This window comes from Fringilla coelebs (assembly GCF_963513975.1).
Source record: "Fringilla coelebs genome assembly, chromosome: 3".
Classification (NCBI taxonomy): Eukaryota; Metazoa; Chordata; class Aves; order Passeriformes; family Fringillidae; genus Fringilla; species Fringilla coelebs.
The window spans coordinates 24,065,361-24,206,282 of record NC_140030.1 but is presented as its reverse complement, the minus strand read 5'-3'; the positions used below and the strand labels follow the sequence as shown (position 1 = coordinate 24,206,282).

Sequence of the window (140,922 nt, the reverse complement as noted above, 5' to 3'; positions counted from 1 at the left end):
TAAAGGCAAACAAAATAAGTTTAATTTAAAGAAAACATTTATTTGATGTTCTTTTAAGTCACAGAGTTTAACAAATGACAACTTTCTCCCTTTTCACATTTCAAGTCTTCAGCAGAGACCATACACACTGTCCCATGGACAGTGAGATTTTCCTGTTGATTCCTTTTGAACAAATTGGTGTCTAGGCAGATGAAGAGACATTTTAAGCAAACTGATTTAAAAATATTAAAAAAAAAAAACTCAACACAACAAAACTTTGTTTATCAAATTCTTATCACAGATAAAAGGTGCTTAACACTCATAAGCTTCTCAAAACAAAAATCAAAATAAAATCTCAAAACAAAATTCCAGCAATTCACAATCAAATAGAACATACTGCCTTCAAGAAATTTCCCAGAATTTTAAAATGCTCCAAATATATACACATTTATAACTTAAGTGCTTATTAGCTACAACCTTTTACTCATGCAGAAGTTGTGAGAGGAGAAGGTGTTTCTTAGAGCGGCTTTTCTGAATATGCAGTAAAACTCTTCACTCGTGCAAAGAACAAAGGGGTGTACATTTTGTCAATGTCAAAAGTAGTAACAGCTGTCTCACCAGTCGATCTGCAAAGAACATTGTAAAAGTTAAATGAGACACAAGTTGCTGTTTGAGTCCATCATGCAATTATGTTCCATAGTACAGTGTGTGCATCAAACTACAGTTGGAATAAAGTGTCTTTTGTAATGCCTTGTTCTGAAAGCATTTGATTTTTAGCTGAATCACACTATACAGAATCCACTTCTACATCCATACCTAAGAAACCACTTTCCTTTTCCACTCTTATTATGAGCTCCAAGACCTGAGCAGTACAGAAACTTCATACTGAAAAGAATGTCTGCAATATAAATTAGGTATGACAACACTAGCTTTTACAAAAGCAATTTTTCTTTTATGGAAGTTACCTATACCCCCAATCCCCAAGAAGTTTATTTCTTGCATTTTATATTCTCACAGCTTAATAGCTGAGCTACATTCCTATAAAAACACTGAATATTAAGAACATTGAAAGACAAGGACTAAATATACTGCCAACATCCAACATCTGGAAAGCCAACTTGCCAGTAAGTGTCAGGTGCAAGAACAGTGGTCATGGCTCCTGCCTGGCAAGTGATCAGAACAGGTGGTCACATCCCCATATTCTACACTGCTGAATTATTATATGTTAGTAACATTAGAGTTCTCACATGAAAAGTACAGACATCTTTAGACTGCACATCCCTAGTGGAAAAGATATGTATCTTAATGAATACCCACTTTCCCCCTCACTAACACCACCTTAAGTCATTCAACCCTGAATCAGTTCTGAAATCAAACACTCTGCACAAATCCTTTAAAAAGCTAAAAAACTATAGTTACACTACTTAGGAAACTTCCTATTATCATTAAAACAGGTTACTAAAATCTTGGGATCTCTTTACATAAAAGTTCATTATGTACTTCAAATCAGGACCAGTTACCATTTTCATTACATTCTGGTAAAGCCACCTAAGTCTCAGACTCTTCACATTTTCTGTACTTAGTACTGGACAAATTAATGTAACCTTTAATTCTACAGTTTAGTATCTTTCTTTGCTCTTGTTCTCCATTTACTCACCTGCAAGTGATGTGACAAGAATGATGTATCCACACAAGTTTGTTGAACCTCTGGCGCCCACTGGAGCACAACTGTAGTCCTACATGGAAGCTGTGATCCGTTTCTTGAGCAGGAACTCGGCGGAAATACCTGTACTTGTGGTAATCAACTGGTTTCTGTACAGAGAAATAAGAAGTTTCATGACGACCTACAAAGAACACATTGTGCAACTATTTATCCCAAGTAACTATGAGACCAGATTGGTAAAATTCTCATATTTAAAAACAAGTACTACTATTCCTTCAAAATACATAAATGTGTATGTTAACGATGGAAGAAGTTTTCACAGAAAGCAAAAGAAGCATGCAGGACACCACCCAGCTGTGCACAGTCACTGTAACACTTCTTACTCTTCACAAGTTTCTCTTGATTAGCAGAACTTTGGTCATCAGAAGAATTTGTAAGTAAGTTGATCAAATCATTCAGAGTTCAATTAACAAACAGTGCTTATCTAGTTTTACTAAATGTTGTGGAACATAACTGCACACAGTCAAATCTCTTCTCAGAAAATGACCGGTTTGTCCTTCTTTCCTGCTGACACCTAATAGCACTATAAATGGAAACTAAGGGGAAAAACAACTGCTTCGATTGGAACCAGGTATTTATTTGCCTTAATAAATTATTACAGATTTGGGGACATCACCATGCTTATTTATTTATACTTTATTTTTAAACCGTTAAAAATTAATTGAATTTTTTAATCTTTTGGTGTAAGGCAAATCTTTGGGTCCCTTAAAACACTTAGTCTGAGTAAAATCTTGTAAATCTATTTCTCCTCTATGCTGTTTTTCTACCTACCTCTTCCTTTTTCTTCATTATTACAGCAAATACTTTGGTTTGATTGTCAGTTTCCTGGGAAAGGCGATAATGGCCAAGCAAGATTGCATCCGTTCTGGAAGGTTAAAAGGAGGATAATGTCAAGGATATGAAAATATTCTGTGTCTCAAAAGTGTGCTGTTCTTATAATGAAGCATCAGCAATGAAACAAAGACTGACTACATAGCATTATGATTCAAACTATTTCTTATTTCCAGTCAATAAAGCCTAATCAACAATATTAAATGGTGAAAATGTTTTGGAAACTTGCTTCTAATTTTCCCAAACAGGACAGTAAATGTAAGCTAGTTGGTTCTACCTAGCCTACTGCTAAATATTTACAGATTTCTGTGAACAGCTCAAACCTGTTTTGAAGTTGCAAACAATTTTCTATGTTTTTATGTCCAAACATCAAAAAGTACTAATTGTAACATATCTCACTGAAATCTTCACTTTCCTTCAAGTTAAGGAAGTGTTGGAAGGCAGGCAGTAACAAAATAGTATTTTTAAAATGACTGTTCCATCTACTTGCCTTAAAAATTTCAAATCACATAACCCATAAAGAAAATCTAATTACAATATCAGGACCCTAAAATGAAAGATATCTTTGCATAAAGATCAAATTTTTTTATAGTTTTTAGGAGACAATTATAAACATCTATAACACAATATAAATAACACTGTTTTGCTAAGACAGGACATAGAATCTGAGACAAAAGTAAATAGAAATTGCTAGGTAAAAGCAAAATGAAAACTGTAGAGCCAAATACTTGATTTCAATAACCTTGTGTTTTTAGTCCGTAAGCGAGGAACTATAGATTGAGGATCTTCAGGAGTTGTTAGCATCATAACTTGACCATCTGGAAAGAATCTCAAATACCTGCAAAAACATAATTACACAATGCAAACCTAGAAAATTTATCCTTTTCCTGTGTTTTTTTCCTTGTTTGTTTGCTTTTAAAATCACAGGCTGTTACCCAGAAGGATTTAGAACTTAATTGGTAATAACATTCAAAAACACATTTCTTCACACAACAGAACAAAAAAGGGGTCAGAAATCAGAAGAGAGTTAGGAATATTGGAAGAGGAAGTTATGAAGAGCTATGTAGTTTTGTCACTTCTACCAAAGCAAGGTGGCTACTCTGGGATCGAAACTGACCTCAAGTTTCTCCATTCCTATCCACTGAGACCAATGCAACAAAATCTCAATTACAGTATCAATACAAAATTAGTAATGTCATATGGACTTCTTCAGGTTCTGGAACCTAACTGATTTTTACAGTACTCAAGTACTATGCTAATGATTGAGAGTACAGCAACAGCCATCAGGTTCAAGGTTTCTATGAACAGTTTCCAGCCTCAGAAATGACAGCAGAATGAAACAATAAATGCTGGGAGCATCAAGATGAACAACAGCAAAAAATCAGGCTGAGGAAACAAACGGCAAAGCATTTACAGCAAGATGAGAAAGCTCAGTCTCTTGATTTTTACAACTGATTACACATATGCTAAATTATTGATCTTGTATAATCACATGTATTCTCTTTGTGGAATTGTATCATGTGTTGTATCACATGGAGAGCAAAAGTTGTTTAGGGAAAGAAATCTGTAGGTAAGTATTAATTGTTAGAAGCTTTCAAGCTTTTGCCACGTGACGTGACGTGAGGATGAAACATGTTTCTAAGCTACTTTCTAATTAGCATAGAATTCTATTATTAGATCTATTATTAGATGCTATTTCTAAAATGTATTCTCAAAAAATACACATTACTTTACACACTGCAGCAGTCCCATTCATTTTTACAGAATGATTATTGTCTGTGATAACCAGGGGTGGATTTACAGAACTTCAGAGAGAGAAACATTTCACTCACTCATTGTACTACAGCTCTACCTGTAATATTCCACTTGGTGCCATGCTCTATAGAAACCATCAAGAGACTGTTCTCCTTGACGTATGTATTTTGTCTTGCTGACATATACACCTATAGAAAAGGAAGATATATGAACAAAAACTAAGAGCATAAAATATTTATAATGAAAAACCCAATTATCTAAAACTTCTGAGTATGGTTTTGTTACTTAAATACATGGAAGTTTTTATTTTCATCCCTTGCACCTTTCCCGTCTCTTTGCAGATATTCTACAAATTGCAATGCACAAACAAATTCAGATTAGGTCTAACAACATCACAAACATCAAACCCACCTGACTGTTTCTGTCACACACTTCCAACTATTTCCAAAAGTACAGCTTACCATCAAATCGAACGCGAGGCCTTTCCAAAAACATGTCCCTCCAAGACGCATATGGAACAAGTTTATTGCAGCTCCTGCCCCATATTTTCAAACAGACTTGATGCCAGATTTCAGGATCTCTAGTGAAAACAAGAAAAAAGCAAACCCCATAACTTCCCTACAAACCCTGCTTAGCTTTTATATATCAAAGTAATGCTCTCTTACTTAGTTTGGATGCAACTAAAAGAAACTTTCTTGGACAAAAATAGCTCATAATTCAAAACCCTTGACTAATTTACTTAATCCTGGATTGTTTGAAAGCCTTTTCCTCTTTCCAGTGAAACTGAAGAACAGAGTGCCATTTTCATCCAAGTACAAAACCACAACACTGAAGCACCCTTCCAGGTCTCTGTGTGGCTATATGAGCCTGACAAGATTATTCTGGAGACCTCAAACACTAATTTACAAACAATGTAGAAGAAGTAATACTTTCTGCTAGATTTTTATTACAGTAAAGTCATCTATCTCACATACCATTTAGGAGTGTATTCAGAAACTTATTAGCACTGTGAGGAGCATAACATGAAAATGTATATGGGAAGGAAAAGCAGGACATACTAGTGCAAAAAATGAAGTTTCACTTTAGATAAATTATCTACAATACCTACCTGGCACAAATGTAAAATCCTCGACACACAAGAGATAATTGCTCCAGTGATCTCAGATCCAAGTCACTTGAAACCACCCATCGGAAAATGTACATTAGTACTTCCATAGGCAACGCTAAAAAGAGAAGAGAAATCCTTGCTAGATGCAACCTGTAAATCAACAGGTTATTTATAATCCCAGGTTTGGCTTGGGAACAAAAAAAAAAATTAACTTAAAAGGTCACTATAGATAAGATGTGATGTCCATAAAAGTCCTTTCGATCTTTTTATGCCTACTAACTTCTGAGGCTCATGAGATTTTTAAAAAGTTTTCTTTCTGCGATAAAGAAAGCCAGTGAAAAAGATACTAGAACACAGGAATGGCTGGAAAGTAGAATATAAATCTAGAAAGACCAACACTGCTGCTCCAAGGACACATCTCCTGAGATCATTTTAGAGTAATGTCTGCAACATCTTGTCTTTACTGGTAAAAAAAGGAAATACATTTTCCCAAGTGTACAATGCACCAGTTATTAAAATAAAATAATGCTTAAAACTATTTTCTTTATGTTTTGATTTGCTTCACTTACTTTATTTTCTTTTCTTGACCAGAACAAAGGAGATCAGGCCAAGATTTCAAAGTGCAACTGATAATTTAGGATGCAGAACCAAGCCATCTGTTTTTAAGAGAGATCATAGCTCATATACACTCTCTACAATTTAGATCTCATAAGGAAGTCTCAGGATAACTGTCCTAGAACTGAAGCACTGAAAGTCATTAACTTTCAAAAGACTTTCTAGCTTTGTTATACAGTCTTTCTGACCCTGAAAACACACTTGTTGCAAAAATCTCATACATAGACAAAATCAAGAAATATAAAGATGCATAGTCTATAAAACAATTGTCTCTTACTCACACTTAAATATTGTAATAATAACTGTTATTATTAATAATAACTGTTATTGCAAACCAAACCAAAAGAACTGGAAGGAAAACTGGAATACACTTACTTCAGCAAGTCCTTACTTCCTAGAAGCTGCTAATTATAAGTATGCCTCTGATCCTGAAAATCCTGCTCAGAAATACTACATGGAAAAAGCTTGTGTGATAAAGACAAGATCTGGTATGAGAACAAGATTGGTTTACCTAGCTGATAATTTTTTCTCCTTTGTATCTAACTACAGAAGTAAAGAAAGAGATAATGTACGCACTTCTTCAAAGATGGTTTTTGAATGAAGGAGACAAATGCTTTAATAAAGTGGAACGTCAATATAAATTCTGCCTCTCAACTCTCACAGCGTATCTCAACTCTTACCTGAAATGTGGGTCTGGCTGACACAAACTTCAGGCTGACAAAGTTTGACTGAAGATTCCTGAAGAGTTAACTGCTGCTGGAAATCTGTCAGGAGATCTGCCATTTTGTCATCCTCTTTGCTATCCTCAACACTAGAAAAGGGGCAATGCCAACACTGTAATATTGGACAAAACATACCAACAGATGTCCTCATCTTGGCATCAATCCACTGCCATACTCCCATTCAATAGAGTTGCTTCCTGTACATTTTTAAAGCAATCACATTTCATCACACAATAAAACAACTACTGAAATATAATCTACGTCATTAAGACATTGCTGGAATGCCTCTGAGAGTAACAACTGGGGCTTTTTCATTAAATTCCCATCCCAGTTTTTTATTTAAGTTACTGAAGAATTTCTTGACCACATGAAAAGAAAAATCTCATCTTCTACTTTGTCTAAGATATGGCATATGCAGGAAATAAAGTGTTGTTAATGAAAGTTGTGTTTTCTAATCCTTCTCATGATGTAAGATATTGGAAACAATTAAGGATTATTTTTCATGCTCATGTTACTCACTAAAGAGTGATCCTTGGTGGGTGTATTCAACAGTAATGAAGGAAAACTACTTTTGTATCTATTCTGTAAATAGGCAGAAATAATAAATTTCAGGAGCCAGAACAAGATAGCAGAAAAGGAACAACAAGCTTGCTACTCATCAGTAAATTTCAAGGGTTACTAAGTGATAAAAGAAATCTAAATTTACCACATTAATAAAAGAAATCTAAATTTAAGTTGTATATCATAATATGATCTTTTGATAGCTGCCTGCTTGTTTGCCCCAAATAGCCAGAAACGACACAAAACTCCTTGAGCACATCACAAACCACCTTTTTTTCCCCTGACTTGGTATACGAGCTAATTAAGAAATCTTACAGTACTTTTTAATGCTGTTCAATTCTACTCCAAACAAGTTACTAGAATGAGAATATAAGCAAGCAACTGGTAGACCTACCAATGGGTTTTGAAGTATCATACAGAAGACAATTAAGTTTGGGCCTCTCCTAACTAAGACTATAGTAAGAAGTTGCACTGAACATACCTTCCTTTATTTTGATGAGTATGATGGTCAGTCCCAGTACCTACAGGCCACACTGTAAACTGTTTTTTCAAATCTAATTGTGTAATTTGTTTTTTCTCATCAAGATTGTATGAAACACCTACAACAGTAATTCATAAAGCACAAACTAAAATCTCTCCCAAGAAATACACCTCTACAAATACTGCTTTTAAACAGTAGAGTAACAGTTGAGACTACTGGTTGTTTTTCCCTCACTGCCACAAAGTGCTTGGAACAGTACAGCAACATTTAAAAAACCAAATAAAAATCCACACAATTGCAGAATTATTTAGGTTGGAAAAGACTTCTGAGATCATCAGGCCCAACCATTCACAGGGCACTAAACCATGTCCCTTACTGCCACATGTCACATCTTTTAAATACCTGCAGGCATGATGACTCAACCTCTTCTCTGGGCACCCTGCTCAAGCACTTGACAACCTTTTCTGTGAAGACTTTTTCCCAATATTCACTCCAAAGCACACCCTGAGGCCATTTCTTCTTGTCCTGTCAATTCTTATTTGGTTGAAGAGACCAACCCCTACCTCAATACAAACTCTTTTCAGGTGGTTGTAGAGACCTTAAAAGATCTCCCCTGAGCCTCCTCCTCTCCAGGCTGAACACCCCCAGCTCCCTCAGCTGCTCCTCACAGCACTTGTGCTCCAGACCCTTCCCCAGCTCCGCTGCCCTTCCCTGGACTCACTGCAGCCCCTCAATGTCATTCTCACAGTGAGGGGCCCAGAACTGGACCCAGTGCTGGAGCTGTGGCCTCAGCAGTGCTGAGTGCAGGGGGACAATCCCTGCCCTGCTCCTGCTGGCCACACTAGGGCTGAGACAGGCCAGGATGCCACTGGCCTTCCTGGGCACACACTGGCTCATGTTAAGCCAACTATCAACCATGACCCCAGAGTCCTTTTCCAACAGGCAGTTTTCCAGCCACTCTGCTCCCAACCTGTAGCTCTGCATGGGGTTGTTGTGACCCAAGCACAGGATCCAGTACTTGGCCTTGCTGAAATTCACACAATTGGCCTTGGCTCATTGATCCAGCATGTCCAGATCTCTCTGCAGAGCCTTCCCACTCTCCAGAAGGGCCACTCCTGCCCAACTTCAGGTCAGAGATTCTTAATGGAGTAGAGAAAATGATGCTAAAGTAAGAAAATAATCCTATAAAACCCAAGGTTTTTACATGACTATAGCGCATGATCCAGTAGTTTTCCTACTGCACAAATGCACAGCCAAGATTTCACGTCAGCAACCCATTCAGATATGAAACTAATGGATGGAAATAAAGCACTTAGCTCATCTTGCACTCTTTTATATTAAGTCAACAGCTGCATTGGAGCTGTACTGTCCTGGGGCAACAAGACCAAGCTAGTAATACCACAGTGACATGGTTGTGCTTTCCTTTTTCATTCTCCATGTTAAAACTCTGGATTTTTTTGATACAGCTATCAGGAGCACCAATAGCTGCTATGAGTAAGCAAGAATTTGGGAAGCTATTCCAGAAGCTTGTCTATGTTAGGCTGCAGGGGCTGGAACAGAAATTTTGGCCCTCCTTAAACTCAAGTCTTGGGCTCAAGTTACAGCAGCCCTAAGTCACTGCACATCTGTTGCACTGAGGTTAGGTATTTTGATGTGTGTCATGATGAAAGACTAGATCACTCAGACTGCAATCTCTGAGCTTCTAAATGTATTGCTCTACTAAAAATGCTCTCATTCGGCTGTTGGCATAAGAATAATTATTTCTTTGCTTAATTAAGATGCTTATTTTATTAGTATGAAGCTTTAACTAATTCCTCTTTTTGCCATCTACAACTTTGTATATCATCCTCGATCTGAAAATCAAAAATCAAAATAGTGACTGATGCTTTTTTAAAATTAAGTAACAGCATAACTATTTGTAATCCTTCCCCCTGAAATTAGCTAGCTCCAAACAAGCTTGTTACTGTCTTCAGAAAATATAGTCTACTCAAGTGAGAGCAGGTAAGTTTTCCAGATACTGAGAGACTTACAACTGCATATTACAGCAGAATATTGATATCCTTCAGGAAAAAAAAGTCATGTTTCAGTACTCTGATGCACTTAATTAGTAAAACTTCATACTTACCACCTCTTTCCAACTCCATCACCATCTGGGGACCGTGTATAGGTGATCTTAAACTCTATATCAGGTACAAGCTGCATGGCTAGACGATAAAACTTGATGGCTGAAAAGAAAGGTTTGATGTTCAAACATATCCAATGTCCATACCAGCTTATCAAAGCAAAGACTGTTTTCAGAGAGATAGTTTCACCTAAAAGCACTAAAGACGTGGAAAATGCCCTTGCCTAGGAAAGCTTGTTTAGTCTAAACTGTAGATTTCAATTCAATACAGAAGAGAGGAACGTTAAAGACCTGTTTTCGAAACTAAAAACCTCATGCATTTTTTTAGAAAAACAGTTAGCTCAGATGTGTTTCAGCTTTTACAGATTTATCTTAATTACCACGAATTCAGCTATGGAGTAGAAAATTTTACACTAGAACATTACAAACTCCTGATGTTGTTTGGTGCCTGGCACTGGCAAAGATTTCCTAAAGAAAGAGGTTCAGGAACATCACTGTGGCAACAAACTACTATTTAAGCTGCAGAATATTTTCCTCCTGAGTCAGCTCTGTGAATCCTTCTTAATTTAAATTAATTAGATGTATGCACATTCAATCTATCTCAATACCATCAGTAAAATCATGTATGCATGTGTATGTTTCTTTGTATTCCATCATAGTGATACCATGATCAGAGGACAATTATTCTTCGGCTTTGACTTTTAAAACCAAAACTCAAATAAAACATCAGTGAGTATGGAGCTCAGAATTTGTCTGATGAGTCTGAGAAACTCGAGTTTGGGACTAGTAAACGTTCCTATTTCCTTGAGTTCATGTCAGGGCCAGTGACTGACAAATAGTATCCTTTGGCTGTTGAGGATTGAAAATACCAGGAGCCAGCTAAATAGAGTTCAGTCTCAACTTTAGCATTTAATCTTGCAGACAAAGCCTCAACTGTACTTAAGCAAGAACAAGCTGCAGCACATAACTGTCTCACAAACATCAGGTATCAGCAGATTTCAGAAGCAGGTTTGGATTCTGGTGACCTGGGCCAGGTCAGCAAATAAAAGCCTGGTCTGAAACAGATGTCCCAACATATGCTCAGTAATATATCTGTGTCTGGCATAGGACCATGCCTCTAAGGTCTCATATAGATCTATGTGTAGAAATAGTTCAGTTTAGTTTCTCTAAGTTTCAAATCAAATTCAATTGAGAAAGATGAATTCTCATTTATGCAATCTAGATGTCTGAAACACTTTTGTGAATGAACAGTTCGATATTAGTATTTCTTTCCTGCTATGTTTCACATACAAGGAGTGCACTGAAGCAGATGAAGCCACAGCCTTCATTTTATACACACAATGTTTAAATAGACTGCTTTCCTCACCTTTTTAAAAAAAAATTATTCAGAAATAACCTTCACAATCTACTACATTATTTCCTAAATATGTACCAGGTTTTTACTGACATATTTTTTACTGTGCATTTAATCCTTTACCAAACACTCATCCTATCTCAGCCTAAAGTAATTTTGCCCGGTAAAAACAGGTAACAAATTAGAAACTGAGATAAGTGATTTTATTAACTACAAAGGACTCATATTTCTCTCAGTTAATATGAGATATGAAACAACAACCAGAAATCCCTTGAAAATGAAGGAAAAATTTCCATGGTGAAGTGAAAATTTTGTATTCAGCAGGTGGCTGAGCTCAGGAGCTTCCAGAATTCTCTCAGACTTCTGTATCTTAACTTATTTTGCACCTGCACTATAAACACAGTGGCCAAGCCCTCTGGTGGATGAGCAGGATGGCACATACATTCTGCTTTGCATTCTTTCTCACATGAAAGAAAGAGAAAATTAGTATCTCCACTACTGACCTACAGGACTTGGAAGTTAGAATAGTCATCTTACTCTCTAGACTCTGAAAACTAAATATAAGGAAAAAAACTTTGAATTTCCATTTTTACTACTGCTGATAGCAAGAGTGCAGGTAAGTAGGCTAAGAACCTTAAATATTTTATGACAAACCTCAAAGACTACCGGATTTGAATGTTCATTGTAGGAACTCTTGAAAAAGCTATTTAGCATGCTGTGTTAATCAAAAAAACAAACAAAAACCCCTAAACCCAAAGAGCCCTCTCCAAAAAAACCACCAAAAATCTCCCACAACCAAACAAAAAGCATTAAAGCAGTAGATTTGTTCACAGTAGAATGATGAGAACTGTGAGCACAGGAAATAGTTTATTGTCTTGATTATTATGCTAATTTCAAGTTGCAGAAGTCACATAAAGAGGCATTCTAAGACACCATTACATTGCCTAAAAGTTAGAAATTCTTTCCTTGATGTCATTTTTACTTTACCTCAACCTTAGAACTGATATGATGGTTCCTTCTATAGCATGTCTGTTGGCTTATCTCAATGACAGAGCTCTCAAACCACTGTTAGCCCATAGTTTACATTCACTGGCACCATGAAGATTTGCCCGTAAACCACAGGTGTTAAATTTCTCTACCATAAGGGTGTTCATTGTAGACTTTCATATTACCTTCATAAAGGGCCCCATTTTGTTCTTCTTCCACTGCCTTCAGGAAAAGTTCTTTTGCCTGCACAATAAATTACACAGAGCAGTTCTTTAATTCCTTAGAAATACAAGTGCAACGTCACTTGACTTAGAATTATTTTTGACCTTACCTACTGTACCTATGATAGAGGTACCAAAATAAGTCCATAGAGAAGACATACTCATGTGCTACAAGACATAAGATGACTGAAATTCCCAGTTAACAAACTATCTGTATTCCTGCTGCTCACCCCTAACATATAGTCCTTCAGAAAGCAGATTGTGAAGGTGACACGAAGGCAGACATAAAGACTAGAAAAATCACTGCAGGATTATGTAGACATTAGTATGGAGATAACAAGATAATAACCTCTGTTGTTTCTCCAGATATAATTCAGCATTGCTTTTAGAAAAGTTATAGTGAAACAGTAATACAGACAAATAAAACCTCAATATTATGCATATTTTTCTGTACCTTTTCCTCTTTTGCTATCTCCTGTTTTCCCCTGGCATCGACAGACTTTAGTCCAGGTTCTCTTGATGACGCCTTGCACGGCAGAGGTTCCAACCCACTAGAACTCACACCTGGGGCAAGCTCAAACATCCACTGAGCTCTGAACATCTGGAGCTCTGCCTAAAAAACATGATTAATTCTACATAATATCACATATCACATAGTGTATCTTCTGAGGAGAAATTATAAAGTACAAACACAAAAAAGAATTTCAAAACTATGCTTTATGTTTCCAAGGCTTAGATGGCGTCAGTAAATTTAGAGAGAGTTAGCAATTGTTTTATGATAAGTTAAAACAAAAAAGTGCACAAGTACTTGTTCAGTTTCATTCAATAACAAAAGTGCTTTTTTCTGGACTGTTCGCCTCAGAAGAAAAACTGATGTTTCAAGAAGTGCTTGTTAGTATTATGGTTATGACCTAAGATTCCACAGAAAAGTGATCTTTCCAGACGTGATCATGTTTGTTCTTGTTCATGTAGAATTATCATAAGCTATAAATCAACTAGCTCTTAATATTAAAATTTAGAAAATAACAAGCATTCTAAGCTATCTCACATTCAAGATGGCAATTTATATAATATACAAATAAGACCTTACTCCTTTCTCTTTTAAAAAGTATGGACTATGCTCTGTGAAATAATACAAGTTGCAATTCCTGTCATGCCTTTTTTTTGGAGCATCTTTGAAGTTACACTTTACAGGTCTCTTGCAATCATCAGAACTTCTGGGGAGCAACTACACAGAAATCTAGTCTTGTAGGAGAACACACTTTTCTACTACACTGCATTTATCAGCTTTCTGGTCCAGTAGAAAGTGACAAGTTAAACTGGAATTTGATCACAGAAACTGCTGTCCAAGTTCTACAGCTCTTCAAAGAAATTCCAGAGCTGTCACAAGCTTTCTTTTCATCTACACAGATAGCTGAAGACGGAATCTGACACTTGGAACACAACGCAAAATTTATCTCACTTTTGGAGGGGCAGGAAGATTAAACATTTGTCAGATCAACAAATGTGTGGTAAATAAATGAAGATAAGTGATGCAGTTTAAATCACAGCAGTACTATGTTTGTAAAAACCCACTAGCATGAGAGACATACCTGAAGATTTGCTTCACCAGATCTTTCACTGTCATCGGTTCTTACCAAATCAGTGTGACAATCTTCTTCAGCTTCTGCCTAGTAAAGAGCAGTCAAATGTGATTATAGGGTCTGCATAAGTCCCTACAGCACAGTCACAAAGAACAACTGTCACGGACACACATTAAAATAAAAATGAAGCATACTTCCCTTTTGATGATAAAAATTAATTTTAAAACTAATGAGATCAGTTGTACTTCCATATTAATGAAGTTCATATTCAATGAAGATGGGTTTTGCATTTTAATCCAACACAGATTAATTGTGTATCATTTGAAGGCTTCCATGCTGCAATACACCAGCATACCTAACTAAATACACTGTGTCTGTGTCAAAGCACAGAGCAAAAGCTTCAGTATTAAACAATAATGTCCTTTGTCCAACAAATTAAAATTTAATCACTATCTTCTCACTGTAAAGATAACCAGTAGTTTTGATTTGTTTAATATTTGCAAGAGCACAAAAGTGCTTTGAATTAACAATAGATACTTTACATATACATGTGAAACTAAACAAGAAATGTACTGGAAAATAAAATAAAAAGCTAGCATGAGAGCTTGACAGTTGGTTTTATTTACAGTACAGCTGTGACACAGATTAAACAAATAAAACCTGAAATAAGACTTTTGACTAAACCTAACATGGCTCTACATAGGAAGTTAAGCTGGCTAGTTTAAGAGGAAAACTTAAAAATATGCAAATTAATTATTATAGTGAAATATACTGAAATTTATGGAGTCTATACTAAAACAAAGGAAAGCTCATTCTGAGTATTAGTGAGAAGCCACTACAATAACAACAACAGCAAGATGCCAGTAAGGGGGAAAAAACACCCCAAAATCACAATTAAGACAATTTTTTAAGGTTCTTCCTGCAGCTGAAGCAAACCAGTTTTTCTGCCATTCTGCACTGAAATTCACATCTATAGTTCGGCAAGTAGATAATGCAAAGTGAGATTACAAGCAGGCAAACCTGACATTATCACAACTACTTTAAAAAGTTTTATTTCCCACTCCTTCCTATTGTACTTAGTACTCTGAGACTTGAAGTGACATTCTGTCAGTGAGAGTCTACCAAGCTCTCAAAAAGAAATCGTTACCTCCTGCACAGTCAAAGTGCAGAAATCAAAGCATTCTTGTACTCAGAAAATTTATACCATTTTGAGATCACCTGGAAGTTCTGATCAAACTACAGAACACTAGCAGACGTGATGGGAAGGCAACCTTTAATCTCTCTTCTTGGTGACAAGCACCTCCTTGAAATTAGCACGTCTTCATATTCCCCAAAACCATAAACATACTGGTTTGTCAGCTGTAAAAGTGTTTTTACTGAGGTTTCAGATAATTTAGCATTTACAATTGATAGACATGGTTGGTTGGCTGAAGATAAACAGATATTGCATCTATTTCTACATTCTCATTTTTAATTTCCCAGTAAAGGAAACAGGTGAGCCAGAACACTATAAAACAGTAGAGGCATTAAATCTCAGCAAGAAGTAAATAACTTGGAAATTTCACAGGCTTTGATTCCAGAATTTAATTGCAGGCAGTTAATGCCCTATGAGTTATGACAGTCCTACCACATTATTAGCATTTAGGAATATTTTGTTGGCCAAGCAGAGCCAGCCTAGCAATGAGCTAGCTCTGAAATGGGTGTCTGAAAGTGCATTATTATGGCAGTGGGCTGACAGAAATAAGGCCTAATTCTGTCTGTGCAGAGTGCAAGTCTTCTGGCTTGCAGCTGAATTATGTCCAGGCAATTCACCAGTCTGGGCAGAATAAGTCTGGTTTTATCTGCAAAATGCAGAAATTAGCAATTTCTAAACTAAATCAACACACTTATCTTCTCGTGCATAAAGCCACGCCCATTAAAACCTTTAACTCCTGAAGTCTGTAAACAAACTCATTTAAGCTCTGAAACCGCTTAGAAGGTTAGGAAGCTGGATGAAGTTTACCTCATTCAAAAACTTTATATTTCACTAATCTGTTCAACTCTTGATTTTCAACCCCTCCTCCCCATTCAGCTGCCCTACTTCTTCATTTCTGAGTCACAGTCAGACATGGCAGTGGACCAACTGCATCCAAAATGTCATTTGGTGCTCTTTGAAACTTAAATATGCTCTCAACTCGAACAAAAAATACTATGAAGACGTGGCCTACAGTCTAAAAGTTGTCAAAAACCATAATGAAATTGATTACAACCCAATCATTGTGTTGTCATTACCATCTCTATACTGTAGGCATGTGTGATCTGCAATCTCTCATATCAAATGTCTGTCTTGTAGCAGTGGTAGCAGTCTAAGTGGCTAGCCCTCTGAACTTACCAGTAAAGCAATTAATTCATGGCTATTGCATAGGAATTAATGGAAAATTGCTATCTATTAACAACCTTCCACTATTTATCTGACCTGCTGAAACCCTATGATTTTGCTGAGACAAGTGAGTAAACACAGTGAAGCAAGGACCTTTACCAGCAGACAGCTCATGAGATCACACCTAAACTCGGAGAATGCTTGTGTTGTACATACAGCATCTAAAATTCACAGAACACTGTGCTCCAACTGCTACTTAGGGGATAAATCTAGATAGTTCATCGTTGTGCTGCTGGCTTTTCTCCTGATACAAGTCAACTGTCACATGGAACAGTGACTTCATCCTGATTGAAAGGAAGACATCGTACTGTGTACTGGCTGATTGGTTTGATTCATTTTCCATGAGGAAAGTAGTAGTCTATCAAGCCACCAAAAGGTAAGATGTCAAAAGTAAACATTTGATTTAGGCAGCAACACATAAAAAAATGAAGTCAGCTGAGTAGGTTCAATTCTGATTTGCTTGCAAAGGTTAAGAAACCATTTGCCAAATGCAGAATTAGTTTATTTGCACAGTTCAGTTTTGTCTTGCAATCAATAATTGCATGCTGATTTCCTCAGAGTACATTAACCACTCACTAAACTAGCTGTAACGTCAGGACCTTTAATAGTTCTGATCTGTGTTTCAGCAAAGTAAAACCAAGACCAGAAACAGTTCGAAGCTGAGTGTCACCAGTTGAACCGGGCTGTGTTACATGTGAATCGAACAGAACTCAGGGAGGAGCAAGCGTGGCAAAGCAAAACAGTGACTGCCAGCTAACATTCCTCTTGGTTTGATAAAAAAAATGAGAAAGCCACCCTATTTTTCTGTACATCTGGTAGAAATGACACTGTGTTCAAAATCAAGAGTTTTTACAACCGTGGTGAGAGATTTTAACAGCTCCTGTGTGGCATAAATGGTTTAACTTTGAATGATCGAGTTCTCATCATGGATACTTGAATCCATATTGAGGCGCAGTCAATAAAGCAATGCCGAACCAAAGAGTATTTCTGTTATGTTAAATGACAAACTCAACTCGAGTCCCTGGCCCACAGAGTCCTTTACATTACTGAGTGACTTTATGCCACCACATTTTTGAGGGAAGAAAGGGACAGGAAGGGCACACTCCCCGGTAATGACACAGGGATTTTGTTCACGCGTTCCTACGGAGGACTCGATCGCTCCAGAACCAAGCAGCCCCACTCATCAAAATCCTCTGTGGGAGGCGGCCGTGTCAAGCCGCGGTGGGGCGGGATCACGGCACGTTTCGCACAAGCATCGCTCGGTGCCCGGGGGCGGGTAGGGCAGGGCTGCCTGCCAGCAATTTGGCCGGGGGCCGCTCCCACACACACCCCTTGTCCCGGTCCCACCCGGCCGTCCCTACTCGGCAGCTGAGCTCCCGCCGCCCGGGCCCGCTCACCATGCTGCCGACGCTCGGGCGGCGCTGTCCCGTCCCGGGGGCTCTGCTCCCCCGGTTGGTCCGTGTGTCCTCCCTGCCCGCGAGGGGCACTTAGCAGAGTTCTCGGTCGGAGAAGCGCACCACGCAGCGGGAGTCCCTGCGGGCCCTGCGGACGGCAGCCATCTTCCCGGCGAGCAGGGCCGGCGGCGGGAGCGGCGGGACACGGCCCGGGCGAACCCGCCAGGTCAGAGCGCCGCCTCCCGCGCGGGCCGCTACGACGCGCGACCGCACAGACTCCGCGTCCCAGAGCGCACCGCGGCCCGTGCCGCCTCTGCCGCCCGAAGCGGCGTGGTGCAAGGCCTGCTGGGGAACGTAGTCCGTGGCGGCACACCAGGGGAAGGGCGGCAGAGCAAAGGCCGCTGGGAAGTGTAGTGAGTGGGAATCCCGGCAGGAGCGGTCCCTGGAGTGGGAACCGAGGTAAAGCGGCGGTGTCCGGGAGCCGCGATTTCCGCTGTGACTGCGGTCAGGCCAGGACCTTGGCACAGGCAAATTGCCGACGAGGTAACGGGAGAGCGCTCGGTGCCGCGCTGTGGAGATAACAGCGGTGCCGAGGCCATTGAATCTCGTGGCCTTGGTAATTTGACCGTCCAGTTCAGTGAGCACAGTTATCCCCTGCTGTCAGTACACGCCTTGTCAGGTTTTCTAAAATTGGACGAAACCTATTTTTTTTAAAGCGTATCACAGTCTTTTTGTTCCAGAAGAAAACCACGTGTATGGATCTGTGAACCTCTGTGCATGTCTCCTGCCCTGAGCGTTTTCAGGAGGAGGATGAGGAGGCGTGTGTCTTCTCTGGAGGGGCAGGTGAGTGCTCAGGCTTGCGCGGGGGGCGGAAAATGGGGCTGCAAGGGCTGTGGGAGCCGGCATCCACTCTGGGTTTTGGATCCAGGTGGCTGTAGAGCTGCTGTGTGGAGAGGAGCGAGCGAGAGGCAAGGGAGCTGCCGATTCCTGGCCGGCAGCCGAGGGGGGACTGGGTGCTGGTGGTGGGCTGTGTGAGCAGTTGAGGTGACACAGCACGGCCACCTGGGGTTTTGAGATTGGGTGCTCATGGCTACAACTGGTTATCATTAGTGCTGCTTCTCGTTTGGAGTCAAAGCTGATTTTCTCCTACCTGGGTGTGCCTCTTCTTAGATATTAAACGTTACATATTAGTAAAAAATCCCTTACTGTGAGGACCGTGAGGCACTGGCACAGGTTGCTCTGAGAAGCTGTGGATCCCCCATCCCCGGCAGTGTTCAAGGCCAGTTTGGGTGGGGGTCTGAGCAATCTGGTGTGTCCCTGCCCATGGCAGGGGGGTTGAAACTAGATGATATTTAACGTCGCTTCAAATCCAGGTAATTCTATTAGTCTATTGGGAATGAAAAAGACTTTCCTGTAAAAACAGAAAAACAGCACCCTGTGGCAGTCACAGGGCTGAGTGCTAATACGTGATTTGCACGTGGGATGTAATATGGGTGGCTTAAAGCAGAAATCTCATGTAAGTGTACACTGCTCCTCCTGGCTTCACTGAGAATCATGCTCTGTGTGTTGGAGGGAATTTAACTCTTTATGATATATTCGTGTAAGTATAAAGATTAGCCTCTGACTAGATGGGGTGGGGGAGGCACTCAGAGCTTTGTTTTTCCCCACACCTGTTTTAGCAAATGAATGTCTTGTCCTACACTGTACTCCTGAATTACAGCACTAGCTCATCCTGTCTTTCCAAACCCTGGGAATTAACTCTATGCTTTACTTTTAAAAACTAAAGGATGTAGTGTAAAAAGAAGCTGACACTTCCTGAATCACTATTACAGTCCTTATAATCTATTGTTTTAGAACAATTTTTTGTTCCTTGTTTTCCTTTTACTGCTCTTCCCATTATGTCTTAGGCTGACTCTGTCAGAGCCAGGATGAGCTGCTGGTGCTTGGGTGAGGAAGGCACAAGCCCCCACTTAAAATGTCAATACTCTTCCCATTTGTTTACAGTTTGGTATTTCTGCATTCTAGTTTTGTTGTTTAAACTCCTCTCTGAGATGTGAGAAGCCCATCAGTGTGGGGTTCGTGTTTGTTCGGCTGGGTTTTGTTTTCACAAGAATCACAGAACTGTTAGGGTTGGTAAGGTCCTCTAGAAGTCATCTAGACCAATCCGCTTGCCAAGGCAGGGTCACCTAGAGCTGGTTACACAGGAATACGTCCAGGGTGGGTTTTCAGTGTCTCTGGAGAGGGGCTCTAGACTTCTCTGTGCAGCCTGTGCCAGTGCTCTGGTACCCTCAGTGTAAAAACATTCTTCCTCACGGTTAATGGAACCTCATATGTTTCGGTTTATGGCTATTGCTCTTGTCTTGTCACTGGGCACCACTGAAAAGAGTCTGGCACCATCTTTCTTGCACCCACCTCTAAGATAAATCTACGCATTGACGAAGTCCCCTCCCAGTCTTCTCCAGACTGAACAGGCTCAGCTCCCACAGTCTCTCATAAGAGAGATGCTCCAGAGATGGTTTGGTTTGTTTTATTCTCCTTGACACTCAGCTCAGCGCCCTCTCTGCGAGGGGCCCGGCGCGGCTGCCGCGGTCGTGGGGCGCTGTCCCCCCGCGGGGAGCCCCGCCGGGCCGGGCCGGGCCGGGGGCGCGGGGGGCCGGGCCGGGCGGGGGCGGGGGCCGGGGCCGCGCCATGGGCCGAGCGAGGCCGGCGCGGGGCCGCTCTGGGCCGCAGCTGCTCCGCGGGGCGGCGGGGCCGCGGCGCCGCCTTTCCGGGCCTGTCCGCAGGCCGGGCCCTAGCGGGGAGACGCGTCCGCGGTGAGTCCTGCCGGGCACGGGCACGGCGGGCCGAGGGACCCGCCGTCTCGTACAGGGAGGAATGGGAGCGGGGGCATTCGAGTGTACCGGGGCCGAGGCTGGGCGGGCGCGGAGGCCAGGCAGGAGCCGGGACCTGGCCTGAGCGGCGGACCCGCCATCGCACATCTGTTCCTGCCGGGGTGTGCAGCTCATGGGGCACCCTCAGAGCCCTCTGACAAAGGCGGCAGCCGCTGGGACCGCACCCATGGACACCCACGGCTCTGAACCGCGGCTTTCTCGCTGCTTCCTGCTAGTAATACCTTCGAGTATTTGCCACAGCGCAGGACAAGTTTAAAAAGGCACATGCTGTTTGTTTACTGTCTGCGTTTCTTAGCTGTGGCAGAGCGAGCTAGTTTCGCTTTCAGTTCTCAGTGCTTCAGCACTTCAAACAGGAGTGCAAACGTATTTAAAGGGTTCATAAGCGACAACAGTAGGTTTGAGTTGAACTTAGAAAGCACTCTCGATATATTGAATTAGGCTTGGTATTAAAGGCGTTTTGCTGTTCGATTTCTGCGGGGAAAAAAGTATAGGTGAGGTAGAGTTTGTACACGGTGTTAAACATGGTGGAAATAAAGGGTTTACGTTTTACTCTTTAGTAACAACACACTTTTTGCTTGAAGATATTTTTGCAGTTTATATTTACATCCTCTGCGATGTGAATTTGTGTAGATTGTACTTTTTAATTAGATGATACATATTGTAGCTCTGCAGACTGCTTGTCGGAGACTTACACTCTATTCAGTAATTTCAGTGGGACTCAGGTGAAACAGTCTGAAGGCTGAGTAAAGTAGATTTTTAAAACAACCTCACTATTAACAACAAGAAATGGTGCTGATCGAGTTAACCCGAGAAGACTTCATTCAGCTTTTGTCAGTGGGTTTTCACACAGGTGGATTTGTGCTTCCAGGGGAGCTGGGTTAACTTCTGTGCATCCTGGCATATTTTTTAGCATTAATTCCTCACTGAAGTAAGTGTTTTCTGACTGGTTTGGTTTTTTTGTGTTTTTGATTTCGTTGGGATTGTTTGTTTGGGTTTTTTGTTGGTGGTGGTGATTGGTGATTTGGGGGTTTTTTGTTTGGTTTTGGGGGTTTTATTTCATTTGGGTGAGGGTTGGTTTTTTTTGTGTTTTGGTTTTTTGTTTGGTTTTGGATTTGGGGGGGTTTTGGGTTTTTTTAGGTTTGTTTTTTATGTTTGGGGTTTTTGTTGGTTTTTGGGGTGGTTTTTTTTGTTTGTTTTTGTTTTTTTTTTTTCTCTACTCACTTTTATTCCTAAAAAATACTTCAGTTAATCTGTTTTGGTCACATTTGACAATTGCAAAGATAATTTCATACAAGTTTTTTGAAAATTGGTGGCTGTGGGAAGGAGAGGCACTTAATTTAATATCCTCAGTAAGCAAGAAATAGTTGGGCTCACCACTTGTATCTGTTCAAGAGACATCAAACAACCAATCTATCCAGCACTGGTGATTATTGCTAATAGTGTTAAATGTCTTTAGTTTTGCTCTGGTCATCAAATATGAGGCAAGGGTGCTCCTCCACTCTTCAGGCATAGTTCCCTGAAAGGGATATGTGAATGGTAAATCAGGGACAGCATAGGAGTCTGAATTTTAAGACAACACAGCTGTTAGGGTCATGGTTTCAGAACTCTGTTATCAGGGCAGTATGTGCAGAAGAGTCCAGAAGTCCCAACTGTGTTGATTTGAAATTACTGTATAAAATTGTTTGGATATGAATAAATTTTAGATTTTCAGACTAGGAAAACGTGCAAGACAATGTCCTTGTTTGAAATCTTGTTGCCAGGGTTATGAATGAAGGCTTCTGAGCTGCCATGCAGTCACTGACCAGTTGAAGTAAGCAGGTTAAAGCTTTTTAGCTTGGATGCAGACCACTGAACATAGCTTTGTGCTATTCAGGTGTACAATCCGAAAACCAGCCAAAAAGGAACTGGTACTCAAAACTGCTGTTGTTAGAGACAGGCTCTGTGTTCCATGGCAAGTGGTACAAAATGTTGGACTAGGTCTCTAATGTAAGGTGCTCAGTCCTGGTTCTCTGTAGTAGTGAGTGTGTGGAAAGAAACAGGTACTGCTAGAGGGCGGTTCATCCTGCTTGTCTGAGACACTGACCAGTGTCTGAGATAGATTTAGGGACATGCTGCACAATGGGTAAATTGCCAAAAGGTCTTCTGACTTCAAACTTCCTGGTCTTTATTCCTGTACCAGTATTAGTAGGGCTAGTAGGCTTAGAAGATGGAAAGTAAAGGAGGTTCACAACATCCTGCATCTGTTCACAACATCCTGCATCTACAGGATTGTGGCTCTGCATTGATGTCAGTTCAGAGTTCCAGTAACATTATCCCATTACCTCTAAAATCATAATACAGCTTTGTGAGATAAGGGAGGTATAATGCTACTACAGAAAAAAAAAAAAAAGTGGAAGTGTTGTTAAAATACACGTTACAGAAGGCAAAAGTCATAAGCCATGAATATTGTTGTCTTTTTAAGAGGTGAAGAATAAGAGAATGCAAGTGACCAAACTTTCATTGCAGGGGAATTTTGTTTTATTTCAAATGTATGATTAGTTTACATAGAATAGATTACATTTTTTCTAAACTGCAGCTGAGGAAATACCAGCAACAATTACATTAAACTAGAAACAAGAAGTTTTTTGCTTTATTATCCAACAGAGATTCTGTGGATGCCCCATCCCTGGAAGGATTCAAGGCCAGACTGGGTCAGGCTTTGAGCAGCCTGGGTACTGGAAGGTGTTTCAGCCCACGGCACAGTGGTTGGAACTTGATTATTTTTCAGGTGCTTTCCAATTCAAACTGTTCTATTGGTTTTGTTGTTCATGCAGTGTTACAACAGAAGACTGGGTAGATAAGCTAGACTGGGTAGATAAGCTGATGTGGCCTCTACTTCCAGAGACTGATTCGTGCTTAGAGTTACTGTAGTAAAATACATTTGGTCTTACCTGACATGAATGTAATATTCTTCCTCTGCACACTTTGTTTAAAGGAATGCATATGTCTGTGCTCTCTCACATAGGACCATGTGGAAATTCAGGATATTGGTTTAACTGATGGCAGTGTAACTTGTAAGATGGTGACTTACATGCCTAAAAATGTGGCTAGGACAGATCTCCTTCTATTGTATTGTAAAACTTAATTTTTTCTGGTAGCAGACTGCTTTCTCCAGGCTTTGAGACTTTATCCTGTGACTTTAGTAATAGTGTCTCCCATCAGGGCTGCCTGCAAGCTTTCTGTAAGATACCTTTAGCTTTAGCATGGGACTGGCTTTAGGGATTTTACCCAGTTACATCCAGATCCAGGCTGGCCCTTTCTGGTGAGGCACCAGGACAACTGTTTGTGTATGGCTGACAGGAACTGTTCTCTTGGAGTAGAGTGCAGTCTGCAAACAAGCAATCTCAGAAGGGTATGGAAATCAAATGGATTATGTTCTGTGCTTTCAGACCAAAGGCTAAGTCTTGAAAACATGATTCCTGCAACTGTTCACACTGTCCTGAGTGCTCTATATTTATGCTGCCACAGAAAGAACTGGTTACACTCGAAGGAGAAAAAACACAGGAAGCACCAAGGACTGAAATGCGCTTGCAGCTGAAGTATCCTCATCATGAATAGGTACAAAACTATCAGACAGCTTGGTGATGGGACCTACGGCTCTGTTCTCCTAGGGAGAAGCATTGAATCTGGAGAACTTATAGCCATTAAAAAGTAAGTGTTCTCATACATTGCTTAATAATGCATAGTGCAGGTTTTTCCTTTTTAGGTCCGCATCAACTTGGTCATGCTGGTTTGAGTACTTCACATTCTGTGAAGTACTCAAACTTTTAATATGGAGTTGTATTTGGGCAGCATGAAAAAGTTCCTTGTATCCTCCAAAGCCTCATCAGGGAATAAAGAGGGTGAGATACATAGGCTTATTGTGTAACAGCATTCTGCTGCTGTGTGCAGTCAAACGAGTTTTATGTATTACTTAGAGTATTCTGCAGTGCTGCTTTGGAATCTACAGCAGTTTCGCTGCTGCATACATGGAACATATATTTTGTAGTCTAATTTTCAATAGAATATTAATACTGCCGTGATAATTAACACAACTGATCTCATTGTCCATTATCTGTATCTTTTATGCTATGACATATTGGTCTTTTCAGTTTAAGATTTTCTTGAAATCCTTTGAGAAATTCACTTGATTTTCTCTTCTGCTTCAGTAGCGACTTCAGTTTGTAAATGGCTTATTTGTCCTAGCTATGGTAAGAGACAGCTGTAAAGCTTTGCAGGCACCTTCCTGAAATACTGACCATGACCATCACAAGGGACAGACTTGTCAAAAGAGCTTTTAGTACAATGCTGTTTTGTATGAGGAGTCAATAGCTGGCTTTTTCAACTTTCTAAATTCCTTCTGCTGAGGGTCTTTTGTCTGTATCAGACCTTGCTTGAAAGGTCTTGCTTTAATTTTCAGTTTGCAATATGGGAAGAATTCAGGAAAATCAGAACAAGCCAGAAGTATTCTCTTAGATTAGGTGTTAATGCCGGTCCTTTGTTAAAAACAGAAGTGGCCTGGTAACTGAGTGCACAAGAGAGTAACTGCAAAAACACTGCTAAAAAAAATCCAGACCCGTTCATAACATGAAGGCCTTGTAGTTCTTAAACTACTCTAATTGTGAAAGCCGATTTCAAACTGGAAACTTGCTACAATAATAAGTAGTACTGAATTATCTTTAAAGGCAAAGGCTCAGATCTTCAGAGCGTGCCTAACTTGCTCTGAAATTCAGACTCTACACAGTTGAGTATTTTTGTAAGTATTAGTCTGTGATCTTCTATGTGCATGTATGTGTGAGCCTTCATCCTTTTGGTCCTGAAGCATAGCGTTATGTCTCAAAGAACTGAATGGTAATCAAAACGTGTATGAACACACAGGACCATACATTACACACAAATATTGTGTTCAGAGTTACAGTCTGGCTTGGGAGAAAACTGCCGCACAGTTTGTTTCTGTTACAGCAGAGTTGCTTATAAGCTTGAAGTGGAAAGCAGAATTCGAAAAGCGGTTGGCGTAATAGATGCACCTTGCAAGGGAAGGAGAAACATGGGGAGTAGTGCACAAAGGAAAATACAGCAAAATACTAAAATCACAGAGAAATCAAAAATAGAGATGAAGGGCAAGGAGAATATGATAAAATTGGAGACTCAGTGAAGTGATTGGATCTTCATTTGATTTGTGTCAAAACTGTCAAAACTACCCTTGTTCTTTTCACAGTTAGACTCTATTCCACCACATTTTAAGACCAGAAAGAAAAATAGCGTGCCTGAGCTTGTTGAAGGTTCTGAATTACTTTCAGCAAGATATATATACAGAAAAATGCAATCCTATGTAATAGTAACTGTTATTTGACTGTAATTCTATTTGAGTGTGTATTCTAGTAAATCAACTTGACTATACCTTGTCTAGAGATGTAAAGTTTTTTGACAGAGGAGCTAGTATCTTACTTTTTCATGGAAGAACTGAATTGTTAAGATGCAGTGAGGCTTTTGGTTCTAAGAACAGCTGATGTTTTCAATGCATTATTAGTCATTCTTTTCCCCTCTACTTTTGTAGAATGAAGAGAAAGTTTTATTCCTGGGAGGAGTGCATGAACCTTCGAGAGGTTAAGGTACTTGTTTTATTCAATGTTTGACTTCAAATTAGGTGATCACGGTCACATTTGGGGGTTACATCAAATTCTTTACAACTCTCATGTCAAAACACTACTCCCAAAGTGAGCTGTAGCATATGATATTTCAGTTCTGTTTCCTGACTCTGCATTGGAAGGGACTGTCAGTCATCTTAAAAAAACACTTACTGAAATTTTGTAGTCTTACAAAAATTATTTGGTTATAGAGAGCTGCTTCCTCCCTGCAGCGAGGGGTGTGTGAGTGAGAGCTTTCCTGTCACAGCACCTGAAGATGATTTGTGTTTGTTTTTCAGAGCTTGAGAATACATGCCCTTTGTGCAGCATTAACTTTTGTACGTGCAATTGTTTCTCTATAGTTGGCTTGGGGACAGAGAGACAGTATGAAATTCTGATGCTGATGAAACTTTGGGGGTAGGCTCTAGGGGCCTCTTAATTTATAGTTGCAGCACAGAAAACACGCAGAAAACCCAGGTCATTTTTCTTACGGTACCCTGTAAAAATGGGCATTGAATACAATGAAAATCTAAAAAAAGAAGGAAGACCCAAGTTTACTAGTTTTAGCTAGGGTAGAGTTAGTTTTCTTCGTAGCAGCTTCTATGGTTCTGTGTTTTGGATTTCTGACCAAAAGAGTCTTGACAACACAGGTATGTTTTAGTTATTGTTGAGCAGTGCTTTCACAACCTTAGTCCCTCTCTGTTTTTCATGCTTCTCTGGATAGGCTCAAGGTGGGCAAAAGGCTGGGAGGGGACACAGCCGAGACAGCTGACCAAAGGGACATGCCATGTGACATTGTGCTGAGTAACAAAAGGTGGGGAAAGGAGGAGGAAGCAGGAGACCTTCAGAGTGATGGCATTTGATTCCCAAGTGACCATTATATATGATAGAGCCCTGCTGTACTGGAGTGGCTGAGCACCTGCCTGCCCATGGGAAGCAGTGAATAAATCTCTTAGTTTGCTTTGCTTGCATGCTTGACTTTTGCATTACCCATTGAACTCTGTATTTCAGCCTGTGAGTTGTCTCACTTTCTGCCCTTCTGATTATTTCCCCCATCTCACTTGGGGGGCTGAACAAGCTTAGCTGCCTGCAAAAGTTAATCCACAGTACCAAGGAAGACTTTCCAGTGTTGTTTCTAGTCTTGACTCTAACCTGACTGTTGCCAGTGCAAGAAGAGTGTGAATTCTGCTGTTAGGAAGTTTCTTTCAGAGAAAATGCAATTGTTTTGGTGCTTACAGTGATAGCAGATAACTGGATTTTGAATGAGCAGCACATTAAATTGTTGTATAGACTGTATATGCATGTGGTAATACTTGGAGATCTGGTCTTTGTTCTCAGAGCTGTCTGATTATTTAAGACACCAAAGAGTTTTTGAAGTTAATCCTTCTGCAACAGTGAAATAATTTGGGGGTTTTTTTCTTCTTCATTATATTAAGACCCTTGTAAAATCCTGTTTGTATTTTCTGTTTCTAGTCTTTGAAGAAATTAAACCATGCCAATGTGGTAAAGCTGAAAGAAGTTATCAGGGAAAATGATCATCTGTATTTTGTGTTTGAATACATGAAGGAAAATCTTTATCAGTTAATGAAAGAGAGGTATGTAACAGCATCACCCATTCCTGATATAAATTAATTACTTGTGTAATGTGCTTTTAACACCACTGATACTGTTCGAAGGACTTTAGACTATTTGTTTAGGCTTGGATCACTACAGCTTAAAGCTGCAGGCTGCAGCAGGACCTGTGACTGTCCCCTTTGAGCATATCCCAGCCTGTCTAGTGAGAGTTTCCAGTCTCTTGTCCCACATTAGTGTGGTAGGGTGTTCTTTTCAGAGGTAGGAACTGTGGGTTTTAATAGTCCTCATACTGAGGAGGCATTGGACCTAGAACTTCTGATTTCTATGTAAGTACTCCAGTGGTGCTTTTTTATAAGAGATTGGTATCACCATCTCTTCTTTTATGGCTTCCTCAAATAAATGAATAAATAAAAAGTAGTTGAAACAGTAATCAAGAGGTGTCAAATTTTTGATTGCTTCCAAGAATTATTTTTCCTTGCTGTTTGAACTGACATGATCAAAGATTGCTTATTTCATTTGTCAGCATTCTGAATAAAATGTAGCTTTTTGGTGTTTGCTGGAGCATAAGAAAGTCTTAATTTTAGCCTTTGGGCCATGGTAGCATCCACCAGAGGATAACTGACAGCAGTATTTTCTGTTTTGAGTTGTTTTTCCTATGGACCATAGTGTCAGCCTGGCAGATGGCAAGAATCTTCCTTGATTTAACAAAGTAAGGTTATTATTATAATATATCTATGTGAATGGCTCATGAAATACCTTTTTAAGCATAAAAACACTGTGCGTGCACTGGTATAGAAAACTGTAATTTAATTGGGCACATACCTATGGATATATTTTATATGAAATAATGAACTTTGAAGAAATGGTTCAAGTCTATAACAGAAACCAATTATCTTTGAGAATTTCACAGAAATGCTTGATATCCTGCCTTCTTATGAAAACCTAAAGCCCAGATGTCTCTAAAAGTATGCTTTGCATCATACTCTCTACAGTTTAGCTAGGCCATGGACTTGTTAAACATTGTGTAAGTCAGATGTTTAAGAATGTGAATTATTTCCTTAATTCTTAGTTAATTGCCAGTTTTGTGCCAAGGAACTGTAGAATAAGAAATAAGAACTTCTTCTGTAACAAGAAAAGAAAGTAGGCAAATATGAAAAGCTGACTAGCAGTTTTATTTGTCATTGCTACCTTTTATCTTTGATTCATTAGATAGCATAAGCTAATGTATGAATTTAGTCATTAATATTTATTTCTTCCCTTTTATTCCGCAGAAACAAACTGTTCCCTGAGTCTACAGTTAGGAATATTATGTATCAGATCCTGCAAGGGCTTGCATTTATTCATAAGCATGGTAGGTTATGTTTTAGCTATAAACCTTCTGAATTAGAGACAGATAGTGTTTGTGTAAGTTTTTTGATTAATAGAAAAGCAATTACATTACTAACTTGAATAGAAAGAATGAGCAAAAGAATGGCTCTGTATGAGAGATTCAGATGATTGAAAACACCTGTATTTTATAGTCGCCTAATACTTCATTCTGGAGGTTTTCTCAGTTCCTTCTCTGTAGATTCTCACTTTCTCAGTCTGGCAGCTGGCCACTCAAACTCATTGGATGTTAATGAACACATTTCTTGAAAGATTTAAAGGTCCCCTGAAATTACTCTTTTCTCCAGGTACACACAGATACCTGAATAAAACACACATTTTCTATAGGATACATTTAAAGTAATAAAGTCTGAGTGATAAGCAGCCTTCATTGCATGGGCTTCCGACTAATATTTATAACAATGGTTAAAGTTGATGTACCAGCCAGTAGTAACCAGACCCACTTAACTAATAAAAAAAATCTCAAAACAAACACCTTACTTTAACAGAAGCTTCCTCACTGTTTTTTGCTGACCTCTGCAATTCTCTCTGGTAGATACACTGAAGGGTCTGTTGCTGGGCAGCTCTCTGGGTTATCAGAAGAGAGCTAGCCAGAGTCTGCTTATAAGGATCAGCATTGCAGTTCACTTGAAGAGCACATTTAATTGTGATTTGCAAACTGCTTTCCAGCTAATGACTTTATTCACTCCTAATGGGGCTTGGATACTCATCTGAAACCTAACAATAAATTCCAGTCTGTTTCAGTGACATACATAATACGTAAACGCAGAAAAAAATCATGCTTGATTTGCAAAAATATAAGCCAGCTTTTTTCAATGAATTGTCAAATGGATCACAGCTTTTCAGAACAGCTTTTTTTGCTATTTAACTTACTGTAGCTGTTAAGACTGAACAATTCTATGTTGAAACTGCCTTCTTCACTGACCTGCTGCCACACTAGACTTGTATTTCTGCCAAGATGTTGTAAATCTGTCGTTAAGAACACCTGGAAATATTTGGCAAGCACAACGGGATGATTGTGATGATATTGTGGCTCACAGTGTAAGCATGAGTGTCCCAAGATGCCTTCCACAACAGTTTTGGAAAAAATCACATGAACATTTTTTCCCCTCTCTCTATTTCTCCATTCTGCTCCTGTGTGGCATAGAAATGCTTGTCAAGTAAACTTCTTACATTCTTTGTCCATCCAAAGTCTTAAGCATCTTTTTTTATTTGAGTACACAACGGATTGCTCTTTCTACAAGTTTTTTCATGAAATAAGTTGCCTCATGAGCATTCTGTTGGTGCATGTCTGTGCAGCAAAATACAGAAGTGATTGTACTAAATTCTAAGAACAGCCTTGATTGCTTTGCCTGGTACCTTTCACAAAGAAGCAGTAATTCTGGCTGGCACCAGAATATCTACTCAACATCCCTAGGAAGGATGCAGTCTCCTGGTTAGTAGATACCTATAGCACTATGTCTTCAGGCCGTTATACATTAATCTAATGAACAAACGGCAATCTAGTTATACTGGACAATGTCAACATATCCTGTGTCAATGTTTAGTCCATTGTCTGTGGGAACATATTCAAAGCCATGGAAAAAGTAAGCATATTGGAGTCTCTGGAAAGGAGCTGGGAGAGCTTCAGTTAGATACTGCAGAGGGAGCTGTATCTTGGAACGGTGGTTCAGGCGCTTGCAAGAAGGAAGCAGAAGGACAAGATTTCTGGGCTAGTGGTGGAAGCAAATTTGAGAGACAGTAGTCAGTGATATGCCATCCCTCTTCTCTCATTTGTAGTAAAAGAGCTCTTGCCAAGCACTCACTCCTGATCCGTTTTTGCTGAATGCAGGGAACACTAAAAAAATACACTGAGATCCTCTTACAAGGTGTTGAGTAGCTCAGTGCTTGCAGATTATCTTCTCAGATTTAAAAAGAAGTTTGAAGTGCCAAAGATCTCCTTGTTTAAATTTATATTCTGTTTAAAATAACATTTTATATAATTGATTGATAACTTCATTGGTCAGTTTCCAGTTAGAATGAAAATAGCATTAAAATGGTGGAATTTTTTTAATGTTAGAGAATTGTTGCTTGAAAGAGAGCTGTCTGAATAAATGCTCTGAATTGTTACAAGATAGCCAACTTGTCTATACTGTTCTTCACAACATAACTGAACAACAGTGTACTGATCAGCTTTGCTGATCATGTAGGACTTTGATATCTGTGTGGTGCTATTCCAGCTTCAATGCTAAGAACTAAAGCATAACTATCCAGTTGGAAAATAAAGGATACAGCTGTGAGTGACATTGCAATCCACATCAATATTTTATTTGAATTTCAGGGTTCTTTCACAGGGACTTGAAACCTGAAAACCTGCTTTGCATGGGACCAGAACTTGTGAAAATTGCAGATTTTGGCTTAGCCCGAGAAATCAGATCTCGACCTCCTTACACAGATTATGTATCCACAAGGTGGTAAGTGCTAGTACTCGCTTACATTATAGGAACTTGCAATCAACACTTGAAAGTAGTACAGTACTGAATTTGTGCTGATTGTTATACTACTTTTGTTGCCTTCTCATTATGAAACTTTTATTTAAGCTTGGTGTAATTTGAAAAGCTTCAGTTAGTGCAAGATAGTTTACAGATAGCAACAGCACAGGAGCAGAGTGGGAGTGTAGTAAGGCAGGTGGGAACGTGCTAAGATTGCTGTATGTCAGGAAGGTGTAAGAGTGTTTACAGAAGATTTTGTAGTTAAAAAAAGAAAAAGGTCTGTGTACAGGACAGGAGAGGAGGTTTTCAAAGAATGTTTGCTCTTAATAGCAAAGAATGAAGAGGTGAGCCATTTCATGTATGTTTGAACTGTGTTGATTGTTGGGATTTCCTTTTCTTTCTTTCCTCTACAGGTACAGGGCTCCTGAAGTACTTCTGAGATCCACCTGCTATAGCTCTCCCATAGATATTTGGGCGGTTGGGTGCATAATGGCAGAAGTTTACACGCTGAGGCCTCTCTTCCCAGGCGCCAGTGAAATTGATACTATATTCAAAATTTGCCAAGTCTTAGGGACGCCAAAAAAGGTAACTGAAGTGATATTCCAGACTGCAGTAATCCTGGAGCTGTTCTACAATACGCAATGGCACGGTAGCAGTAAACATAAAAATAGTAATTTTTCCTCCTTACTGGTAATTTATGGTTTTGATCTCAGATATAATAAACTAAATTAAGACTTATTTTCTGTGCAGTAATTATGCTATACCTGACACATAGTGGAGGAAAAATAGACCCCTGCACAGCAAACAGAGTCCTTAGACTGTGATTTCATTAGGTGGGAATTTAATTTTCTCTTGTACATTGCATAAAAACCTATGGTTTAAGAGGTTAAAAATTGGGATCGTGGCAAGACTCCTACTTCCTCATTCCGTTTGTGCCCTTGACTCTGTCAGATGTACAGCAAGACTCACCTCTCACCAGGTGTTTGGGGTGAAGATTTGTAGTGAAATTTTCAATGCAAGAGCAGAGTAAGCTGGACACGGTCTGTTACTGGTAGAAATGTGCTAGTGTGCTTAGGCACTGATACTTTATAGCTGAACTTCTTTTGTGTTTGAAAATCTCATTTTTGCAGAACGACTGGCCTGAAGGCTACCAGCTTTCAGCTTCCATGAATTTTCGCTGGCCTCAGTGTGTACCTAACAACCTAAAAACTCTCATACCTAATGCTAGCAGTGAAGCAGTGCAGCTCATGAGAGACATGCTGCAGTGGGACCCCAAAAAGCGACCAACAGCTAGTCAGGTTTGATTTTTTTTTTTTTTTTTTTTTTTTTTTTTTTTTTTTTTTTTTTGGTCTGCTTGTGATTTTTTTCTTTTACTGCAAGGAACAGTCATTTAGGAGTTGCTCAAGGGTGCAGTTCTTAGAAGGGAGGAAAATCTAAGAACAGTTTGAAAGACAAAGGAGGGTAATTAAGAGTAATTAATCTTTTGCAGGAAACACCAGCTGCTTGGGGTATGTGCTTAATAATCAAATGTGTAAATACACTTGAATTAAGTGTAATCCAGTCAGTCACTGTGAATAGCAGCAAAGTGAAGGTAGGATGTATGGCTGAAGGCTGTGATGCTGTTCTTTCATTGAATTATGACACAGAATGATTGGAATCTGCTTCAGCCACCTGGCCCTAGGCAGCCTGTGCTAGTGCTCAGTTACTCTCAGAGTAAAAAAGTGTTTCTTGATGTTCAGAAGGAGCTTCCTGTATTTCAGTTTGTTCCCACTGTCGCTGGGCACACCTGAAAAGAGACTCATTCAATCTCCTTTGCACTTTCCCTTCTGGTTTTTTGCATACTTTGATAAGATCCTCAAGAACCTTCTTTTTTTCCAGGCTTAACAGTCCCAGCTCTCTGTCTTTGCTCATATGTGAGATGCTCCAGTCCCTTAATCACTTTTGTGGCCCTTTACTGGACTCTGTCTGCTATGTCCGTGTCTCTTCTTCTGGGGAGGCCAAAATGTACACAGCAGTCCAGGCATGGCATCACCCGTGCTGAGCAGAGGGGAAGGATCAGTGCTCTTGACCTGCTGGCAGCACTCCTGCTCAGGCAGCCAAGGACTTAAGTCTTATTTGCAGCAAGGGTGTATTTGGTAGCTGTTCCATGTTCAACTTGGTGTCCACCAGGTCCTTCCCTGCAAAGCTTCTTTCCGGGTGGTTGTCCCCAGCATGGACTGGTGCCTGTGGTTATTCCTTCCCAGGACTTGGTATTTATCCTTGTTAAATTGGCGAGGTTCCTGTCAGCCTGTTTCATCAGCCTGTGGAAGTCCTGCAGGGTGGCAGCACAGCCAACCAGTGTGTCAGCCCCTCCTACGTGTGTCATCAGCAGACTTGCTGAGGGTGCACTCTGCACCACCAGCAACATCATTAGTGGAGGTGTTGGAACAGTATTTGCCCAGTAATGACCTCTGGGGAACACAGATAGGTCCTGGCCTCCAACCAAGACTTCGTTGCACTGACTGCTGCCCTTTGGGCTTGACCTTTCAGCCAGCTGTTAGTCCACCTTGCTCTCTGTTCCTCCAGCCCAGTGTTGCCTAGATAAGGCTTGCTTTTGCTGGGTAGCCTCAGCTCAAGTGCATTGCAGATATGTTCCAACATCCTGTACATGAGCATTGCCCAGGTCATCGGTATTGCAGGTATGGGTGGTGGTATCTGCTGGTTTTGGGTAGTACTCAACTAATACAATGAGCAGGGCACCTTTTGGAAAACAGCTGGGATTCTTGACACTTGACTTCCAGGGCCATAGCTGAACCTTTGTGATTTAATTAGACTTTCAGTACAAAGTGCAATTAAAATTTTGAAATTCAATGAAAACAGTTAAAAAGTGAAATAGATTATGAACTCTCAAAGGTAATGAAGAACAAAAAACGACTGACTGTAACAGTATTAAAAACATGAACAAATGTTTTACGGTGAAGTACAAATAGAGTGAGGAATCTGAGCTTTTGGAAGCTTTTTGCAGTAAGAAGTCTCTGGGAAGGGAAGATGAGTGTGCCTCATCTTCCCTTCCCAAAGGGAAGCAAGATAAATTGCTTTTACTGACAACTTCCTAATTACTTGTAAGGCAGATAAAGTACTTTCCTAACTAACTTTTTAGAAAAGGTAGATGCTAATTTCCATAAGGGTCGTATTTTTTTCACTTAATTCAGTCTCAGAAATGGAGAATGGAGGAGATGTTTCTGGGGTCATTGAGTTTTGCTGGCTGAATCTGTAATGATGAGGGGGATGTGTTTCACACACACACATGAAGAGACAGCATGTAATGAAACATGCCTTTAGCTGCCATACACCTGGTTAACTATCTCAATTCTGCAGAACCTTGCCTTCTGTCGTAGTCCACAGAGGATTTGATAACTCAGTATCTCTTGAAAATTCCCTACTATTGCAACATTTTTTTAAAGTGGATTGTGCTCACTAGAATCTAGTGTTGAGAGATGGGTCTTCTACTGTTTCCTACCCCACAAAAAAAGGAAATGAAATTTATGCTGATACATAGGACTGGGGTAGATGAAAAACTTTGGTTTTCAAAGCCTAACATCTTTATTACTTTTTAGGCACTTCGATACTCATACTTCCAGGTTGGGCATGCCCTGGGCATTCAGGAACTGGGAAAACAAAAGGAGCTGCATAATAAATTGTCTCTGCATATTAAGCCTGTCCCTCCAGCACAGCCCCCTCTGAAACCTCATGCCCGAATTTCATCAAGGCCTTTTCAACAAAGCCAGTCTTCTCAGCACATGGTGTACGCATGTAAGACAGACAACTCTGGGGCTGAGCACAGTAACTATTTACAGGAGGACAAGTCTAACCAGGTTCTTCTGCCTGCAATACACAATAAGGTTCCTCAGCAGGTAAAGGTCCATCTAGCATAACATAAGCTTTCTGATATAGTGCCTGACTTTTTTCCTTGTGTTTCTTTTTCTTGTTCTCTTTCAAGGTTCTTGTACTTCACTAAAAGGACAGTGAGTGGAACTAAAAAATGGTTCCAGTGTTTCAAATTTCTGCTAGAAACTGGAGTTCCTCTGTTGAAATCTAAATCCAGTTGCTGTAAAACAAGGAGGTCAATTTCTTGTTTTAGAGTCATTTTGTGCTACCCTTTACACCTGTACCGCTGACAGAATGACACTGATTTCATATTAATAAAATGGATGTACAGTGTTCAAAATATTAATGGGATTGATGCCAGAGAGAAAAGTATGAAACTAAATAGGTTTTAAATTTAGGGAGACTATTGCCTTCATCCATTTAAGGCATCCGGTTTACTGACTGGGAATAATAGTCCCTTTGGTCTTCCAGACTGGAAATGGAAACCAACAGATTCTTCTTGCAGCATGAGAATGTACCCTTTCTGTCTAGTAAATAGGAGACTGGATTAATAAAATAGGTGATGAGAGCAGACAGTGTGAATGCTGCTGCTACTGGGTCAGTCATAAGCAGGGTCTGTACTGAGCAGTGTCACATGAAGTCAAAATGTACTGCTGAGTCTGAATGACTGACGAGACACAAATTTGTGCCTGTGATGTCCTGCAAGAAAAAAAAAGAAATTAAATGTCTAGACACAGGCTTGTGGAAACATAAGCATTCGTGCAGTTTTACATTCCCAACGTGGGTCTAGAAGTAAAAATTGAGCATAAGGTAATGGTTTGGGAGGTGCATACTGGAACATGAATAGTATTGGAATTGAGACCCGAGAAGTTTATTTTTCTGTAAGTTCAAGACGCTTTATTGCAGGACAAAATGCAGAAGATATGTAATAATGTCAGCAGGCTATAGATTGTGTTCTTAGGATGTTTAATGGAAGTTGAAGATTGTGTTGTTACTCCTCTACTACCACTATTACTCTTGAAGATAGAGGGAAAAAAAAGTCCTCTTTGTTCCTGTCACCTCGATTGTGGTCTAAGCATGTGGGTTTGTTTCTTTTCAATCTTTGTAACAGAAAACATCTGCTGGATCTGAGAATATAAATGGTGAACTTAAACCAAAACCTAGGCGAAGATGGGGACATCTTCCCAGGACAGTTAAGAGTTCTGAAGACTGGGATGATTTGGAAGACCTTGATTTTAGCTCTTCCATCATGAGAATGGACTTGAAAAACAAAAAGAGGCAGAATGATGAAACTCTTTGTAGGTAAGGGGGTTTTTATGTGTACCTGCTATTTGGTCTATTTCTTTGCCCTTTTCCTCTTTCTTAGTAATGTTGCTCTTCATGCTTTCTTTGTATTCAGAAATGTATTTCTATACAATTTTGTGGGTTTTTTTTTCCCCACTGAAAATTATAACTGGCTTAAGTCTCCCCAAGTTAATTTTTGAATATATACTTTCGATTTTACATGTGGACCATTTTGACATATTCCATGCATATAAACTGTTTTGGACAAGTCTGAGCTGTAGTTTCCATGGATGGTATACAGAAGAGAGAAACTTACTGACTGACTTATAAAAACTTTAAAAGCCGTATGTAAGGGAACTAGAAGCACAGATCTGATTTTCAGGAGCACTTGCATGACTTCGGGTTGATAATATTCCCTGTTGCCTGTGTGTTTATGGTGTAGCAAACACATTACAAGGAAATGATTCCGGGAGATGGGGTGTAGTTGAGAAAGTCAGTGAATATACATGTGCTATAAGAATTGGACTATACATACCAATTTTTGAATTACAGATTTGAAAGCATTTTGGACCTGAAGCCTTTGGATGCTGTAGGCTCTGGCAGCAGTGCACGAACTTCCCATGCGACCTTTTTGCGGCAGGACACTCCTACATTGCGAGTTTCTGCAGCAAAGCAGCACTACTTAAACCATTCTAGGTATCGACCTGGTTAGTAAAATACTTTCCTTTTCTTCCTGAAATTCCAACAGGAGTGTGAAATAGTCATTGGTATATTAGCTCTTACCCTTTAAACTTGTGGAGGCAGGCTGCTGCTCAAAGAGCACGAGGACAGAACAAGCTTGTAGCGTAGATGGCCATGACACAAACTACATTCTAGTAGTCCAGCAGTACAAACAAGGGAACAGGACTGTTGGTACTTCTTCCTCCTCATGGATACTTAGAAGTGTGTTAGAAAATGTCTGTATATGTGTCAAACTGTTCCCTGTCTCCCTAAAAAGTATGACTGGTCTTCTAGACTAGAAAAGAAAGTGCCATGTGTTTATCTCACAACAGGCAAACTAGTAGTGGGAATATGCTTTGCTGTAGTTTGGAGTTAAGTAAATCGCAGATCTGTGTCTCTGTAGAGAATTACATGCCTGTCTTCATGGTAACCTCTGCTATACTGACACCAGTGCTGAGGCAGGATGAAGTACAGGAGGCACACAGCATGTCTGCCAGTATTTAAAATGAGATGAAGTATATTCTTATAATTTCTATTCATAAAGGTTGTGTTAGCTATTTATTCATTTGTAGTATTACTACTTCAAAATTAATTTAGTAAACTAGAAGGTGACAGCAAACTCAGTCTTTTTTCCTGAAATAATAATTGACTTCAAATTGTCTCACGTAGATAGAGTTTTGGTAGCTAAAACTTGTTTTACTAGAGGAGATTGTAAAACACATGGATCCCAATACTGCGCTAGCCATATCCTAAATTGTGAGTGCATCCTTGAATGTTAGGTACCCTCCTTAAATATGGGAGCTTTATTAAATACAAATAATAGGTGTCATCTGAACTGTATGTAGTGCAAACTGTTTGCATAATCTGAGGTTTCAGGAGAGACAAAGAGTACAGTACTGTGAGAAATGGAATTGCCATTATAGCCTCTCAAGTTATCTTGTTGCTGTTAGGCTTTTATTGGAAGCACAGATTTCATGTACGTAGCAAGGTTCACTTTCTGTGACATGAGAGTATTCGTGGCCTTGATGTAAGGATAGTCCTGTCCTGTGATATAAGCAGCCATTGATGCTAGTGGAACTACTTATATTGTGATGTCTGCAGGATTAGGGCCTGTGGCTAGTTCCAGCATTCCTGTATAATGAGAGGATGGAGAGTGGCTCAGAGAGTTAATGAGAAGGGAGAGGTTTTGGCTAAGTTGAATCAGACATCGTCTGTAAGATTGTGCATTCAGGTGGAATGAATGCAGGCCTGTGGGGCAACAGGGATTTTAGTGAAGTAATCTTTGCATTTCTGCAATATAGGAATAAGCACCAGGAATAGCACAGTCTCCACTTTGAACAAAGAGTCTGCTCCATCTGATCACTGGCCCAGTTCTGGTTTGTCTGAGAAAACCTCTGGTTTGGGAGGAGGTACTCCCGACGGGATGAATTCAGGTAAGAAGGTGTGCTTAAGACTCTGAGGAATGGTAATAAGTGATGTCTGTGCAATTCCCCACCAGTGTATTTTGGAGTCATCCATTTCCAGAACATTGTCAGCTCTGAAGACACCTGCTTACCCTGTGTGTTCTTGTGTTAAAATCTGTTATGGGCGCTCTTCTTCAATTTAAGGGACTGCCTTAAACTGAAACTTAATTTCTTTGAAGGAATCCTCACAAGTCTGAAGTACCCCATGCATGGAAGGCTGGAGAGCTTAGATCTGTTCAACCTGAAATACTTCCTCCTGCTTTCAGTTTCTCTCTTCAGTTTCTTTAAGTCATGTTTTCTTGTTTCCAAACTATTTTAGTCTACCTGGTACATAAATGGCTGTCATTACTAGAGGAAGCTGGTATAAATTGAACTAGCCATATGCACCACTGTTGTTACATGAATTAAGCAAAGAAAATCTATTATTGTGTCTTTCAATTGATGTTGTTTAAAATAATGTAGTAATTATAGTTTAAAAATTCAGACTAAAAAGCAAAACTCTTGAATCTTTCTTCTTCAGGTTTTTTTTTTGGTATTTGGTATTTCAGGTATTTAATCACTGTTGTTTGAGTTGAAGTAATAATTTTGTAGATTTTAAAATTAGTTTTTATTACATATTGCATGTTAATAACACGTTGATGTTTTTAGCTTGTATCTATGTATTTCCTCTCTAAAACATGGCTTCAGGTTTTCATGTCATACAGTTCTGCAGTGCCATACTTCTTTTGCATGTGTTGTTTTGAAAGTATTTTATTGCCAAAGTTTGAATCTTGGCCCAAAGAAGCATTTTGGGCCTCTAGAAACTGAGGTTAAAAACTCACAAAACAATAACTTAAAGTTTTGGATGTAATTTAATCAGAAAATAGCTCTTTAAAGATTCAAGATGGGAGGACACTGTAAATAGCAAAACTACAAGAGAACCTTTATATACACAGCACAGTCTTCTTCCTGGCTCTTTTACAAGTTTTTGCTTCTTTTGTAGCAGCATAGGATGTCATTAGATTTTTCTTTTTTTTATTTATTACCATCATTTCCCACAATAGGCTTTGCCACCTCTCTAGTACAGCATAGGCACACACACATGATGGCGCTGCTCTATGCATGATTTTTTGTTTTGTACCCCTCTGTGCTATAACTCTAGACTGTTTTGTTCCATTTCTATGGTTTATCCTACAGATCAATCAAATCTGTTCCTGCTCATCTTGGGGACAAGTTTTGTAGCGGGCTTTCAAAATCTGAAATGTGAATCTTTACCACATTTTTAAGTTGTGCTCTCACAGGCTTCACTTGAGCTTTTCACAGCTCTTCACTAAGAGCTTTGTGTAGCACCAAAGCCCCAGACTCACTACATAGAAACCATGAGTCAGTATATTCTTAGCACATAGTTGCTGAAAGTCCAGCAAAATAATTTCAATTGAAATGCTAAGTTTTGAAAGCCTTGAGAAACCTTGAAAAAGCTGAGATGTCAGAGAGAACTGCCATTCTCTCTGACAGGTAGAATTTGTATATGTTTTCCATTCATCTCTAATGCAGTCTGATGCTGACACTCTCCTGAATGCAGGCGTTTATATAGGAGTGCCTTCAATTAAGTTCTTGTTTTGATCAGTTCATGATCTTGAAAATGATCCCTCAGGGCATGCCTTTGTCTCCTGTTGACAGTATGGGAGATCCATTGTGTTCAGGTGTTCCTTGCCATTTCTTTCAGGACCCACAGGATCAAGCAGTCTAACGAATTCTTATGTCCCTTCATTTCTGAAGAAGGAAATAGGTTCTGCTGGGCAGAGGGTTCAGTTAGCACCAGTTGTGGACCCATCTTCTGGTAAGTCCAGTACTAAAGTTCGCTTGGTCCCTTTGTCAGTACTCCAGTGATGCTGTATGTATGCAGCACTGAACTACTTATCTTTGCTTTATTTTATTTGTCAGTATATGATTGACTAGAAGTATTGTATGTAACCTTGCAGAACTTCATATGGAGAGGGATTTGATTTGTGTTTACTTTTGTTTATTAAATATGTGGGTTTATCTACAGCTTATTTCAATGGAACCTATAGGTTGGTGTGAGAGCTGCTACACAATTCACATTTGCCAAATCAGTGATGTAAATACTCTTTGTCTGCTAAGGTTTTAGGGATTGGATCCACTACTGTTTCACATCAGCAAACTTTGTTAAAAAAGGAGATTCACCTCCTGAAGAAGTAAGGATCTGTACCTGTACCCAGTTGTTGTTCAGTATGGACAGCTCTCACTGAACCTTTATATCACAGAATTTTTTGTCCTTTAGATTTTGCATCTCTGACGTCAGTCAGACCCCTTATTGGATGGCCATCGTTCAGTTCACCTACCAAGAGCTCGCCACGGTTAATGCCCCTGCCGCCGGCAGCAGAGCCGATCCACGGGCGCGTTGACTGGTCTGCCAAGTACGGCGCTCCCCGGTGACCTGGGAAATACCCTCTGAGCAGTGCGTGCTTCCCTGGAAAGGCTGTCTAGTGTGGGACATTTCATATTGCTTTATATACCTGTACATTTAAAAGGAGCAGGTCTTCCATCAATGAGACATTTTGAAGGAGGTTTTTTACTTACTTGCATTAATCTGAATGCAATCTTGTACCTTTTTGTATAAAAATGTTTTGTTATATACTTGGGTCCAGTTATTTTCATAAAAGTGATGCATTTTGTATATAAGGCTTAGGGTATTTGGCATTTTTATACAGTAAATTTTTATAATGAAGCTTAAAAAAATTTAAATTTTTTATTAGACTCAACTTTTTTATAGAAGTGGATTAAAAAAAATGTGGTGCAATATTGTGGTGAAGGAGAAGTACTGAGGAAGGGGCATTCATTAGACATTTTCTGAAGTTTTATGTGCTAATTGAGGCTGTGTAATTTCAAGCAATGCCATGTCTCAGTGCCACACTTCTGTTGTCCTATGCTCATTGCTTCATACTGACATCAGAGGGAGTGAGTGACTTAACAGTCTAAACTCTCCTTCACAATCACAGTCACTGAGAGACTGCTCAAAGATAGTGGGAGGCACCTTTTTTTAATTTATTTTTGCCTTTGAAAGGTTTTTTTGTTGGACTGCTATTGAAATTTACCAAATCTGAGGATTCTTGTTTGGAAGGGGGTAGATACTCTTCAGTAGATCTGTTTTCTGACACAGTGTTCCTTTCTCCTGCTTAAAAGTTGTTCTTTGGCATTGCTCACTATGAAATAGAATGTGGACCTACCTCTGTTAAATTTATGTAAATGGTCTAATGATTTCTAAGGAGAAGAAAGAGATTCTATTTCTTCTTTTTCTTTTGTTGCAAATGTAAGAGCTGAAGATATATTAAAGAACATATTAGCAATAAATTAATAGAACTAATAAAACTGGTTTCAGAGTAACAAAATATTAATGATATGCCAGCAACATAGTTTAAGGAAACAAGATCTATGCAGCTGACTTACACAGCTGTTCTAAATCGCTGCTGTTCTCTAAATCACTTAAGGAAAGAAAACTCAAAAAAACCGAAACAACCCAGAGGAAACGAGTTGGTCTAACCTTACTTATGTTTATATTCAGTTCTTCTTCACTCAATACATCTTCTTTTACAATGTGAAGAATATGTCAGCTTCCATAAATTGGCCCAGAGGCTTTACAGGAAAAAATGGGATCTTATGTGGTCCTGTTAATAAAAGGTGTAAAACTGTGGTTGATTTCACTGAAATTGATACAGTTCATTGAAGAGCAATTTAACTCAGTTTATGGGAGTATGATTTATATTGAGGTATAGAGAAAAGGAAGTAGCCCCATAATCTGGTTTAGTTCTACTCTGGAAAGGAGTGCCAGATTCTAGCCATCAGCAGAAGATTCTTTTAGAGCACAGTCAGCATTTGTCTGTTCTGCACCTCCTCCAGAAGAAAGATAAAATTGTTCAGTGCTGTGGGAGAAGACCTTCCATAGCTGCGTTCTGGAGCGGTGCTGCCGAAGTTGAAGTGTGCTGAAAAAATGCATCTCCCTGCAAAAGTGTGCAGAAATGCTGATATTTCTGAGCTCATTGTGTGATCAGCTCAGGAAAATAGTTTATTTATGAGACTTAAATCCAGCATGAAGGGATCAGAGCAGGTGCCGTTCTCAGCTTCCAGCCATTTCACAGGAATTGAATAGCTTGTGTGTTAGTGAGATCCTCTCCATGGGATCTGCCAGGACACACAAGGGGCAGCGAGATTGAGAATCGATTCTGGCCTTTTCACTGCTTCCCATGCTGAACGTGTGGGATTTTGAGGAAACTGTACCCTAGGGTAGGCTGCTGGCTCAGTGCTACAGGGGGGAACCACAGGGAGCACTGGTCACTGTTTGCTTTTGTAAGTTCAGCCCACAGTGAGACAGTACAAGACAAAGAGGGAGCAAAAGTGTGCATGAAAGACTTACCCATGCCAAAGACATCTTGTGTGTCCTGCTGCCCTGTTATCTGGGCATAGCAAGTACTAACTCCAAACCATACCTAACTGCTTCCACAGCAGTAATGCCAATGCTTAGCAGTAAAGCAGCCATTTGATTTCTAAAGTGCACGCTGATGGGTGTATGTGGGTAAGGGAAATACGTATATTTGTGATAGAACTGGAAAGATAGTTGTTTCTCTTGGAAATAAATACCTGTATTTATGTCTACGTATCATTTAATTTATTTTGTCACCAGGTAATTTGTCTCAAGAATGAGCACCCTGAACCTATCCCACTATCCCTAGACCTAAGTAGGCTATGTAAGTAGTCTGGTCTGTACACTTAGTTCCTATGAGTGGAAGGACGCAAGTCATGAGAACAGGCAGCTGAGGCTTGGATTCATCATATTTAAGTGTGAGCTCCTTTGTTGTGAGGTGACTCACGTCTGGTGAGAGAGAATCATGTCAAAAGAAATCTGTCTCATTTGAGAGCATACTAACATTCTGGAGATACCTGAGTCTCTCCACTGAGGAGGGGGACAACTCTGTGAGATTCAAATAGCACAGGATGAATCTGAACCTTTATCAGACCATCAGTGATTCTTTTTGGCGATTCAGGCTTTAGTCCAGTCAAAAGATTAGAAAAGTTGTACTTAAAATTTTCTTTTTTATATATCTCCTCCTTTCCTAAATTAAAGCCTTTTATTTTTGGGGAAAAAGCTAATAATCTTGACATTGAGAATCACAGCTAGTTTTAACTTAGTGAGACAGAAAATTAGCTAGATGTAATGGCTGTATCCTTTACTCAAGCACATTCTTACTGAAGCTGGAAAAGTTCTTTTTGAGCAGGACAGAGCTGAGTTTATGTATTTTACTGTGCTGTGTCTGTGCAATACAGATATGGAAAAGATGGAGGTCTTTATATACTGAAATCTGGACAAGCAGCATATCTGAGAATTTATGATATGTAACCTACTACTTTGTGCTTTAATATTTAGCAGCATCTTTGTGGAAAATGTGTTTAGAATTGTACTGTTTACATTTTCTCAGGCCTAGGTGTAACATGTAATAATAAAGGAGTCTGACAGTGGATTCAATTACCCCGGATTTTCCAAATCCGGATTTTCCAAAAAGTAGTGTATAAGTGCCATGATGTTAACAAGAAGAAAAAAAAAAAGCCAGAAAATCCACTCCCTTGATGTTCTTGTATATGACAGTTGATATGAGCAGGATGTTCCATACTGTGAGGAGGAAAACATGTACTAAAAGAACATTTTAAAACTTAATATGGAAGGAGGGGGTGGAATTGTCGAAGATGTGGAGAAATAATGGTTCTTGTTTATTCAGTGTTTTTGTTCAGAAACATTCTAAATGCTTGTTTCATCCCTTCTGTGTCAAATGTCCTGCCCAGAATAAAGTTATCCTTGAGGAAGCACTGACTGACTGACTGACTTGCTCTTTTACTCAGTTTTTAATGAAAGCACTTTAGTTTGTTTTTTTGTTTGGTTGGGGTTTTTTTTAGTTGCGGTTCAGTTTCTTTTTTTAATAAGCCACCTTGGAGGGGCACTGCACATTCACTGGCCACATGGTTTGAGTCTGAGCATGTAATTTCTGCAATACACTCTGAACTCCCTGTAAAACTGATTGCTTAGTCTTCCTTGGCTGTCAGCTCCTCTGAAACTACCTGCAAGACTGAATTATGATATGCATAACACTTTAGGAGGACAGGCAGCTGAACTAGATTGTTGTGGGTCCCTTTCCAAGGGAAATTATTCTGTTCTATTCCTGTTCTACTGTTCTGTGTCTTGTGTTACCTCTTTAGCCGCCTCCCTGGCTTTCAAGGCAGTAGAAGCTGAAAACAGTTTATACCTTGCAAGCCCAGTCCTTTTGTACCTGTTGAAGTGGGCTGACACTTGCATAGGTGAAGAACTAGGTGAAAAATACACTTATATTTGCAAGGATCCCAGTTTTACATGGTGGGGGGGGTGTGACATGAGTAGCTCATGGATTTGTAGGTGAGTGGGGAACTGAAGAAGTGATATAAGTGAAATAAAAGACAGAATTTGCATACACATGCCCCCCCTGCACAGACTCTGCATGTAAAGTACAAAACAATGGCAGACTGCCCCATGCAGCGCCTCACTTGGATGTGTCTGCAGTCTTGGAAGCTTGACTACCCTACGTTCTCCTACAAATGGACCTTGAGCTTGTTTGGAGGTTCTAGCAGGGGAGCGCAGCTACCGTATACCCTTGACCGATGAACGGTACCGTCTCTATCGGGGAGGTCGTCCTCTTCGACCGAGCGCGCAGCTTCGGGAGGGACGCACATGGAGCGTTGAGGGAGGAAGGGGACACCCGCCTAGCCAGCCAGATCAGCCGAATCAACCCTGGCGATCAATGGGGTGACAGATGTCGCAGCCAGATCGCCCTCACATCCAGACAAGGAGCGCTCCCAAGAATATATTTATAGCTCAATACAACTGGGTCCCTTTACCTCACGGTTAGTAAGATGGTTGAAACCCAAAAACCCAGCGCACGGATTCACCACTTTGAAGCGACAAAAACACCCGAGAGAAACCGATTCTGAACCCAGATAAAAAAAATTTAGCGAAATTCTTTGGGGTGAGATGTCCTTCCAGAAGGCTTTGCGAAACTTGCAAATTTACGGCTTCCCATTGGCGGCTGCTCCGCTCGTCGCTGTCCCGTGGCCTGGGAGGGGAGGGCTGCAGGCGGGGCCGGCGGCTCGGGTTGAAGCTGATCGCGGCTGCGGGCGGGGCTGCTGGCAGTGCCGTGTCTTGGGGTGCCGTGCCTTGGGGTGTAGTGTGGTATCACCGCTTAACCCTCCGTGTGTGTGAGTAATGCGGGCCCCTGGGATTTCCCTCTTCCTGTTCCCCCCGCTAAGCGGTGCTCATGGTCGCTTGGCTCAGGTGAGACGGGAGCCGGCAGTCTGTGGCGGGCTCGGGCCTGAGCCGTGGATCCGCTCCCGGTCAGGGGCTCCCCGTGTGGGAGCACAGACCGCTCGTCATCTCGTGCCTGCCGAGGGCTTGTCCCCGGGAGGGGTGGGAGCTGATGGCCCCGGGGCTGCTGCCTGTCCCACGCTGAGCACGGGACGTGTCCCCGGGCTGGTGTTGCGGGTGCAGAGTGGAAGCGCTGTTGGGCTGCTGAATGCAGGCAGGGAAAATCGGGCCCTAGAGCCCTGGATCTGCGGGACGTGCCAAGCACAGCTGCTCCCCCGGCCCTCTTCACCGATGTTCTTCTGGCCCGTGTTCTCCTTGCGCGGGAGCAATCGCTTCTTGCACTAATATTCATGTTCCCTCATTCCTTCGTTAGCCCAGATGGCCTTCATCAATCACCATCAATCACAGCAAGGGAACAAATTTTTCCCAAAGTCCATTTTCGTGTTGAGGAGTCAGGCTGAGGGGAATGGACAACAACCTACCAGTAATTGCAGCTCCTGGCTGCAAATTGCCACTTTACCCCTTTCTGATGAAGGGCATCACCACGGTGCTCTTTCCATCAGATTTTAGTTCACAAGTTGGACTTTCTCTTCCAGTATGGCATAACAGGCTTAGTCCTAGGAACCTAGAATGCTACAGCTCATTTCAAAGTTTGTTGATCCCCCAGTATTTAAGAAGATATTATTTATAAAGTATTGTAAAATAAGCACCCGCCATGCCTTTACCTTGAGGTGTGTTGGGCATCAGTGACTTGCTTATGTCCTGTGACCTGTTCACTGGCCTGCTAAGAGCAGGTTTCCAGAAGTGGCACTGAGGAAGAGTGACTCTTCTGTTTCTTTGGTTTTTTAAACTACAACTTTAAAATCACCTTTGGCTTTTTTCTTCTTTCTCTGTGAATGTAACTGTGTTACAAGTAGTTCCTGTTTAATTCTGTTCTTTTGTGTAGTTCACAGTGATACTTTTCAGATTCACTGCTATATTTATCAGTGATAGAGATAGTACTTGGCAGTGTTTTAGTTCCCTGTCACTTACCTAAGAGCAATCGGAGGCCCCCGAGCAGGTGGGGGTGGAATAGCCAGGCTCGTTTGAATTCCCATGGCCTGATGCACTCTCATATTTTGTGTTCTCTTTTCATGCCTGTTGGCTAACAAGCAGATCACTCTGTGCATGCTCAAGGTCTTTTTCCCCTCTGCTTATGAAGGAGCTCTTGGAACACTGGAAACTGGAGGTTATTGTTCGCATGCCAAAAGCCTCTTTTCCAGAATTACTTGTACTGTGGATTGAAGTGACAATAAATCACCTTACAGAGGGAAAACAGCTCTCAGTTGCAGCAAGGACTCGCTGTAAGGGAGTTCTGCATGTGAAATGCCAGTGTGATTAAATTGGATTGCTCTTTTGGCTTATGGCTCCACACCGGAATCCAGTTCTTGCTGAGGCCTAAACAGTAGTCTATTCAAAAAATAACAATTAATAGCCTCATTTATGAAGTAATTAAAGAACTAAAATGCTGCTTGCAAAGCAGCATTGAATCATCTGAAAAGTCCACAAAGTTTTGCATAGCAACAGTGTTTATTAATAGAAAGAAATGCAGCCTGTAGAAGGATAAGTAGTGCAACACTCTGAAACTCTGGATTTTAATCTGGATTATTACAGAAGAAACAGGCCATTCTTCTGAAGTTTCTACTGATCCTCATATTGTGATATTTTTGAAGTTTCTACTGATTGCTGGATCACCACAGCTAGAAAACAAAGTGAGAAGCTTAAAAGTACATTCCCATTCTTCGCCCAAACGGGTAGAATTAATGTTTAGATGATTTTGGCATTCCTTGATACAAGGTCTGCAAGTTTTGGAAACTCTGTTTACTGCCTCTTCTCTTTGATCAAGACTTGACTTTTAGTGGTGTCTGCGTAACTTTAGTGCTAAAACTTCTATTTTCTAAACGTTTTAAGGTTTTTCTTCGTGGTGATTTAAATTTTTTTTTTCTATTATCTCTTACTTAGCAACTTGATGCTTACTTTTCAGGGGGGATGAAAAGTCTATGAAATAGTTTGACTTGACTGTGCAGCAAGAAAATCAAATCAGTTTAGATTGAAACTTTGCTAAAATATTTCATCAAAAATTAACTTAAATTTTTGTTGTGTGAGTGACCTGTGAACGATTATTCCAGCTGCCATCAGATTTCTCTATAGTTATTAATTTACTATCTCTTATACCTCTTTTAGGTAACAGAAAGTTTGAAGTGATGTCCACAAAACCAAAACTTTACTACTTTGATGGAAGAGGCAAGATGGAATCGATTCGTTGGCTGCTGGCTGCAGCTGGGGTCGAGGTTTGTTTTAGAGTTTATAACTCCTAGCTGCACATTGGTAAGCTTGTCTTTGAGGCAGATCACATGTTTTTAGTCAAAAAAGAAAAGGCATCCTGAGATGCAATAGTAAATGAAGGTTGGCTATTCAGTGTAATTAAATGCTTTTACTTCAGGCACACAAAAGCATGGCTTCAAGTTACATGTTTTCTGAGCAGTGACACTGTAAGCAGTGACACTTGCTTAACACAAGAATGTGCAATCCTTAATTAAGCACTTGATTAATGAGCCAGAGCTGCTGAGCTGATAGATGTGTTGCTTGCATAACAAGTGTTATCTGTGCCTGGTAAAACAGCGATTTACTTTCTCTAGTCTTCCTGTTTTCAGTTAAATGCTCAGACAGAGATTTTTGTTTTATTTTTTACTCCACTGGTTGCATCCTCCATAAGCTGTAACACAAAATATGTTGTGTCTAGCATCATTTACATGAAACTTAGCAGGGTGAAGTGAGCAAATTGACCCACATGTGTAGGGAAATCAGAATCTCTGAATACTTGGGTAAAACAGCCTTTACTTTTTTCTGATGGTATATGATTTACTTATTCATTTGCTGGCAATCTTGGTAGTAAACTGGTAATACAGTTTGAGGACACAAAGGAACAGTACTTGCTCTGAGTGTCCTCTTTGACACAATAAGCTGTTACAGTACATGCAGTTACTTGTGTACTGAGCCAAGGAAAACAATTTTTTTTAAAAGACCAGCAGTCTTTTTTTGAAGGTCTTGCAGAAGACAGAACTGTCTGCTTCCCTCCATCATTTGTTCGTATGTTTTAAGTCCCTTTCTCTTCTTTTTTCTTTTTTAAGTTTAAAAAAAGCTGTCAATAAGTACCAATTACTACATTTTTTCCATGGAATATTATTTTCTCAGCTTCTCATCAGCAGAAACCTGGGTTCTGAATTTTAGACTGTGATCATACTTGCTATGGTTAAGCATTGTCAGTGTGTTAATGTGCCTGATCTTCTGGGGTTTCTCTAGTATAGCAAATCTTAATTACTGAGTGGCACAGAAGTTATGAGAGGCTGACTGAGCAAGGCATTTAGGGATTGGTAACATCAACCATTTTCTAGTCTCCATGTTGTGCACTGGTCACTGACATGTATGGCACATGCAAACACATACATGGAGATGTCCAACTTTGGTGTCTTAATCTTGAAATCAGTTTCTCCATAAGTAGCACTGATTGGACCAGCCATCCTCAACCATATCGAGTGAGACTACATCCATCTGATCACCAGCAATTCTGTATCTTTTTGTTTCTCATCTTATGAATAATCATTCTTCAGGAATCTGAAACATGCATCTGTATCAAACTTTGTGCAGGGCTTGCTATTTGTACACTACTTTGTAAAAGCTTTGTTTTAACTATTGAAGAATTTGTTCCTGTCCAGCTCCCAAATTAAAATATTGCACTTTTCAAGTGTTAAAAGGAGCATTTATCAAGTGTCACAGTCCAGGAGATATTGCCAGCACTTCTGTCCTTGGTGTGTTCTCCCTTAGAGCCATATCTGAATTGAAAAGAACCATGATGTATATTCTTTTCCTTTTATGGTGCTTTAAAAATTTATCTCTTCTAGAAATGTGAAAAGATTCTTATTTCCTCTTCTTCCTCATTTTCTTTTGTCAGTTTGAAGAAGAGTTTTTGGAAACCCGAGACCAGTATGAGAAACTCTTGCAAGGTGAGTCCATGTGAAACCTCAAGAAAAGTGTAACCAGACTTAGAGAAAATGTGTAAAGTCTTTGAAGATTTTATGTGTCTTTCTTTCCACCCAGAAGAGTAAAGCTGAGAACTGTGAGCAGCTGCAGAGGCTGTTTTTTTCTACATGTGGACAGATGAAATTGCAAACTGAGTATTTTCCAACCTGCAGGGTTTCCCAGGCCTCTGGATTCTTCTGTTCTCCACTTGTCTGTGCATCCCACCTCGTCCCACAAACTTAACCATGGGCTTCAGTAACCAGAAAATATGTATCCCAAAATTTCATGTTATTCCTGATATAGCCTAAAGATTGGTCATAAAAGAGAAATCTGTGAATCTCTTGTTTTCTTCAGATAGTGTTTGAATAATGGAACAGAGGGGTTTTTACATTGTTTAGAACTAGACACTTTTTACTCAGTTGAGATGTTTAGTGTGATTGTCTCCACTGCATTTCAATTTCATTTCAAAAGCTGCTGTACACAGTCCTGACTGAAACTTCAGTGAAATTTTTTTAAAGGAAGGATGGTAACCCACAATAATTGTGCTTTTCAGTTTAATTTGTCTGCACCACTGTGGTTTATTTTTTGCATGGAAGAAGTCCAGTTTAATACAAAATGGCTACCCACAGCAAGCTCACCATAAAAGCCATGTTCCTCTGAAGACAGCAAGAAATCTGACATGGAGTTATTAGATCAGTCAAATAAAGTGTGTCTGTCCTTTTAGGTGGATCCCTGCTCTTTCAGCAGGTGCCCATGGTGGAGATGGATGGGATGAGGATGGTGCAGACCAGAGCCATCCTCAGCTACATTGCAGCAAAGTACAACCTCTATGGGAAGGACCTGAAGGAAAGAGCCTTGTATGTAAGAGTATTACTCTTCTTGAATTTAGTATAGTAGTTCAGATGCATCTAGAATTAATTGCATAGTTGCACACACACCTGTGCACAATCACCTATGGGCCTCGGTGATACACAACTTGCAGTGAGCCTGAGAAGCCACCGTGAGATGCAAGCCAACTGATTTATTCTAACTGTTACTTTTCACATAAAAATATTTGAGTCGTGGCTTTATTGTGCCTTACTGAAAGATTAATACAGCCTGACACAGGTATTCGAGAGGTGACTGGCATGTAGATGCTGAACTACTTTTGTAACCAGAAAACTCTGCAAAGAAATGCTTTGTTTCTAACTTGGCTGCAAAATAAGGGTTGTCATTGACATTATCTGTGCCTGCATGATGTCCCACTGCACTGTAAAAAGTGCGTGGTTTAGATCTTTAGGAGCTGGGGGAAGAACAGCTAAAAGCTGTTGAAAACTATTGGTTTCATTTGAAATAACATCCGTGTTAAATTACATCTTGATGTTGTGTCTGTGAAGGAAAAAAAATGTATGATGAGGCTGTCTCAGTATGTAGCGTTTTAAAGGTCCATCTACCGTACAAAACCTCCTCCAATAGCTCTGGAAAAGGGACAGTCCGACAAACTGCTGTACTGATAATTTAGCTGGATGAAGAACCTGGTATACTACAGACTTCCAACCCTATTATTTATCTATTTGGCACTACTTGGACTTTGGATGAAATTCTGAAGATGGGATACATCTGGACAATTAAGTCAGTTGGGAATGACTCCCTGTGGTGCTGTGTGTTTCTTTGGTGATTGTGATCTGTAACACCAAAGGTACACATTTAATGTCTGTGCAATCCTATTTTAAACCTGCACAATGAAGCAAGTTAAGAGCCAAAATCAGTACAAATACAAATAAGACTCCCACTGTGACATAATTTTTTAATTGCAGAAATAACTTCCATGAGGGGGTGTTTGAGATTGCTTAAAAAAGCATTTCTCAGATCACACTGCAGCCTGGAAAGGAGTGGTGGGCGGGGGGGAAGGGACCACAACAGGGGGATGGGTAATTCAATGTTTATTATCCTAAAACAAATATAAGGTGATTTGGCTTGTGAAGGTGCTTTCTATTTAAGGTTTTTGTTTGCTTTTGTTATAAGGATTGATATGTATGTTGGAGGAACTGATGACCTTATGGGCTTCATTTTGATGTTCCCTTTCTTATCAGCATCGGATAAAGAGAAACAACATGCTTTAATAGTTGAAAAGGCAACAAGCAGGTACTTCCCAGTGTATGAAAAGGTATGGAAGAGGATAATTTTCTTCCCTGATTCTGGAGGGATAACAATGGGAACACTGGGTATTTCACCACAACCAGAAGCAGAAGTGTCAGTGCAGTACTTTACACCAGAACATCCATACTGCCTGTTGGCTGGAGGGGGATACAGCAGAGCAGTATCAGATACGTTGGGGTGGGTGAACCCGAGGGGCTTTCAATGTATTTTTTTCCCCATGTCCAGGTGAGGAAGGGAGTGACAGAGCAGCTTTGATGGACTTCTTGTACCCAGCCAGGGTCAACCCCACCACAGATAATTTGCATTGCAAAAGCAGTGCTAATTGTCTTCTTTGTTTAACATTTCAAATACATCTGCGTTGGGTTTTTGGAAACACAGTAATACACTGCTATCATTGCTGCATTCTAGCCATACTGGTATCTTGGTGTTTCTCTAACTGACAGTTTGAGAGACAGGACCCAAGAGGTACTCTCAATGGAAATTAATATGCATGGACAGGATGATCTAGCAGAAATAGCTCCTCTCCATTTTAAAGACTAGAGAGAAAACAGTTTTTCACTTTGCAAGGTCTCCTATAAGTAGTTGCCAGGGTGCATTCTGCCCTATATTCCACTTGTTGCATCTTAGCCCTTATGCTTTAGGCCGATCACCTCTCTTTTTTTTACTCTCTGTTTTCCCATTGAAGCTGTAAAAATGTATACAAAAAAATCCAGATAAATTAGACTTGAAAGATGTGAATACCAAGAAGGTATCTATAGTCTAGTACACAAGGTTATCTAGAGCTGTAGGAAGAAAGGATTGATAAGAAAAACACTGGGATTCTGGATTTCTGCTGTAAAATGATCAGTGACTGCTGGCATATCGTTCCCCCTGTAGCTGCATGGGAGAGAAGAATGAAAAGGAGACAGTACTGTTGTCAAAGAAGGTTTGCCTATGAATTTTGAAAACATGAACCTCATCTAGTATCCACACCTGAATGTTTTCATCTATGACATTTCTAGGTTTTGAAAGACCATGGGCAGGACTTCCTTGTTGGCAACAATTTTAGCTGGGCAGATGTTCATCTTCTTGAAGCCATTTTAATGGTAGAAGAGAAGAAGTCAGATGTGCTCTCAGGCTTTCCTCAGTTACAGGTACCTTGCACAAGATGCTCATATGGTTATAAATGTGCTAAATTCTATTTCAAAGTCTGTTCCATGTAAATAATTCCACAAACATTTGTCACTTTTTCATTGTAGTCTTGCTTTTCCTGCTTTAGGAAGAGCCTTGTAAGATGTTTCATCTAGAGAAACTGTTATTTTCTGGAGTAACCCCTGTACACATCTGAAGAAATGCACTCTCCCTTTTTTTGACTCTCACCAGTTCTGTGATACTGCTAAGTGGAAGATATTTTCTGGATCACAAGAACGATCTGAATAACGTACATATTAGAAACCACAGATAACACTTCATCCCATATCAATACAAGACAGATGACTCATTTGTTACTGTGGAAAATAAAAGGGTTGAAGTGAGTGGGAGTAAAATTCATCCACATTTAAAACCATATTTCCTGTCTTGTCTCCACATACAGCTTGTTAAAGGATGTTACACAAATCAGTAAAATAGGGTTTTTTCTTGTTTTACTTTCTGTTCTTTAAATACCATATACTTACTGTTTGCATTTTAGGCATTTAAAGCAAGGATAAGCAGCATCCCCGCAATCAAGAAATTTCTTGAGCCAGGAAGCCAGAGGAAGCCTGTTCCTGATGATAAATATGTAGAGACTGTCAGGAGAGTTCTCCGCATGTATTATGATGTAAAAGCAAATTAATTTGCTTGGCTGCAGGCTGTAAGAGAGCTGCCAGATTGCACATGTCCAATTACGCTGTGAAGGAAGGCAAAGGGGTGTTCCAGAGGTGTTTCAATGGGCAAGAGGTCATGCCCTCATACAAAACACAGTAGGCAGGTGTCTTTTATAACACTTCAATACTAGCTTATTTTCTCCTTCATTCATCTCGAGATGTTTTCTGGTAATTTTAAGCAAGTGAAATGGCAGCAAGCACACTGTCTTCCTAGAGACTTTGTGGAACAGCAGTAAAGAGAAATGTGAGTTGCTGACTGATAGCTTCGTTATGTTGTGCTATTTTTGGGGACTTTTTTCTAGATCCTGATCAGATTTTTATATGATGATTGCTCCCAATGAAGGCCTTTAGTCTTCTTTAATATCACTGTGGGCAAATGAAACAAGTTTTTAAAGAAAGTAGGAGTGAGGTCTTTCTCCTGCCAGTTCTCCTGGACATCAGTGACTTGTCTAAATGTCAACACTGTGCCTTTATAACTAAGCTGCACTTTTATTATTGAATTAGGAAATAAACTGACTGCCAAATGATGTTTTTGTTTAACTGCTGTATCTAGAGGACCTGCACTAATCAAATAAACTTTTTATATAGTGACATTGTCCTGTTGTCTTGTGAATGAAAGCTGGGGCTTGCAAACATCATCTTTACTTTTCTTGGAGGATAAATTCTTTTTATTTGATATGAGGAGGGTCATTGTTAACTCACATGCCTCATGGAAAGGTATATTTTGTTTGTGTTTATAAACAAGAGAATGGAGATGTGAAGGAGAGGTAGTGAACCATCTCACAAACCTGATATAGCTGCATTCTAGTACCAACCAAAATCAAAATGTTTCTTGTCCTCTTTTTTTAAAAATTCTATGGTTTCCACAGACAGCTAGACAAAGGAATTTAAAATTGTTTTAATCACTTCAAAAAATGGCACTTAGGTTATGAAAAGCTGCTCTGCAGGATGTTACCTTGATGTTTCATATTTGTTATTTATAGTTCTACATTAATGACATGGCTTACAAGAAAAGGCTTGTGCTCAATCTCTAATGGCCCTGGTTTATTCCTGTGTTAGCTGTGGGTTGAGAAATAAGATGCTGCTTGACACTGGGATGTAATAAGTACACTCATCTGATATGTGATGAACAAGTTTCCCACTTGAGAGCTCATCAAACTCCCCACCTTCAGCACGATTGAAGTTTTCAGTGCTACAAACACTTTCCCCTCATTGCCAGATATACAAAGTTTGTATTGACCTACAGAAATTTATCAGCTAATGTAATGCCAATTGCAATTACAGTTCAGTCCTTGGTTTAATCTCAGATTAGTTCATTAGAAAAGTTTGGAAAACACGGTCGTTGTTGATCATAATTCCTTTGCTAAGTGAACTTTTTCTCCAGAAAAGGAGGAAGGTTGTTGTGTAATGCTGTTCCACAAGAGATCCACAAGCAAAGATGCAGAAGATGTAGGAGATGCCTCTACCAGTACTTGTTGGTGATAAGCCTAACAGCTGATAGTAAATAGAATGGTATAGCAGCAATGAGTGTGAGCAGGAAAACAGCTGGCACTGAAGCCTTGTCATCAACACTGCATGTTTAGGACAGGGTTAACTTCAGCATAGCTCAAGAGTAGTTGTGTGGACTGAATGATACTTAAACAGCATTTGGTGCACTATTAAAGCACATTTTTCAGTTTAATTTCATCCAGAAAGAATCCAGGTTGTACACTCCAAGATCACACTATGATGGGAGCCAAAGCACAGTTAAGAAATTATTTTTTGAAACATCCTTGTGTTCCAGACCACTAATGTAGACATACCCTGTAAGGCTCCAGGTCTGGCCCAGGTGATGGTTCATTTCCTGATATTTCAGTAAATTGTTGATAAGAACTTCCAATTTTGTTTCATTATTTTTTACTTATCTTCTTGGTTTGTTTTGAAATGAAAAATACCTAAAGGTGTTTATACATTGTGAGGACTTCTCTGTACAAAATTTACAGCCATGTTTGCTCATGCAAGGCTGCACAGTGCTGTGGGTTAACTCTGTCTGATAACCTTCTTATTTTTATATTCCCATGCAGGTTTGTCAATTTACTTTCTGAACTGTAAAGAGCAGCAGGTTTACAAACTGTTAGTGTGATCTTCCATATTGTGGGCAAACTAGGGATGAAATCAGCTTAAATCTAAGTCTTTTACAGAATACCTTTTTTTACTGAGCAATCTTGAGTCCTGGTAAGCACTCTAGCAGTAATTATTTTAGGGTGTTAGCTGACTTCAGTAATGCTTTTGCAACACATAAGAGCTCTTCAGTTCTATTACCAACCTTCAAGACAGTGGTAAACAAGTAAAATGTACAGATGTTTGTTGCTGTTTCTCCTATGTCTCTCAGTGTTGCCAGCCCAATAATTCCTGGCTGAATGTTACTTAACGCACAGTAACCTCAGGATTTCTTTCACTCTTACCTGTCACAAATCACTTAGGTGTTAGGCAGTTTTGATGTGCTCTCCAAGAAAGACTAGGGGTTTTCTTCAACTCTTGCTCTGGTAAAACCTACTTATGTACAAATCAGCCTGAGCATCATTCTGATAGCCAAGTAAATTATGCTTGGTAGAGGAAAGGGTTGTGATCCTATACAACCATTTTTGGTTTAAAACACTGCCAATGGATTGAAAAGTTCATTTCCATTGAGAACACTGGGATAATTCTCTGATTTACTAGCAAGTACAGGATATTTGCTTTAGTACAAGTTATGGTTTCTGTATGGGATCTTTACTTGTGCTTGCATTGTGCTTGCTGGTGTTTTGATATATTGCAATTAATTCATACTATTTGTTTAAGCACATCTGAACGTGCAAAAGAAGGATCAGCTTTTCGTAGGAGTTTTTCAAGTCTCCTGTAGGCTTCCTGTGGCACTTCTTCTCACCTGACTATAGCAACACAAACCACAAAAAAACCCCCAAACAAACAAACAAACAAAAAAACCACCAGGCAAGATGCCAGATGTGAAAAATGCATATTTTATGATTGGCTTTTTGCAAATATTAAAATGAATATTATATGTGTTGTGTTAGAAAGTAATGCTGTATTAATTCTCTTAAGTAGTGTGTTAAATATAGTTTTGGGTTATGACAAAATGTTAAAATAGAAACTATGCTATGTAGGATACTTTTTTTAAAGAAAGGACTTGCAGCGAGCTAGCAACCACAGGACACCTAAATCTTTCAGAGAAAAAGAATTTATTACCCTCTTATCAGAAGAAACAAACTTCTTCCCTCCTCGAAGGCACTGTTAGAATTAGGAGGAAGAAGGTGACGATGACCCAGACCGAATCCTTTATTTGAATGGAACTTCTGCATCATGTATGAAGTGTATGAATATGCAACAGGCTGTTGTTTTTAAGGGTTAATCCTTTGTTAACGGGTGTCCTTTTTCGGACTTGTGCTGCCCAGAAAAAGGTACCCGGACATTCGTAACTCTTTGTTTTTGTTGTCTCATATTGTCCTAATTCAAATTGTCCAAAGTATTGTTACTCTAATTGTATTACTATTTCTATAACCATTTTATTACTATTAAACCTTTAAAATTTTAAAAACAAATTACTGGCGTTTTTCACACCAGATTCAGGGAAAACTAGCCAGGTCGACTGACTGGAGGGGTTCTAACACTGCTTCTAGCAGGCACTTCGCAGATATTCATTCCTATGTTTAGGACCACTTGCCAACTGCCACCATAGGCAAAATAGACTTGATTTGGGGAAAATTTCTTTATTACCAATTAATATAGTTGGTGAGAAAGAAAAACAAAAACTTGAACACCTTCCTCCCACTCCTTTTCTAGCCAGACTCAACCTCCCTCCTTTGTTCCTGCCTCCTCTGCCTTCTCCCCTCCTTCTCTTGTGTTCCCCCGCACTTTCTCCTCTGTTTTCCCCTAGCACTCTGTCGTGCAGTGTTTTGCCGCTTGTTAAACTCATTCCCCACTCCCGCCCCGGCCGTGGCCCAGGAGGGCGGTTGGAACCGGCTGGAACGGGCTGTGTCCGGCTGGAACCGGCCGTGACTGGTTGGGGCAGCCCCGGCCTCCCCTCACGGCGCCGCCGCTGGAGCCAGCGCCCCGTACAGCCGTGCCTGGTGTAAAAGGCTGGTTTAGTGTCTGGTTTTAAAGGCTGGTTTCTGAGCGGGTTTCCAAGCGGGTCGCGGGGATCGCTGGGACCTGCTGGTGCTGGCCCCCTCTTTGAGGTCCAAGAGGGCCAAGTTCGCGTTCCAGAGGCCTGCAGGACGCGGACCCCAGGGCGTCTGGGCACTGCTGCTGCAGAGGAGTTCTCAGGAGGCTGCACTCGGAACCCAGCCTTGCTCCTAGGAAAGGCTATTTTATTTGCTGCTGAGGAAAAATTTGAGTCATAGGCAACTTCTCGGCGTGTTCCCGGGTTCCCTTTAAGCAACTCGGGAGCTGTGGGCATGGAATTAGCCTGACAATACTTTTCCTGCCCGCAGGTGGGGCCCTGCGCTTTCCGCAGCGGCCCTCGGTGGGGTCCGGCTGGAGCGGGGCGGTGCAGCCCGGAGCTATCCTCAGCCGCAGAGCCCCAGAAGTACACCCGCCTGAGGGACAGACCCTGGTGCAGCGACCTCAAACCTCTAAGCACCAGATGCTCGGTTTTAACATGTGACACTTACGGAGTCAGTGGCAACAAATAATATTATCAGAATGCAATTGATCCGTAAGGTATGGTTAACCTCTGAGCGGCCAAGTGGAAGCGTGTCTGCAAGCCACCTGGAGTGCAGGGCAGAGAAAAGAATATGTACACACATTTCCAGCAACTCCTTCCAAGCTTTGTCTCAGTGCAGATGTCTGTTGGAATTTCTCGTGCTGCAGCCTGTGCCTGTTGTCTGTTCTACTTTCACTATGGTCCTCTGAGGAGAGGCTGGTCCTGGCCCCTCCACAACGACACATAAGGTAGGTGAAGAGAGAAACCAGATCCTTGGCACTTCAATATTTCACATTTTTATCAAAGGGCTATAAGAAAAAATAGCACATTTCATAATAGATAAAGCAGTAATAGGTAGGAAAGTTAGTGATCGGAATCAGTATTCCATACATAGGAATTAATAAACCAGAGGCATTTGGTCTAGTTAAATGCACTTTGCCTAAATCCCCACTGATGTGAGAAACAGGAACTCGGAGGAGGAGCTGAAGAATATGGTGGATAATCAGCCATATGCCAGCTCCCAGCGTGCCACTGACATCTGAAAATGCTAATGTGACCTTGGTGTATAGTGGAAATTTTCAAATTGCATCATTGTATGTCTGACTCTGACATTGACCCAAGAGCTACCTAGCTGTAGGCACCACTTAATCCTAATGCAGAACAGGGGACAATTTTCTACTTATGCTGCAGATTTGTGTTGCTTACCCTTCAAGCACTACTTTTCATTTCAGACTAATTTCAACACTGCAGCTCTACCATTTAATCTCACACCTGGAAATGTCATCCAAGAGAAGATGGAATGGAACATTAGCCTTTCTTGCAAGAGAAGGGGAGCTTCACCTCATCATTCAGCCTCAGATGCCAGAGCTTAGTATGTAGGACCCCAGCCCTGCCAGTCTACTTGGATACACATAGTTCAAGTAGAGAATATCCTTCCACTCACTTTCTCAAGGATGTAGTTATCTTGTTTAACTCTTGCTATTATTCAGCAGACAGTTTTGCTGCAGAACGTTAGTCAGGGGGTGCTCTGGGAGACAACTCGTCTGGATTTCTTTGAAAACCTGATTTGAACAATTATTTCTGAGAAGTTTCAGAATGGGTTGCACAGAGACAGCTTTGAAATAAGCAATGTAACTCTGATACTTTTCAGAGCATCTTGTTCTACGTTCTCCCAAAGTATGCCCACACAGCAAAACAGAGCTGTGACAGGAGTGTTTGTGTCGTAATTAAACAGGCACACTATTTTTCTAGTGCCATGGTGCTTTTTTGCTAATAGTAACAGGTGCTAAAATTAAGGCAGTGCAGGGCTGAGGATGGAGAATGTGTATCTGCATGATCTGGGGGTCATTTTTACCCTTACCATGTAAGACTTCACTAGTTGGATAGTGTCCTGGCTCTCCTTGAAGCAAGAGGGATGCCTCTTCAAAATTGACAAATGAACTGTATAGGTTAGGACCCCAAAGATTTTTGTGTCTTTTCTGCACATTCCAATATAGAAGATGAGCAATCTCCACTTTCAGCAGTGAAACATATCCCTGTCAACACTTTTCTAACATGAATGTACGCGCTGTATTTTATTATTACAACTTCATTACCTTGTGTATAAAGACCACAGGCAGTTTCAGCATGGGTGATCTTAAGCACACCCGAGCCATCTTTCAGTAATTGTGCTATTGTAAGGACAGTTCAGGTCTCTGTGTACATTCATTTAGTTTAACCTCTCACCGTGCAGGCTGATGAAAAGAGGCCTATGTATGTGTAAGGGAGCTGTTGCCTTTGTGAACTGGGCACTGAGGTCCATAGTGCTGCTAACTAGCTGGGCAAAATGAACCAGTTTCCTATTCCATTATCAAACTTGCATTGAGAACTTCCCTTTGAGAACAAGAGAAGAAAAGCACACAAAGGTCTGTATCTGATCCAATGCCCTTATCTTTCCCTTCACTTTTTATGTATCTTGTACCATATCGCCAATTTCTTCTGATATTTTTTCATTTGTAGTTTTTATGGAAATGTCACAAGTGTTGGACATGTGCAACCTACAGAACGGACTAAGGATGCAGAAATAAACCTGAAATGAAGGTTTAGATTGTTAATAATTTCATTGCCTCTGTTCTGGAGCAAAACTCAGAAAAGCCATTAGGTTTTTAATTCCTGTAAACATTTTTCCTCTTGAATCAAGCTGATTACAGTCTTTCATATCTGTCAGACTTCTGTGGACAGAAGTCCAGCAATTGATGGAAGCTGTCCTGATGGTAGAAGAGAAAGTGGCCTCCATTCTCTCCATGTTTCCTTTTCTGTGGGAAATTAAATCAAAGAATTATGCACACATATTCATTTCAAGTTTTGAGGAAGACAGAATGTTTGGCAGTTTCTTGCACTCTTAGAGAATGCAGATGTAATCAAGAGAGAATCAGGAAATACAACCAACAGAGTAAAATACAAAGAATAAAGAAGGAAAATAGCAGAGCTGAGAAATGTATGTGAGAAGTCAATTACAAATCAATTAGTTACAAAAATTATTAGATAAATTATTTTTTATGCATGTGATTTCGGTATGAGAGACAGAGAAGGGCTTTCATCTCCCCTATCTTATAATAGAAATGGAAGAACACAAATAAAAGCAGCAAAAATACAAGCAAATAAAAGCAACATTTTCACACTAAGACAGTGGATCTCATTGTTAGAGGATGTCATTGAGGCCAGGAATTTAAATGGATGAAAGTAACATGAAGGATATCATGAACACAGTGAAATCTTGAAAGATATTGAACATTCAGGGGCTAAGCAGCTCTCCAGTACAAACTGTGAAAGGCAGGTTATCCCAGTGTGATCACTGTGTGGTTTTAAACCTTGTGTTGCAGGCTTGTACCATCTGACTTGCATTTGTTGTTCTCTGAAGTTGGACCATCTGCTCTTAGGAAATTGCCTCCTCCCTCATCATCAGCCCTAAGCCACCATCTGATGAAGCTGATTTCACAGGCTTTTGTTGGCCTGATTAGTTTTACCAACCCTATTCTTAGTAGTAAAAAATAAAAATATTCTTTAAACCTAAATTTAGGTTATTAGTAGTTTTTGTTGTAATCATGCACTTAAAGTGAGAATCTTACAAAGACCCCAAGAACACAACAGATACCAAATAGAGGAAACATACACTAATAGATATTTCTGTCAAAATATGATGTAATTACAATACATGAGCTATTTAAGTTAAATATTTTAACAATACAATACATGAGCTATTTAAGTTAAATTTGTAAAATATACTTTCAAACTTTCAGTTGTGTTTGAAACTTTGATCTTGCCTATCTCACGCCTTGATAAAGCAGCCCTTTGACCATGTTGAGATAGTTATATCAGTAAAGACTAAACAATCCAAATAACAATGTGCTGAAAACCAGGTCTCCATTTAAACTCTCCTCACAGCACTAAGTGGGTGTAAATCAGAATTAGGGTTATTGTTTTCAGACTTTCCTATGCCAGTGGTCCAGCTGAGAGTCAAAGAGCTCAGGGAAATATGTATGAGGGTTACTACAGGCTTGGTTAACCTTGCTTTGGGCAGTCAGTAAAGCTTCCTGCACAGAACCAGAGCAGTCACTGAAGGTTTGCAGCAAGGCTTGAGTGATGCATGGCTTGTTTGAACTATTCATGTGGACTCAAATTATGTTTATCACAGTGGTGTTGTGTGTCAGTTTAGGAGCATGCACGTTTAGGAGTGCAATAAGCAGCATGGGGAGAGTCCTCCTACCCTTCTATGTTTAATTCTTTGGTGGCATTTAGTGATGTACCCTGTGCTTACCTCTGAGAGGATGCTGCAATCAGGCATCGTTCCCCAGGTCAGCTGCCTGGTGTTTTGTGAGGATTGCAGGTAGGTGCATTTTGAGAAGACTTTGAATTTATCTCATCTACAGCACAAGGAGGTGTGTCTGCAGAGCACAGTGGGAAGGTGACATGCCAGGGCATGGTATAGTCACTAGTTTAAATCTACCTTTGCCCAAACCCAGATTACTTCAGTGGCACCTGGGCCCCATGCCTGCTTCTTGAATACTCATAGGTGTGGCTTAACAAATCATGAGTAAAAGAAACTTATTTTCTTTTCTGCTCTAGAGGTTTACAGAACATCTATTCAAGTTATAGATAACAGCAGCCTCCTTGATATGATTACCTTCAGATTCCAAAGGAGCTTTGTAATTACATTATGAAGGGCTGTGCTGGAAGTAAAATAAAAAGAGAACAAGGGAGAAAGTCTTTCTGCCAAACAAGAATGGCTAGAAAGGGAACAAAAAGCATATCTGGATGTGGCCATAGTCAGCAAGTCCAAAAAGTATCAGAATACTTTGCTTGACCACTCAGTCATCCCTGACCCTTAAATTAGGGACCTTTCCCTCCCATTCCTTGCCACCAAGTCTAGTGCTGTCCTTGGCAACTTTTGAGACTGCAGAGAGGACAAAGAGACTACAGTTACATGCATGCTCTTCTGTGGTCTCTGTTCCATGAACTCAGGTGCACGCTGATATGAAAGACCTCAAAAACAGGAATAGATTAATGTAACAGATTAATTCAATACTGCCATCATGGATAGGTATGAACAAATGCTCCTTTCCTACTCAGCTATCTCTGTATGTGCTGCATTCCTACTGGAGCCCCATCTGCATTACACGGGGATCACCGTGCCCATACTTGGTAGAGCATGCATTTACATAATGTTCAGATATTCCAAAATAGGGTACCTATTCTGCCAGCTGGGGATTCTTCTGGGCCTCTGCTGGATTTCTGATCCATATTTAGGATCATATTTCTCTAGGGTAGCCCGGTAGTAACTGGGTTTAACATAGAAAAAATACAGACACCTGCATTTAATGTCATGCTTTACTCAGTATATTATAAACTTATGAGAGAGTTAGAATTAGGCAAAGTGTTAAGAAGGACCATACAGTTCGGTTTTGCTGACAGCATCAACCTCTGAAGCAAATAAATTACGAATTTGCAGGAAGCCTCTAAGGGAAGTGCATCCTCTGAAGAAACTGCTAGCAATTGCCAGGCATTACAAAACTCCAGCTGTGAGGAAAATGTTACCTGGAGACTTTTATCCTGAGATTCCCTAGAGTGAGGTGCTCTGTTAGTAGAGCCATAGCTTTAGACAAACAAATACGATTTTGGTAAGTGCGGGTTCTGTGAACAGATCTTCAGATTAATTGTACTGATGTTTGCTGCAGGGGAGTAAAGCAATGCCTAGCATCACATGTGGGTCTGTGCTAGAGGAAAGAACCTTATCTTGGCACCCAAATCCCATTTTCCATTTGCTATGCTATCCTTGTGTCTGTTTACATCCACTTTCAGTTTTGGGATTTTTAGCTAAAATACAGATAGAAAAGCTGAAACAGTTACTTTTCATGGGGAAGAAAATAATAATTTATTTATTCTCTGAGTATTAGCCATGTACATTCAATTTCAAAAATTAAGCTATTGCCTTGAGACATAGGGTGGGTTGTGACATAAACTGCTCATACATTTTTTATATCAAGTAAGCTTGATACTGTATTTCAAAGTAATTGAGCCCTGTTGTTCCATACTTTGAGTAACTTCTCTATGCCATACAGCAGCAAAACCAAAAACCTGCCAAATAATTGAATAAGCCTAGAAACTTTTGTGATTTTTCTTTAAATGATTACTATTACCTTAAATATGACCCAGGAAAAATCTATAATTTTCTCAGTGTTTTCTAATGTCTTGCTCTTGTATTTGAGTAAAATGCCCACAAAATTCCAAGAGAACAATTTGAATAGATGGCTACCTTAGAAACTGTGAGGTTAGTGTCATGGTCTAGTCAAATCAGCAAACAAAGACTGTCCGTGTGGATGTCAGTTTTCATAACCATATGTCTTTAAACTGGATAGCGTCAGTTTAAGAGCATTGGGAGGCTTTTTTCTCCTATTGGGTATGGCTGGAAACTCCCCCAGGCTGCAGAGTTTAAACAGCCCTGGGAAACATGCCTGTGCTGGGTGGAGTCTGAGTTAAGGTCGGAAGGTAAGAACTAAAAAATTCCTTTTTCTTAAAGCATTTGCATGACTATCTTAAAGTGAAACAGCTAAGTTTTTTAGGGCATCTGCTTGTCTAATGTAAATTCTCTGCTTTCCTTAGGTGGTCTGTGTGCCAGGTGGACTAAAAATGGCTTGATAGTTATTTACCAGTGGAACCTGCAGGAGAGAGAATGCCAGAGAAAGATATGCTTTAATCAGGAAATTAATTCTGTGGTGCAGTCTAGAGCTGACCAAGGCAGCCATGAAACAACTGAGGGGACAAAGTGCAAGTCGTGAGCAGTGTGTTGTTTCTTGTGGGTTTGAGCAGGAAAGCTGGCCTGTGGGATATGCTGGAGTCTAATCTCAGCTCCAGGGCTAAACAGCATTTCATGCTGAGTGTTCCTGTTTTTGCAAGATTATGATCTCTTAAAGTGTTCTTGCATCCCTGAGATGTATGCTCTGCGAAATTCTGGACAGGCATGTTACTAAGGCTCACAAGGCAATAGGAAATAGGATAGAAATACAGATTTTAGAAAAGAACAATTTTAAAAATTGTATGTAGTCAAATTTCATGTTGAGGCTTTTGCTAGATGTCAGGGCAGTATATGCAAGATGCAATTACTGATTTTGCTGCAGCATAAATTCATGACATGATCCAGTTCTTTAGCAGTGTCTGGGTTAGCGCAGTAGTCTTTAAATGTCCTGGGTAGTGAGGTATTTTGGCTACAGGAATCAGATATTACTTAATTAAAATTAGAAGGTTTTCCATGTCTGTTCTCAACAGTCCCTGGACATTTGGCTGTTTGTACCTTTTGCAACAGTCAATTTCTTCAGCAGGAGCACTCAGACATAGCTTTTCAGGAGCAAGAAACACCAGCTCATACCATGGACTACTTGTAAGCCTCGTGGTTTGTACTGTTGCTATGCAATATATGTTAGATCATTTCCTATCTCTTTTTTTGTCCTTCTGCCATATGGTCTGGCTGATGAATGATGACACGTTTCTCTGGCAATTGTATAACTTTAACAGTTCAGTAATTCATGGTGCATTTGATAGTTTACTTCCACTGGGAGTCATAAATCCACACAGCTTCCATAGCTGCCCAGTGGCACGGCACACTCCAAATGCATACTGAGAATCAGCATAAATATTTACAGACTTGGAGCAGCTGATATATCTTTGTTAATGCAGTTAATTCAGCTGCTTGTGTGTTCAGCTCTGGACTGAGTGGTGGAGCTTCTGCTCCTTCATTCATAGTAGTTAGTCAGTAACCTGTATTCCAGTTAGTCAATAACCTGTATTCCAGTTGCTGCTCTTATAATGTGACCACCCACAAATAACAATTCCAGATTTGTATTTAGAAACAGCGTATCTGTTACATCTGCTTGAGCCTTTTAGGCTTTATGGGTGTTTACTACATAGCTGTGATGTCATTCCTTCCCCAGGTGGAAGGAGTAGTGTAGTGGGATTTGGCATATCAGTTACTATCCCAGAGGCTGTTCCTTGCCCCTTTTGTGCAAACAAGGTAAATTATTTACCACAGTCTGGTAGTCCCAGGACAAGTGCAGCTAGCTTCAAAATCCTGAATGTCTACCTTGGCTGTTGCCCAGTGAATGGGTTCTTCATCACCTTAGGTTATCAGTATCAGGAGTTTTTCTATTTCCTTGAAAGAGCTGTCTGGCACTGGCAGAATCCTACAACTTCTGAAAAGTGTTAGTTTTAGTACCTGGTCTTGGAAGATTTTGAATTATTTTAATATGATTTTCAGATAATAGCTACTCATCTTGCTGAAGAATGTGTAAAAGAAGTATAGAATATTTACCTTCTAATTTGTGTTACAAATTGTAACTTATGTAGAAAGGCCCAGTGACCATTTTTAATTAAGGCAAATAGTAAGGAATGGGTGACAGCTATACAAGATTACTTGGCTACTAATAAAGCATCAACATATTCTATCAAAAATGGATCAACTTTTTTAAACAGTACATCCTGAAAGTCTCTTAGTAAAACTAGAAAAATAGTGGCGGTCTGAGTGAAATCCTGAGGCCTTGGCTTTGTAGCCTGTATCTTTCCCCAAATAAATGAAAAAAGGTGTTGAGAGTCTGGATGAATAGGTTTGCTTTTTTAACATAGAAGTTGCCAAGTTTCTAGTTAGTCGAGGGTTGTATCTTCTGATCTTTAGGGAATCTCAGGTGTCTGTACTCACAGGGGAATGAGCAACTAAACTGAGCCCACCAGACGAGACTCGGGTCCAGACCCACTAACTGAAAGTAGCTGCCTGTATCTGAATTACAGGTGTCAGCTCCTGTATAGTCAATGGAGATGCATTCAGCAGATCTAAAGATGAAGGTGACTTTTAACCAAGACTCAAGAGGGGTTTTTTTGTTTGGTTTCTTTTTTTTTGTTTGTTTGGTTGGTTTTTTTTATTGGTTGGTTTTGGTTTTAGTTTTTTTGTGGGGTTTTTTGTGGGTGGTGTTTTTGGGTGCTTTGGGGGTGTTTTTTTCGGTTTGTTTTTTTTTTGTGTGTGTTAAGGGAAGGTTAAGGTAATTAAAATCCACTCAGAGCTGACAGAGTTTTCTTTAATTAATTATTTTCATGGCAAATTTTAATTCTATGTTTGTCATTGTTCTTATCTCATAATTCAATACCACATAAAATCTCTTGTTCATGTGAAATGATAAAATGATACCTGAGGCTTCTTACTCCTACTCTTCTTCTGCAAACAAAAGATAATGTTTCCAGGAGGATTGAGGTTTGTATACTTGATATTTCATTTGTTGGCTTTTTTAGTTAAAGGAAAAGTCTTATTTACTGTAAGTTTCTGTGCGTTAAAGTTGGGGCAACGTGTGTTGACATGATAGAGATGCAACGAAGCTGAAAAGTATGATAATGAAAGAAGCACCAGCTAGTTATTGTGAACTATATTGATAAACGGCCTTACAGTGAAAAGTAGTCACACAAGGTGCAGAAACTAATAAAACACTGTCTCTAGGTAATCGTAATTAGGAACAGCTATTCTCACTTTAAAATTGAACATACTTTTTTCCATAGTGTGTATTTGAATTATATTTATTAAATTACCCCAAATATCCCTATTTATTTTAGTAACATGACTTGGTTCTTACTGGAATTGCTCAAGGGAGAGCTCTCAATCTTTTTTTTTTATTTAAGTGAAGTTTGGGCCAAATATGTTCCAAATGTACTTTGTTTTAAGTATAAGTACTTTGTTTAAGTACTTTGTTTTAGTACACCTACAAAGCACTGTGGCTTGAAGAAAGCGCCACTGGAGTGTACTGAGTCTGATTCAAATAAGAAATGTCAAATGGATGCAAGGTGTGACGGATGTAATGTTGCAGCTGTGGCTTTAACTCTGGGAAAACTGGAGTCATCTGGAAATATTTTTAAGTGAGGCACTCTGAGCCATTAGGATATGATTAGGAGATCTATTTTTAAGGAGTTTTTTCCTTCTGACCATCAATGTATGATACAAGCATCTTTGTGAAGGGGAATGCTGTTCGTGTTCTTTCAGTAATTAGGGCGCAAAGCACAGAGGAATTAAGGCCTGGATGTAGAAATGCTTACGCTCACATCTGAGCACTGCCAGTCCAGCTGGTTGCCCCATGTATGTGGCAGCTCGGTACAAACGCGCTGTGTCTGCCGTGCTCTGGGAGAGGCGCAGTTACAGCAAAGCATCGACAGCCCCCATGTGCCAGTCCCCCTGGAAACACAGGGCTCTCATGCCCGGGGAGTACTTCTCAGGGCACATGTAGCCGATGCAGCTAGGTTCCACATCTGGCTGTGAGGGACACCTCAAGGCTGCCATAAGCAGCAAGGAAATGGGCTGTAGCCATGCAGGATAGCCAAGGAAGCTCATCCTCTTTCCTGCAATGAAGGGAATATCAGCAATTCGTTCACCCCTATTTGAGGAAAGAAATGGACCGCATATGAAGCTGCAAAATGCACATATGGCAAACAAAGCTAGACAAATTTCAGCCTACTGGTAAAACATGTTTTCCTTTCCTTCTTTTCTTCTTTTCAATTACGATGATGGGCAATGAGGCTGAGTAATTTCCCTAAGGATGTGGCAGGATTTTCAGTAGCTTTGTATAATTGTCTTCATAGGCAGCAGTGTTCCCACTGTAGCTAGGGACTCAAACCACTTGTTTAAACAGGTCTGTGTTTGCTTGCAGTCATAAGAAACCTCCCTGGCAGCACTGGGGAAGGTTTTACGGATTCACACATCTTGCCTTTCCTAGCACTGGCTGTGTGGTGTCACTGGCCTGTCTCTCATTTTATGTTTTGAAACAAATGAAGTTTAAACTTCAACAGGTATAGCGAGAACAAAAGGTGCTATCTCCCCTCAAAATAATGGTGCTTAAAACACCAGTGTTTTGAAATACTGTTTTCTGCTTAGTATCTTTCAGGGAACCAGGAGCTCAAGAACATGTCGGGGAAGCCCAGGCTTACCTACTTGAATGGAAGGGGCCGGATGGAGCCCATACGATGGCTGTTGGCAGCAGCTGGTGTGGAGGTTGGTTGACATTTCCAGTAGAGTGTTACAGACTGTGTTCTCTACTTTCCTCTGCAAGGGACAATTTAACATGCATGTGGCAAATAAAAGCTGTATGAGGGTGGCTAAATTCCTTTGTCCAGTGGCACTGCATGTTTGTAACTACCTTGTTCCGTGATTGATACTTGGGATGTAAACTCAGTGGCATTTAGAGTTTATTAGAAATAATAGCAATCTCCTGAAGTGATTAATCGTAAGGGGACAAAATGGGGATTTATTTAACGGGCCTTTATTAATCATAAGTTATCTAGCTGTGCTAGCATGTAGCAGACTCTGAGATGGCTAGGGCCCCATGGAGGATGGAGGCTTAGAGATAAGGAAATGCTGAGTCAGAATAGCTAAGTCAGAAGTCTTTTAGGTCCTCCAGGCCTAGCTTATCTCTCTGTGACCCTATAGGCTATTCTCCCTAACCCTTACAATTGGTCAGTTACTGATCCCCCCCAACCCTATATAACTAGCCACCCTGGCCCATTCTGGTGAAAAGAGCTGCCGTCGGATCTCTTCGCGAACTTCCTGCAAATAAACCATCGTGGAATCTCCGAGGCTGCCTTCTCCTCTCTCTCCCTCTGCTTATGTGGAAGCCACTGCCAGCCAGCACCGTAGCAAGCTAAGAGCTGCCCGGCCTGAGACTGCTTGTCTGAGGCACCTTGATCCTGCATAGATCTCGCTATCCAGCTAGAAATGGCCCAGTGGCATTACACACTAGCAGTCTTATTAAGTTTGCAGTTGCAATGTGTGTAAGCTGGGGTGGGGTTAGAAATACTTGATGTACCTTGTGTTTCCCTTGGCACTGGCTCCATCCTGTCTTGTTTCTGTAGATGCCTGCACTCTGTTTGTGCTTGATCTTCAGTTATTTCTGAATCAGTGCACTGATGCAGAAGTGTCCACGCCCTCCTTCTGTTCCCTATCAGCTGCCAGGGTGTGTGAGGGATCCTTGGGACATCTGCACCTAAACAGTGCAGCTGCAGATCTGGCCCATTACCTTTTGTTTGACTCAGTAATTCTGGGCATGGTTACGTGCTATCACTTAACAGAAGAACAATGTTCAAATACAGCAGTGTAACACAATTCTCACTCCTTTTTCAGTTTGAAGAAGTTTATTTGGAAACAAAAGAGCAGTATGAAAAGTTAATCAAAGGTAAGAATTCTGACACCTGAGACTTGAAAGGTGCTTCAAAATAATTGTCCAGCCTAGCTAAACTTCGGTTTGAAGTAGTTTATTTAAACCAGTGGAAACTTCTGGGCACACACCTTGAATAGTGCAACACTAGTTTTGAGTAACCTGCTATTTCCAGTGCCAAATAACTGGTATAAGCTAAAAGCCAGAGCTTCTATGATTGTGTTGATTGTAGTACATTAAACAGGCAAACGCTTCACTTAATACAACTTACTTACCTATGCTCTTGAATTGTTAGCATGGTACCTGGCACATTTTTGGTCCAGGACAAATAGAACTCCTTGAGCCTGAGATGTGAAGCATCCCCTAGTTAAAAAGCATGGAGCCAGCAGGGAGACTTGTGGAAAGCCTAGCATGGTCAAAGCAGCATGCCTCAAAGGCTTCAGGCCAACCTTGGGAGCAAGACCATTTCTTCCCACACATCAGTGCAGACCCCTAGCCACTGCCCTTGATATCTGGTCAGAAGAAATCCAGCAATGACCCCCTCTGCAGACACCCTGGAAAGAGAAAACCTTCCTGCCAGAGTGGGGAAGGAGTTGGGACAGTGAGGAGCAGAAGAGAGTGCATATGCCTCACAGTTTACCTGCTGCCCAAGACATATGAGTGAAACCTTGGAGCAGGCTGGGCTTGCCAAGCCATACAAGGAGACTTGGAAGAGGTCTTGCCTGCATTGTGGCTGAACTCAGAAAGAAAAAGCTGTGCCTAAAGAAATTCTGTTAGGGAAAACTAAAAGTAAACAAAAATAAGACAGAAGTGGCATTAAGTAGATCAGAATTAAATTTGCAGATCCAGTTTGCTGGGACTCTTACAGTGTGGGAGGACAGTGCAGTGTACACAAACCAATTATAGCTCCAAATGTAAGAGCACTGGTACTGAAAGCCCAAATCTGTATATCCTGTATATGCAGGTTATCTAGAAAGAGCGCTACTGTAACCAGGATTGTATCTGAGTTTGATATCCAGAGAGAAGAATTAAATGGTGGTGAAAAGGATAGGGAAGTTTTATAAGGAAGATCAAGTGTTTTATGTCTATATGTTAAGCTTAAGATGGTGAGAACACAAAGAAAAAAGATGTGGTTTAATAGAATGGGTTGAAGAAAGATAGATAAATTAGTCATCCTGATAAAGGGGCCTCTGGAATGTTGCCAGTTGTGCAGGGCAGGACTCAACAGGAGTAAATCCACATTACTTCTCCCTTAAACTTTTTTCTCTCCCTACCAGTATGATTTTTGACAGTTTCCTGTGTTTAGACAGTACCACATTGTTAGACTGGCCCGGGCATGACTTTGGCTTGTGCCAGCTGATGATCCTCCAGGCAATGCCCCAGCAGTGTCAGGATGATGCCTGGGCCAGGGGCTGTTCCCAACAGGCAGGTTGCAGAGAGACAGTTGTTCTGGAGGCAAAGAGAGTTAAATACCCTTGGCCTGTGCAGACCTGTACCTGTTGGCCTGTGGGATGACTAACCTGGCTCAATCTGTGCAGCCAAAGGTTGCCCGAGTGGTACCTGGGTATCAGTGAGCTCTCCTGGTTGGTTACAAATAGCAGGTGATTGTTTTTTAATGTGTGCTGCACAGACCACGTTTGGACAGCACAATCCAATCCCTGGAATTACTGGTAAACTCCTTTTACAGCATATGTATTCTGTGCTGTGGTTATGTGAGGTGGTTCTCCCTAGAAAATGAGGGAGGAGAGGCAGTCCATTACTGATTTTAAGAGGGATTCCTCTTTTTTGTAGCTGAGAAACAAATGGTGTATTCCGTCATATTTGCTGCATTGCTTTTTGTCAAGGGTCAGAAAGATAAACATTATTTTTCACTTCACATCTTTCTGCTGAAAAATATCCTTCCAGATCTATTAGTTTTCCTATTCTATTATTTCTGCTAGATAGATACCAAGTAATGTTTATTCCTTAAGATGCAGAGGTGTGTTCTGCAAAGACGGGAATACACATGATCTTTCTATGAATGCTTACAAGAAGCAAATACAAGGTATTTGTTGCTGCAGAGATAACTACTCTGAATTTCACCTGTAAATTAATAATGTAGAATGAGTGAAGAATATGAATTCTGGCCTAGCAAGGTATTTTAACAGCTCTGGAGAAAAAGGCAGGCAGATGTGCCTCTTGAAATGAACCTTTATATCTGAAAGAAGGATTCACCAGACAGATACAAATAGAGCAATTAAAAGAAATCATTGACTTTGAACAATGCAAGTGGCAGCTGCCTCTTTGAATTTGGAGTTCTGCTGTGATTATAAACAGGGCAGGATTGTTCTCTGGATGCCATTAATGTGTAGATGGAGAAGGAGTATCTCCAAAAACAGTGAATCAGTCCAGCAGAAAACTGGTCTAGAATAAAATGACTTTGCAATGCTAAATCTCTGTGTGTACTTAGCTCTCAGAGCTTCCTCACTGAAAGCTCAGACAATTGCTCCTGCCAACACCAGCAGAAAATGGGACTATAAAGATTTTTTATATATGCCTAAATTGTTGTAGAATGGCACTGAGACTAGGCCTGTAAAATCTGTGGGAACACTCAAACTCTGGTCCTGAAGTGACTGTGTGAAGCTTATTCAAACACCAACAGCTGTCACAGGCTCTGCCTTTAGCTCTGTAGCTTCAGGATGTTTGAAGTGGCCTGACCCCTTCCTGTATTCCTGCAGCTTGGTGTTGCTGCAGTACTACCCATGTATGTCCCTGACAGAGAATTAATCTGCATTCAAAAGAATTGGATTTTTTTAAAGTTCAGATTTACCAGGTATCTTTATTCTCCTCCTATTCCTTGTGTTGGAAGTGCTGGTTCAGGCTTTTCCTGCCAGCATGAGGCAGGCTCTAGAAGTGCAGAGGTACAGGCAGGGCCAACTCCCACCAGCCAGTGAAGCTCTGTCAATGCTGTCAAGCTCAGGGCCCAGCTGTGCTGTGGTGACTTTGCCACAGGAGTATGATGCAGTCTGTTTGATGTTAGGTGAGTGCTGTGAGTTGTACAGTTAGAGCAAGACATCAGTGGTCTCCTACACTGCAAGAGAAATGTGCTCAGTGTCTCACTCTCCTGTACACCTTGCAGGAGGAACTAACGGGCTTTCCTTCACCTCTCCACCCTAGATGGATTCCTGCTCTTCCAGCAAGTGCCCCTGGTTGAGATCGATGGGATGAAGATGGTGCAGACCAGAGCCATCATGAGCTACATAGCAGGGAAATACAATCTCTATGGGAAAGACTTGAAGGAGAGAGCCCTGTATGTAACACCTCCTTTCACTAACAGAGCAGTCTGTTATTTGATAGCTACATTACATAAACCAAATTCAATCCTGCAAATCCCATATAAAGGCATCAAAAAGGCTAACAGTAAGATTTAATCACTGCTTCTGAAATGTTCCTAACAGAAACAGGCTTCTATTCTTTTAGAAAAATATTTAGGTTTCGTTCCTGCTTAGCTTTGGCTGTGAAAATTGGCACTATGTTGGTGATATAAAATTCCTGTAAGTTGCCTTAGTTAATTGGAAAACAGATGAAATAACTTCTGTGCTTTTTTTCTACCATCTTCTCCTGACCAATAGGATTGACATGTATGTGGAGGGAATATCAGATCTGATGCAAATGATTTTGATGTTTCCTTTCTCTCCACCTGATGCAAAGGAGAAAAATATTGAGTCAATTAAGGAGAGAGCAACGAACAGGTACTTTCCAGTCTTTGAAAAGGTAAGTGACAGCAAGTATGTGTCTATCAAACGTGCAATGATCCAAAAAGTTTCTGCAAAATAAGAATGTGTTTGTAGTGTAGGTCAGTTCCCAATCCTCAGCTTTTTTGGCTATCCTCAGCTTTTTAAACTATGTATTTCCCCTAACAAGGGGAAATGCAGCAGCACATCTTCCTCTCTTTGTTTGTTTGTGTTGTCAGGGCTGTGGTATTTGAACACCTGTGAAGCAATATGTTCTCAGCTGTACAGAAAAACTTTTCACTGAAAGTTTTGTGATTATTTTTCTTGAAGGAGTAGTTCTATACTTACATTTGTTTGAAGCCCATCTCTTCACCATACTTAATTTCATTTGGAAATTAATGCACTGGAGGAGTGCAAAAGTCCCTTGTATACAAATCCTGTAGAGAGGAGTACTTTAGTAAAAGTACAGTCACAGATTTATAAAACAATAAACCCAACCCATATGATTCATGCATCTGACAATATTTCCCACTTTTGTAATATTGATCTAGTTTTCTTGCAAAACGATAATAAAGGCTGAACATCACACAAGTTCTTAGCACTAAAAGAATCTGTTCCCAAAGGCAGGGATTTTCTTTAGTTAGTTGTTGCATTTCTAAGTTTGCTTCCTGATATCAGCATTGGACATCACTTCACATGAAACATCTAAATGGGAGTTCTATGAATTCCTTAAATTGCTTTTGCTTCCTTCATTGTCCCTATTTCTAATTCTAGAACTGTTACTAGTCTACTTAAGCATGTGGTTTTGTTTCTGTTCCTGGCACCCATCATCATTCATTATTACTTAGTGACCAAAGTTTGTAGTCTGTGTACTAGAACATGAAATGAAAAAAACTTCATTTTTTCCCAGCAATAATGAAATTAGGCTCAGCTTCAGCTGAAAAATCCATCCTGAAATTTCAGATAGAATTTCTGCTCAGCTCTGCAGCTGTGCTGTGAGGTTTAGCTGTCAAGGATGCCCATATGCCCCACTCTCATCTGCAGCCCATGTTTTCTTGTCTTCTCCAGGTTTTGAAACAACATGGCCAAGACTTTCTTGTGGGCAACAAATTCAGCTGGGCAGATGTTCAGCTAATGGAAGCCATTTTAGCAGTGGAGGAGAAAGTTCCTGATGTGCTCTCAGGGTTTCCCCAGTTGCAGGTAATTTAATTACTGAGCATGCTGTGTTCGGGAGCTAGAGGTCAGTCCTGAAGTATTCATCTCCTCATGCTGGTTAAATCACATTTTTGTGGCTGGAATTCCTCTCTTGCTCTGTTTTTTAATTATTTTAATTTTTTTTAGGTGTTTAAAAGCAAAATGAGCATTATGCCTACTATTAAGAAGTTCCTGCAGCCTGGCAGCCCAAGGAAACCCCCACCAGATGCCCATTACGTAGAAACTGTGTTGAAGGTTTTTAAGAAATGAAAGCCTTGCCACCTTTGGTGAGACCCAAAATGCTGGGAGAGCGGGGGAAAGCAGAGCAGCAACCCCAAACCCTAAACCAAAGGAGAAGGAAGCTCAGCAAATTAGTATTGTTTTAGTTAAAACCAGTGCTAGAGGAACAAAGCAACCCATACCAGAAATAAAGCATTCTGTTACACTGGCAATGTGACAGCAGCTTTGTCTTTATTGATATCAAATACGTGGCAAAACATGAAAACAAACGAGTATGGAGGCAAAGAACTATTTGTAGGGTTGGGAATTTATTAATTTGGAAAAAGAACAATGCAGTGTTAGTAACTTGTTGGAGAAGATATTTTCTACATGAAAAGAAGCTCAGAGTAAGAGCTGTGGAAGAGAAGAAAGAGAAGACTCGCAGCACTGCTTACCCTTCAAAGAAGTAAACTTGTTTCAAATTTCCATTCTCAAATTTAAAGCTTGTGGGTGAATTGGATTTTTAAGGTCTCTCAGTAAAGTTTTTGCAAAAATGATTACTTTTGTCTATAAATCAGCTATTTCAAGCCTGTATGATCATATCAGCTACTCAAGCTGCTTATAAATATATTAAGTCTTGAGAGCAAAGTGTCATGGAAGCAAGGTGCAGTCTGCTTTGCAGACTCTGGCAAGGCAGAGGGGGGTTTATTTCTACACATTTAGGACAGAACACAGAGCAACAGATACTCATGGTCCATTTAATTTCAAATAAAAATATTTACACCAGACAATAAATAGCCTTGTGAAGTGGCCTTATGCAACAGAGAAGCAGCTGCTTAGAAGGAAACTGTTCCAACAACTGTCAGTAACCAGATCTGATGCTTAATAGTCTATGACATGAGTGAAGAAAAAAAGAAATTAGAAAAAATATGGGAAAAAGAACCTGAGGGAGAAAACAGAAGAATACTATTTCCCAAAATAGCTCAGTGAAGTGACATTTCTGAAAGTCAAGTTACGAGACAGACTATATTGGACTTAGTTGCCTGAAATCTCAATGGATACTTGTAACAGAACAAGCAATGTCAGTGTTGGTGTTAAATCACCCTATGAGGAGGGTGCTCCTCTCCCCTACCTCTAAGGAAAGGCTGAAGGGACTGGCTTCATAAAAACTTTTAACTCTCTCAGTTGAGACACAACCATTTTGAGTAGTTCAGCTGTAACTGAAGAGCATGCTGAGGGATTCCTCCTGAATGTGGACCTGTTGGAAGGAGACTACACAGCTAGACCAGATGTAGGTGTCTACAAAGTTAGGTAAGATGGGTTTTCCTAAGTTGTCTATACTATCATTAACTTTTAGGCTTGAACTGTTGTTTCCCTACCAGGTGATCGCTAGACTCAGGATGTCTCCTAGAGTTTATCAGGGGCACGCCTACAAATGGTGAATCCAGACAAGTTACCTAAGAGGGAGTTCGGGTTTGTGAAACAGACAGATGCACCTTGGTGCACATGTCATTGTGTGGAGGGCTTCAATCGCATACATTATCCAAGATAATGTGTCATAAGTCATATGTGTCCAAAAATGTGGGAAACACTGTTTCAGAGGCTGCATGGAAAACCTTCCCAAAATGTAAGGAGGGGACAGAGGGACATAGAGCCCTGACCAGAATGGGGAGCTACAAGAGGTGCTCTCAGTCAGGGGTCCTCTTTTGTGAAGCCTGGCTCCCCTTATGTGCCATATGCCTATGGATACAGCGTGTTCCACCTGGGGACTAGGCACCTCCTAAACGACAATACATTGCAGTGGTCACTCTTTTGAGGCCTTGTCCTTCTGTGATTCTAGCTCTAAATAAATTATTAAGCTTATTTTATTTTCAAACATGGAACACAACGGTGTAACAGGTACCAACAGTAAGGATTGACAGGATGAGGATCATTTTCAGCTACCAAGTAATGAAGAATGCATACAGGAAGGACATGAAGGAGACAGCCTGCTGTACTGGAACTGTAGGTGATTGCTGAAACAATATTAACCAGGTAGGTTAGATAGGCAGGAAGGTACATGGGAATGTATGCTGTATTTGAATGTATGACTTTTTGAAATCTATTCAGTTGTCCAAAGAAAGCAGTCAGGAGTGCAGAGTACAGTCTGCCTTCTGATGCCACACATAATTTACTGTCTCTTTCAGCTGTCTTTGGTGTGTATTTTCACTGAGTCAAGTTCAGGGAAACCTTCTTCACAGGAAAAATAAATTAAAAAAAAAAACAACCCAGATGTCCAGAGGGGATTCAACACAAGTTGACCTGAAGGTATATACACTAAGCAAGGCATTGAAGCTTGTAAAAGATTCGAGCTGAATTAGTTGATGTGTGTCCTAGTTTAGGGCAAATTTGGGAGAGAATCCCCAAAGAGGGGCTCCTCCAGAAAGCAAACCCACACGGCCCCTCCCCCCGACCGGTTGGGGAAGAATTCCTCGGAGAGAAGTGGAAAGAACCTCTTTATTTAACAGGCACAGCACCCCCCAGCGCACAAAATGAACAATACCGGATGACAGCACTGTTTCACCGCTCTGAAAAAGATGACAAATTCAGAAAGTCTCTCTGGGGGTGGTCGCTCTGTTATCAGTCCCTCCGGCGCTGAGGCAGCTGCTGCAGCCACAGGGTGCAAACCCTCGGTGTTCCCAGGTCCCAGTCCAGAGCAGGTTCGAGTAGATCCAAAAGAGGAAAGGAGCAACAGTCCAGGAAGAAATTTGGACTGTTTAGCTAATCTAACTAATGAGAAGAAGCAAGAAGTGAGAGCAAGCAGAAGCAAGAGTAAGGAGAAGCAAGAGCAAAGCCAAAAGCCAAGCAAAAAGCAGAAGCAGCACTATGTACTGCCCGGTCTGTATGTCCTGCCGGCCGTGGGGAAGTGGCTGATAAGAAGCCAAAACAAAACATTCCTTCTTCAGAGCCAGTCTTGAAGACACAGAACAGAATATCCAGCATAAAGAGCAGACACGAATGGGGATACAAGCATCCTAACGTCAGCCTAGGACAATGTGATTTATGTAAAAAGGCAATGTGTAAAAAGTAAAAAAACAAACAAACAAAAAAACCCAAAACTAGAATAAAAGTGAGATTGCCATACAGTATTATTTTAATCTGACTGAGCTTTTCAGCTGTTACAATTATTTTTAGCTAGCATGGTACCAAGAAATAACAATAGGAGGCATATAACCATTTTGTACTAGCACAGATGTTCCCAATGACCATGACCTCTGATTTATTTTACATTTCTACATTGTAAGCATTAGTCAGGAATTTATTTTCTGTAGGTGGGAAGTAACTTAACAGAGCTAATTGGTTTTGTTTGCTTAAGAGAGAGGTTTCCTGTTTGAGGAGAGCTCTTTGGAATGCTTAGTGTAGGAGGGGCTCCAGAGTTACATAATCTTAAGGCAGAACTGCTGAGAGCATAGAATTACACTGTGCACAAGGTAAGTGGGTTTTTTGCTTTATTCTACGCTGAAAAACCAGGGACATGTACATAAAACTCAGTCATTGAATGTGTTTTATAGATTAAATGTGTGCATGTACTTTCTTTACTAACATGGTTATGTGTACCAAATGTTAAACTCTTAGTCAGCTGCTTTTGAGGTGTACAGAATTAAGAAAAAGCAAAGTATATCCCACAAGTGGGGAGGGTTTCCTCTCACCTCCTCCTTCCTACTGTAGAGAAGCTGACGTGTTATTTACAAGGGGAATATGGTGGTGGTTTGGCTGTTTTCCTTTTGCTGTTGTTAGAGCTTCAGCCTTGTTGCTGACAGGGTGTCAAGAGCTGTGGGGCTGGTACAGGCTGGGCACTGTTTGTCTGTGTTTGTGGCTCATGTGCACGCGTGGTTCTGAGTGGGGTGGGTGACAGTCTGCCCAGAAACTGTTGTTGCTTTAAGTTTCTGCCTAGAAATTGTTGTTGTTGGAAATTCCAGCAGAGTTGGAACTGGACCAAGCAAGCATTGCCCTGAGGCTGTGCCTGTGGTAAAGGCAAATCTGATGTTACCAGAGGCAAAATTAATTTCCATGTTTTGGAGATTTGTCTAACAAAATTACAGAAGCAGGGAGTGTTGTAAAAGAGGTTGACTAGTGGAAAGAATTCCTTCCTGGCTGGTTATAATGGAGCATAATGGCTGCTGGAGAAAGCAGAGCAATTGCTGAGTTTATAGCATGTATCTGATTAAACAGTAAGCTGTGTTCTGAGATAATGCCCAAACGCACAATGAGCACACGCAGCTTTCTGGTCAGAAAATAACACTTTGGATGCAGAGTTTAAAATAGTTTAGAACCACTTTTTCTCTGTCTGGGCAGTTGCTCGAAGTATGGAGTTCTGCTTAAATGTTCTGCATCTGTAAGAAACATTTGAAGGTAGAATGACACTTGGCAGTCTCTCAATATAAACTTTTACCTCCACTGTTGGTTGATTCAAGTCCTGAACCATAAATCAGTGGTTTCAAAGAAGACAACTTTGAGAGCCAGTTAGAGACTCAAAATTGCAAGACACCTTTCTTCATTGCAGATACCAGGGAATCAGGCACCAGGGAACATGTCTGGAAAACCCAAGCTGCACTACTTCAATGGACGTGGCCGCATGGAAACAATTCGGTGGCTCCTGGCTGCAGCTGGGGTTGAGGTTTGCTTCTGGCCTTTTATACTGAGATCCTCTGACAAATACCTGCTTTTACTGTTCCTTCTGAAAAGTGTGACTGAGCAGCAGTTTCAAGCTGTGCCTTGAGTGCTTTGCTGAGCAGGCCAAGAGTGACCACGAGCTTACCCTAAGCAGGGGGCAAGTTCCTGTCTCACTTGCATGCATCATTTGCAAAGCCTGCAGGTAGCACCAGAAATGCTTTTCCCCTGTAGCTAGAGAGAGAAGAAATTTAAAAGCCCAGCAGCAGAACCTGGCTTCTTAATGTTCTGATCACAGAGGTCAAGCACCTGCAATTCTGAGTACCTTCAGTTAAATTCCAATGTCCAAAACCGCCAGAGATTACTATTGCTGCAATGATGTAGTTTATCTTTGAAGGTATTGGGTATTGTAAACCACAGGGTAATTTTTTTTAACCTCTGAAATATTTTGATACTAAACCAGAGATGGAGTATGGGAATCTGTGTGTTTCAATATCCTTGGATTTCTGTCACAGTGATGGCCAATGTGCCTGAAAGCTTTTAAATATGATCTATATTATAAAAAAATAAAATTGCCTGAAACACATCTCTTTAGGCATTTTTACCAAAATGAGGAAGAAGCTAAATCATGGACTGACAACAGAACTTTTCTCCTTGCTACAGTTTGAAGAATCTTACCTGGAAAAAAAGGAGGATCTGACCAAGTTACAGAAGGGTAAATTTCCTTTACTTTTACATAATAACAGCAGCAAGAGTAAAAATAAGAAGAATCAAAATTATAGTTCGAATTAGAGTTGCTTGTCTGAGAACACTTAAGAATTGTTACGTCTCAGTGACTTACAAAGAAAGTCTCTTAACTGGATTGTACATGAGCTCTCAGAGGTGCACACTGCTGTGTGTTCGGTGGTATCATCCACCCAGTTGCTTCAACCTTCACTGAATCACAGAAGGGCTGAGGTCAGAAGGGACCTCTCAAGATTATCTACTCCACCTCTCCTCTTCAAGCAAGGCTCTCTCCAGCCAGTTACTCAGGCCCATGTCCAGCTGGGTTTTGAGTATCTCCAAGGATGGAGAATTTACAGCTTCTTTGGACAAGCCACACAGTCAAAGAGCCTTTCTTGAAGTTCAGGTGGTTGACTCTCCTTTGCTTCATCTTGTGTCCATTGCCTTCCATCTTGTGGCAATAGAGGCTTTTGTCTTCAGATGATCTTAAAATTCATTAGCATCTTAGTTTGCCTACAAAGTTGTTGTTTTATAATCCCTATGAAAACAGAGTTCCAGATTTCTGAGTTTACCTGTTCCTCTGCTGCATTCCTGCTTCCCAAGGAGACAACCCACCATGCTGGCTTCAGCTTCTGTCCTCCTGAACATGATCATCATGTTTCCTCCAAACCAAATTGCACGTCTGTGCTCTTCACCTGGCCTGTGAAAAGCAGTCTGAGCTAGGGGTCGTATTTGCAGTCCTGCTGTCCTGTAGGAATAATGACTTGGTGCCCCTGTTACAGGCTGCCTTTCAAAAAGTATTTTGGGACACAAGCAGAAAGCTAAATGCACCCTTACAAAGGGGACATAGCTGATCATGTATCTGAATCAAGAAATACGATTCCCTAAAGTCAAATCTCTTCCTGACTCTCTGATCTGATACCTCTCTTTCTGGAGAAGTATTTTAACTTCTTTCATGCTAAGACTTCTGCATGCAAGCAAAAGCATTGCATGGCTCCAGCATCACTCCAAGTGTTCTTGGTTCTTGCAGGACACTTATGGAACTCACTTGTTGCTCCCATTTCATGCCTATAGAGATGTGCTGCCATTTGCAAAGTCAGTAACCGTGTCACATAGATCTTTTTTGCTTTTATATTCACTATTATTTAGATATTCATTATTATTCACATTATATGTTGGCTAGTGCTTAGAAAACTGCAGATGTATTTAGCCAAGCATGACAGAAACTGCCTGGAACAGATCCGTCAGTCCTTTTTGTCTGGATTAACCTCCATGACAATGCCCTGTGCTAGAGCCATGCAGTGCATGTATTTGTCAGTGTGGGACAGCTACAAGTTCTGCATTTGGCTGTTTCCTCAAATCTGAAATTCCCACAACTTCATTGCTATAGTATTAAGTTGTTAACATGTCACCAAGAAGAGGTTGCTGCATGGTGAGCATTTTGCACACCTTCCTGTAAGAATGAGGGAGGTTGCTCCCAAAAGCATTGGAACAGGCTGCCCAAGGAAGAGTCACTGCGTGTAGGTGTGCACTTGGGGTCATGGTTTAGTGGTGGAATTAGGCACTGTTGGTTTCACAATTGGATTTGATGATCTGGGGATTTTTTATCCAGCCAGATTGATTCAGATTCTAAAGAAGCAGTAATACATGTGGTTCCTTTGCCTAACACGTGCTGGTGGTTGTCCTTCAGGGACTGAAGGTCTCCTTGTGTTATTCCCTTTGGCCTAGATGGATCCCTGCTCTTTCAGCAAGTGCCCATGGTAGAGATCGACGGGATGAAGCTGGTGCAGACCAGAGCCATTGCCAACTACATAGCAACAAAGTACAACCTCTACGGGAAGGACGTGAAGGAGAGAGCCCTGTACTGTAACAGTAGCACCTTTGCTTGTTATTCCCCAGCTCAGCCCCTAGCTCAGGGAAACACAAGGGTACCCCAGCTCACAGCTCCCTTCAGTGGGAGGGAGCAGGCTACTTTGTGCTGTGTGAGATGACTGTGACTGCAGCTGATGTCTACAGCAGAGATAGCCAGCTGCATTCCAGAGGGGAAGTGAGCCCAGGAATCATCAGTCAGAGGTCAATGCCCTTGTCAGAAGACAGCAGTTACGGGGGCAGACTGTCCTACTGATGCTGCTTTTTACTTTGTCCTGCAGTTGTCAGCAGCATCATTTTCTCCTCATCACATTCAGGGCAATGTCTTTAAAGGAATCACAAACCCTCCTCTCTCTTTTAACCAGCAGTTAGTACAGATTTAATAACAGGTTATGAAAGGACAGGACTCCTAGGGCACATGTTTTGACCTGTGGTATTTCTGAATACTTGAAATTAATAAGCAATGGTAAACACATGTGTCAAGATATTTGCTAGGAATTATATGGCTCTGGTGTTAGACTTAGGCTGATTGGACTTTTAACATGAGTCTGGATGGCACACATGACAATTCCGTAGTCAGGTTCACAAACCCATAGTCCAGAGAAGAATCAGTCCCAGTAAGAAGTGAGAGGGCTGCAGTCTTTAGGTTTCCCTGGGAATTTTGCATTTGCCTTTGGCCCAAGCTCCCCCCTGCCTGCTCCCAGTGCAACTGCATTCTGGGGGGGACTTTGCCAGGGTATGTGTGTGGGGAATAGAAGGGGCAGGGATTTCCCAGCATCTCAGTCAGGTTGTGCCAGGAGTTATGGTGCTCTCAGACCTACTGTGAATCTGACCTGACCAAGTGGATCTGTTCCTTTCAGAATCGATATGTACGTGGAAGGAATGTTCGATCTGAATGAGTTATTCATGACGCTTGAAATCCAACCAGCAGACAAAAAGGAGGGGCATTTTGCTAATATGATGGACAAGGCTGAAAACAGATACTTCCCAGTCTTTGAGAAGGTATGTGGCCAAGAGCTTGCAGCTCAATTGATGCTGTTACCTTGAACCTCCATCCTGGAAACACGCAAGTTTTATGGAGGAAAACAAGAGAAACTACCACTGGAATATTAATGGTCTGATTTTAGTGGTGCTAGGATTAAGGTGGAGACAGGACACTACAGAGGGGACAGAAGGCACTTCAAATCTGGGAGAGATGTACAGCTGCAAAAACCCAGCACACACTGAGCTCCCCAAATGTCCATGTTTCACTGTGTGTGTTGTTTCAGACAAAAGACACTACAGCAACAGCTTTGACATCAGGTTTCCTCCTGAAGTGCAGATGGCCCTGTACCATACTTGCTGTGTAAAAGCACTGCAGATCCTTCTGTATGTCACACAGCTTAGCCTTCAATGCAGCTACAGCAGCCAAGGCAAGATGAGCAGAGCTGAGCTGCCAGACAGAAATGTAGAAGTGAAAGAGCTGATAGATGATGCCTAGGATGGCAGTGCCTTCAGGTTATTGTTTATACTCCAGGTGTTTGAACTGCATTTCCTTCTTTCACTGACAACTCTGTGCAATGTTTGACCCTGCTTTGAAGATGTCATATTATGTATTAGAAAAGAACTGATAAAAGAAAGAGAAACGACATCATCTGCTTCTGGTTCTCTGTTTTTCAGGTTTTGAAAGACCATGGAAAAGACTTTCTGGTTGGCAACCAGCTGAGCAGGGCAGATGTTCAATTACTTGAAGTAATTTTGATGGCAGAGGAGTGGAAGCCTGATATATTTGCCAAATTTCCTCTCTTGCAGGTAAATGAATGGGCAGTTTGAATGGAGAATGAATAGGAAAGACCACAGATTCAAAGTGGCTGAGAAATGTGGGGGAGTGAGTGGGTCAGAAGAGACATGGAAAATAATCAGATGCCCCACAAACTTTTAGCTTGCCTCACCTACTCGTTATTACCATGTTCTGTCACTACAACCCCAAATGCATAGGAAGGGGAAGCATATAGTTTCTTCTGCAGCATCAAGCTGTAATGTGCCTTTTAGTGCATGGATAACATTGAAATGTCTGACAGTTGCAATGATTCTTAAGCACTGTGCTGTTTTGGTTTTGTTTTGTAGAGTTTCAAAGCAAGAATAAGCAATATCCCCACAATAAAGAAATTCCTGCAGCCTGGCAGCCAGAGGAAGCCGCCATCAGATGACGATGTTGTAGACAAAGTGATGAAAATTTTCTACTCCTGACCAGAACCCTAGAGCCACAGAAATTCTGTTTCATTGTATTTGCAGATAGTAGCAAAGTGAAATTAATGAAACGAATGGCCCTTTAAAAGAAATGGAATGAGTAAAAAAAATGGTTTTGTTCTTTACTTAGCTACAGGACTGATTGTAGCCTACTGCAGACACTTCATGGTAAAACTACATGACCCCACCAGCAAAGGCAATAGTTCATTAAATAGGGGGTATATTGGAAAACAATGGGTGCCTTAAATAACTAAAAATCTACCTGAAATAAATTTTTACTCTTGATACTCAAACCCAGCTGTTCATTGATTTCTTGCTGCTGCTTCTATGCCTAAGATCTGTTTGGTTCTGTTTTTCTGGCATTCCCAGGAATTGTTGGAAAATTAGGAGAGATTATCCCAAACAGTAGACCATGTGGTTTTTTTTCTAGGAAATTCATAGAAAAGCCTGCATGTTCTGGCTAGGTGAGGTTGGAAGTTTGTATTCAGCTTTCCTCTGAAGCTTGGAATATCCTTGGACCAGAGCTCCTACTGCACCTCTGCTTTGTCACTAGACACTTGAAGTCCTGTACTGCAGCTTCACCCATGTCTCCTTTAGCAGAAGGTCTATTGTAGCAGCTCAAGGCCTTTGCAGACTCTGAGAATCAAATGCTAGTCACCAGTTTAAAACTTATTGAGAAAGGAGGAGTCAGGATGTCAGATCTTAGTGAGACCCTGAAATGTAGGAATCCATATTGACTTACATCACTGTATATTTAACCAAATTTTATAGAAATTGTTGTCAGGTTGTTCATTCTAATAGCTTAAAACAAGCTCCCCAGCTGAGGTTAGCAAGACTGTTGAACTTTGATGAGTATGTGCATTTGTGTAGTGAAATGTGTTCCTGCTCAGGGCAGGAGGCTTGGAACTAGATGATCTTTAAGGTCCCTTCTACCCCAAACCATGCTATAATTCTGTGTTAATATTTAAACACCAAATAACAGACTTGCAGCTAATGTACAGGAAGGACCTGAGGGAGAAAGCCCCTCCTACTGTAACAAACCAATTTTTTGTGCAATTTATACAACCTCCCTGTGTAACATAAGAAGAATATCCCATCTCACTGCTATGTTCAGGGTCATTCAGAAACTTTTGCCTGTATTTTTTGACCTTGACTGCAGGTACTGCCTACATCACTATTAACCACGTAGATTAGATAGGCAAGATGGTGCATGGAGGATTAATCTGTCCTTTTTCAGATCAATACAGTTCTCCAATGGAAGCAGTCGGGCATACAGAGGTCAGTTTGACTTCTGATACCCCACTTCATTCACTGTCTCTCACAGTTCTCTTTGGTTTTAGGGCACATTTCCATTGAGTCAAATTCAGGGAAACCTTTTTGACAGAAAAAATTCAAAACCGACCCCAATGTCCATTGATGAAATGGAGCAGAAGTGTCCTGAAGGAATATACACTAAGCAAGGCATAGAAGCTTGAGACAGATTTGAGCTGAATTAGTTGATGTGCTTTATGTAAGGTGGCAATGTGTAAAGAGTAAAAAACCAGAAACCGTTAGAATAAAATTGTGATTGGCATAGCAGCATCCTTTTCCACTAACTGAGCTTTACAGCCATTATAATTATTGTAAACTAGCAAATAGGAGGCATGTAACCACTTTGAGCTAGCACAGATGTTCCCAATGACCAGGACCTCTCACCATTTTTACATTTCTGCACTGTCAGCATTAGTCAGGAATTTATTTTCTGTAGGTGAGAAGTAACTTAACAGAGCTAATTGGTTTTGTTTGCTTAAGAGAAAGAGGTTTCCTATTTGCAGGGAAGTGTTTGTAGCTCCCTATAGGAGGAGCCCCACAGTTATATAATCTCAAGGCAGAACTGCTGAGAGCATAGAGTGGGTTACACTGTGCACAAGGTAAGTGGAGATATTATGTTGGACATGCAGGGAGCTGTTGCACATGAAACTCAGTCATTGAATGGGTTTTATAGATTAAATGTGTGCATGTACTTTCTTTACTAACATGGTTATGTGTACCAAATGTTAAACTCTTAGTCAGCTGCTTTTGAGGTGTACAGATTTAAGAAAAAGAAAAGTATATCCAACAAGTTGGGAGCCTCTCACCTCCTCCTTCCTACTGTAGAGAAGCTGACGTGTTATTTACAAGAGGAATATGGTGGTGGTTTGGCCGTTTTCCTTTTGCTGCTGTTTGAGCTTCAGCCTTGTTGCTGACAGGGTGTCAAGAGCTGTGGGGCTGGTACAGGCTGGGCACTGTTTGTGTGTGTTTGTGGCTGATGTGCACGCATGGTTCTGAGTGGGGTGGGTGACAGTCTGCCCAGAAACTGTTGTTGCTTTAAGTTTCTGCTTAGAAATTGTTGTTGCTGCAAATTCCAGCAGAGTTGGAACTGGACCAAGCAAGCATTGCCCTGAGGCTGTGCCTGTGGTAAAGGCAAATCTGATGTTACCAGAGGCAAAATTAATTTCCATGTTTTGGAGATTTGTCTAACAAAATTACAGAAGCAGAGAGTGTTGTAAAAGAGGTTGACTAGTGGAAAGAATTCCTTCCTGGCTGGTTATAATGGAGCATAATGGCTGCTGGAGAAAGCAGAGCAATTGCTGAGTTTATAGCATGTATCTGATTAAACAGTAAGCTGTGTTCTGAGATAATGCCCAGATGCACAATGAGCACACACAGCTTTCTGGTTGGAACAGAACACTTTGGATGAAAATTGTTTTGATTGACTTCTTCTCAGTCTGGGCCAATTGCTCTAAGTATGGAGTTCTGCTTAAATATTCTGCATCTCTAAGTAATATTTGAAGGCAGAATGATACAAGGCTGTCTCTCAATATATTCTTTTACCTCCTCTATTGATTGATTCAAGTCTTGGACAATAAATCATTGTTTCAAAAAAGACAACTTTGAAAGAGAATTAGAGAGTTGAATCCAGGAGTGTGAATGTTTATTGTGCAATCCTTCTATCTTCATTGCAGGTACCAGGGAATCAGGCACTGGAAACATGTCTGGAAAACCCAAGCTGCACTACTTCAATGGACGTGGCCGCATGGAACCAATTCGGTGGCTCCTGGCTGCAGCTGGGGTTGAGGTATGCTGCTTTTATACTGAGATCCTATGACAAATACCTGCTTTTACTGTTCCTTCTGAAAAGTGTGACTGAGCAGCAGTTTCAAGCTCTGCCTTGAGTGCTTTGCTGAGCAGGCCAAGAGTGACCACGAGCTTACCCTAAGCAGGGGGCAAGTTCCTGTCTCACTTGCATGCATCATTTGCAAAGCCTGCAGGTAGCACCAGAAATGCTTTTCCCCTGTAGCTAGAGAGAGAAGAAATTTAAAAGCCCAGCAGCAGAACCTGGCTTCTTAATGTTCTGATCACAGAGGTCAAGCACCTGCAATTCTGAGTACCTTCAGTTAAATTCCAATGTCCAAAACAGCCAGAGATTATTATTGCTGCAATGATGTAGTTTATCTTTGAAGGTATTGGGTATTGTAAACCACAGGGTAATTTTTTTATACCTCTGAAATATTTTGATACTAAACCAGAGATGGAGTATGGGAATCTGTGTGTTTCAATATCCTTGGATTTCTGTCACAGTGATGGCCAATGTGCCTGAAACCTTTTAAATATGATCTATATTATAAAAAAATAAATTGCCTGAAACACATCTCTTTAGGCATTTTTACCAAAATGAGGAAGAAGCTAAATCATGGACTGACAACAGAACTTTCCTTTTCTCTTTGCTACAGTTTGAAGAATCTTACCTGGAAAAAAAGGAGGATATGACAAAGTTGCAGACTGGTAAATTTCCTTTACTTTTAGATAATAACAGCAGCAAGAGTAAAAATAAGAAGAATCAAAATTAGAATTAGAGTTACTTGTCTGACAATACTTAAGAATTGATAAGTCTTAGTGCCTTACAAAGAAAATCTCTTAACTGGATTGTACATGAGCTCTCAGAGGTGCACACTGCTGTGTGTTCGGTGGTATCATCCACCCAGTTGCTTCAACCTTCACTGAATCACAGAAGGGCTGAGGTCAGAAGGGACCTCTCAAGATTATCTACTCCACCTCTCCTCTTCAAGCAAGGCCCTCTCCAGCCAGTTACTCAGGCCCATGTCCAGCTGGGTTTTGAGTATCTCCAAGGATGGAGAATTTACAGCTTCTCTGGACAGCCCACACAGTCAAAGAGCCTTTCTTGAAGTTCAGGTGGTTGACTCTCCTTTGCTTCATCTTGTGTCCATTGCCTTCCATCCTGTGGCAATAGAGGCTTTTGTCTTCAGATGATCTTAAAATTCATTAGCATCTTAGTTTGCCTACAAAGTTGTTGTTTTATAATCCCTATGAAAACAGAGATCCAGATTTCCGAGTTTACCTGTTCCTCTGCTGCATTCCTGCTTCCCAAGGAGACAACCCACCATGCTGGCTTCAGCTTCTGTCCTCCTGAACATGATCATCATGTTTCCTCCAAACCAAATTGCACGTCTGTGCTCTTCACCTGGCCTGTGAAAAGCAGTCTGAGCTAGGGGTCATATTTGCAGTCCTGCTGTCCTGTAGGAATAATGACTTGGTGCCCCTGTTACAGGCTGCCTTTCAAAAAGTATTTTGGGACACAAGCAGAAAGCTAAATGCACCCTTACAAAGGGGACATAGCTGATCATGTATCTGAATCAAGAAATACGATTCCCTAAAGTCAAATCTCTTCCTGACTCTCTGATCTGATGCCTCTCTTTCTGGAGAAGTATTTTTACTTCTTTCAGGCTAAGACTTCTGCATGCAAGCAAAAGCATTGCATGGCTCCAGCATCACTCCAAGTGATTGTTGGTTCTTGCAGGACCCTTATGGAACTCACTTGTTGCTCCCACTTCATGCCTATAGAGATGAGCTGCCATTTGCAAAGTCAGTAATGTTGTCACATAGATCTTTTATGCTTTTATATTCACTATTATTTAGATACTCATTATTATTCACATTATATGTTGGCCAGTACTTAGAAAACTGCAGATGTATTTAGCCAAGCATGACAGAAACTGCCTGGACCAGATCCTTCAGTCCTTTTTGTCTCGATTAACCTCCATAACAATGCCCTGTGCTAGAGCCATGCAGTGCATGTATTTGTCAGTGTGGGACAGCTACAAGTTCTGCATTTGGCTGTTTCCTCAAATCTGAAATTCCCACAACTTCATTGCTATAGTATTAAGTTGTTAACATGTCACCAAGAAGAGGTTGCTGCATGGTGAGCATTTTGCACACCTTCCTGTAAGAATGAGGGAGGTTGCTCCCAAAAGCATTGGAACAGGCTGCCCAAGGAAGAGGTTGAGTCACTGCGTGTAGGTGTGCACCTGGGGACATGGTTTGGTGGTGGAATTCGGCACTGTTGGTTTCACAATTGGATTTGATGATCTGGGGATTTTTCATCCAGCCAGATTGATTCAGATTCTAAAGAAGCAGTAATACATGTGGTTCCTTTGCCTAACACGTGCTGGTGGTTGTCCTTCAGGGACTGAAGGTCTCCTTGTGTTATTCCCTTTGGCCTAGATGGATCCCTGCTCTTTCAGCAAGTGCCCATGGTAGAGATCGACGGGATGAAGCTGGTGCAGACCAGAGCCATTGCCAACTACATAGCAACGAAGTACAACCTCTACGGGAAGGACGTGAAGGAGAGAGCCCTGTACTGTAACAGTAGCACCTTTGCTTGTTATTCCCCAGCTCAGCCCCTAGCTCAGGGAAACACAAGGGTACCCCAGCTCACAGCTCCCTTCAGTGGGAGGGAGCAGGCTGCTTTGTGCTGCGTGAGATGACTGTGACTGCAGCTGATGTCTACAGCAGAGATAGCCAGCTGCATTCCAGAGGGGAAGTGAGCCCAGGAATCATCAGTCAGAGGTCAATGCCCTTGTCAGAAGACAGCAGTTACGGGGGCAGACTGTCCTACTGATGCTGCTTTAAACTTTGTCCTGCAGTTGTCAGCAGCATCATTTTCTCCTCATCACATTCAGGGCAATGTCTTTAAAGGAATCACAAACTCTCCTCTCTCTTTTAACCAGGAATTAGTACAGATTTATGAACAGGTTATGAAAGGACAGGACTCCTAGGGCACATGTTTTGACCTGTGGTATTTCTGAATACTTGAAATTAATAAGCAATGGTAAACACATGTGTCAAGATATTTGCTAGGAATTATATGGCTCTGGTGTTAGGCTTAGGCTGATTGGACTTTTAACATGAGTCTGGATGGCACCGTAGTCAGGTTCACAAACCCATAGTCCAGACAAGAATCAGTCCCAGTAAGAAGTGAGAGGGCTGCAGTCTTTAGGTTTCCCTGGGAATTTTGCATTTGCCTTTGGCCCAAGCTCCCCCCTGCCTGCTCCCAGTGCAACTGCATTCTGGGGGGGACTTTGCCAGGGTATGTGTGTGGGGAATAGAAGGGGCAGGGATTTCCCAGCATCTCAGTCAGGTTGTGCCAGGAGTTATGGTGCTCTCAGACCTACTGTGAATCTGACCTGACCAAGTTGATCTGTTCCTTTCAGAATCGATATGTACGTGGAAGGAATGTTCGATCTGAATGAGTTATTTATAATGTACATTATCCAACCAGCAGACAAAAAGGAGGAGTATTTTGCTAATATGATGGACAAGGCTGAAAACAGATACTTCCCAGTCTTTGAGAAGGTATGTGGCCAAGAGCTTGCAGCTCAATTGATGCTGTTACCTTGAACCTCCATCCTGGAAGCACACAGGTTTTATGGAGGAAAACAAGAGAAACTACCACTGGAATATTAATGGTCTGATTTTAGTGGTGCTAGGATTAAGGTGGAGACAGGACACTACAGAGGATAAAGAAGGCACTTCAAATCTGGGAGAGATGTACAGCTGCAAAAACCCAGCACACACTGAGCTCCCCAAATGTCCATGTTTCACTGTGTGTGTTGTTTCAGACAAAAGACACTACAGCAACGGCTTTGACATCAGGTTTCCTCTTGAAGTGCAGATGGCCCTGTACCATACTTGCTGTGTAAAAGCACTGCAGATCCTTCTGTATGTCACACAGCTTAGCCTTCAATGCAGCTACAGCAGCCAAGGCAAGATGAGCACAGCTGAGCTGCCAGACAGAAATGTAGGAGTGAAAGAGCTGATAGATGATGCCTAGGATGGCAGTGCCTTCAGATCATTGTACTCCAGGTGTTTGAACTGCATTTCCTTCTTTCACTGACAACTCTGTGCAATGTTTGACCCTGCTTTGAAGATGTCATATTATGTATTAGAAAAGAACTGATAAAAGAGAGAGAAACGACATCATCTGCTTCTGGTTCTCTGTTTTTCAGGTTTTGAAAGACCATGGAAAAGACTTTCTGGTTGGCAACCAGCTGAGCAAGGCAGATGTTCAATTACTTGAAGTCATTTTGATGGCAGAGGAGTACAAACCTGATATACTTGCCAAATTTCCTCTCTTGCAGGTAAATGAATGGGCAGTTTGAATGGAGAATGAATAGGAAAGACCACAGATTCAAAGTGGCTGAGAAATGTGGGGGAGTGAGTGGGTCAGAAGAGACATGGAAAATAATAAAATGTCCTAAGTACTGTAGCTGGCCTCAGCTAATCTTTTTTTATTCATGGTACCATGTTCTGTCACTACAACCCCAAATGCATAGGAAGGGGGAGCATATAGTTTCTTCTGCAACATCAAGCTGTAATGTGCCTTTTAGTGCATGGATAACATTGAAATGTCTGACAGTTGCAATGATTCTTAAGCACTGTGCTGTTTTGGTTTTGTTTTGTAGAGTTTCAAAGCAAGAATAAGCAATATCCCCACAATAAAGAAATTCCTGCAGCCTGGCAGCCAGAGGAAACCTCGTCCAACAGAGGAAGATGTCGCCAGATTAATTAAAACATTTCGCTCTTGAGCAGCATTCTAGACCCATACAAGCTGTATTTCATTGTATTTGCTGTTAGAGAGAAAGTGAAATTAATGGAATGAATGAAGTAAAAGGGGTTTGATCTCTGTTTCCTTAGCTACAGGACTGATTTTACCCTACTGAAAACACTTCAATGTAAAGCTACATGAGTGTACCATGAAAGGAAATAATTCACTAAATAGGGGGATATTGGACAACACAGGATGCCTTAAATAACTAAAGAGAATACCTGAAATAAATTCTTACTATTGATACTCAAAACCCCGCTGTTCATTGATTTCTTGCTGCTACTTCTATGCCTAAGATCAGTTTGGTTCTGTTTTTCTGGCATTCCCAATAATTGTTGGAAAATTAGGAGAGATTATCCCAAAGAGTAGGTCTTTGTCACAGTACAGCTAGTCTGTAGCTGGACAGATGAATCTGGCTATAATATGAAACTTAATTGGCTCTTCTCGTTCAATCAACAGCTCCCTAGGTGAAGAGTGATAGGATAGATTTGAACTCAAACAGAGCACCCCAAGTAATCCCTTTCAACAATAAATGCAGAGTCAGTACTGGTCAAAGTACTGGGCCATGTTAAGACCCAGACCAAGCAGCAGTTGCAACCTGGTAGTTTAGAGCTGCCTATATGGGAAACTGCGACCAATAAAACACCCTGCTTGGGGAGGACCATTCGGTGAGTCTGTGTTGTTTCTGCCTCCAACCAACCAAGCATAATGTAAGAGGTCATGTATTTTCTTTTTTGGGAAATGCCAGGAAAAGTCTGCATGTTCTGTTAGGTGAGGCTGAAAGGTTTGTATTCAGCTTTCCTCTGAGATTAACTTGGAATATCCTTGGACCAGAGTTCCTACTGTACCTCTGCTTTGCCACTGCACCTGTAAGGTGGCAATTTAAACTCTTCTGCTGCAGCTTCACCCATATTTCCTTTATCAGAAGATCTATTACAGCAGCTCAAGGCCCTTTGCAGACTCTGAGAAACAAATGCTTGTCACCAGTTTAAAACTTATTGACAAAGGAGGAGTCAGGATGTCAGATCTTAGTGAGACCCTGAAATGTAGGAATCCATATTGACTTACATCACTGTATATTTAACCAAATTTTATAGAAATTGTTATCAGGTTGTTCATTCTAATCACTTAAATCAAGCTGCCCAGCTGAGGTTAGCAAGCCTGTTGAACTTTGATAAGTCTGTGCATTTATGTAGTGAAATGTATTCCTGCTCAGGGCAGGAGGCTTGGAACTAGATGATCTTTAAGGTCCCTTCTACCCCCAAACCATGCTATGATTCTGTGTTAGTATTTAAACACCAAATAACAGACTTGCAGCTAATGTACAGGAAGGACCTGAGGGAGAAAGCCCCTCCTACTGTAACAAACCAATTTTTTGTGCAATTTATACAACCTCCCTGTGTAACATAAGAAGAATATCATATCTCACTGCTATGTTCAGGGTCATTCAGAAACTTTTGCCTGTATTTTTGACCTTGACTGCAGGTACTGCCTCCATCACTATTAACCACGTAGATTAGATAGGCAGGATGGTGCATGGAGGATTATTTTGTATTGACATTTTGAAATCAATACAGTTGGCAAAAGAAAACAGTCAGGAGTGCAGAGGGCAGTTTGACTTCTGATACCCAACTTCATTCACTGTCTCTCACAGTTCTCTTTGGTTTTAGGGCACATTTCCATTGAGTCAAATTCAGGGAAACCTTTTTGACAGAAAAAATTCAAAACCGACCTCAATGTCCATTGATGAAATGGAGCAGAAGTGTCCTGAAGGAATATACACTAAGCAAGGCATAGAAGCTTGAGACAGATTTGAGCTGAATTAGTTGACGTGCTTTATGTAAGGTGGCAATGTGTGAAGAGTAAAAAACTAGGAACTGTTAGAATAAAATTGTGATTGGCATAGCAGCATCCTTTTCAACTAACTGAGCTTTACAGCCATTATAATTATTTTAAACTAGCAAATAGGAGGCATGTAACCACTTTGAGCTAGCACAGATGTTCCCAATGACCATGACCTCTCATCGACTTTACATTTCTGCCCTGTCAGCATTAGTCAGGAATTTATTTTCTGTAGGTGAGCAGTAACTTAACAGGCTGAATCGGTTCTGTTTCCTTATGAGAAAGAGGTTTCCTATTTGCAGGGAAGTGTTTGTAGTTCTCTACAGGAGGAGCCCCACAGTTATATAATCTCAAGGCAGAACTGCTGAGAGCATAGAGTGGGTTACACTGTACACAAGGTAAGTGGAGATATTATGTTGGACATTCAGGTAATTGTTGTACATGAAACTCAGTCATTGAATGGGTTTTATAGATTAAATGTGTGCATGTACTTTCTTTACTAACATGGTTACTAACATGTGTACCAAATTTTAACTCTTAGTCAGCTGCTTTTGAGGTGTACAGAATTAAGAAAAAGCCAAGTATATCCAACAAGTGGGGAGGGTTTCCAGGCTGGGCACTGTTTGTGTGTGTTTGTGGCTCATGTACACGCATGGTTCTGAGTGTGGTGGGTGACAGTCTGCCCAGAAACTGTTGTTGCTTTAAGTTTCTGCCTAGAAATTGTTGTTGTTTGAAATTTCAGCAAAGTTGGAACTGGCCCAAGCAAGCTTTGCCCTGAGGCTGTGCCTGTGGTAAAGGCAAATCTGATGTTACCAGAGGCAAGATTAATTTCCATGTTTTAGAGATTTGTCTAACAAAATTACAGAAGCAGGGAGTGTTGTAAAAGAGGTTGACTAGTGGAAAGAATTCCTTCCTGGCTGGTTATAATGGAGCATAATGGCTGCTGGAGAAAGCAGAGCAATTGCTGAGTTTATAGCATGTATCTGATTAAACAGTAAGCTGTGTTCTGAGATAATGCCCAGATGCACAAAGAGCACACACAGCTTTCTGGTCAGAAAAGAACACTTTGGGTGAAAATTGTTTTGATTGACTTCTTCTCTGTCTGGGCCAATTGCTCTAAGTATGGAGTTCTGCTTAAATATTCTGCATCTGTAAGTAATATTTGAAGGCAGAATGATACAAGGCTGTCTCTCAATATATTCTTTTACCTCCTCTATTGATTGATTCAAGTCTTGGACAATAAATCATTGGTTTCAAAAAAGACAACTTTGAAAGAGAATTAGAGAGTTGAATCCAGGAGTGTGAATGTTTATTGTGCAATCCTTCTATCTTCATTGCAGGTACCAGGGAATCAGGCACTGGGAACATGTCTGGAAAACCCAAGCTGCACTACTTCAATGGACGTGGCCGCATGGAACCAATTCGGTGGCTCCTGGCTGCAGCTGGGGTTGAGGTTTGCTGCTTTTATACTGAGATCCTCTGACAAATACCTGCTTTTACTGTTCCTTCTGAAAAGTGTGACTGAGCAGCAGTTTCAAGCTCTGCCTTGAGTGCTTTGCTGAGCAGGCCAAGAGTGACCACGAGCTTACTCTAAGCAGGGGGCAAGTTCCTGTCTCACTTGCATGCATCATTTGCAAAGCCTGCAGGTAGCACCAGAAATGCTTTCCCCCTGTAGCTAGAGAGAGAAGAAATTTAAAAGCCAGCAGCAGAACCTGGCTTCTTAATGTTCTGATCACAGAGGTCAAGCACCTGCAATTCTGAGTACCTTCAGTTAAATTCCATCCTCTAAACCTACCGGTTTTTATTACCTCTGACATATTCTGATACTAAACCAGAGATGGTGTATGGGAATCTGTGTGTATCAAAATCCAGGGGTTTCTGTCTCAGTGATGGCCGATTTGCCTGAAATCTTTCAAATATGATTTATGTTTTAAAAAAATAAAACCATCAAAACACATCACTTGAGGCCTTTTCACCTAAATGAGGAAGAAGCTAAATCATGGACTGACAACACAACTTTTCTTTTCTCCTTGCTACAGTTTGAAGAATCTTACCTGGAAAAAAAGGAGGATCTGACCAAGTTACAGAAGGGTAAATTTCCTTTACTTTTAGATAATAACAGCAGCAAGAGTAAAAATAAGAAGAATCAAAATTAAAATCAGAATTAGAGTTGCTTGTCTGAGAACACTTAAGAATTGTTAAGTCTCAGTGTCTTACAAAGAAAGTCTCTTAACTGGATTGTACATGAGCTCTCAGAGGTGCACACTGCTGTGTGTTCGGTGGTATCATCCACCCAGTTGCTTTAAGCTCCACTGAATCACAGAAGGGCTGAGGTCAGAAGGGACCTCTCAAGATTATCTACTCCACCTCTCCTCTTCAAGCAAGGCCCTCTCCAGCCAGTTACTCAGGCCCATGTCCAGCTGGGTTTTGAGTATCTCCAAGGATGGAGAATTTACAGCTTCTCTGGACAGCCCACACAGTCAAAGAGCCTGTCTTGAAGTTCAGGTGGTTGACTCTCCTTTGCTTCATCTTGTGTCCATTGCCTTCCATCCTGTGGCAATAGAGGCTTTTGTCTTCAGATGATCTTAAAATTCATTAGCATCTTAGTTTGCCTACAAAGTTGTTGTTTTATAATCCCTATGAAAACAGAGTTCCAGATTTCCGAGTTTACCTGTTCCTCTGCTGCATTCCTGCTTCCCAAGGAGACAACCCACCATGCTGGCTTCAGCTTCTGTCCTCCTGAACATGATCATCATGTTTCCTCGAAACCAAATTGCACGTCTGTGCTCTTCACCTGGCCTGTGAAAAGCAGTCTGAGCTAGGGGTCGTATTTGCAGTCCTGCTGTCCTGTAGGAATAATGACTTGGTGCCCCTGTTACAGGCTGCCTTTCAAAAAGTATTTTGGGACACAAGCAGAAAGCTAAATGCACCCTTACAAAGGGGACATAGCTGATCATGTATCTGAATCAAGAAATACGATTCCCTAAAGTCAAATCTCTTCCTGACTCTCTGATCTGATGCCTCTCTTTCTGGAGAAGTATTTTTACTTCTTTCATGCTAAGACTTCTGCATGCTAGCAAAAGCATTGCATGGCTCCAGCATCACTCCAAGTGATTGTTGGTTCTTGCAGGACCCTTATGGAACTCACTTGTTGCTCCCACTTCATGCCTATAGAGATGAGCTGCCATTTGTAAAGTCAGTAAAGTTGTCACATAGATCTTTTATGCTTTTATATTCACTATTATTTAGATATTCATTAGTATTCTCATTATATGTTGGCCAGTGCTTAGAAAACTGCAGATGTATTTAGCCAAGCATGACAGAAACTGCCTGGACCAGATCCTTCAGTCCTTTTTGTCTCGATTAACCTCCATGACAATGCCCTGTGCTAGAGCCGTGCAGTGCATGTATTTGTCAGTGTGGGACAGCTACAAGTTCTGCATTTGGCTGTTTCCTCAAATCTGAAATTCCCACAACTTCATTGCTATAGTATTAAGTTGTTAACATGTCACCAAGAAGAGGTTGCTGCATGGTGAGCATTTTGCACACCTTCCTGTAAGAATGAGGGAGGTTGCTCCCAAAAGGGTTGTCAAGCATTGGAACAGGCTGCCCAAGGAAGAGTCACTGCGTGTAGGTGTGCACTTGGGGACATGGTTTAGTGGTGGAATTCGGCACTGTTGGTTTCACAATTGGATTTGATGATCTGGGGATTTTTCATCCAGCCAGATTGATTCAGATTCTAAAGAAGCAGTAATACATGTGGTTCCTTTGCCTAACACGTGCTGGTGGTTGTCCTTCAGGGACTGAAGGTCTCCTTGTGTTATTCCCTTTGGCCTAGATGGATCCCTGCTCTTTCAGCAAGTGCCCATGGTAGAGATCGACGGGATGAAGCTGGTGCAGACCAGAGCCATTGCCAACTACATAGCAACGAAGTACAACCTCTACGGGAAGGACGTGAAGGAGAGAGCCCTGTACTGTAACAGTAGCACCTTTGCTTGTTATTCCCCAGCTCAGCCCCTAGCTCAGGGAAACACAAGGGTACCCCAGCTCACAGCTCCCTTCAGTGGGAGGGATCCGGCTGCTTTGTGCTGAGTGAGATGACTGTGACTGCAGCTGATGTCTACAGCAGAGATAGCCAGCTGCATTCCAGAGGGGAAGTGAGCCCAGGAATCATCAGTCAGAGGTCAATGCCCTTGTCAGAAGACAGCAGTCACGGGGGCAGACTGTCCTACTGACGCTGCTTTAAACTTTGTCCTGCAGTTGTCAGCAGCATCATTTTCTCCTCATCACATTCAGGGCAATGTCTTTAAAGGAATCACAAACTCTCCTCTCTCTTTTAACCAGGAATTAGTACAGATTTATGAACAGGTTATGAAAGGACAGGACTCCTAGGGCACATGTTTTGACCTGTGGTATTTCTGAATACTTGAAATTAATAAGCAATGGTAAACACATGTGTCAAGATATTTGCTAGGAATTATATGGCTCTGGTGTTAGACTTAGGCTGATTGGACTTTTAACATGAGTCTGGATGGCACACATGACAATTCTGTAGTCAGGTTCACAAACCCATAGTCCAGAGAAGAATCAGTCCCAGTGGGAAGTGAGAGGGCTGCAGTCTTTAGGTTTCCCTGGGAATTTTGCATTTGCCTTTGGCCCAAGTTCCCCCCTGCCTGCTCCCAGTGCAACTGCATTCTGGGGGGGACTTTGCCAGGGTATGTGTGTGGGGAATAGAAGGGGCAGGGATTTCCCAGCATCTCAGTCAGGTTGTGGCAGGAGTTATGGTGCTCTCAGACCTACTGTGAATCTGACCTGACCAAGTGGATCTGTTCCTTTTAGAATCGATATGTACGTGGAAGGACTGTTCGATCTGAATGAGTTACTCCTGAAATATGGCTACCTACCAGCAGACAAAAAGGAGGAGCATTTTGCTAATATGATGGACAAGGCTGAAAACAGATACTTCCCAGTCTTTGAGAAGGTATGTGGCCAAGAGCTTGCAGCTCAATTGATGCTGTTACCTTGAACCTCCATCCTGGAAGCACACAGGTTTTATGGAGGAAAACAAGAGAAACTACCGCTGGAATATTAATGGTCTGATTTTATTGGTGCTAGGATTAAGGTGGAGACAGGACACTACAGAGGGGACAGAAGGCACTTCAAATCTGGGAGAGATGTACAGCTGCAAAAACCCAGCACACACTGAGCTCCCCAAATGTCCATGTTTCACTGTGTGTGTTGTTTCAGACAAAAGACACTACAGCAACAGCTTTGACATCAGGTTTCCTCTTGAAGTGCAGATGGCCCTGTACCATACTTGCTGTGTAAAAGCACTGCAGATCCTTCTGTATGTCACACAGCTTAGCCTTCAATGCAGCTACAGCAGCCAAGGCAAGATGAGCACAGCTGAGCTGCCAGACAGAAATGTAGGAGTGAAAGAGCTGATAGATGATGCCTAGGATGGCAGTGCCTTCAGATCATTGTTTGTACTCCAGGTGTTTGAACTGCATTTCCTTCTTTCACTGACAACTCTGTGCAATGTTTGACCCTGCTTTGAAGATGTCATATTATGTATTAGAAAAGAACTGATAAAAGAGAGAGAAATGACATCATCTGCTTCTGGTTCTCTGTTTTTCAGGTTTTGAAAGACCATGGAAAAGACTTTCTGGTTGGCAACCAGCTGAGCAGGGCAGATGTTCAATTACTTGAAGTCATTTTGATGGCAGAGGAGTGCAAACCTGATACACTTGCCAAATTTCCTCTCTTGCAGGTAAATGAATGGGCAGTATGAATGGAGAATGAATAGGAAAGACCATAGATTCAAAGTGGCTGAGAAATATGGGGGAGTGAGTGGGTCAGAAGTGACATGGAAAATAATAAAATGTCCTAAGTACTGTAGCTGGCCTCAGCTACTCTTTTTTTATTTATGGTACCATGTTCTGTCACTACAACCCCAAATGCATAGGAAGGGGAAGCATATAGTTTCTTCTGCAAGCTGTAATGTGCCTTTTAGTGCATGGATAACATTGAAATGTCTGACAGTTGCAATGATTCTTAAGTACTGTGCTGTTTTGGTTTTGTTTTGTAGAGTTTCAAAGCAAGAATAAGCAATATCCCCACAATAAAGAAATTCCTGCAGCCTGGCAGCCAGAGGAAGCCGCTAATACGAGAGGAAGAGGTTCCCAAAGTGATCAAAATTTTCTACTGAGTCTACAGCAGCAGAAACTGTTTCTTTGTGTTTGCTGACAGTGGGAAAATAACGAAAACACTGAAAAACACGTTTTTTGATCCTAACAGCAATGGAAATAGTTCACTATTAGGGCGTATATTTGACAACACAGGATGCCTTAAATAACTAAAGAGAATACCTGAAATAAATTCTTACTATTGATACTCAAAACCCCGCTGTTCTTTGATTTCTTGCTGCTACTTCTATGCCTAAGATCAGTCTGGTTCCGTTTTTCTGGCATTCCCAGGAATTGTTGGAAAATTAGGAGAGATTATCCCAAACAGTAGGTCATGGGGGGTTTTTTTCTGGAAAATGGCAGGAAAAACCTGCAGGTTCTGGTTAGGTGAGGCTGAAAGTTTGTATTCAGCTTTCCTTTGAGCTTATGGAATATGCTTGGACCAGAGTTCCTACTGCACCTCTGCTTTGTCACTACACATTTAAACTCTTCTACTGCAGCTTCACCCACGTTTTCCTTTATCAGAAGGTCTATTGCAGCAGCTCAAGGCCCTTTGCAGACTCTGAGAGTCAAATGCTTGTCACCCATGTAAAACTTATTGAGGAAGTAGGGTGTCAGGTCTTATTGAGACCCTGAAATGTAGGAATCCATATTGACTTACATCACTGTATATGAAACCAAGTTTAATACAAGTTGTACTGGGGTTGATCATTCTAATCACTTAAATCAAGCTGCCCAGCTGAGGTTAGCAAGACTGTTGAACTTTGATAGGTCTGTGCATTTGTGTAGTGAAGTGTGTTCCTGTTCAGGGCAGGAGGCTTGGAACTAGATGATCTTTAAGGTCCCTTCTACCCCAAACCATGCTATGATTCTGTGTTAATATTTAAACACCAAATAAACCAAGTTTGTAAATGAAAGAGTCAGTGCCCTAAATCCAGCTACAGCTAGAGCCCGGGCAGTTTTCAGCTGGGCAAACTCAGGGCTCAGTAGCCCTAGCTAAACCCAACAGTTACTTCATAAGAAAAGTCATGCAGCTGAAACAGATTTTTTCATCAAAAAAGGAAATAAACCAATATTTTTCAGCAGCAAAGGATGCTGAAAGATGCAGAGAGTTGTTGCAGGAGCTGTTTCCCTCCTGCCTCGCTGAAGAATTCAGACTTGCAGCTAATGTACTGGAAGGACCTGAGGGAGAAAGCCCCTCCTACTGTAACAAACCAATTTTTTGTGCAATTTATACGACCTCCCTGTGTAACATAAGAAGAATATCATATCTCACTGCTATGTTCAGGGTCATTCAGGAACTTTTGCCTGTATTTTTGACCTTGACTGCAGGTACTGCCTCCATCACTATTAACCACGTAGATTAGATAGGCAGGATGGTGCATGGAGGATTATTTTGTATTGACATTTTGAAATCAATACAGTTGGTAAAAGAAAACAGTCAGGAGTACAGAGGGCAGTTTGACTTCTGATACCCAACTTCATTCACTGTCTCTCACAGTTCTCTTTGGTTTTAGGGCACATTTCCATTGAGTCAAATTCAGGGAAACCTTTTTGACGGAAAAAATTCAAAACCGACCCCAATGTCCATTGATGAAATGGAAGAAGTGTCCTGAAGGAATATACACTAAGCAAGGCATAGAAGCTTGAGACAGATTTGAGCTGAATTAGTTGATGTGCTTTATGTAAGGTGGCAATGTGTGAAGAGTAAAAAACCAGAAACCGTTAGAATAAAATTGTGATTGGCATAGCAGCATCCTTTTCAACTAACTGAGCTTTACAGCCATTATAATTATTGTAAACTAGCAAATAGGAGGCATGTAACCACTTTGAGCTAGCACAGATGTTCCCAATGACCATGATCTCTCACCAAGTTTACGTTTCTGCCCTGTCAGCATTAGTCAGGAATTTATTTTCTGTAGGTGAGAAGTAACTTAACAGAGCTAATCAATTTCGTTTGCTTAAGAGAAAGAGGTTTCCTATTTGCAGGGATGTGTTTGTAGCTCTCTACAGGAGGAGCCCCACAGTTATATAATCTCAAGGCAGAACTGCTGAGAGCATAGAGTGGGTTACACTGTGCACAAGGTAAGTGGAGATATTATGTTGGACATGCAGGGAGCTGTTGCACATGAAACTCAGTCATTGAATGGGTTTTATAGATTAAATGTGTGCATGTACTTTCTTTACTAACATGGTTATGTGTACCAAATGTTAAACTCTTAGTCAGCTGCTTTTGAGGTGTACAGAATTAAGAAAAAGAAAAGTATATCCCACAAGTGGGGAGGGTTTCCTCTCACCTCCTCCTTCCTACTGTAGAGAAGCTGACCTGTTATTTACAAGGGGAATATGGTGGTGGTTTGGCCGTTTTCCTTTTGCTGCTGTTTGAGCTTCAGCCTTGTTGCTGACAGGGTGTCAAGAGCTGTGGGGCTGGTACAGGCTGGGCACTGTTTGTGTTTGTGGCTCATGTGCATGCGTGGTTCTGAGTGGGGTGGGTGACAGTCTGCCCAGAAACTGTTGTTGCTTTAAGTTTCTGCTTAGAAATTGTTGTTGCTGGAAATTCCAGCAGAGTTGGAACTGGATCAAGCAAGCATTGCCCTGAGGCTGTGCCTGTGGTAAAGGCAAATCTGATGTTACCAGAGGCAAAATTAATTTCCATGTTTTGGAGATTTGTCTAACAAAATTACAGAAGCAGGGAGTGTTGTAAAAGAGGTTGACTAGTGGAAAGAATTCCTTCCTGGCTGGTTATAATGGAGCATAATGGCTGCTGGAGAAAGCAGAGCAATTGCTGAGTTTATAGCATGTATCTGATTAAACAGTAAGCTGTGTTCCGAGATAATGCCCAGATGCACAAAGAGCACACGCAGCTTTCTGGTCAGAAAAGAACACTTTGGGTGAAAATTGTTTTGATTGACTTCTTCTCAGTCTGGGCCAATTGCTCTAAGTATGGAGTTCTGCTTAAATATTCTGCATCTGTAAGTAATATTTGAAGGCAGAATGATACAAGGCTGTCTCTCAATATATTCTTTTACCTCCTCTATTGATTGATTCAAGTCTTGGACAATAAATCATTGGTTTCAAAAAAGACAACTTTGAAAGAGAATTAGAGAGTTGAATCCAGGAGTGTGAATGTTTATTGTGCAATCCTTCTATCTTCATTGCAGGTACCAGGGAATCAGGCACCAGGGAACATGTCTGGAAAACCCAAGCTGCACTACTTCAATGGACGTGGCCGCATGGAACCAATTCGGTGGCTCCTGGCTGCAGCTGGGGTTGAGGTTTGCTGCTTTTATACTGAGATCCTCTGACAAATACCTGCTTTTACTGCTCCTTCTGAAAAGTGTGACTGAGCAGCAGTTTCAAGCTCTGCCTTGAGTGCTTTGCTGAGCAGCCAAGAGTGACCACGAGCTTACCCTAAGCAGGGGGCAAGTTCCTGTCTCACTTGCATGCATCATTTGCAAAGCCTGCAGGTAGCACCAGAAATGCTTTTCCCCTGTAGCTAGAGAGGGAAGAAATTTAAAAGCCAGCAGCAGAACCTGGCTTCTTAATCTTCTGATCACAGAGGTCAAGCACCTGCAATTTAACCTTCAGTTAAATTCCAACCTCTAAACCTTCCGGTTTTTATTACCTCTGACATATTCTGATACTAAACCAGAGATGGTGTATGGGAATCTGTGTGTATCAAAATCCAGGGGTTTCTGTCTCAGTGATGGCCGATTTGCCTGAAATCTTTCAAATATGATTTATGTTTTAAAAAAATAAAACCATCAAAACACATCACTTGAGGCCTTTTCACCTAAATGAGGAAGAAGCTAAATCATGGACTGACAACAGAACTTTTCTTTTCTTCTTGCTACAGTTTGAAGAATCTTACCTGGAAAAAAAGGAGGATCTGAACAAATTACGGAAGGGTAAATTTCCTTTACATTTAAATTATAACAACAACAAGAGTAAAAATAAGAAGAATCAAAATTAAAATCAGAATTAGAGTTGCTTGTCTGAGTATACTTAAGAATTGTTAAGTCTCAGTGCCTTTAAAAGAAAATCTCTTAACTGGATTGTACATGAGCTCTCAGAGGTGCACACTGCTGTGTGTTCGGTGGTATCATCCACCCAGTTGCTTCAACCTTCACTCAATCACAGAAGGGCTGAGGTCAGAAGGGACCTCTCAAGATTATCTACTCCACCTCTCCTCTTCAAGCAAGGCCCTCTCCAGCCAGTTACTCAGGCCCATGTCCAGCTGGGTTTTGAGTATCTCCAAGGATGGAGAATTTACAGCTTCTCTGGACAAGCCAAACAGTCAAAGTGCCTTTCTTGAAGTTCAGGTGGTTGACTCTCCTTTGCTTCATCTTGTGTCCATTGCCTTCCATCCTGTGGCAATAGAGGCTTTTGTCTTCAGATGATCTTAAAATTCATTAGCATCTTAGTTTGCCTACAAAGTTGTTGTTTTATAATCCCTATGAAAACAGAGTTCCAGATTTCCGAGTTTACCTGTTCCTCTGCTGCATTCCTGCTTCCCAAGGAGACAACCCACCGTGCTGGCTTCAGCTTCTGTCCTCCTGAACATGATCATCATGTTTCCTCCAAACCAAATTGCACGTCTGTGCTCTTCACCTGGCCTGTGAAAAGCAGTCTGAGCTAGGGGTTATATTTGCAGTCCTGCTGTCCTGTAGGAATAATGACTTGGTGCCCCTGTTACAGGCTGCCTTTCAAAAAGTATTTTGGGACACAAGCAGAAAGCTAAATGCACCCTTACAAAGGGGACATAGCTGATCATGTATCTGAATCAAGAAATATGATTCCCTAAAGCCAAAACTATTCTTGACTCTCTGATCTGATGCCTCTCTTTCTGGAGAAGTATTTTTACTTCTTTCATGCTAAGACTTCTGCATGCAAGCAAAAGCATTGCATGGCTCCAGCATCACTCCAAGTGTTGTTGGTTCTTGCAGGACCCTTATGGAACTCACTTGTTGCTCCCACTTCATGCCTATAGAGAGGAGCTGCCATTTGTAAAGTCAGTAACGTTGTCACATAGATCTTTTATGCTTTTATATTCACTATTATTTAGATATTCATTATTATTCACATTATATGTTGGCCAGTGCTTAGAAAACTGCAGATGTATTTAGCCAAACATGACAGAAACTGCCTGGACCAGATCCTTCAGTCCTTTTTGTCTGGATTAACCTCCATGACAATGCCCTGTGCTAGAGCCGTGCAGTGCATGTATTTGTCAGTGTGGGACAGCTACAAGTTCTGCATTTGGCTGTTTCCTCAAATCTGAAATTCCCACAACTTCATTGCTATAGTATTAAGTTGTTAACATGTCACCAAGAAGAGGTTGCTGCATGGTGAGCATTTTGCACACCTTCCTGTAAGACTGAGGGAGGTTGCTCCCAAAAGCATTGGAACAGGCTGCCCAAGGAAGAGGTTGAGTCACTGCGTGTAGGTGTGCACCTGGGGACATGGTTTAGTGGTGGAATTCGGCACTGTTGGTTTCACAATTGGATTTGATGATCTGGGGATTTTTTATCCAGCAAGATTGATTCAGAATCTAAAGAAGCAGTAATACATGTGGTTCCTTTGCCTAACACGTGCTGGTGGTTGTCATTCAGGGACTGAAGGTCTCCTTGTGTTATTCCCTTTGGCCTAGATGGATCCCTGCTCTTTCAGCAAGTGCCCATGGTAGAGATCGACGGGATGAAGCTGGTGCAGACCAGAGCCATTGCCAACTACATAGCAACGAAGTACAACCTCTACGGGAAGGACGTGAAGGAGAGAGCCCTGTACTGTAACAGTAGCACCTTTGCTTGTTATTCCCCAGCTCAGCCCCTAGCTCAGGGAAACACAAGGGTACCCCAGCTCACAGCTCCCTTCAGTGGGAGGGAGCAGGCTGCTTTGTGCTGCATGAGATGACTGTGACTGCAGCTGATGTCTACAGCAGAGATAGCCAGCTGCATTCCAGAGGGGAAGTGAGCCCAGGAATCATCAGTCAGAGGTCAATGCCCTTGTCAGAAGACAGCAGTCACGGGGGCAGACTGTCCTACTGATGCTGCTTTAAACTTTGTCCTGCAGTTGTCAGCAGCATCATTTTCTCCTCATCACATTCAGGGCAATGTCTTTAAAGGAATCACAAACCCTCCTCTCTCTTATAACCAGGAATTAGTACAGATTTATGAACAGGTTATGAAAGGACAGGACTCCTAGGGCACATGTTTTGACCTGTGGTATTTCTGAATACTTGAAATTAATAAGCAATGGTAAACACATGTGTCAAGATATTTGCTAGGAATTATATGGCTCTGGTGTTAGACTTAGGCTGATTGGACTTTTAACATGAGTCTGGATGGCACACATGACAATTCCGTAGTCAGGTTCACAAACCCATAGTCCAGACAAGAATCAGTCCCAGTAAGAAGCTCACTTCTGGGCTGCAGTCTTTTGGTTTCCCTGGGAATTTTGCATTTGCCTTTGGCCCAAGCTCCCCCCTGCCTGCTCCCAGTGCAACTGCATTCTGGGGGGGACTTTGCCAGGGTATGTGTGTGGGGAATAGAAGGGGCAGGGATTTCCCAGCAACTCAGTCAGGTTGTGCCAGGAGTTATGATGCTCTTCAGACCTACCGTGAATCTGACCTGACCAAGTTGATCTGTTCCTTTCAGAATCGATATGTACGTGGAAGGACTGTTCGATCTGAACGAGTTAATCATGATGTATCTTTTCCAACCAGTAGACAAAAGGAAGGAGTATTTTGCTAATATGATAGACAAGGCTGAAAACAGATACTTCCCAGCCTTTGAGAAGGTATGTGGCCAAGAGCTTGCAGCTCAATTGATGCTGTTACCTTGAACCTCCACCCTGGAAGCACACAGGTTTTATGGAGGAAAACAAGAGAAACTACCGCTGGAATATTAATGGTCTGATTTTAGTGGTGCTAGGATTAAGGTGGAGACAGGACACTACAGAGGATAAAGAAGGCACTTCAAATCTGGGAGAGATGTACAGCTGCAAAAACCCAGCACACACTGAGCTCCCCAAATGTCCATGTTTCACTGTGTGTGTTGTTTCAGACAAAAGACACTACAGCAACAGCTTTGACATCAGGTTTCCTCTTGAAGTGCAGATGGCCCTGTACCATACTTGCTGTGTAAAAGCACTGCAGTTCCTTCTGTATGTCACACAGCTTAGCCTTCAATGCAGCTACAGTGGCCAAGGCAAGATGAGCAGAGCTGAGCTGCCAGACAGAAATGTAGGAGTGAAAGAGCTGATAGATGATGCCTAGGATGGCAGTGCCTTCAGATCATTGTTTGTACTCCAGGTGTTTGAACTGCATTTCCTCCTTTCACTGACAACTCTGTGCAATGTGTGACCCTGCTTTGAAGATGTCATATTATGTATTAGAAAAGAACTGATAAAAGAGAGAGAAATGACATCATCTGCTTCTGGTTCTCTGTTTTTCAGGTTTTGAAAGACCATGGAAAAGACTTTCTGGTTGGCAACCAGCTGAGCAGGGCAGATGTTCAATTACTTGAAGTCATTTTGATGGCAGAGGAGTGGAAGCCTGATATACTTGCCAAATTTCCTCTCTTGCAGGTAAATGAATGGGCAGTTTGAATGGAGAATGAATAGGAAAGACCACAGATTTAAAGTGGCTGAGAAATATGGGGGAGTGAGTGGGTCAGAAGTGACATGGAAAATAATAAAATGTCCTAAGTACTGTAGCTGGCCTCAGCTACTCTTTTTTTATTCATGGTACCATGTTCTGTCACTACAACCCCAAATGCATAGGAAGGGGGAGCATATAGTTTCTTCTGCAGCATCAAGATGTAATGTGCCTTTTAGTGCATGGATAACATGGAAATGTCTGACAGTTGCAATGATTCTTAAGCACTGTGCTGTTTTGGTTTTGTTTTGTAGAGTTTCAAAGCAAGAATAAGCAATATCCCCACAATAAAGAAATTCCTGCAGCCTGGCAGCCAGAGGAAGCCGCTAATACGAGAGGAAGAGGTTCCCAGAGTGCTCAAAATTTTCTACTGAGTCTACAGCAGCAGAAACTGTTTCCTTGTGTTTGCTGGCAGTGGGAAAATGATGAAAACATTGAAAAACACGTTTTTTGATCCTAACAGCAATGGAAATAGTTCACTATTAGTGTGTATATTGGACAACACAGGATGCCTTAAATAACTAAAGAGAATACCTGAAATAAAATCTTACTATTGATACTCAAAGCCCCGCTGTTCTTTGATTTCTTGCTGCTACTTCTATGCCTAAGATCAGTCTGGTTCCGTTTTTCTGGCATTCCCAAGAATTGTTGGAAAATTAGGAGAGATTGTCCCAAACAGTAGGTCATGGGGTTTTTTTTTCTGGAAAATGGCAGGAAAAACCTGCAGGTTCTGGTTAGGTGAGGCTGAAAGTTTGTATTCAGCTTTCCTTTGAGCTTATGGAATATGCTTGGACCAGAGTTCCTACTGCACCTCTGCTTTGTCACTACACATTTAAACTCTTCTACTGCAGCTTCACCCACATTTCCTTTATCAGAAGGTCTATTGCAGCAGCTCAAGGCCCTTTGCAGACTCTGAGAGTCAAATGCTTGTCACCCATGTAAAACTTATTGAGGAAACCAAGTTTAATACAAGTTGTACTGGGGTTGATCATTCTAATCACTTAAATCAAGCTCCCCAGCTGAGGTTAGCAAGACTGTTGAACTTTGATAAGTCTGTGCATTTATGTAGTGAAATGTGTTCCTGCTCAGGGCAGGAGGCTTGGAACTAGATGATCTTTAAGGTCCCTTCTACCCCAAACCATGCTATGATTCTGTGTTACTATTTAAACACCAAATAAACCAAGTTTGTAAATGAAAGAGTCAGTGCCCTAAATCCAGCTACAGCTAGAGCCCTGGCAGTTTTCAGCTGGGCAAACTCAGGGCTCAGTAGCCCTAGCTAAACCCAAGAGTTTCTTCATAAGAAATGTCATGCAGCTGGAACCAGTTTTTTCCATCAAAAAAGGAAATAAACCAAATATTTTTCAGCACCAAAGCATGTATTACAATGAGTTGTTGCAGGAGCTGTTTCCCTCCTGCCTCGCTGAAGCATTTGGACAACACTGGCAGTTGCTGAGTGCTGTCAGAAACTCAAGCCAGAAACCTGGGCTGTGGATACTGACTCCATTCCACAAGGCATGCTCCTTGTGGACAAGCTCTGGGCATGGCCATGTGGTTTCAGGCTCCCCCACAGAGATCCCGGGTTTTTGCCACACAGAGCCAAAACCCTCGGGACAAGGAGTGCTTGCATGCCGTGCAGAGGGGCTGCAGCCCCAGCCTCCTGCTGCTCACACAATCACTGCTGCCTCCAAGCCTGTCCCCTGCTCACTCTGTCCTGGCCATGGCCCTGAAGTGCAGCTGCCTCAGAACAGGCCCAGTGGAAATGTTGTGCAGAAACCGAGGTTTGTTACCTAGTGTGCAATGAACCAATAATTACACACTCAAGTGAGGCATTGACAATCAATTTCAGAGTTGTGCAAGCTTGATTGCTTTGTGGTATTCCAAAAATCAATGACAAGTTTTTACTATTCATTCATTTTTGCAAGCAAAGTCAATAATATTCATTGATTACAAGTTGTCTAGTTCTCTTAATAATCAATGTTCTCTCTTCTATTGGTTAATGATTCTCCTTCTTCTCGTGCTTATTAGCCTACATGCTCAATGGGTCTTTCTCTTCTTTTGAGTTGGGTTTCTTGAGTCAGTTGTGTGGGAATCTCTCTCTGCTGGAATTATCTTTTACCCATTCAGAGCTGATCTCAGCACAGTTGCTGAGTGGGCTTTTTTAGCTTCTTCCTTATCTTGGGAGTTCTGCCAAATGCCCTTGTGGCCCGTAAATTCTGTATTTTATGTATCCACTATCAGAGGTACATTGTTCTTTCCAAGCCTTGTTAAACTCCCCCTAGGTCTGAGATCATTAAAACATGTTCAACCCTTTACAAGTCAATTCTCCTGACAAGTAATTTCTCTTTCCCACAGCTGGACTTCACTTAGACCTTGTTATAAATGAATTGACTCCGCAGCCAAATTAAAAAAAAAATTGACAAAGATTTATTAATTACAAATTGAAAAAAAAATCCGCCACAGCTAAGACAGCGTCAACTCCGGAAACTGGCGCTGGGTGACCTGGGATCAGACTGACAGAGTGCCAGCGTTTCCCCGGAGGTTCACCCCGATTGCTTCGTATGGCCTGCTTATATACCCTATATTCTCCCCGAAGCCTGAATAACACAGGATGTCCATTGTGTTTGTTCATATGTAGAGTTTGCACATAGGAATGCAAAGATTCACTCCCGGTGGTGCTTCTACAGTCCTCTGGGTGCATCTACAGTCCTTTCGGTCCTTCCTGGATGTTCTTTTCACATGGATGACCGAGTTCCTTCGAATGTAAAAGGCGTGCCTCGATGTCTGAATAGCTGTCGTTCACATGTATTCGGGTGTTACCGGTGTTTCGGGAAGCCCGATATACAGCTCCTGGCATCGCCCTCGTGAATGGCCGGGAGAATCGGCGTTCATGGCCCGGGAGGCTCCTTTCATAAGCTAAAGACTTGATGTTATCTTTAGCATGTTCCGGGAACTGCTTGAATAGAAATGAGATTCTGCTCCCGGCGGGAGTTGGTCAAAGGCATGTGGTAGTTCCATGTAATATTTTATACATACATATATTCACTAACAGCATGAATTAATCACTCATATATAACAACCTTGTTTGGTAGCTGCTCTCTGTTTCATAGAATAGAACTTCTTTCTTGTTGTTTAGGCCTGAAAGCATACAAAGATCAAGAAAATATTTACGTATTCCACATTTTGCAACAGAAACTCGGCAAGACTGCAGAGACAAGGCTGGGGGGGCTTTTCCCTGAGCTGCGCAGCTGGGGTTTGGAGACGCGCCCGGCGGGGCGGGCGGTGGGCACGGCGAGGCCGCGGCGGCAGCCGAGGGGAGGAGCGGCCGCCGGACGGGGCGGGAGGGCCGTGTGTCGGGGGCTGTGGCGGAGTTGTGGCGGCGCTGTTTCGGTACCGTGTCGGAGCTGTGTCGACGCTGTGTTCGGTACCGTGTCGGAGCTGTGGCGGCCCGGGCAGGCGGTACCGCGGCGGCGGGCGGGGGTCGCGGCGGGGGCGGGCGGCGCCAGCCCGGTGGGCTGAGTGGTTCTTGCCGGGATCAGGGCTCCTGCCCGGTTCTTGCCGGGATCAGGGCTCCTGCCCGGAGGGCCAAGGGCGAGGTGCGTGACAGACCGGCTGACCCTCCGGGAACGTCCTGCCCTGCTGCTCCAGGGAGTTTGTCCAGGGCTTATTCCCCGGCTTGTCTCCTGCAGCAGGGACCAGGACGGGCGGGAGGGTGGGCACGGAGGAGGTTTGTGTTTGGCTCTGGGTAGGATCAGCGAGGAAGCTGAAGAGAAACTGCTCTTTGAGTGCAAGTTTTGCAATCTCCGGGAGTACTTTGCCTTTCCCCCAGTCCAGACGCCTCCTAGCTCCGGCGGTAGAAGGAAGGTTTTCGAAGCCGGACTTGGCCCGAGCCCCGCTGGTGAGCAGTTGCAGGCTTACGATGGCCCGGAGGCCGGGCCGGGCGAGGCAGCGCTGGGCTGCGAGATCGTCCCGGGGAACTGCTCCGTGCGGGACGGGTCGAGCAACAAAGCGTTGGAGAGAACTGCTCTGAGGGCCATATCTGTTAGGAAAAAGTTTAAGATCTTGGATCAGATGATGAGCTTGCTGCTAAATTAATTTATTTGTTGCTCGCTGAAAGGCTGGTCCCTGAATTGTTTTGGACAAAACAATGTGGAGTGGTTTTAATACAGCGATCACATCCTGCGAGGCTGTGGTCCAAGGAAAGTCTGATGCACTAAAACATCGAGAAAGTTTGTGATCAATTTTCAGGTCCATTATTGCTATTCAAGAAAGAGTTTACCAATTTTGTGACTCTTTTATCACTGTTCAGTATTTTACAAAGGGATATTCATTACAGAGCCATAAAAGGGTCACCAAATTAGTTTGCAGCCTTATGCAAGTGTTCAGCCTGAACCCCAAATTCGAACTTTAGCAGTGCGTTTGCAGGAAGATACTCCTGGCTTTTCAGTGGATAGGTCCCAATTTTCAGTGAAGCACTGAGCTGAGATTGGCAATCAGGGCTCTGCTTGGGCTGAATTTTATCAGCTCCAGCTCTGCTTTGTGGAGAGGTCGAGGGTGTTCGCTCTTTCTGCCCATGCTGGCCTGTCCTTACAGGGTGTTTCTCAGCCTTGATCCCACGTGCTGGAGGTTAGAGTGTTGGCCCAGTCTGTGAGGGTTCAAGTGCAGGTCCCCTCTCTGGTGAAGTTGAAACCAACATCTACTTTCTGAGCATCAGGGAGTGAAGTATTTTTGAAGTATAGAAGGTCAGGAGCTCTCTTACTTGTTATAGTGTAAGTCATACATGGGAAACAGAAATGAAGTGTGGGTCAAGACACAATCTATTGACAAGCACATCTTCTTGTATCAGGAGAACTTTGTTACCAGGGACTGAGGTGTCTGGAGACACAGACACTGCCAGGGTATAGTGGTTTTAGTTTGAAACTGGGTAGAAATACTAATAATGGGTAGTGGTTTTGTTTTGTTAATTTGAGATTTTTATTAATTTTGAGATTTTTTTGGTTAATGTATTAAAGAGTGTGGTGGGTTTGGTGTTGGTTAATTATTAATGTACTTATTTTTTGTTGTGAGGTAGGATTAGGAGAAAGGTAAAGTAGGTTTAAAATTTTAAAAGGGTATAAAGAAAAGTTTATTAACAATTAAAAGAAAGAGTAATAAGAATTAGAACAAAATTTTTAGATATATATTTTTAATTTTTTTTCTTACTGATAATGTAAAGAAACAGAATTTAAAATTTTAGTTAGTTTACTATTTTTAAAATAGTTTTTTTTTTATTTTACTTAGGGAGAGAAGTCTTTTTTGCTAATGTTATGGAGACTTTTCTATAAGAAAAAAACCTAGTTTTCTTGTGGGTTTTTTTACGAATAGTAATTGTTCAGGGAAATCTGTAATTGTGAAGTTCTTATTTTTTAGAAGCTTTCTTACAGTTTGTTTATGGGTTATGTTGATTTATGGGGTATAGTTTAAAGGTGAAATTTTTATTATTTATTTTTAAAATTATTTTTATTTTTAGGAACAGATTTTTTCCCTTTTCTTTTGGGGGTATAGGATTACTTTTTTTTGTTTGTTTTTTAGACTTTTCAAGGGATTACAGTTATTTTAATATTTATTTATTTTAATATGTAAGTTTTTGTTTGATATTAATTTGATTTTTAAAAAGTTTTTATAGTTTTAGGTGTTATAGGGAAGAAGAGTTTTTTCTCTATAGTTAATAAGAGGATCTTAGTTTTAAAATTAAGGTATTTCTTTATCTTTTTTATCTGGAATTTGATTTTTTTTACTGACTTTGATGTTTTTATGTTATTAAAATATGTTTATATTTGTTGATATTTTTTCTTCTTATTTGAGGGAGGATTGAAGTACTGAAAGGGTTAATCTGTTTTTTGGGTCTTGCAAATGGTTACTTGATTTGCTGGTAACTTGTGGAAGAGAAAAGAGGAAGTTCTCGGTTTTTTCGCGTCTAGATTTTTAGTGATTGGAAGTTTTGTACCATTTTTTAAAATTCTTCTCTTGCTAAACTATGACACAGGGCTAGGTGGAAGCTGAGCAGTGGTTTTGAAGACCTGCATTTTGGATGGGGGCACCTCTTTCTCCTGCCAGTTCCTGACAGTGATGGCTGTGTGCTGTAGAGCCTGTGGAACACAGCACCCAGCACAAAGGACTTCAGTGGAGGGGGCCAAGGATGGAGTCTCCCCGTCACTGTTGTGCTGTTTGTGCTTCTTTATTGATGCCTTGGGATTATGGCCAAAATTTTTATTTTGTGGCTCAGCTATGTATTGTGAAGTCAATGCAAGCATAAATAAGCCTGCCTGTGAACAGATAAACCTTTGGCTTAACAATGAAGCATTCTGTTAGTCTGTGCTTCTGTCTTATGAAATTTGCTTCATTCTTCTGTGACCCATTAGAGATAAGAGTACAGTGTTAGCTTTGTTTCCAGCATCAGGCAAGCTCACATCAGCTGCCAATGTCACACAGTGGCATGTGACCACATGTGGTAGGGAAATTTGAAAGGACCAAGTGTTTCATCCCAGTGCCATCATCTGATGGGCTGACTTGAGCTCCCTCCTGCCAGGGGCATTGCCCAGGCCTTATCTGCCCAACAGAGGTCAGTTCCATCCGTTGGTTTTTGATTTTAAAGTTAAATTTTTAGGGCAGATAGAATATAAATCTCTGTTACAGTTTGACTGTAGCAGCTGGATAGTGAATGCAGAAGCCCTGGTGATATATGTTGCTTTTAAAAGTGTATTTGTAAAGGCACAGGAGCACAGGGCTTTGAATTGTCATATGAGAGAGGTGAAAACAGTGCTAGTGACACTAGCTTGGTGTTCTTTGGAAGCCATTCATTTGATATAGTACATTTTTCAAGTATGGTATGACATGTGACAAAACCCAACACCTACTGAAGAGATTGCATCACTGCAAGGTTAAAAATGTGCTAGTTCAGGAACACCCTACAGTTCTGCTTTGGTTGTAAAACTCAGTAAGCTGTTAAAACTACAATAATATATTATTTAGGAGATGCTTATTGTCTTGATGCAGTCGAATGGCTACATATTCTGGTAGTGTGTAGTTTTTTTTATTCCATTAATTCATAGGAAACTTGGTTACATCAAGCACAAGTGTGTAGGACTTGATTGTTTTTCTACTTTCTCCTTTATCCAACTGTATTTAGTAGTTTGGAATGAGACATTCAAAATGCTAATATAAAGCATTCTTCCATAAGATCATCATCTTGATTTTATCAGGAAACAAGAACTCTGAAATCATGGCAGGGAAACCCAAGCTGCACTACACCAAGGGAAGGGGGAAGATGGAGTCAATCCGATGGCTGTTAGCAGCAGCTGGGGTTGAGGTTTGTACCTTTTTTTATAAAGTGATTTGTGATTAAAATAGGTATGCTCTGGAAGGGTTTCCCAATTGCATCTCTGCTTAGGGATATGCCCATCATCACATATTGTGATGCAAAAGGCTTAGATTGAGTGATACAATCTTGTGGTTTGTTTCATGTATTCCTTGAACCATAGTTACATAGAACCACAGTTAAGTGAAGAGATTGTAACATACAAAGAGAATTGATAGGTGTCATTTTTGAAACATACTTTAAGATGAGATTGTAAATTGTTGCTACAGACAAAACTGTGACTTTTTGCTCATAACTTCCTTGTATCTTGTGAGTCTTCTCCACTGAAAGACCATGCATACCACATGAAAACTTTTGAACATTCTCTCCAAACAAAGTACCTTTTGTTCTTTGGGTCAGGACCTGAGTAGGATAAATCAACAGATCTGCCCCAAAGGCAGTGTTAGGGAATCTATCTAGATTCACATCAGGTGAAGGCTGTCCTAAGACATCTCAATTTCTACAAATTAATTTCTTCAAATTAAGTTTTTGTTTGAATATGTTTTTTTGAAACTATTTCTACTCTGTTGGAAATAAAAGGCTTCTTAAAATGGTGCTCACTTGAGAATATTGCTGACAGAGAATTTGCAGAACATGAGTGCTGAGAAAACTAATATCTTGTCCTCATTCAAATGTCCTTACTAAAAAAAAAAATCCAGTGGATTAAAAAAATCCAGTGGATGGAGATAAATGCTATATAAGAGAGGCATAATTTGCAAGAATTTTTTCAATATTTCATGTGCCATGAGCTGCTTTTTAATTGAGTGATTTGGTATCAGTTTGTGGTTCATGCAGGTGACCCTGGTCTTTATAATGAGGAAGTCCTTTCTGGAGCTTAATGCATTGAACAGTCAGTCCTGTGGGGTTGGGGACACCAGAGTCTTGGGTTATAGTCTCTGCTGGAGCAGAGATGAAGTAGGGGTCTGTTAGGGAAACTGTCCTGTCTGACCATCCAGGAGCCTCTCCATCAGTCCTTAAAATTTTAATCATGCTGCAGCAACAGAGTAACATTATGCCTCCAAGAAGGGACTTGGAACAAAGGAAACTACTGGCCTTTTATACCCTCACAGTGTAAGTGAAGGTTTGGGGCCATGGGCTCCTGCTGTGGCTCACCTGGCCAGTGCCAGGGGTCCCGTGCCCTTGGTTGAGCAAAGGGAGGCAGTTCCCAGCTCTTGCCTTGGGCTCCCAGGGCTCCATGAGCAGCTGGAACTGCGGCTGCTCACCCAGCTCCTGGCACTGAATGGATTCCTCGCAGGGTCAACACAATGAGAGCAGTATGGAGAGTAGTGTGGAGAAGGGGGCTCTAACTGCCAGACTTCCTTCCACTTCTCCACTGCCTTTGGAGTGACTATATTGTTTTCTATTGTTGCTTTTCAGTTCGAGGAAGAATTCATAGAGACAAAAGAAGACTTAGAAAAATTGCGCAATGGTGAGTCTGTAAACTGTACCCTAAACAGAAATTCACACAAACAGAACAAAAGAACAACAGGAGGTATTTTTTAAGAACTGCAATATGATGTGACCTGTAAAGAAGAACTGCTTCTTTGTGGATGCTTTCACCCCTGAGAATTAGAAATGTCTTGGTCTCTTACCAGGTCTCTTCCTTATTTTCAGTGTAGTATTCCAGCAGCCTGAGTAGCTTGCTCCTTTTTCTTCCCCAGATGGAGTCCTGCTGTTTCAGCAGGTGCCCATGGTGGAGATGGATGGGATGAGGATGGTGCAGACCAGAGCCATCCTCAGCTACATTGCAGCAAAGTACAACCTCTATGGGAAGGACCTGAAGGAAAGAGCCTGGTATGGTAACAGTGTGCCACTTACTAACACTCCTCCGTGATTGCTAATATTTACAGAAAGAATGTTGCTGTGAAGTATCTGCAGTGAAAGTGACTCTACCAAACACACTGTCACTTACTGTAGAGGGTTTATTTTGTGAGAATGGAAGGGCAGCTCCAGAGACTGTGGAGATTATGATGGACTGGCAATTGTTAGCCAGCATCCTCTCATGATTAGACTTCAAAACTAATTTTTTTTTCCCTAAAGTGGTTTGCATATGCAATCTTTTCTCTCACAACATAAATAAATAGATTATTAAAGGAAAATAGCATGAATTCCACTTAAAATACATTACTTGCAGCCTCTTTTTTTTTTTTGCTTATTGCATATACTGTGAGCCTGTTTTACAATTTGTGCTTTGAAAAAAGCTGGAAGTTTTCTTGAAGTGGAAGAACCAAGAAAATAAACCAGTGTATTATGTTACATTCACTAATAAACATTTTACTCAGTGATCACTTCAGAACCGTATTTCAGGAAAATAATCAAAATGGAAAGTTTGAATTATATGTGTTCAACAAAAATATTTGTTTCAGGATTGATATGTACGTGGAGGGAACTACAGACCTAATGGGAATGATCATGTTTCTCCCCTTTCAACCAGCTGATACAAAAGAAAAGAATCTTGCCTTAATCATTGAACGAGCTACAACCAGGTACTTCCCTGTTTATGAAAAGGTAAGTGATGAATCACCAGCAGTTCACAAAGACAGTGAGTTCTGGGCTCACCCTCCTACCCCACTTCCCCACTGTTCCTACACATGTACTTTCCAGAAGGCAAGTGACAGAAGAACTCTAGAAATGTATGATGGAGCCACTATCCAGCAATGTGAAAAGAGGGCCACAAAATAATTTTTGGGCTGGTTTCAGTACCAGGTCTCTTTGCTGTCTTTCTTTTCCAACCTAGCTTAGTGGCTGATGGCTCCCAGTGTTTTGTCCAAATGCACCATTTCAGTACTTGTGCCAGCCTTCAGTACTTATTGTCTGGAAGTATAATGTGTTATAGAATTATTAAGGTTGGAAAAGACCTTCTAAAGATCATTAAGTCTAATTGTCAACCCAGCACCACCACCATATTCACCATCAAACTGTGTCCTCCTGTGACATATCCACATGTCTCTTGAACACTTTCAGGGTATGTGAGTCCACCAGTTCCCTGGCAGTCTGTTCCAGTGCTTTACAACCCTTTACATGAACAAAAATTTCCTAAGATCTAATGATCTAATCTTAGGATTCCCCTGGTGCAACTTGAGTCCATTTTCTCTTGTCCTGTTACTGGTTACCTGGGAGAAGAGGCTGACCCGCCCTGCCCTACTAAAATGTCCTTTCAGGGTGTTGTAGAGAACAATAAGGTCTCCCACTCCCCCTCCTTTATTCTTGCTATTCAAAGTTAAATATTTTTGTGCTTTACAGCTAAGGATCTAATCCCAAGATCTTCCTTAAATTCATTGCTTAAATATATTATATTTAGAGATTATGATTTTCATTCTCTGAATTGCTAGCAAGATACATATAACATAGAAAGTATAAAGCAATTATTTACTGGCTACCATGCACCAAAGAGCCTGAGCTGTGAGGGAAGGCATTGGTGTGCCTGCCATCCCCTTAGAGCACATGAGGAGGCTTTCTTGGCTAGGCAGAAGTTGGTCAGGAGAGGATGGATTATTCTTTTCTTCTCCCTGGAACATTGCCTGGATGTTACTGAACTGCCATTTTCTACCAACTTGCTGTTTGTTTTGTTGTTTTATTTCTCCTGTAAGGATATTTTAATTTTTTCTTGTGTTAAGATTTTCTTGTTTGAATTGAGCCAGCTGTGATCCTCATCTCAGAAGTCTGCTTCTGTTTGTAATTTTTCCTTTGGTGCCATGTGTGGTTGTGCTGTACAGACTTTCTCACAGTGCTTTTTCAGGGCATAGTGGTCTCCTCAGAAATCTGCCAAGGGTACAAAGCTGTGTTGTTTCAGAGCTGAGCTGGGTTTCCAGCTTGAAGCCTTTGTTACAAGACAGCTGAAGTCCACTCAAAAACTACAGGACTTAATGCAATTTCATGTCCCACTTTATTAGAGCCTTAAACTGCACTAACAATACCCACAGAGGCTGCCCTGTAAAATTAAACTGTAAATGATAATCCAGCACTTCTGTAATCAGAGTTCATATATATCCACTGCCATACCAATGGAGGGCTGTGCTGAGAGATATTGATTACACACCCAAATCTTTCAATTGATATGTATTTTAAGTTATTAAACAATAAATAATGCACAAAATTCTCTAAGCCTGTGCCTAGGTTGCATAAACTACTGTTGTGATATGTTTTAGCATGTATGCTCCATGTAGGAGAGTCTTTAAAGTAACCCTTGTTTGCTAATGGAAAGACACAGCTGAACTTTTCCATTATTTTAGCCTAGTTAATTTTGTTAAAATGGTTAATAATTTTCTTTCTGTACCAGCTGTTTAAGAAATCTATTGATTCACCTTATCAGGGTTTGTAGTCTATGTGTTACTCATTCTGGAAGCTGGCAGGAAACATACCTAGCTGTGAGTGTTCACTTTAAACACTCAGCAGCCAGGTAGAGCAGCAAAAGCAATATAAAGCCCTGCAGGCAATCAGATTCAGATGCTATGTCTGGGAGTTCCCACACATTCTGATAAACAAGCTGTGCTAGACCTGGTTAGAGCAGTGTAGGAAGTAACTACATGAAGGTATCAGCTGGGACTCTGCCCATGATTGCTGCCTCTGTGGTAGAACTGGCAGATGGGCCTGGAGAAGCAGTTGGCTTCCAGAGTCACAGACTGATGTCTTACTGCACATTTGTTAATTTTGAGTAGCCTTGGTGTGACTTAGGCACAGACACGGCCTTCTCTTGCTCCTGATGCGAGGGTGACAGTCTTCAGGACCAAGGCTGGAGAGCTGGTAACTGCTCTAAAGCTGTGCTGCAATTCAACAAGTTGTTCATCTCAACTTGGCTACTACACTTGTAGTAGCTTTGGCAGGCTGTGATTCTTGTATCAGCAGTTTGCCATAAAGGAGTCCTTCCTTATGGGATAAAGGGTGGGAAGGTTGTTATTCTTTCATTCTTTCATTAATTTCATATTTCAAACTGTAATGAGCAGTCTCAAATTTTGCTGAAACATCTAGATATTCACTTAACTTTTTTCTTAAAAATTCGAGGTGTGCTTACATGTAAACTGGCCCGACTACTTCTTCCAATTTCTTTAGTCCTGTTTCTTTTGTGTGATTAAGTCTTTCTTGTGGTACTCAGTATACAGCTACCTGGTGCAGTAGGTTAGAGTGAGAGATGGGATTGCACACACTGAAACATGAATTCTGATTTAATTTTTTGTTTAAAGAATATGTATCACTTACTAACTTCATAGGTTCTTGCATGGCTTTGCTCTGCTGTGTTTTTTCAGAAATCTGTCTGCGATGAAATATCTAGATAACATAGTTACATCCCATGTGAATTTTCTTATTTATTTGTTCATACTTTAAAGGCCTTAAAAGATCATGGACAGGATTATCTTGTTGGCAACAAATTAAGCTGGGCAGATGTCCATCTGCTGGAAGCCATTTTAATGGCAGAAGAATGTAAGCCTGATGTACTGTCTGCATTCCCTCTGCTGCAGGTTAGTAATCATCTGGTGTCAATGTGGAAAGTAGCAAACAAATTTGCTGACTGTTGTTAAAAGTTAATTGTTTACACCTTTTGAGCCATTGTACTGACACTTTTCTGTCTGACTGCAAAAACCTGCACTCAGTGCACTGCCTTGCCCCAGAGCTGCAGGGGACTCACCTTTCTCCAGTTCTGCTTTTCCCAGCTGTTCTCAGCTGGCAGGAATTCACTCACTAGTGCTACCCATTTGGTCCTTTAACTGCTACTTCCATGTCTTCAAACACAGCAACAACATCTGGAAGAAAAGGCTGTGGCCTGGTGTACCTGCAGTTCCTGTCCTTTTTGCCAGCAAAATTACATTTTTAAGAAATCACATACAAAGAGCAGTTACGTTTCGTATGTCTTGACTTCTGTAGTGCTTTGCACTGAGATATTCCTGTCCTTGCCTCTTTTTTTTTTTTTTTTTTCCTCAAATATATCTGCAGGATTGGGATGTGGGGGTTTTTTTTCCACTTTATACTAAATGAATCTTAACTCTTTATTATTAATTTCTCCCATTCCCATCTGGGAAACTAAGGTATAGCACCAGCATTACAGATCAGAAAAAGCTAGTACCTTTTACTGTTCAGTAAGTATGTCTGACAAGTAAAAATCCAAGTCACCTGATCTTTAAACGATAAAGGATGGAATTATAATTTCCTTAATCTCACTGGTTTTACTGTTGCTTCTTACAGGCTTTTAAAGGAAGAATCAGCAACATTCCAACAATCAAAAAATTCTTACAGCCTGGCAGCCAGAGGAAGCCACCAACAGATGAGAAGTTTGTTGCTGTTGTGAGGAAAATATTCAATATGTAATCTGATGAAGATAACCCAACAGTAGTATATTACCAGAGCTTGCTTTGTAAGAGTAAATTGCATAGATGTGCTCTGTAACTTGGCCAGTGTTGGAACAATACACTGTGAATACACTTTTAAATTAGAGTAAAAGGCTAATTTGGACCTGTTGAGTCCAGAAAGAAGAATTTCATGAAGTAGTTGTATGAAATAAAATATGCTGACACTTGGTGTGTGTTCAATTACAATGCATGCCTGGTAGGGTAAAATGCTCAGTTGTAGCTTCTGAAGTAGTGTAGAAAAGCCCCATGATCCCCAACCCCATTTTAATAAACTGCCAGAGAGAGGGGCCACACCATGAAAACTGAAAAGTCATTTAAATTCAGGCCTAGAATCTTCTGGTTGGTTCTCTAGGTGGTGTCCTAGAAAGGTCACTGTCTCCCTGCTGTATTTCACAGCTTAAAAATTAAAGAAATAAAACCTTTTAAAATAAAATTAAAATTCATGATCCTTTTAAGTTTATGGGCAGAAGTAAAAAACTTTTCTAATCCCCACATGAATCTCTTAGGAGTGATTTTTTTCACTGAAAGATCAAAGTCCTCGTGTTTAATTGGCCTGCTGTGGTTTTCATCCACTGAGAGCATCTATTCCCTTGCTCTTCTTTTTGCTGCTTGGCTGGCTGGTCAGTGAGGCAAATGCCCCATGAGTGGTTTTTTGTAAGGTTTTACCTTCTGCAGTCACTTCCCACAGTTATAAAGCCAAGTGCAGTGGCTGCTTACCTTTTCAGTAAGAGGGAGTTTTACTTCAACATGTGCTTAAAGCATGCACTACTATTCCGATTCTTTACCCTAATTTCATGGGAACAATCACTGTTCCCTTTAAGAACATGGCCATAAACCATACTTCTTTGCACTTAGTTGTTTCTTCTCAGTAGGACTCCAACTGATTAGGCAAACAGTCAGCCAGTGTACAAGAAGAACTGCTGCCCAGCAAAGTTAACTCCTTCCCTGACTTGTGCCTAAGAAGAGCCATGTGCATTTCAGAGGTACAAACCACAAGTGCCCCTGTCACCTGGGCACTGCTGACTTTCAAACAGGTTTACATTAATATTACCTCAGTAGCTGGAAGTAGTGCTTTGCCCAGCACATTTCACTGGGCTATTCCTCTCTTCCAAACAAGAAGAAGGAACCATCACAAAAGGGGTATCATGATACACGATAACCTTTGTGAGCAAGCTTTGTGTGAAAAAAATGAAAAGCAGCAAAATTTCTGTTTGTCTTCAAGAGTGCATCCACCCATACTGCTTCCTAACAATTTTGCTTATATTCCCTGTGCACCAGAAGACAGTCTTTGCCAAGCTTTGAGACCCCAGGAATATTTATTTTTTACACACATCAAAGCAACTTCAATCCCTGAATAGTTTGTGACTGAACAGTCTCTTCTGCTTACGGGAGGGAGTTCAGCAAGATAATCTGTGTGAGAATGGAATGGCAAACCTGTTCCAGAGTACTGAGACTTGCAACCTCTCTGTGCAGCATGATGAACCTCAGCCATGGCTCATGTCACTGGCAATTTACAGCATGGAACATGTTTTAAACCACTACTGAGTACAAAGCAGAGCACCAGACTCTTTGATTGACAAAATGACTCACTCTGCTGCTTTAAAAACTGACAAGCTTCAAACCTGTTACATTTTATTTGAGCACTGATATTTTATATTTAGAACCAGGGGAACAAGAACATGGGTTGAAAAGGAAGTTTTTTTAGTGCAACACAGTACAGGCCCAAGACTTTTTTGATTTAGAACTGATTATTTAGTCTCAGAAACTACAAAATTATACTTCAATACAAGATACCTTTTTAGCATAAACATTTATTTATAGATATTCTTTCAGAGATACAGTGCAAGAGTAATTCAATTTCCTGGGGTGCTCTGCACCCCTAAATTAAGAGATCAAACTTACAAAAAAAAAATCCCATGAGTTAATAGACTGCTTAAATGGAAGTAGATCAAAATATACCAACAAAACACTTGCTTTAGTTTTTAAAAAAGCTTTTAAAATATCAACACATATCAATAATCAATTAACAGGTACAGATCTTTTACAGAAAATATAAATGCAGTGTAAGATTTGTGTTCAAACTTGTCTTTCAAGTACAGGGAGCATGTCTGTTTGGTGGGCATGGCAGTCATATTCAGTTCTAAATTCTCCTACAGCAGCATAAAAACAAGCCTCAAAATCATCAAAAGGCTGAAAAAAAACCCAAAACAAGAAAATATAAGTATGGCTGTCATTAATAAAAACAGTGTAAGTTAACATTAAATAACAGTGCATTCATCAATAACTGACACTAGAGTCTCTATTAAGCCATCTTTTCAGGTGTCCAGATCTCCAGTCTCAATGTCTAGAAAAACAAAGCCCCCCTAGGCTGGAAAAGCAATCCACAATGGACAAAAACATTTTCCAGTGTAAGTCCTGATTCTTAAATTTTGCTTAAATTTTGACAAATTGCTTCTGATTTTTTCCTCCCTGTATGTAACAGAAGTAAAACAGAATGGTGTTATATTAAATCTGTAATATTGAAACAACAAAGCAACAGTTATTATTCCTTCGGAAGATGGGGATTCTGATTTACACCTGGAAAATGTTTTGCATTACAGACTCATTGGGAAAAAAGTTTTGAACTTACTCCATAATTTAATTCCAAATTAATAGATTCAGAAAATTATATTTTCCAGAATGCTGAACAGCAGCAATAAAACAGCTGGAACAGCCAGATGTTTTTTTTTTAAAATTTGCATTAATACTGGCCAAAGTTCTTAACGTTAGATCAAAAATGTCCTGGTTTTCAACAGTACTGTTCTTCTAGTAGTTTTGAATGCAGCACTTCTAAACCAAAGTATTGGCCTTTTTTTTTTTTAATGACTGTGTTGTATGAAATTAGACTAATTTTATATGTATGTGTTCGAAAACACTAAGGCTTATCTAGGTTCTTCCAAAAGCCTTACCAATTTGCATTAATATTTAATTGCTGACCTCTGCCTTCTGTACTGAGAAAGTCACTTCTTACCAGCTGTATCTGCCTAGTAAGATGAAAAAGCTGCTCACTGGAAACCGGACTGTGACCTCCAAACTAATTTCATTTAAACTGTGTAGTTGCTGAATGACAGTGACTTCCACCAGCAGTGTCTTGAATAGGGTGTGAAATGGCAACTATCTGATAACCAGTGAAATCTTTACATTAGGATCTGCAGTATGTATTTACCTCAGGCACGCTACTAGTCCGGCTGGCATTAATTTCTTGGACCTCTTGAACCTCATTCCCATTACAATGGTCAAAAGAAAAGATGCAACTGTAAAAGACAATCCAATATATTTATGTTCTCACTTTTCTCAGTGGACCACTCAGGAACACACAGAGTTATCAAAGGTCATTGCTGTTTTTCTATGAGCTGCAATTCAGTGAAAGATTAGATCAGAAACAGAGTCTATAAAAACATTCTTGCTTTTCCAAAATACACCATTATGATTTCTTTTAGCTACAACTAAAGCTTCCATGTGCAGCAGAATACTAAATCCTACTCCATGAAGACTAGTTAAGTTTGTCAGTCAGTCAATTCTACTCACCCATATCTAAATTCATGGGGATACCAACAAAGTAGAAAGAATCTTGGCCATAGCAGTCACATGTATATTGAATTACAGGAATAGCATCTCATAAATCTCACCAGTCTAGATCATTGCAGCTGTTTTCTAACTATCAGGCATAGGGATTTCACTTTGAACTATGGCTGCAGAGTGCTACATAAATGAGAAGATCAAGGAGAACACATGAAACTTCAAAGATAGGTACCTTCATTCAAGAACTGGTATTTGAAATGCTTCCTAGAAGTGGGAAGAGAGGCAGAGCTTCTCATGAGCAGCTGGGCTTTGTCACTTTTACAGCCAAAGTAATGGCAGTCACACAGATCTCTTCCCTTTTTATGGTGTAGGTAAACCATCTGGCTAATTCTCTTCAAATTCCACTGTCTAATCCTGGGGCCAGTCCTGTGTTCATAGGTGTCAAAAATTAGTTTTAAACTCACTTCAGCATACAAAACAAGCCCTGACAGTTACAAGTATCTTACAGAGCTCTACCAACTATGTGCACTCATCAGAGATACGCTGCAAAAAAATATCATGCTCCATTATCCGTTGCTCTTATTTTCTAGTCACATAGCCTTGATCCTCTCAGGAATGTCTCAAGGAGTGAACTATTCCACAGCATGTGTCTTGCCAGAGTCCTGAGTAAATTTACAGTTTATTACAAATTACAAAGCATATTCACTCTGTAATGTTCTTTTTTCCCCCATTTTCTAGTACCTGGCTTTTCATACATTTCAGAGACTTTTTAATGCATTCAGTTTTCAGACCAGATTTCAGAAAGTGCTATACATTCACTGTTTCACCTTAAACCAAAGAAATTCAATAAATCAAGAGCACTTCAATCCAGTGAATCATATGCAGATCAGCATCAACTTGCATTGTGAATGCTACGAACTCTTGCATACTGAGATTTGAATTTCTAAATCTACTTCAAACACATAAAAATGCATTAAAGTATCCAAGAAAACACAGAGCTTATTTCAGGAGAAGTAGGAAAATGCCTGAAATAGTAATTTATAAAACAACTAAGAGAATTTGCCTGGGGTACCCATCGGCTACATACTCTTTGTATGTAGGACAAGTTACAAAAACATTACTATCAAGGTCTTGTACTAAAATATTACCTAAATTACTGTAGGAGAGTCTTGCACAGGTGGAAACTACTGTCAATAATTACAGTTTGGATGGATGGGTTGTTTTTAGATTTCCTAACCTTTTAAAGGTTTGGATGTTTGCTTTATTTTACATTGTAATTTACTGTAGTGGTTTCTAAGTTCCGAGTGGTCACTTTCCTCCATGCACTTAATTTCTATCTATCATTTGTGCTCTAGCTGCTTTCCACATTTTGGCATGTTAGGCATAAGTGAAAACATCCTAGTTTTCCATGAAAACAATACACATTTATTATAAAAAGCAATTAAAACATTTCTTTGTAAACATTCTAAACTAAGGCTGCTTTAAAAAGTCTTTGTTCCTTTTACTTTATGGAAGAAAAACTTTCTAAGCCAATTGTAGTGAACTCTATCTCATCTCATTGCTGTAAATTCTACTAAATAAGTACTATACCTTTCTCCAGTTGAGAAAGTCCTCACATGCCTATGACTACATTAAATGCAAAACACTGGCTATTTTAGATATCAGACATTCAAAAGCACATTAATGGAAAATTTTGTATTAGTCCCTTCAAAACCTGGGAATTGGGAAACAGGCAACTTATATTAAGTTTTAATGAGTCTTCCATAAATTCTGTATCTTAGTGACTTAATTGACCCACAGGAGTACAATAACATATATTACAAGCATCTCATATTAGTGATTATAAATTTACATATATTTAAGGCTATGTCTTCATTCCAAAAAAAGTTCTGGGTATTTTTTTAAACAGGGTGTTAACCTAATCTGAGCAAGGTAATTGTGGCAAAAATACAATTTAAGGCCACCTAGGAGCAGATCAGGTCCACAATGACCACCTTTACTAAAGAACTCTCTGGGAATACTTGGCTGTGACTGCTACTCAACATTTTTTTTAAATGGAAATTTTTATAACTGTGATTGGTGCAAAGCACAAAGCCAGAATGAACAATATACAACAAATTCTAAGCTGAGAAAAACTAATTTTGTACTTACACAATCTGGATTAAATGTATTTTAAATGCATTTCTGCATGTGAAACCACAGCCTAAACCACCTTTGCTAAAACCATGAGTGAGACAAGCTCCCAACAGCTCTTATTGCAAATTCACAAGGTTTCTGTCCCCAGAAGGGATTGTAGTTTTTTGCCTCCATGAGGGTTTCATGGCAAAGTAGCTGCCATGACAAAATTATTGCACAGTCTGCATCCTGTCTTTCTTAGCAGCAAAGGAAAAACACTAAGTTAAATTGTTCCATTCCCTAGGAGCTGAGGATACGTTACATCATGCAACAGTGGATCCCACATCTCCTTTCCTGCTCAGATTGCAAAATTCAATCTGTAACACTAACAATTTTATTGCAGTACTATCTCCTGTTTATCAGCTGGATTTCACAATATGTGCAATGTTAGGCAAACATCTCATAAAAGGAGGTGCTGCCAAGTGGTAACACACATCTACTGGCTTTGTGTCAATGATTTGCCTTATCTTGTAAATGGCTCCTGAATTTTGCAAGCAAAGCTGAAGTGTTGAACTCTAGTTAAAAACCCAACATTTAAACCAAAGCAATACCCAAAATTACTAAAACAAAAATTTTACATGCAGTTCAGGATGCTGCTCATTTGTTTACTGTAGTGAAACACTTACACAATGATATCTTCACATTTCTCGGATCACGTGTTACACAGTAAGCTCCATAACCAGCCACGGAGCCAAAGGTAAGACCAGCAGCTAAAGAGATTTTACTACCTGCAAGAAATCATTCAAGTGTTATTTCACAATACAAGGTCTTTAAGCTCAATCTTTATATGGTAGCTGTCTCTCTACAATAGAACTGACTTTGCCACATTCCAGCTTACCTCACCTGGTGTGAAGAGAGAGGTAATACTTCTGTAACTGGGTTATTCTAATGTGTGGGATTAGGGGCAAAGTCAACTAACTAAATTAAATGGAAATGATCAGGATCCAGTAATACTTGCAACTTGGGAAAAATACAACCCTAAATTTGGCTATTTTCTCTATCATACTTAAGAAGGATTTTTTGTAATATCTCTGAACTGTATGTTCATTTTAACTACATCTTACAGTACTTGGGAGTCTCCAAAATGGGAGAAATGTACCAATATATATAAAGAGTAAATTGGAAAACATGCGTAATCATAATGTCCGGCCTTTCAGTCTGACATCAGTCCTGAAGAAAGAAATGCTATCACCAACATTTAATGAATAAAGATTGAAAAAACAAATAAACGGCAGTGAGGATGAAAACAGGGCTTCTAAAAGTAACTTGGCATCTTCTTGCAGTGCTATTGAAAAACTGGTTCATAAATCCCAGATATATCCCTAATATTTTAAATTTCTGAACAGACATTTGTCTTGGTACCATAAGATAAAAGTGTAGAATCTGCACAGCAGACATTATTTGAATTAAACTGATCCCCAGATGTTTAAAGAATTCAGACCCCCGATATCATTTAGTTCCCAATCCTTTTATTTCAAGTATAATCAACACTTTGCAAGAAAATGTAAATCATAACCAATAAAAAATTATCTAGATTTGCCACGAGGATAGACCAAGTATTAGAGCGAAGAGAACAGGTGAATGAGATGGTCAGTGAGTGCAGCTGGCTGCAAACACAAAACCACAGCGTTTTCAGAAATTCACATGTGAATCCGTGTCTCCGAGAGCAAAGCATGTGCACACTACAAAGGGAGACGGTGACGCTAAAGCACAAGAATGGTGACGGACAATGGAACAGGGACGGTGACCGACGAGCTGCCGGGGCTCTGCGGAGAGCGGACGGGAAGCCGCCCGCAGCTCCCGCCCGCCCGTCCTCGGTACCGCTGCGACCTCTGCCGGGCGCTGCAAAAACCCCTGGAATACCGAAACTGCGCTTTGGGGTACGCTGCCGCCTGAAACCCGACTCGTTATCTTACTGTGGAAAGGCACAATTCTAACAGTACCAGAGAATTAAACACCAACTCAGAGCACACAAGTAGAAGGTTTGTTCCCACCGTGCAGCTGGAAATGTAAGAATCGAGCCTGAATTTCTCTGTAGAAAATAAGCTTTAATCAAAGATATGCTGTGCTCAACATACGAATGATTGAAAGGAGATGAGAAAGCCCAAAATGCGTTTAAGGTCAAAGATAACATGACAATCTCCACTCTTTGCCCTGAAAACAAGCTCACTTAAATGCTTAAGTTGGCCCAAGAACATCTCATGAAACTTGGTGCATTTACAGCAGCACATGATGGATGTAAAATGCAGCTGTGCTAATTACAGCAAAGTTTTCATGTCTCACACTGCATAGAAGAAATCAAATGCTTCATTTGATTCATTCATCCTTCTGTCCCAGTACTAACCTTTACGAGTGTATGCTATAACACCTCCAAACACCAGCAATGAAGCATATGCAAAACCAATCCAGTCAACAGCCATGGTCCCAACTCTGGAAAAAAACAAATATATTGCAACTGAAGGCAAACAAATTACTTCCTCCTGGTATAAAAGAAATCATTACTTAACGGGTTCTAAATAACACTACACTCTCCTAAGTTGTGCTTGACTACTGTGTCAAAACATTCAGAAGGTGAAGGTGTGCCTGCTGGCTATTGTACCATCCTTTCATTAACTGCTGCCCTTCCTTACACCCCAGTATAGGTGTATATAGGGGTATAGAGGCATACCATATTTCCATTAGGGGATTTTTTGGCATATATGTGGCATACATTTTTCCCAGTCACAAATACATGTATGCAGGCAAAAAGCTTGACACCATCCAAAGCATGTTTTGTTGCACTTGTGCCACACTGCTGAGCTGAGATCACATTATGGATACATACAGATCTTCTGAGTGCTCAGCTCAGTGTCTGCATCTCCTCCCAACCACACTATACCTGGAGCACTTCAAGCGGCATGCAACAAACACTGCACCAGGCAAAAAACCCGATTTTTTAGAGTCTATTCAAAGTTTCCAGACAGAAACTTAGGCTGTTTTGGGAAGCTACACATACAGGTACTTTATCCTGTATCTGTGCCCCTTTTATTTCACCTTTACATTGTGATGCACTGTCTGAAGTTAGGCTGCTGTTCCGCAGAAAGCATTTAGGGTTCTTTTGTGATGCTGGTCCCTACTTGGTGGCAGTGCTGTGTAAAGGCATGAATGGCAGTGCTCAGCAGCCAGAGAGCCCCTGCAGCACCACGGCCTCTCTCCCATCAGCCGATGGGGCACACCTTTGCCTCCCAAATTAAGCGTACACTTAATTAAGCACATCTTTCTTTATACCTCAGCGTCTGCGCTCTTGACCACAGTGTTAAAGGGCGCTAGCAAAGAGTGCTCACTCAGCATTTCGTGTCAAGCCTTTAGTATTTAAAGTAAGCAACTCGCAGGGAACCCACTCCTCCCGAGGTTGTAACCCCTCAGGACAAAAGGTGGGTTTAGGGGGCCATGGCACCCCGGAGAACGCGGTTTGCAGAGGCGGGGGCCAGGGATGCAGGGGACAGAGATTCCCAGGCCTTTGATGTGCCCAGCGTTCGCGGCCGCTTTCCCCCCGGCCCGCAGTCCGCGTCTCGTTTCCCAGCGCCTCGGCGCAGCCCCCGGGCGAAGGCAGGCGTCTGAAGGGGGCGGCTCCGCGCCCCGCCCAGCCGCCCGCTCGCCCCCCGCCATCCCCGCGGCAGCTCAGCCTCGCCGTACCTCGTCCCGCCGCGCCGCCCTCCGACCTGCCCCGGCCCCGGCCCCGCCTCCCGCGCCCGCCGGGCTCCGTGGGGCGCCGGCCCGGCCGCGCCGCCGCGCCCCGGCTCAGCCCCTCGGCGGCGGAAGGAGGGCGCCTGTCGCCGTCATGGCGGCGGCGCGGCCCGGCCCGGCCCGGCCTGCCCGCAGCGCCGCCGGCGGAGCGGCGGCTGGCGGCGCTCGGCGGAGCCGGGCCGCGGGGGACAAGCGGGTGACAGTGAGCCGGCAGTGCCCTTGCGGCCAGGGGGCACTGGTATCCGGGGGTGCATCGGGAAGAGCGTGGCCAACGGGAGGTGATCCCTTCCCCCCCACTCGGATCGGAGCGCTGTGTCCGGGTCTGGGCTCCGCAGTAAAAGAGAGACGTGGAACTACTGGGGAGAGTGCAGCGGAGCCGCAAAGATGGGATCTGGAGGATCTCTTTTATAAGGAGAGACTGCAGGACTTCTGTTCTGTCTAGAGAAGAATGAGAGAGGATCTCATTCATGCATATAAATCAAAGCTGGGTGTTGGGAAGGTGGTGCGTGACTTGCTGGTGGTGTGCAGCAATAGGACAAGGAGCAATGGCCATAAACCAAACCACACGAAGTTTCAGCTCATTCAGACAGAGCACGGTACTAATAATGAACTAGGTGGTCTGCATGGGTCCCTTCCACCCCCAGCAGTTCTGTGATTCTGTGAGTTGTGGCTATGCTGATGGAGTAGGGCAGTAGGGCAGCACATTCTCTTGGGGCCCCTCTGTTACTGTGCCCTGCTCCAGGGTGGGCATCTCCTGCTTGAGACTCCTTATCCAGCCCTTCAGGCTCTGGAAAGGTCTATGGATATTTTACTCTTTTAAGACCAACCTCCCTTGCCGTGTTTGGGATGGAAGAACTCACAAATGAAGGAGTCCCATCTGCAGATCCACTTGTCCCCAGAGTGTGCCCATTCCACAGAGACAGGGTGAGAGTCTGCTGCCTGCAGCCCCCACAGTCGCCCTGTGACTCAGCAATGGGCGCTCATTGCTGTGCCAGGCACCCTTCTGCCCCCTGCCCCTCTCATAAGCAGGCTCTCCTTGCTTGTATGTTTTCAGAGGGCTGCTGCATGAAGTCAGGTGAGCAGGCACGTAGGCTGAATGCTTGGATGTGTTTGTCAGGGAAAACATCAGGCACAAGCCCCGACACTCTGATACTAAACACGTAGCTAATTTATGAAACTGCTTGATGTGGTTATTTTAACACCCTGACTTCTTGTCTGCTAGCCGTTTTTGCTGGACCTATTCCACCGCAAGCTATTTTTGTCCATATTTTGTCCCCCTCCACAGTGTTTCTTTAGCTTTTTCTCAAATGAGTGATTCTTGACCAGCACAGGACGTGTCCTTCGGGGGTGATACAGGGGTGCCTGTGTGTGACATTCCTTACACTTCCCTTGTTCCCACAAACAGAATGAGCATAAACATGGCCACAACAGAGAGAGACTCACAATGCCATGTGATAGGACTTGGATACCTGCCTTCTTCAGGGGTCATTTGAAAACCTCTGCCAAAATCCTGTGTTTCCTTTAGATTTCTTTGCTTAAAGGTGTGGGAGTTTTCCGCTCCAAAGAGCTAACTGGAAAGCAAGTCAACATTCTCATTAGGGTAAACGTATCTAATTTCCACTCCTAACATTCCATTTGTTTTTTTCTGGTAGTGTTTAACTGCTGCAATACAAACCCACTCCATGTGAGCTGTCCAAGTCTGTCTGCTCAGTGGAAAACAGAACTGCTCTCCTTATCTCTCCACAGTGTCTGTGGGAAGGAAGACCTAAGGTACACTAACTTTGGAAAACAAACACAGGACACTTGAGGGCAGGATGGCTCCAAAATGCAAACAAAAAGTGGATTCATAAGCTGAAATCCAGAAAGTGTATTTCTTGATGAAGTATTATGAGACTTGCGGCTCTTGAACAGTACAATAAAATAAACAGGGAATTAAATGGAGCAGAAGCATGCAATTCTATTTGAGGGGATTCCAAAGTGCAACAAATACAGTGTCTTTTGGCACCTCTAGGATAATGAGGTTGTGGTTACTGACTCAATGATACTCATCGCTTAAGAAGACTGGGTAACCCTGAAGTCTGCGTAAAATTTGAATTCACATGATTATATGCTGCTTGTTATGTTCCCTTCAATTTTCAATTGCAAAAAGTATTTGGTACTGTTTTCCCTAAGGTTTTACTTAGCTATTATCTGATGTGAAATGGTTGCTGTATTTTACAGCACAGATGGGAGGTTTTGAATAGGAGGAGAATTAATTAAATTAGTTTTTGGTAGCATGACAAATCAAACACCTCAGTCCTTACAGAGAGCTGTAACAGAGCTAGCAGCATAGCCAGTGTTACTGTTGCTGTGTGCTTTCTAGTATAGTTCTCACTTGCTTGTTACTGCCAATCTTAGCTGAAATTCCCCTGTTGGGTGTCTGCCTCCAGCTGTTTTATTTTAGTTTGTTTTGGTTATTTTGTTTTGTATTATGATTTGTTTGCTTTGGTTTTGGAAAGTTCCATTTGCAACAATTGAGCCAACTACAAGGATGAATTTAGGCAAAAATACACGGTTTTGTCCATTATAAACATAACTATTTCACTGAACAGCCCCTAGCATCTCTTTGCTTTGGAAAAATAAACTTTCAAATCTGGCAAACAAATTGTCTTAGTTTCAGGGATATATTTTTCCATCTTCAGGAAAATGTGACCTGAAGACAAAAAGAGTTAAAAGTGTTGAGTGTAGGCTTCTTAAAATTGTACAGCCCTGTCCCTAGAAAGTTTCACCTCTATTATGTGTTACGTTGTGTTAGCCCCAGCTGCATTCTCACCTGAATGTAGGCATTCTTCCCTGAGAAAGTCTGAGCTTGTGCCTTGCTTTTCTTATGTCATGTCTAAGAAAGAAACCTCTAAGGGGCTTGTGTAACACAGCCCATCTCCCTCCCCTGGGACATTTTTGCTGAGGCTACCTGTTGTTAGAGAAGGTGTTGGCAGGAGGAAGCACATAAAAGGCCCCTGTCTGTGGTGTGGTGTTTGTGCTTTTTTGTTGGTCTTCCTGTATTAACACTAAGGGCTGCTCATAAACTTTAATGCTAACTGCTATCCCAGAACATAAAGTGATTTCAGAAGGGATCTGGAATAGAATGGTGTCTCTGAATGGAGGGAATGGAAGAGTGCCTCTGAAATCCCATAGAGAGAAGAAAAGTTACTGAGATGGGGAGAAGAGAGCTAAGCACCCTGAGACAGGTGTCATTCTGGAATATTTTTGTGCAAAGGTGGTTCTTCTCATTGGGTGGGATTATGGAAAAGGAAGAGGAGACAAGATACTGTTTCTGGAATGCATGTTCAGAGGCGTCAGGTTTAATAATCTAGTTAATGAAGGAGGGAGTCAATTGTTATATTCCAGTACAGAAAAGTGACTGTTAGGGATAAATGCTGTAAGCTTTTATATACACACACACATATGCTGATAAGTAGTGAGAAGGACAGTGGTGTCAAAGTAACAGAAGGTTGTTTTAAAAAGCTGAGGACGTTGATGTACAGACTGATGTACAGCTTTCTGGACTGACTTTGTGGGTTATTACACTGCAGTTCTGAGGTGTCACTTCCTCGACAATTTAGTATGAAAGCTTAAATCTGGAATCATCAATCAAATAGTAAAAGGCAGAGATAGTGTTTTAAATAATAACTGTGAAGTAATCTGACAGACAGCCACCCAAATTTAAGCCTTTTCTAAGACCTAAACATATATTAACATGGACTAAAGGCTGCAAAGGAAAAAGAGATGGGTTCTTGGGCAGTGATTTCACAGGAGATGGTTTTCAAGTTTAACAGGTCACTGCTGCCAAAAGGGCCTCCTCATTTCCTGTTTTGTGTTCCAGTCTGTTATTTTGTGAAGTAATTGGTGAGTTTTGCTCCATCTCTCCCAGTCCTCAATGACTGAGTCAGCTCAGTAGCCTGGCAGAAACATAACCAGGCAGAAAAATTTATCACCTTTTGCTGAATTCATTCAATCAGTCATTTGTTTAAATTAGTTAAGTCAGGAGTCTTTACAAAGCATCAGAGCACAAAGGAAGAGATGGGATTGCATGACCAGCTGGGAGGCTGGGGAGAGTCTCTGTAGGCATCAGCAAAAAAAAGTGAGATTACCTGAAGCTGTGCATTTTCTTTGACTTGTCAGGAAATTTTGCCTGCAAGAAACCATTAGGTATGGCACCAACTGAAATTCTTGGTAAATTTGGGGAAATGCAATCCATGATTATGGTTGATCAGTGGTATCTCAGGAATCTTCCCAGATGCTGAGTCCAGCAAACACTGAAATAAGGTGCATGCCCACAGAAACCTACCTGTGGGCCTTGCAAGCTGACAATATCCACAATATTAGTGTGAGAAATTAGGTTCTAGCTACATGTAAAGGTGGAGAGGCCAATAGTAACAAAATGCAAGAATGGAGTTGTGGTATACAGTGATTTGAGAGAGCGTATGTTAGATTGTTTCTGCTCACCAGGCATAATGAAAGGGCTCTAGGTGGTATTGAGAGTGAGTGGTTAAACTGCTTTGGCTTCTGCTCAATGTAGTGGTTTTGTTTTCCCAGTTGAGTTCTCAAAAGCTGATAGATTCCATCTGAAGAAATGGAGGTTTTTCTCTTCAGTATCTCAGGAATCCTTGGTCTAACTAAATCCAGATTAGGACCACTATCTGTTCTCTGCTACTGATATATCCCAAATTTTCCATCTTTATAATAAGCATGTAGATTTTAAAGTAGTTCATGAAGTCAGAGTGAAACTCTAAGGGATTTCAAAGTTATTTGAAATGGCTTATTAGTCCTTATTTGGTGTTCAGCTGATTGAAAATAATTCATGAGGATGAAAGTTTCTTGGGTCAAAGAAGGGATTTTTGTGTGTGTGTATATTTTCAGACCCTTTCTGTAATATTTGTTGTCCTATGATAAGACAGCAGATCTCTGATACCTCTCAGCGCTATGTGCTTGTACAGAGGGGTCTGTTTTCACCTGCACATACTGAGAGACAAGTTTTTCAGACAACAGCTCACTAAAGGACAGAGGCACTTGCCCTCTCCAAGATACACCAAGATATACCAGATACACCAAGAATTACCTAAAACCTGTATGTGCTTCAAAGCTTCCTGGTCTGAAAAACAGTTTGAGGCTAGGGAAACTTTAGGATGAAAGTTCATTTATAAATGCTCTGTCCTTACTCTTTCCTAGACATCAGTTCATGCCCACTATTCTAACTCTTTCTCTCCTGCCCATGGCCATAGACCAAGATAGGAGCATGAGCTGGCTGAACTTTGCTCAAGTCCGGTATGGGCAAGCTTATGAACAGGAGTATCCACATCATAGGCATCCTACAGATCATTCTCACACTAAAAAGATGGAAAAGTAAGATACAACATCCTCCCAGGTGGAGGGGGTCTCTGAGATCCTAGCTTTTATGGGGTGCACAGAGTGTGGCTCAGGCTGTGATTTTGCAGTAACTTATTTCAGTTGCTGAATTCCCCATTATCAGATTCTTCCTTGATGCGTTCAGTGAGCTCTGTGCTGGGCCATGATGATAAATCATCAGAAAATGTAGCTCACTGCTGACTTTTTTTGTTCTGAAACTGTAGCCTTACAGCTGATCCTTAGAGATGATCTTTGTTTATGTATTGAAGAAGGGACTGAAAGATGGAGGAACAGTCCCACTCAAACCCACATCCAATACTCTCGGGGGTCAAATACAAGGAAGTGAAGCTGCCCATAACATGAGCCTCAGTTTGGAGAGAATGGATGTAATCAGGATTTATAAAATCAAGGCAGTGGGTAGAGTGAATAAAGACTGATGTTTTCCAAATCCTCCAGAACTAGAAGTAGGGGCAGTTGTTGAAACTAGTAGGAAATTGGTTCAGAAAAGATAAAAGGGAATATACTTTTTTAATGTAGCAGGTATAGTGAACTTGTGTAATTTACTGCTGGCAGAGGTTTTGGAAGCAAATGGATCAGTGCACTGGAAAGGAGACTAAATAGTTAAATGGACTGCATATTCAAAGAGATATGCAAAAAGAATTTAGTAGGGATATGCTCCCTAGCATCCCTAATACAATGATTGTGGATGCTGGAGGAGAATAAAGGAAATTTATATGCCTGGCTTGTTCTCTTTAAATAGTATCTCTTGTTAATAAAGAAAGGATAGTGAGGATAGTTGAATGTTGGTCTAACCCACCAGGACATCCTTTATGTTTTTTTCAGGGCTCTGATTTTGTGTCTGCAGGTATGTGAGGATAAATACAATGTTGGTAGGAGTTTGTATTTAATTTTTGAAGATGATACCTTAGTGTTCTCTTACTTCAATGAGATCTGAACCGTAGGTCACTAATACTGCTTTGTATCCTGTTAGGAAACATTCACTTTTAAGACAGTCCACATAATATCAGTGCTTACATAAGGACTCTTAGACTGAACTATAGCCCTCCTAATGTTGCACTTTCCCCTGAGATCCTTCTGCTTTGTCTGCATGGAACTTGATGAATACTCATGTCTCAGGAAAGATTTTGTAAGTTGTGATAGACTTTCCCCCAGGATATCAGTGTATTTTGGAAATATTATTTGAGAGTCATCTGTTGGAAAATATCTAGTGCAGCTGAAGGAGAGAGAGTGCCAGATTAGACAGATTACTAGGCATGAATCCCAGCCCTTATTTGTATGAGTACTCCTGCCTTTAGATAATCACATTAACATCAGGAGTATTGCTTACAAATGTACTACTGAGAAAAGTGGTGAACAGGCTTGGGCCCTCACAGCAACGTTTTTTTTCCAGCACTTATTGAGATTCTGACTTTTTTCTCATCAGAGCTCATTGGAGTTGGTACATCCACTATGGAGGACCACCCGCTACTCAGCAGCCTCGGGTAATGATTACCAATCCATCTTTTACATCTATCAGAAGTAACATTTTTAAGAGTTCAATTGTTGTTCTCCTTCCCTTTCCTAAGCTCTTCCCACACTTAGAGATACACAAGTACTGTGTTTCATGCTTGGTTGATGAAGGCAGATCTTTTGTCTCCTCTGAGAGATTTTTTGGTGCTCCTCCAGTGCAGATGAGCCAGGAACCTTCCACAAACATGTGCTAGAGAAGCCCCCAGTGGGTGGTGAGACTGGTATCTCATGGAGGTTGTCATCAGGCAGTGTGGGTTAGGATATCTCTTGCCAAGCCTGCCTGGAGAAGCACAGCTCAGTGAGACCTTAGGGATATTGCCTAATAACAGCAGTAACTTAATTTGAAAAAATGAGAAAAAAGCTGTCTCCATTTTTTTGTGGCTGATGATACCCAAAGGAGTACCACTGGGAGTGCAAAGGGAAGATTATAAGCATCAAATGATAGAAAGTGTTTACATGTCTACTGTTGGGTGCAATTACTCATGCTTGGAAAAGATGAAGTAACTTTTATTTATACACCTAAAAGAAGAGGCCAAGTTAAAGTACTTACATAGATCAGCCACAAATGTGAAAGTGTGAGATAATGCCAACAACACTGCAACATAAAATCCAGGTTTCAAGCCAAACATCCATGAAGGGAGAAGTATTCCATGGAAAATATCAGTCTTTTTGACCACAGAGTTACAGTCATTATGGTAAAACTATAATTGCAGCCTTGTGAATACAGTGCCACAGACAATGGCCTGTCAGTGTTTTTCCACTATAAACTCTCATCTGAGGTTTGCAATTTTGTGAAATACAATTATCTTTGGCTGGGATATTCAGCTACATTCTCATCCCAGAAATTGACCTTTTTTGTGTTCATGTTTGTTTCCTTTAGCGAGTTGTTCAAAGTTCATTGTTTGGGAAGTGTTTGAGCCTTTCTGATTGCTTGGCTGCTTGTGCCTTATCTGTACTTTGAGGATGTGTGAGGAGTTTGCTGTCACTGGTAATGCATCAATGCTTTGTAATATTTAGGGCTGTCAGGCTGTTGCAGAGTCCACACTTTGGACGAAACTGCCTACATTTGTAGTGATGTGGTTTGGGAAAGTCAGGGCAGCGGGATTTTAGCAAATTAGCACTGACTAGCATACCCAGGCATGCACAGCAAAATGTGCTCTAGGGAATACTAGAGTATATTATTACAGCTATGGAAGGAAGAATTGGCCAGGCCAGTTAAATGGGTAAAATTGTAAAGATTTGTCTGTCTTAAAGAAAAAAGAAATTCTGAATTGATGTTTCAAAAAAATCTTCCAAAACCTGTAGGATTAGAGAACCCCTGCAACATGCAAAAACCACTTTTGCAGTTCTGATTGTGGTAACAGAGCCCAGTTCATTTTTTTCGCAGATAACTCAGGGGTGAAAATACGGTGCCAACACTGAGTGCTGATTCCCAGATTGAAGTATGTTTAGTTACAAATGCTAACCATGTAACACCTGCATATAAACTCCTGTATGAAATAGGACATCTGAAAGAACTGTAGGTGTAATGCCTTACTTAAAAATAATTATTTTGAGACAAATATTACATGCACTTAAGGGATCTCACCTTTAGTTAGAACAGTTTAATAAACATGAATTTATTCAGTGTCAATCAATGC

General features: G+C 41.1%; 9 protein-coding genes across 19 annotated transcripts in view; 7 read left to right on the top strand and 2 right to left on the bottom strand.

Moving 5' to 3' along the window:
- FBXO9 (F-box protein 9) overlaps positions 1-18,068 on the bottom strand; it is an 18,810-nt gene extending 742 nt beyond the window's left edge. The window contains exons 1-13 of one of the 2 annotated variants that reach the window (XM_084203025.1): positions 17,859-18,068; positions 14,052-14,125; positions 12,914-13,072; positions 12,424-12,481; positions 9,901-10,000; positions 6,692-6,822; positions 5,397-5,511; positions 4,750-4,868; positions 4,386-4,476; positions 3,276-3,371; positions 2,474-2,567; positions 1,637-1,791; positions 1-605 (exon numbers count right to left, since the gene is read on the bottom strand). The exon at positions 1-605 is cut by the window's left edge and continues 742 nt beyond it. In XM_084203025.1, the coding sequence (XP_084059151.1) occupies positions 497-605; positions 1,637-1,791; positions 2,474-2,567; positions 3,276-3,371; positions 4,386-4,476; positions 4,750-4,868; positions 5,397-5,511; positions 6,692-6,822; positions 9,901-10,000; positions 12,424-12,481; positions 12,914-13,060 (1,215 nt within the window). In that variant the 5' untranslated portion in view covers positions 13,061-13,072; positions 14,052-14,125; positions 17,859-18,068 and the 3' untranslated portion in view covers positions 1-496. Of the gene's footprint in view, positions 606-1,636; positions 1,792-2,473; positions 2,568-3,275; positions 3,372-4,385; positions 4,477-4,749; positions 4,869-5,396; positions 5,512-6,691; positions 6,823-9,900; positions 10,001-12,423; positions 12,482-12,913; positions 13,073-14,051; positions 14,130-17,858 lie in introns of both variants that reach the window. The other variant, XM_084203024.1, reaches the window with a different exon arrangement.
- A 2,464-nt stretch (positions 18,069-20,532) lies between these two features.
- Positions 20,533-45,289, top strand: CILK1 (ciliogenesis associated kinase 1). 5 transcript variants are annotated; one of them, XM_084201859.1, is made up of 15 exons: positions 20,533-20,668; positions 24,175-24,436; positions 26,322-26,376; positions 27,865-27,986; positions 29,238-29,317; positions 31,673-31,805; positions 32,237-32,408; positions 32,954-33,121; positions 35,420-35,716; positions 36,802-36,992; positions 37,527-37,681; positions 38,996-39,127; positions 40,863-40,976; positions 41,279-41,352; positions 41,439-41,600. In XM_084201859.1, the coding sequence occupies exons 2-15, from the start codon at positions 24,336-24,338 to the stop codon at positions 41,451-41,453; spliced, it is 1,809 nt and encodes a 602-aa protein (XP_084057985.1). In that variant the 5' UTR covers positions 20,533-20,668; positions 24,175-24,335; the 3' UTR covers positions 41,454-41,600. The 5 variants fall into 5 exon arrangements, with proteins under 5 accessions (XP_084057985.1, XP_084057982.1, XP_084057986.1 ...); XM_084201856.1 differs by lacking the exon at positions 41,279-41,352 and having other exon boundaries at positions 41,439-45,289; XM_084201860.1 differs by lacking the exon at positions 41,279-41,352 and having other exon boundaries at positions 41,422-41,566.
- Positions 45,290-46,311: 1,022 nt separating this feature from the next.
- LOC311151900 (uncharacterized protein) lies at positions 46,312-76,314 on the top strand. Its single transcript, XM_084202607.1, has 14 exons — positions 46,312-46,429; positions 48,759-48,865; positions 50,527-50,578; positions 51,319-51,451; positions 52,599-52,740; positions 53,735-53,866; positions 54,403-54,537; positions 59,047-59,229; positions 69,691-69,807; positions 70,933-70,984; positions 74,123-74,255; positions 74,578-74,719; positions 75,748-75,879; positions 76,021-76,314. Exons 2-14 carry the CDS (start codon positions 48,779-48,781, stop codon positions 76,141-76,143), a joined length of 1,563 nt encoding a protein of 520 aa, XP_084058733.1. The 5' UTR covers positions 46,312-46,429; positions 48,759-48,778; the 3' UTR covers positions 76,144-76,314.
- Positions 76,315-79,516: 3,202 nt separating this feature from the next.
- LOC311151539 (glutathione S-transferase-like) lies at positions 79,517-85,839 on the top strand. 2 transcript variants are annotated; one of them, XM_084202051.1, is made up of 7 exons: positions 79,517-79,562; positions 80,636-80,749; positions 81,406-81,457; positions 83,194-83,326; positions 84,195-84,336; positions 84,994-85,125; positions 85,441-85,839. In XM_084202051.1, exons 2-7 carry the CDS (start codon positions 80,663-80,665, stop codon positions 85,561-85,563), a joined length of 669 nt encoding a protein of 222 aa, XP_084058177.1. In that variant the 5' UTR covers positions 79,517-79,562; positions 80,636-80,662; the 3' UTR covers positions 85,564-85,839. The 2 variants fall into 2 exon arrangements, with proteins under 2 accessions (XP_084058177.1, XP_084058178.1); XM_084202052.1 differs by lacking the exon at positions 79,517-79,562 and having other exon boundaries at positions 80,648-80,749; positions 81,338-81,457.
- Positions 85,840-88,573: 2,734 nt separating this feature from the next.
- On the top strand, positions 88,574-93,483 carry LOC311151787 (glutathione S-transferase-like; the record flags this gene model as incomplete). The annotated part of the gene is made up of 6 exons (XM_084202454.1): positions 88,574-88,660; positions 89,316-89,367; positions 91,105-91,237; positions 92,094-92,235; positions 92,889-93,020; positions 93,345-93,483. The coding sequence occupies 6 exons, from the start codon at positions 88,574-88,576 to the stop codon at positions 93,465-93,467; spliced, it is 669 nt and encodes a 222-aa protein (XP_084058580.1). The 3' UTR covers positions 93,468-93,483.
- Positions 93,484-95,628: 2,145 nt separating this feature from the next.
- LOC311151899 (glutathione S-transferase-like) lies at positions 95,629-101,537 on the top strand (the record flags this gene model as incomplete). The annotated part of the gene is made up of 7 exons (XM_084202606.1): positions 95,629-95,727; positions 96,670-96,782; positions 97,369-97,420; positions 99,168-99,300; positions 100,169-100,310; positions 100,968-101,099; positions 101,418-101,537. Exons 2-7 carry the CDS (start codon positions 96,696-96,698, stop codon positions 101,535-101,537), a joined length of 666 nt encoding a protein of 221 aa, XP_084058732.1. The 5' UTR covers positions 95,629-95,727; positions 96,670-96,695.
- Positions 101,538-104,702: 3,165 nt separating this feature from the next.
- On the top strand, positions 104,703-109,545 carry LOC311151898 (glutathione S-transferase-like; the record flags this gene model as incomplete). Its single annotated transcript, XM_084202605.1, has 6 exons — positions 104,703-104,789; positions 105,371-105,422; positions 107,165-107,297; positions 108,171-108,312; positions 108,970-109,101; positions 109,426-109,545. The coding sequence occupies 6 exons, from the start codon at positions 104,703-104,705 to the stop codon at positions 109,543-109,545; spliced, it is 666 nt and encodes a 221-aa protein (XP_084058731.1).
- Positions 109,546-112,450: 2,905 nt separating this feature from the next.
- LOC311151537 (glutathione S-transferase) lies at positions 112,451-123,072 on the top strand. Of its 5 annotated transcripts, none has more exons than XM_084202048.1 (7): positions 112,451-112,592; positions 116,410-116,516; positions 117,942-117,993; positions 118,226-118,358; positions 118,931-119,072; positions 121,889-122,020; positions 122,742-123,072. In XM_084202048.1, the coding sequence occupies exons 2-7, from the start codon at positions 116,430-116,432 to the stop codon at positions 122,862-122,864; spliced, it is 669 nt and encodes a 222-aa protein (XP_084058174.1). In that variant the 5' UTR covers positions 112,451-112,592; positions 116,410-116,429; the 3' UTR covers positions 122,865-123,072. The 5 variants fall into 5 exon arrangements, with proteins under 5 accessions (XP_084058174.1, XP_084058173.1, XP_084058172.1 ...); XM_084202047.1 differs by having other exon boundaries at positions 112,514-112,627; XM_084202045.1 differs by having other exon boundaries at positions 112,538-112,558.
- A 1,522-nt stretch (positions 123,073-124,594) lies between these two features.
- TMEM14A (transmembrane protein 14A) lies at positions 124,595-132,576 on the bottom strand. The gene is made up of 5 exons (XM_084202191.1): positions 132,317-132,576; positions 130,986-131,071; positions 129,268-129,369; positions 126,111-126,198; positions 124,595-125,095 (listed from the first exon to the last, which is right to left on the bottom strand). The coding sequence occupies exons 2-5, from the start codon at positions 131,059-131,061 to the stop codon at positions 125,056-125,058; spliced, it is 306 nt and encodes a 101-aa protein (XP_084058317.1). The 5' UTR covers positions 131,062-131,071; positions 132,317-132,576; the 3' UTR covers positions 124,595-125,055.
- Between the last annotated feature and the right edge of the window lie 8,346 nt (positions 132,577-140,922).

What these genes read in the sequence shown, in the direction of transcription:
- LOC311151537 (XM_084202048.1), top strand. Translation starts at nt 116,430, where the DNA reads ATGGCAGGGAAACCCAAGCTGCACTACACCAAGGGAAGGGGGAAGATG. An exon ending in ACTTCCCTGTTTATGAAAAG is followed by an intron (nt 119,073 to 121,888) that starts GTAAGTGATGAA and finishes CATACTTTAAAG; the next exon opens with GCCTTAAAAGATCATGGACA. An exon ending in CTGCATTCCCTCTGCTGCAG is followed by an intron (nt 122,021 to 122,741) that starts GTTAGTAATCAT and finishes TGCTTCTTACAG; the next exon opens with GCTTTTAAAGGAAGAATCAG.
- LOC311151900 (XM_084202607.1), top strand. Translation starts at nt 48,779, where the DNA reads ATGTCCACAAAACCAAAACTTTACTACTTTGATGGAAGAGGCAAGATG. An exon ending in TAACATGTGACACTTACGGA is followed by an intron (nt 59,230 to 69,690) that starts GTCAGTGGCAAC and finishes TTTTCTGCTTAG; the next exon opens with TATCTTTCAGGGAACCAGGA. An exon ending in GTATGAAAAGTTAATCAAAG is followed by an intron (nt 70,985 to 74,122) that starts GTAAGAATTCTG and finishes TCTCCACCCTAG; the next exon opens with ATGGATTCCTGCTCTTCCAG.
- CILK1 (XM_084201856.1), top strand. Translation starts at nt 24,336, where the DNA reads ATGAATAGGTACAAAACTATCAGACAGCTTGGTGATGGGACCTACGGC. An exon ending in TCTTAGGGACGCCAAAAAAG is followed by an intron (nt 32,409 to 32,953) that starts GTAACTGAAGTG and finishes TCATTTTTGCAG; the next exon opens with AACGACTGGCCTGAAGGCTA. An exon ending in AGCGACCAACAGCTAGTCAG is followed by an intron (nt 33,122 to 35,419) that starts GTTTGATTTTTT and finishes ATTACTTTTTAG; the next exon opens with GCACTTCGATACTCATACTT.
- TMEM14A (XM_084202191.1), bottom strand. Translation starts at nt 131,061, where the DNA reads ATGGCTGTTGACTGGATTGGTTTTGCATATGCTTCATTGCTGGTGTTT. An exon ending in TATAGCATACACTCGTAAAG is followed by an intron (nt 129,370 to 130,985) that starts GTTAGTACTGGG and finishes GATTTCTTGCAG; the next exon opens with GTAGTAAAATCTCTTTAGCT. An exon ending in AAATGTGAAGATATCATTGT is followed by an intron (nt 126,199 to 129,267) that starts GTAAGTGTTTCA and finishes TGTCTTTTACAG; the next exon opens with TTGCATCTTTTCTTTTGACC.
- LOC311151539 (XM_084202051.1), top strand. Translation starts at nt 80,663, where the DNA reads ATGTCTGGAAAACCCAAGCTGCACTACTTCAATGGACGTGGCCGCATG. An exon ending in TGGCTGCAGCTGGGGTTGAG is followed by an intron (nt 80,750 to 81,405) that starts GTTTGCTTCTGG and finishes TCCTTGCTACAG; the next exon opens with TTTGAAGAATCTTACCTGGA. An exon ending in GACGTGAAGGAGAGAGCCCT is followed by an intron (nt 83,327 to 84,194) that starts GTACTGTAACAG and finishes TGTTCCTTTCAG; the next exon opens with AATCGATATGTACGTGGAAG.